Source organism: Sciurus vulgaris (assembly GCF_902686455.1).
Source record: "Sciurus vulgaris genome assembly, chromosome: X".
Classification (NCBI taxonomy): domain Eukaryota; kingdom Metazoa; phylum Chordata; class Mammalia; order Rodentia; family Sciuridae; genus Sciurus; species Sciurus vulgaris.
Window position 1 is genome coordinate 44,467,323 of NC_136471.1, and position 144,179 is coordinate 44,611,501.

The 144,179-nt window shown below is 34.3% G+C and overlaps 2 protein-coding genes across 3 annotated transcripts; both read right to left on the reverse strand.

Moving 5' to 3' along the window:
- Window positions 1-4,974: 4,974 nt before the first annotated feature.
- On the reverse strand, window positions 4,975-69,458 carry RADX (RPA1 related single stranded DNA binding protein, X-linked). Of its 2 annotated transcripts, none has more exons than XM_079123838.1 (15): window positions 68,741-69,458; window positions 61,216-61,358; window positions 56,673-56,865; window positions 46,676-46,784; window positions 46,383-46,474; window positions 46,161-46,283; window positions 43,381-43,485; window positions 41,844-42,008; window positions 40,674-40,834; window positions 36,602-36,777; window positions 30,224-30,297; window positions 19,073-19,363; window positions 12,148-12,315; window positions 5,398-6,302; window positions 4,975-5,288 (listed from the first exon to the last, which is right to left on the reverse strand). In XM_079123838.1, the coding sequence occupies exons 1-14, from the start codon at window positions 69,381-69,383 to the stop codon at window positions 6,172-6,174; spliced, it is 2,574 nt and encodes an 857-aa protein (XP_078979964.1). In that variant the 5' UTR covers window positions 69,384-69,458; the 3' UTR covers window positions 4,975-5,288; window positions 5,398-6,171. The 2 variants fall into 2 exon arrangements, with proteins under 2 accessions (XP_078979964.1, XP_078979963.1); XM_079123837.1 differs by having other exon boundaries at window positions 41,844-42,011.
- Window positions 69,459-136,829: 67,371 nt separating this feature from the next.
- On the reverse strand, window positions 136,830-138,076 carry LOC306651385 (RNA-binding motif protein, X-linked 2-like). The gene is given in 2 exon segments (XM_079123962.1): window positions 136,830-137,550; window positions 137,553-138,076. Coding segments are annotated over 2 exon segments (1,020 nt in total). The 5' UTR covers window positions 138,049-138,076; the 3' UTR covers window positions 136,830-137,026.
- Between the last annotated feature and the right edge of the window lie 6,103 nt (window positions 138,077-144,179).

Genomic DNA, 144,179 nt, shown 5'->3' on the forward strand with positions numbered 1-144,179 from the left:
GACATATGTATAATATGTCAAAATACATTCTACTATCATATATAACTAATTAGAAGAAATAAAAAAGAAAAAAGAACTTTAGTTCATTTAAATTGTGTAATGGTCACAATACTAGAAATAGTTCTGGTTTTGACAGATGAGTTGCTGTCATTTTATTGCGAATTAAGTGTGATTTAACTTCTAGCCTATAAATGTTTGATGTTTATTTGTACTTTAGATAGCACTCTGAATATTTATGAAGTATCTTGCAAACCAGAAGTTTCCACAAGTGACAACTCTATGACAAGTATTGTCATATCTATATGAAAATAAAAACCTTTCTGGGATTTTTTCTTCATTTGAACAATATAAGAGATTGGGCTAGGGTTCATATACAAATTATTTTCCAGAACTCACATGCTAGAACTCTATGAAAATTAAATGTTTAGAAATGATCAATTTCTAATTATTCTTTCCCATCATCCCAATTCATGACAAAGCTGCATTGAAAGAGTACATGAAATTTATAGTACCTAAACAGGAGGAAACTTCAAAGAGTCATGTGAAGCTTGAGTTCTAATAAAAGAAACAGATGCTTGGAACAGTACTATATACCAATAGTCATCAACCTTGTCTGCACATTAAAACCATCTGAGGATATTTTAATTATTCCAGTGCTCAGGTCACACCCGATTCAAAGACTCAGGGTGAGTCTTGGACATAGCAGTTTTTAGTTTTTAACAATGTTTTTATTAGTGCATTATAGTTTTACATAGTAGTGGTGTTAATTCTGACATTCATTTTACTCAGCCCTAAAGAAAAATGAAATTATGGCATTTGCTGGTAAATATATGAAGCTGAAGAAAATAATGTTAAACAAAATAAGCTAGACTCAGAAAGTCAAGGGTCAAATGTTTTCTTTCATGTGGAAGCTAGACTGAAATAAGGAAATAGAAGGCAGAGTAATTTGCAGAACTTTCCATGTGATTCCAATATATAACCAAATTTGAGAACCATGGCTACATTGTACTGTTTAAAACATTTAATATTACTAGATTTTTTGATTACTTGCACTTAATATTCAGTACTTCAATAAAGTAACTCATTACCTTTAAAATCCGCATTTTAACTGAACAGTGAATTCTGTATTTTAATATTATCTTCAAAATTTATATGAATGTATCTAACTCTTTCAATCTTATTTGTCTCATATATGATTTGTTTTTGTTTTTGTCTCCTGTGTTAGTAGGCTACAAGTCTGACTTCGTTGTATTAAAAAACACAGAGATTATTTTTTATCATGTAACAGCCCAAATAAGTTAAGGAGTGCAAAGCTGGTATGGCAGTTCTACAATGATACAGACCTAGACTTCTGCTAGTTGGTGGGTCTGCTAGTCCTAGGATTTTGCCCTTCTCTGCATGATCCAAGTTGTCTAATTTGTGCACATTCTACCTAGCAGAAAAGGGGAAAAGAGGGAAGAGAACATTCCTTCCTAATCATTGAGGGAATGATTCAGAAATTATATACATCACATATGCTTACTCCCATTGATCAGAGCATAGTTACAAATGAAGCAGGGTGAAGTATGCTTTATTCTAGGTAGCCACCTGCCCAGTTTAAAAAAAAAATCTGGGAGATCTGCTACTATAGAGGAGAATAGGCATTAGGGCACAAATAGTGGTCTCTGCTAACATCCTTATAACCCACTCTCCTTCCAAACAGAATGACTAAGCTAAATCATGAATGGAATCAGGACCTATACTGGCCCCAAATTATTCCGTGGCCCCCCGTGCTTTAAAGATAAAAAATAAAGTTCCTACCATGGTTTATGAGGTTCTGCATAGCCTGCAAGGGTCCTTGTGTCATCTTGTTGGCTACTTTCTGCATTCCAGTCTTATCATTCCTTATTCAATTCCTTCTGCTATAAGTCCTTTGGACCTCACTTGGTCAGGATAAACTATCCTAGTATCCTTCCCCTGTGTTAACAAACTCTAATATAAACCATGTAACTTACTTTGTGACATTTATTTATTTGTGTAACTATTTAAATGTCTTTCTCCTTCATAACACGGAAAGTTCCATGAGACTAAGGACCGTGTTTGTCTTTCCCTGTACTGTGTTGTGCTCTTTGTGCTAACCTACTGCTTGGCAGAATGGACATTCACATATTTGGATATGTGGTACCATAATTTAGCTTATTTTTCATTGGTTCTTTTTTAGTTATACATAAGAATTAATTTTAACAAGATTATAAAGCATGGAATATAATTCATTCCAATTCAGTTTCCAGGACTTTCCCTTTCCCTTCCCTCTTCCCTCTCCTTGTTTCTTTCCCTCTAATTTACTTATCTTTCTGCTATTTACTGATATATATTTTTAAATTAGTCTGTTGGATATATATGATGGTGACCTTCACTTTGGTATATTCACATATGTATGAAATACATAGAAAACTTAGGTCAGATTCATTCCAACGTCCTTTCCTTCTCCCATACCTCCTCCTTCCTCTTCAGTCTCCTTTGTATACTCCACTGATCTATTTTTCACATCCCCACTTATTTTCGATTAGTTTCTGCATAACAGAAAATATTCAACTTTCGACATTTTGGGACTAGCTTATTTTATTTAATGTGACAGACTCGAGTTCCATTACTGGAAAATGCCATAATGTCATTCTTCTTCATGGCTGAGTAATAATTCATTGTGTGTGTGTGTGTGTGTGTGTGTATGCCATCTTTTCTTTTTTTCTTATTTTTTCTCACTGGGGATTGAACCCATCCTCAGTCCTTTATGTTTTTAAAGTTTCGAGACAGGGTCTTGCACAGTTGCTTAGGGTCTCACTAGTTTCTGAGACTGGCCTTGAACTTGTGATCCTCCTGCCTCAATCTCCTGAGCCGTTGGGATTACAGGCATGTGCCACCACACCTGGCTCACATTTTCTTTATACAGTCACCTGTTGAAGGGCACCTGGGTTGGCTCCATAGCTTGGCTGTTGTAAACTGTACTGTCATAAACATTGATGTGGCTGCATCATTGTAGTATGCTGATTATAAATCTTTTGGATATATTGAGGTGTGGGATAGCTGGGACACACAGTGATTTAATGCTTTTTTTTTTTTTTTAGGAATATACTGCTTTATACAGTGGTTACACTAATTTGCAGTTCCAACGACATATGAATGTACTTGTTCTCCCACATCCTCACCAACATTTATTGTTATCTGTATTCTTGAAAATTGCCATTCTGACTGGAGATGAAATTTTAATGTAGTTTTAAATAGAGCATTAACATGCAGAATACACAAAGAACTTTAAAACTTATCACAAAAAATAAAGCAATCAATAAATGGGCAAAAAAACTTAAGAGACATTTCTCAAAAGAAGAAATACAAATGGTCAACAAATACATAAAAAATGTTCAAAATCTCAGCTCATTCTTTTGAGTTTCAGGGTTGAGTTTATCTCACAATGACCTAAAATACTGATATTTTATTATTATTTAAACATTTCATTTTGTGCTCAACTTATATTTTAAAGAAAAAAGACTCCAGAGTATAGACCTTATCTCCATCTACAATATAGATATTAACAATTCATTAGAGGCAACTTCTAGAACTGAAGGTAACAAAAGTCTAAAACAGTAACCTTCGAATTACACCAGAGATAAATTCTTTCAAAAACAATGTTTGAATTTTCACTGAAAATATGCATATCACTTTAAAAGCTGATATATTTCAGATTTGTTTTAAAAACATATATATACACACACAGATATATAAAATAACACATTAAATTAGAAGAAACACTAGCAGTAAAAAAACTGGGATTAAACAATTTAATGGTTGTTTTAAATTTTTTTTAGTTGTAGGTGAACACAATAACTTCATTTTATTTATTTATGTTTTGCTGAGGATTGAACCCAGTGCCTGAAGCATGTGAGGCAAGTGCTCTACCACTGAGCCACAACCCTAGCCCTCAATGTTTGTTTTTGGTTGCAGTGAAATTTTAAAATAACTTTAAAAGGTTCTTAATAGAAAATTTGTTTTCATGAAAATAATTCAAAGACATTTTCAGCTCTCTCATAATTACAATAATAGACCAAAAGAATCATAGAACAGGACAGGACTATTTGCAAATTAAATAAGTAAACTGAGGCCAAGCAATTTAAATGTCTTTTCTTAAGATCCTACAGGGATTTAGGGACAGAGCCATGGCTGGCTTTAAATCTGTATGTTTTTACACACACATGTATGTATATCTTATCCACCACCCCAAATTAGAAACTTTGGCAGGCTACTGTGGTCCTCTGGTAGCTTATGTAGGGTTTCATAATTTACTAATTGATTTGTTAATGTGAAGATGGAATTAAAGCAGTATATTTGTGCTGATTTGTAATTAATAACACATTATCACTTGAAGATAATTTTTCCTGATTGTAATATAATATGCTATTTTTCTAGGAACCTACTATAGTAGTACTTCAATTTTGAAACAACCAGTTATAGGGATGGAGATCTTTAACTCCAAATTTGAACAGAAACATTGCTAGAACATAAACTAAAATTTCAGGTGAAGTTGTATTTGAATCTCCTCAAAATTTAAAATAGATTTTATTTCCCAATCAATATAAAAACCAAAACTATACCCATGCATAGTTTTGAAATCTTTGCCTGTGGTTTTCAGTCAATAGCTATTTAAGTTTTTCCCCCTCTCTCACATTTATGTAGCACTAAAGTGGAATTGCCTTTTAAAAGTTATTATAGCTTAAATCAAAAACCTAGATTCCATTTAATAAACAACCCATATGGAAAAATCATCTTGGTTCATTTAGCAAGTACTTACATAGCCCCCCAAATAAGAAGAAAACACACCAAACACATTAAAAATGAAACAAGAGACAAAAAACTCATTGCATTTTAGTTTCTTTAATAATACACTCAAAATTGTAACACAAGAAGGATTCACTATTTTACTTAACATTTAAACACAGTTATAAAGAATAAAAGAGTGAACACATTTATAAACAAACTGCAGTATATCTTTAAGTTCTTAGGCTGCCCAACAATTTAAAATGTATAGCATATGAAGTCACAACTATAGGGCTACAAAAAAATCCTACAAGTTAATAGCTTAACTACATTTGAATTCATTTTGAAATAGAATAATCTTTAGTCTCATTTGATGGATGTTGTAGCTCATCTAACAAACCATATAGATGTCAACCACAGGGAATTGCAAATGTGGAGTGGCCATTTACATTTAACCTGAAGTATAATAGACAACTAGAACAAAATCAGTTCCTTAGTTACTGTTTTCTACTTTCGGTTATTTCCACAATCCCACAGTGCTGGGGACTCGAACCCAGGCCTCGAGCATGCAAGGCAAGCACTCTATGAGATGAGCTATATGGCCTGCACTTGTTTTCTACTTTTAATATGAGCACTTAAGATGCTAATATCAAATGAAATTTCACTATCTGAACTCACATTACATATCTGAAACTACAAAAATGAATACAGCAAGAATATAGACATACTGCAGCCTCTGGATTTAACATCATACACTGGCCAAAATAGTTAGAAAACCAAAGCATATAAAAATCACAATATAGTATGGAAAAACTTGAAGACAATTTAATTTGGTGCATTCATTTTACAGCTGACCAAACTTTAAGAATGGGGGCAACAGGACTGTAACAATCCATGTGTGCTTTTGGAAATGACTGAAAGTACTTTGGTTGTGAGAAATGCAGGTTGACCACTTTAAGAAAATGAGAATTTAATCTTCAAATTGGCAATTCAAAATCTGCCATTACATGTGAACAAAACTGGAAGGATGCTCAATCTCCAGGAAAAGTTATTCTTGTAAGTCTGGATGCCTTATGGTGAAACTTTAGAATAAAAGTACACTTCACAAATTTAACACTGAACATAAATTATGACAAGTAAAGATAATAGTCATATAGAAGTAAGGTAATTTTTTGATATGCAAGGATGGTTCTGATGACTTTTTTCAATAATGATTCTAGTATTAGTGCATTAGCTCCAAATACAGGACAAACATAAGCCACTTAACTTCAGAGCTCAAGTAATATTCTTGCCGAAAACAGTTGCTAAAAATATCAACAAAATAATAGAATATCTTTAAAGCAGTGTCTTCTTTATAACCTGTAATAATTTCATTTGGCAATTTTAAGAGGTATTCTCCGGACTATAAATTTTCTGCAAATAGACTTCCACTTTGTTGTTACCCAAATTACAGATATCCAAGATACCAATGATATGTACTCTATCCAGTTCAGTTGCTGCTTTTATAATATCACCTAAAAGTAAAAAACAGATGGTAAGTATTGTAAAATAGTTAAATATTTACCTGCATTTACAATCATATTACCTGATGATTTTTCTTCTTACAATATTAACACTGTCCCCCGTTTCCATCCCATTCATCATATGCATTTATGAAACTTTTGTTATAGTAATTTTTTCAAATAAAGGTGAACACATCAAAGAGCTTCTACCAATAATCTCAAGATATGGCTCTCCAAAGTCATTTAATTTTCTTTTCTTTCTTTTTTGGTGGAGCAAAAAAGCACATATTTTCAAGGTCATTTATAAGGTTCCAAATAAACAGCTTATATTACACTTCAAAGAATTACACAGATAAGTTTTCCTATTTTGAAATTCAATTATCAAAGTTTTTGCCAAATTTTTGAGCCATAAATCAAAACAATCTAACATATATTTTAATGGCATATGCATATACATAATATGTGTATGTGTATGTAATTGAGGATTCTTTTAAGTATATGTCCTTTGAAGTTGCTTGTATCAACTAGGGCACCTTTAGATACACTTCAAGCTTTACCAAAATTGGATCAGGTGAATGATATCACTGAAAATAGCAGAATAGGGAAATTCCAGGGCTCTGTCTCTCCATTAAGCATCTTATAAGCTGGCAAAAAGCTCAGAATCAACATCTGCCCAACTCTGAATCTAGACAAAAATTTAGGACCATCAGAGGATATGATTAACAAAGAAAGAAAGTGCTGCACTATAGTAAGAGTGTGCTGTGATGTTTTAAATAGTCTGCCTATCACACTTTATACTCCAGATAATTGGCGACCATTAGGATGACAACTCACACTCCTTAGTGGAGGTTGTTAGTACCAAAGGGAGCAACACAGAACTTATTCTCAAATATGCAGTTGTGCGTTTTGACTGGTCTGACAGTTCTGTCAAAAGACAGATATAAGAACTTGGTTTCATTTCACCCCAAGTAGATCATTCTCTCAGCTGGGGTGGTGCTTTCCCTACAGCAGCTTTTATTGAAAGCATATAAAGCAAAAGTATTGGACAGTGAAATTGAGTATAGTATAATGTTGGGAGAAGCAATAGACAGACCAAAAATTCTGGGCAGGATAGAGGTTGAGAAAAGAGATAAATGGGATAAGGGGTTTTGAAAAAAAGCCTTTGTACACTGGGGAATCAAGAAGGCAATACACATATCCAGATCTTGATGCATGCTTAGAAAAGGCCTGAGAAGACTGATCGTTTACCTCTGGCTGACCTTCAGGCTCTGAGCAATCAGGAAGTGAAGGCAAAGGCAGAGTTTTAAATAGCCTTGGCTAAGTGTTGAAGAAGTGCTGTGGCACAGGGTCAATCTGTAAAAACTAGGAGAATATATTTTTCTTTTCTTTTTTTATTTTATTGGCCTTTGGTGTTTAAGGAAACTGTCAAAACATTAGTCTACTACTACTAAGCAAATAGATCATATGGACTTCAGTGGTTACACATGACAATGTAATTAATTAATTATTTATTTTTTGGTACTGAAGATTGACCTCAGGGGTACTTGACCACTATGCCTGGCTATGACAGACTATTTTAAATATGAGAAAGCAAAACCACTTAGGGGTTAAGTAACAAGCAAACTCAAATGATTATAATTCAGATAATAAAGCTTCAAGGTATAAACTTTTAACCTTTTACATTAGAGATATATCTCTACAAAATTGCACCAAAATTTGGGAGTGAATCTAGTGCACTCTGACAACCTCTAAAGGGAGTACTACTTGGGAACCCTTTTTATGAAAAAAAAAAAAAAAACAAAAAAACAAAAAAAAACCCAAATACACAAGAATACCAAACAGGCTTTGGAAGGGACCTATGTATACTCAGGTTTCAATAACTTCACAGTAAATTCATCTTAGTTAGATAAAATATCTGATGAATAATTTAAAATTATACTAGCTCAATAAAGTACAATTAATATTATAACAAATGCTAATACTGTATAATTTTAGTCTTCTTTGACAAGAAAGATTTCCAGACTTTCAGCATTGATTATAACATCAATAACCCAAACCTTACTAATTCTAATTGCTATCATATACTGACTTTTATAAGAATGATTTACATACCATCTACTCTGCCAATTATGTAATTCATTAAGCAAAAGACAACTTTTCTATGTCTCAATTGGTTTATTTAGAACAGTGTTTTTAGGGTTAAATACACATGAAGCACTTTAAAGTGGTGGCTAACCACACAGAAAACACTCAAATAATTGCAGCAATAATTTTTACTTAAGGAAAACTATTACAAAATAAGGATATCATTTATATGACAGAAAACTTTAAGAATGACTACTGATTTTACCTATAAAAGGAGCTTCTGTACATTTCACTTGAAATTGTCAATATAACATGAATTGTACATTTTCGTATCATCGGACACGTATAAGGTGAGTGAGACAAAGGAAGCTCTATGTATTCTCATTTTGTTTGCTATTCTTGGTCACAAGGTAAGACAAAGTGTCCTGGTCTCCCTTGAAACTAGGTTGATATCATGTAATTGAGTTTTGGAAAATGAGAAAATGAGTGGGACTGATGTGTCACTTACATAGGTCAAAGAATAAGTGAGTTTATCTCTTTCTTTGCCTTGACAACTCTAAAAGTCATCTGTTTCTGCTAGGGTAGCAACAAGAGGGAAGTTAACATAATAAAAATTTCTTGTGTGATACATGCTTCCCTGCTGGACTGGTGAATAAGTGCTTGGAAGAGAGCTGGTGACTGACTGCATCACACTGAAGCAAGAAAAAAATATTATATTAAGTCACTGAGACTTTTGAGTTGCTTTGTAACTAACTGCAGCATGGTCCAACCTATCTTGTAATAGAGTGTGGTATTCTTGTTTCTGAAAACAGGATGGGAATCCCTGATTACCTAAAGGACAAAACTGCTTTTATGAATGTGTAAAACCCTTCTGCCATGTGCTATACTTCTGAATAGACATTTAAAAATGGTTAAATTGACAATTTTTTGTGTTGTCTATTCAATCGAAATTAAAAATATATAAGTGAAAATAATGAAGCTATGAAAGTACTAGGAAAAAGCGTAGTGAATTTAAAAAAGGGTCTTGGGCTGGGCAATGCCTTTCTGAGTGTGAAAATGAGGAGCCACAAAATAAAAGATGATATATTTGAGCACACAGAAACAGAATTACTTAAAAATACCAAAGAAAACCTTCTACTGAATAAATGACAAACCAGGTAAAAGTATTTTAAGCACATGAAAAAAGTTTAATTTTTTAATATGAAAGGATAGAAATTAATAAGAAAAATAACATTCTTATAGCTAAATAGAAAAAAATGAAAGTAGCACAAATTTCTAGAAAGTTCATAGCAATAAAAATTAAGTGGTTAAAAAACATATGAAGATTTTCCAGAAATAATGAAGAAATTCTAATCAAAATACTAACACATTACAATTTATCAGCAGTCTGCCAAAGATTAAAAAGACTAGTAATACCTAGACTTTACAAGGGTGTGAGTAAAGTGGAACTCTTTATTTTGACTCTAGTGTAAATTAGTAAATGTTAGTTCTCTTATGGAGAACCATTTGAAAATATCTACCAAAATTTTAAATGTACACACACCTTTTGAGTCAGTGACTTCTAAGAATTAATCGTGCAGATATAGTAGTATATCAAGATTATGTATACACACACACACACACATACAAACACAGATACACACAAATGTATATGGATACCCATTGAAGTATTGTTTGCTAACAGCAAAAAAGAAAAAAACTGAAACAATCGAACTTTCCATTAGTTGGTAACTGTTGAAGTAAATTTTGGTATAGCTACACAATGAAATACTTTGTAGTTATTAAAAAGAATGAGATTTCTCTGTATATACTAACATTAAAGATGTCTAAGGTAAACTGGTAAACTGTCAAAAGGAAAAAGATGTTTGTAGAACCACAGTTTTATGTAATTCTATTTGTGTGGAGAGAGAGAGAGAGAGAGAGAGAGAGAGAGAGAGAGAGAGAGAGAGAGAGAGAGAGAGAATGGGAATAGATACTGCTTTACAGAAAAATAATTTCTTTTTAAAAAAAATTATTTTCTTAAAGGAATAAAAAATTCTAGTTATCTCCAGAGAGTAGATGAGTGGGTTGGTGGAAGGGCTGAACATGGGAAGGGAAGGAGGGGAACTTTTACTTTTATTCAGTACCTTTCTGATCTGTTTCAATTTTTTAAATTACTAACGTATAGCTTTTGTAATAAAAAGATGTTAGTTTATTAAAAATATTTAAAGTATGAACTCAGTGTTATACCATGATCCACTGTATCACACCACTCTATTTTTATCTTTCAGTCTAGAATCATGAAAGGAATCAGGAAAAGTTTGGAATCAGACAGATTTTGGTTCAAATTGTCACTAACAAGAAGCACATAGCTGAGAATTCTGACCTGATATTCTGTATCATCAGTAGCATATACATAGAGCATAAGATAGGTGACTGCAATGTATACTGCATGGAACAAAAATTAGCACATGGACTGGAGTTGTGGCTCAGTTGTGGAACACTTGCCTGGTATGTGTGAAGCCCTGGGTTCGATAATCAGCATCTCATATAAAAAAAAAAAAAAAATCCATTGACAACTAAAAAAAGTTTAAGTTTAAAAAAATTAGTGCACAAATATTTAAACTACAATGTTAGGGTATAAATTAAGAAATCTGGAATTGCAAGGAGTCTAAGGAGCTGTAATATCATAAGTATTACTACAAGTCAACTAATATGTCATCTCTAAAATGGGCTGTAGGAAAATAGAAAACCTCATCACTTATGAAAGTTGACACTTGTGTTCAGTTTGCATAACCATTACTGTCAAAAGTTGCTTTGTTGGGTACAGCTCATAAAAGATTCATTCAAAAACAACATACACTCGAGTTTTGTCAGCTTAGAAAGAATTACCACAAAATCACAAGAAAATAAAGCCTTTCTTAAATGCTCTTTTAAATGTATTATCTTGATAAGCTCAGTAAAAACTGCTAGAAATTCACACTACACTTTGGAAATGCAAATGAAAACAGACAATAAATAGGATAATTACCATCTGACGGAAAATTTTATAAGTTTAAAGAAATAAAGTTTGATATAGTGTGCAGTAGCCTAAACAATTAGTTGGTTGAAGAGTTTCACTATTGGGATTACATATATTCCTAGCGGTCCTCAAGGAATTTATTGCTTAGCACTTGAATAACTAAATATATATAAGAGAAAACAATTGTACTATACTATTCTAGGAAGGCATTGTGACTTCAGGCAATTATAAAGGAAAAAGACAAATTGCCTCACCTGAGTTGAGAGTACATCCACATGAATGGGGTCCTAATTAGAATAAGATATAATCCATGCTTATATAATTTTATCAGAATGGATTATACTGTTATGTATAACTAAAAAGGACCAATAAAAATTAAAAAAGAAAAAGAGTAGAACTGCACAGTTCTATATGTATGCCATTTAGTTCTGATGAAATAATTACGTTTCAAATTGTTTTATAAAAAATTTTCTGCCTGGAATAGAAACAAGCTGCTCAATTTATTTAAAAGAAACATTCTTATTTTATGTGTCTTTGGTCACTTTTATCAAATAAACCTTTAGTTAAACTACATCAAAATTTAAGGCTAGAGTTGTTTACATAATTAAATACTATCAAAGGGAAAAGGTTAGGATTGTTTGAGTTTTTCCTGAGTAAAAGGAACACAGATTTTCTTTTTTTTGGGTGCTGGGGATCGAACCCAGGGCCTTGTGCTTACAAGGCAAGCACTCTACTGACTGAGCTATCTCCCCAGCCCCCAGATTTTCTTACCTGCAAGTGCTCTGGGGCCTGGAAATCGGTCACTGACAGTTACTTCTGGAGGATATACACAACTGTAATTCATGCAGGTCAACAGTGTGTCTATTTGAGATGTTCGGACATCTTCTGGACAATACATGGGTAGGAATGCAACATCAATTGCGATCTCATGGTTCAGACCTGTTGGAGAAAATGACACATTATTAAAAGTTTGATGGGTTAGTTTATGGTGCTAATAAGTCCAAGTTTGCTGGGTTTGATCTTTGTTGTTTTTAGATATACATGACAGTAGAGTGCACTTTGACATAGTATAAATATATGCAGCATAACTTATTCTAAGTAGGATCCCATTCTTGTAGTTGTACATGATGTGGACTTTTACTGATGGTGTATTCATATATGAACATAAGAAAGCTATGTCCAAATCTTTCTACTGTCTTTCCTATTCCCATCCTTGTTTGATCTTAATGTGCCGAATTGCTGTAGGTTGAAAAAGTAGGCACTTCAGTGCAACCTGTCACCACTTCTAGAACTAAAAATTAAAAATGTTTTCTCTACTGATAGAAAATTAATGTTTTATTATCCAGAGGTTAGCCTTGTCACATAAATGAAGTCACAGAGAGTGCTTCTGTGGTCATTCATGACAGGTAGAAGAATTAACAGAGAACTATTGGTTCCCTTTTTTCCATTGGGATATCTGGCTCCAGCAAGTCCAGGGATAGTGGTAACTGGGTCCCATCAGATCTCAAATACATAAGACATAGTCCACATACGAACTATTAAATGGTTTCAGTAGAAAAGGGCTCTTAGCCAGAGAAAACCTTGTCCTTTGACTGTCACCTCTTTATGTCTGCTAGGATGAATAAAAACAAACAAAACAAACGAAACAAAACAAAAACTTCTTGGAGGAAGACAAGGATTTGAGTTGGGTACTAAATGATGAGTGGCATTTCAATAAACAGAGAGGAGGGCATTTCAGGCATGGCCTCAATTAGCACAAGCCAAAGGTATAGACCACAGTAAGGTGACCAATCTGGCTAGACCAAGTGTAAACAAAAAGAGAACAGGTTTGAAATATGAATCCCAGCCACTTTTCCAAACCAGAAAACCAGGAGTTATCATTAACCCCATTAGCCCTTTGACCCTTCCTGGATATTTAGTCACCTAAATTCTATGTCCTTAATATTTCTCTTGTTCATCCCTTACAGTGATTCTCAAGGACTGGGTATGGGTCAATGATGGGTAAACAAAGTCCTTCTTGTTAAGCTCCAAACTGACCCAGAAGTGCAAGTTCTTTGCTATTTATGAGCAAATGACAATAGATTCTGTAACTTTAAGGTCCAATTAAGAGTTGTTTAAATCTTTTTACAGGTCACTAAAGTTTGGTATTCATAAACTAAGACAATTTCCTGAGGACTCCAATTCAGTGTTATAGGAAGTGTAACTACCCTATAACTGGGTAGGGATAACTGGGTCAAATGGTGGTTCCATTCCTAGTTTTTTGAGGGATCTCCATACTGCTCCAACTTGTAAATGTATTTTGAGCTGCATTCTAAATTATAAAATACTGTGAGTTTAGTTTTAACATTATCAGTAAAATTAAGGTTATTTGATTAAAACTAGATTTGCAAGTACAAATTCTAGTGCTGCGCCTAGGATATTCTTACCCCAGATAACTACATGGCTTGCTCTTTCTCCTCCATCAGGTTTCTGGTGAAATGCTACTTTCTCATGGGACCTTTGTTGACTACTTCAAATGGAACCTTTTCCCACTACAGCATTCCACAGCTTCCATTTGTTTTAGCACCTGTCACCATATCATTCTACAATATGCTCCTTTAGGGCATTTATGTTCACTAATTTAACTTTAGCACCAAGACCAGTATTAGGCATATAGTAGGCACTCAATAAATACTTGTTAATTTGAATAAACAAATGTATATTCATATATTTTATCTATAATTTTCCAACATCAGACTTTAAGAGATTTTTGAATTAGTGTTCAAATATAAATTCACCTATATACTCACAGCCAAGAGATGAATATCTTGTACAAACCTCAGTAACAATGGCTATGAGGTATGAGAGTGGTTTAGATAATTTTTTTCCAAAATTTTTGTCACGAGTTTTGGGGCAAATTTGTTCATGTTTTTTTCTTCCTTCTATTTAAATTTAAATGATGATATAATATTATATGTGTGATAATTATGTATGTATAATGATACTATGCAATATATAATGATATTATAATAGTTTAACAGTACTAATTGTGACATTCAGGAAGTTTGATATGTTATAGTTACACTGAAATAATAGGGCTTTACTTAATCTTGATTTTTTTCTCCTATTAAAGTAGCCAAGTAGACCAACATAATTCCTGCCTTCCTTGGTATTAGCCTGTTTTGTTCAGGACCAATTATTTGTATGTACCTTTGAAGTATATACTGCCTTCTTTGTTGAAAGGCTATTTATACAATTAGTCGAGTAATACTGGTTCCCTCACTCTTTATTCCCTCACCAATTAATTCCATTACTGGGGTTTATATATTATGATTTCCAAAAGACAATGGATGGCCTTTAGAGACTTATGGAAGGTTGGCTGGTTTGTATTCCTTCCTTCTTTCCTTCCTCACTTTCTCCCTCCCTAACTCTATCCCTCTTTCTCTCCCTTTTCCCCTTTTCTTCCCTTCCCTTTTCTTTCTTTTTTGTGCTGGAGATTAAACCCAAAGCCTTGGCTTGCTACCCACTGGGATATATCCCCAACCCCTGGATTATATTTCTAATTGTCTATGCCAAATACAATGAAGAGAGGACTCTTAAATTTTGATTGACTCATAAGATTTCATGGGTACTAAATTGGTGTTATTAGAGCTAATGTTATACTGTTAACATTTTTAAGTCCAACAAGCTTTTCTTACCTTCTATAAGGTAAGAAATAATTCTTTTTTTAAAATTTGGTACCAAAGATTGAACTCAGGGGCACTTGACCAGTGAGCCACATACCCAGCCCTATTTTGTGTTTTATTTAGAGACAGGGTCTTGCTGAATTGCTTAGGGCCTTGCTAAGTTGCTAAGGCTGTCTTTGAACTCACATTCCTTCTGCCTCAGCCTCCTGAGCCACTGGGATTATAGGGGTGTGCCACCATGCCTGGTGGTGAGAAATGATTCTAAAATTGGAAAAGACTGACCAATAGAGGTTAACTTTTGTACCTGTGTAAAAGCACTAAAATTTTAATTTGACAGGCAATGGGCTGAAGTTTTAGTGATTAATGACTATTGATTTGAGGAGGGTGAGATAGCAAAATGAGGATTTTAAGACATGAACCAGTACTTCTGGGATAGGTTTGTGGTATTGAGAAAGTATCCAACTGGTTGTTGAGAACCATTAAAACTGTAGGGAGATTAATAGTTCTTTTAAGTTTTTAATAACAATTCACCCTTTACCAGTCAGAGCAACTGACTGAGGTTGGGATCCAAATAAAATTTCTGATTTCAAGAATAAGCACATCAAAATTGCTGGGTTCTCCATAGATAAGCAAAATAATTCAGAGGGCTAAGAAACCAATAGGAGATAGTATCAATATATATTAGGCAATTTTTGTGCTAGGAGTATGTTGAATATACAGATTCACAAGTCTAGATTGGTGTTGACAATCTTAACCAAGAACAGAGCCCTGGAATGAGGGCTCAAATTAGAACCTGGGGGTCAAATCTAGCCTGTGGCTAGTTTTGTACACACCATGAGGTAAGGTGTGGGGGTCTCAGCCACATCCCATGTGGATGAGAAAAGTGTTAACTGCTGGAGGATGATGTTGGCTGTTTATCAATCAATTACCCATAAACTTATCTAATCAATAAACACCCAAGAGCCAATACTCTTTTTAAATGAGAGGGAGTGTGGTGGGTCTGGCCCTACCAGCTCTGGCCTCTAACAACCTAGAGTAGCCCAACTCTCTTTTATTTATAGACACACAGGAAAAGGGGGCAAGACCAGGAGGAGCTTCTATGATGGACAGGATAGGGTGGTGTTAGGGGAGCCCTTCTCTTAGGGGAACTAGACAGGGAACCATCTGATTCTGCTAGATAAGGATGGCTTCCCACAGTAAAGTTCAGCCTTTACTATAAAAAAAAATTATAGTTGTAGGTAGAGAGCATGCCTTCATTTTGTTTATTTTTTTATGTGGTGCTAGGAATCGAACTCAGTGCCTCACACATGCCAGGCAAGCACTCTGCCATGGAGCTACAGTCCCAGCCCTGGGTTTTACATTTTTAGCAGTTAAAAAAAACCCCAAAGGAAAAATATTTTGTGATGGACAAAATTATGAAATTCAGAGTGCAATATGCATTGACTTTCATTTAAATACAGCCATGCACACATTCGTTTATATATCATTGTAGCTGCTTTCACACAAAAACAGCACAGCTAAGTTACTGCAACAGAAATTGTGTGGCCTGTAAAGCCTCAAACCTGTTTGCCCTTTGTCTTTTACATAAGTATTTGCCTCCTTGTACAGGATATACTTAAAGTCATCTTTTAGTTTTAGGATTCTATCTTTAAATGAACAGTCTGTTCATAAAGATTTAGTTCTCTTTTCCGTGTTCACTGTGTGCATGCTTGAAATACTTTCCTAAACTAAATGACAAATTTATCACTCTCACATCTGATAATCAGTTCTCATTTTAACCAGTATAAGAGAATGCCTAAACTTCAAGTTCTAGTTAGATAGTAGTGGTTTTTCAACCTTATTCTACTCCTGCATGCCTGATGATTGGATGCATCCTTGCTAGTGGCTTTCTTTCTGTGGCAATGTCTCCCTCATGAAGAGCAGAACACTGAATGAGCTGCTTCTCCAGCATGTATCAGAATTCCAAGGAGCATGGATGAGTTTGATAATCTACTTGCCTCACTAAGGTTATATGAGAATCATTGAATCCAGTACCACTTATCTTAGTTGCATATATTTTTTTATATTATGCCATTAGAAAGCAGAGTATGATTATGTAATAATAAAGTGAAAATAAACACCATTATTGAAGTGCCTTATTAAGATATGCCTAATGACTGTGTATAAGTTTGACCCAAGAATAAACTGTCTAAAGGACATTTCCACACTTTTGAAAGAGAAAACTGCAGTTGATGATATCAACTTGTTATTGTGTTATTTATACAACAATTACATACAGTATGTTCAGACTTGAATTTTGTGTGAAAAAAAAAAACAAAAGAATTCATCTATTTGAGTGTTTTCTCTGCAACAGAAGATGTTTAGAGACTCAGGAGTACTGTATTCTTATAGTGATCTGGCTTCTACCTACACAGATATTAAGACTAGAAATTATCCAAGTTTCTTTAAGTTTTAACACTGAATATGTAATCAGAAACAAAACAAAAAACTCTTTTCCCCTTCCTGCCAGAAAGCTCAGGGAAAATTACTGCCAAATAGTAGTAATTTAGTCATCTGCAAGGACCTAGTAACACCTTCTTTTTCTGCTTCCTTTAAAATGTTCTGTTTTGTTTTATTCATAAATGGATTGTTTTTCACTTTAAATCTGCAAACCATCCTTGGAAACAGGCAGGGATATAAAATATATATAAAAATAGCATACTTCTAACACGAATTAGAGCTGGCAGGCAGAACAAACCTGTCTTCTTCATATTTGATATTTGGTTCCAGCTGACTCACAGCCAAAGCTACAGAAAGTTTACAATTAGCTATAAGATAGTTGAGATATCTTAGTCAATCTGTCTTAATGGATCAGTACCATGTTAAGAGGAAGAAAAACATTAAATTTCTGTGTTTTGAGATGAACTCACTGTTTCCATGGTTGCTTTTCTTGATGTATGGGGAATCTTGCTACAGTTTTTACTTCCTACATATTAAACTAAGGTTGATAAACTACCTGAAGAGATCAAGTTATGTAGTTTAGTGAAGAATATTTGAATCTTAGATCTCTACAAGTCAGTGGAAATTAATCCTTTTCATAGATTATGCATATATTCACCACATCCACATCCACATTTATGTTTGAGGATATAGGGAAGAAGGGGTTGGGGGAGAATAAAGGGGAAGATAATCTTGACAAAAATCAGGGCAGTTCATTCCAGTACTACAGATGTAAAAATCCATTAACTTCATTTTTTTCCAGGCATTAAATCAACGTGCTCATGATTCTTCCTCATTGCTTCCTTTTAAGGCAGAAAGATCTAGTGCTAACATCTTATGAAACACAAAATTATTTCCTTGACTCTGAGAATCATTTTGGCAAAGATTTTATTTTAGAATTATTTTTGGGTTTATTTTTCTTTAATTAGAAACAAACAAATAAATCTAAGTTTAAAAATTTCACTTTGTTTTAAGTTTTATATTGGTATCTCTTAGTTTTGAACACAATGGGAAAATCAGCTTATTTCTCCTTATCAGACCATTAGTTTTTTTTTTTTTTCAATAATTTCTTTCAGTTCAACCTGAGTTACTTGAGAATTTTGTTTTCTTCATGGGCCAAATCAACCTGTTTTCATAGGGGCTTCCCTTGATTATTACTACTTCTCTTTAACTTATACTTTACCTTTCAATGGTTCAAATGGACTGAGAAAGAAGCGCAGTATATAGGCAAGAAAGTGGTGACTAAGCGATAATAGAACCAGTCTTAGATGTACAGTAGTCAGGTAGTCAAGGGTGAGGAAAAGTTCCTTTAATTTCCATTCTTCTCTTCTCAAATAATTTCCAAGGATTTGTCAATGTTGAAAAACCGAAAATTAGAGCTTCATTTATTCCAGAATTCATGCTCCATTCCTTTATTTTTAGTTAAATGGAAGCTGCCCATGAGCTTAATTTTCACATACATATGTGGAGGGGGCTTAATTTTTAAAAGCAAAATATATCAATATTTAAAATATGTTGTTAAAAACAATTGAAGAGAATAACAGGTGTCTTACCTAGGATGGTTACTTCAAAATGTCCAAGACTTCGAGCACTCGTAAAGTCATCAAGTTTGGGGGGCCTTCCTTCTGGCGGTATATATTTTGCAGGCTGGGAATTATACTGCTGAGTAAGAAACTTTCTGTGTTCTAAAATAAATTTACGTGGAATACTTTCAGGATACACATGGCTGTAGTGTAGGTGATCTATTAAGCCAAAACTTTTCTCTCTCCACATTTGGCTCTCCCACCTATCGCTTATGGTTTTTCTGGCTTTGCCTAAGATACTAGCACTTGTACTTTCTTGACCTGTTAAAGACACAATGAGACAAACATATCTGACTTATAAATTAGTCAAATCAAGGCATTCACTATGAAAAAAGTATAGATTAATGAGGACTAGGTAAGAAATTTGAAAATCAAAGTCACATAAAATACAAAATGAATATCTAAATGATAACTCTTATCAAAGCAAGGAAAGAACAGATTCACTTTCAAATTAAACTTTGATCCAATATATTAAAAGCAATATTAGATTTTCTATTGTCAGATTTGTAATCATCTTTTTTTGGGGGGGGTACCAGGAGTTGAACCAGGAGCACTCAACCATTGAGTCACATTCCCAGCATTTTTTATATTTTATTTAGAGACAGGGTCTTGCTGAGTTGCTTAGGGCCTTGCTAAGTTGCTGTGGCTGGCTTTGAACTTGCAATCTTCCTGCATCAGCCTACTGAGCTCCTGGGATAATAGTCATGTACCACCACACCCAGCTATTATAACTACCTTCTTTATACTTCTTCTGTATTTTCCAAGTGTTCTTAAATAAACATATATTCCTTTTATATTCAGTGACAAATTCAAGTTAAATCAAATTCATGAGAATGGCATTATTGGTGGAATTTGAGAATAAAATAAAATTATGTTAATCTCTGGTAAAAGTAACCTGAACAAATACAGTTTTTACCTTAGACACATCTCTTCTTAAAATGAATCATCTATTATACATGACAATCCTTTTAGATATAAATAACATATGGAAAACAAAGAAGGAACTGAATTGAGATGAAAGACCTTCTTAATTCTTACTTGTTAAATTTCTATTTTTTGTGATATTGGGGATTGAACCCAGGGTGCTCTATTGCTGAGCTTCATCTCCAGTCCTTTTTTATTATTTTTCTAAGTGGCCCAGACTGGCTTCAAACTTGTGATGTTCCTGCCTTAGCCTTTCAAGTAACTAGCATTATAGGCACATACAATTGCATCTAGCTGCTTCTTCAATTCTTGATTGTTCTAAATGAATAAGTCAATTTATCTCTTATGTACAACTTATCTAAAATGTTTAGTTTCTAAGGCAGAACATAATTTATCCCTTACACATTATGGCAGTCATTCAACAAATAATAATAATAATAATAATAATAATAATAATAATAATAGTAATTTTTGGTACCAAGAATTGAACCCAGGGTCGCTTTACCATTGCACCACATCTCTAGTCGTTTTTTACATTTTACCTAGAGACAGTGTCTCAGGTCCCAGAGTTGCTTAGAGCCTTGCTATGTTGGCGAAGCTGGCTTTGAACTAGTGATCCTCCTGTCTCAGCCTCCCAAGTCGCTGGAATTACAGGCATGTGACACTGTGCCTGGCCCAACAAAAAATTATTGAGCACCTATTATGTGCCAGACATGATGATAAGGAATTTGTACACACAATATTTTAATTGAATAATACACAATGGAAACTGAAGACATATGGTAAAATCAGAAAAATGGAAATGGAACAAGGCTCTCTTGTTGTCAGTTGTACTACTCAGGCAAGTCAACAGCAACTCCCTTTCAGAATTTACCAGTCTTGCTCTGTTGCCTCCTTGCAGGCTGCCTGTGTCCTGGTATTGATTCTTACCCTAGTATTAAGAAACACTGTTGAGGCAGAAGGTGGTTTCAACGGCAACATTTCAGTACAGTTAATATACCACTTCTGCTTTTCAGATTTTATTGCATATTCCCAGACTACTTGCTTGGTTTCTTAAGCCTATATGGAAACTTACCAAAATTGTAGTATAAGGTAAAATATTAGATTGAGTTATAAGGGAAGATTAAAAAATTTGAACACACATTTCTTACCAGGAATCTAAAACACTGCAATATTACATAAGAGGTTTTTTAAATACAAAATTCAGTTGATGAACACACTTAACTTCCAATAATAATGCTTGGCAACACAAGGGAAAGCACGACAACATGGAAAAGAAAAGAATAAAATTAAATCTAAAAGAAAAACTCAGAGTTAATAGGACTAAACAGAATTGGCAAATGGTTTCATCTTTTTTATTTTCTAGAAATAAATCTCCCTTATTCAAACAATAAAAGTACATAGTTGAATGTCAATAAGTAGCTATTGCAATGACTCAAACAATAGGGAATATTCCTTACTAATTTGTTCTAAAATATAGCATGAAATAGTTATATTCTGGGACTGGGGATATAGTTCAGCAGTAGAATAATTTTTTAGCATAGACAAGACCACGGGTTTGATCCCCAACACTACTATAAAAAAGTTGTATGCTACAGAAGTTTTCAAAAAATTAGGTACTTATATTTGCCTTACTGGAAAAAGAAATCATGATTGATCCTGTCAGAAATAAGAATTTTTCTATATTTTATTTGGATGTTGATATTGAGGCCAATCAAGATATTAATGCTTATAGGAAAAATTTCTGTAAATCTCATGTTTTATTATTTTTATAATTATATATTCATAATTAATTTATACAAATGGGTATGAAACCAATACAGAAAATATTGACAATTGCTGCTTGTGAATAACAGCATTTCAAAGGAATGTAGAAAAGAGACAAAATATATTTACAGCTCAGGTTTTTCTAAATATGAGACAGAAAATTGTGAACTGGAATTCTTTTATTTTTAGCTTAAACACTATTAAAATTGTCTTATGAAACATGTTTTAAGTCTACTTTTATATAGGTAAAATACAGGTTACTTATGTAGCAAAATTATATTTTATATTTTGTAATTATAATTACTACTCTATTATTTTAGTTATTCATTTAACCCTTATTTCTAGTGAGATCAGTTTTGTGATATAATGAAAATTTTAAATAGAAGACTATATTTAGTTTGTTAAGTAATGAAGGATGCAGTACAAATGTATGCATACAGGCATGGTGATTTTCTTTTTCACAATACCTACTTTGAACATTTCATTATGAGGACAAGAATGGCAGGCAGGAATGTTCAGAGCATGGGGAAAGAAGAGGAACTATTTTTTTTTTCCCCATTCCCCTTACCTCCATTGACCCCATGAAGGGCAAGATCTACAAGGCTAAAGAAGCACCGGGTATTATAGTCAATGACAAGGTTTATATTTGGTGGTAATTATATAATAGACTTTGTAAAGAATTATATAAATCAGAGATTACCTGTAAACCTTTAATGCCTTGTGATGTTAGATGTGCCATTCTTGTTAATTGTTAACCTTCCAAATGTATATCATATCTACTTAGATAAGTTACTAGATATAAAGGATAAAATTTTGAAGTTTGTAGACTTCAAAATACCTAGCACAAACTATGCACACATGTTAACTATATATTCACAAAATGAAGAAATTTTGAATTTGTAGACATAGAAGTTATCATGAAACATATCTGGAAATATGTTGGTAACAAGGTTGACAAATATAGATCTATTCTTTTTTTTTTAAGTGCTGGGGACTGAACTGAATACCTTGTTCATGCTAGGCAAGTGCTCTACTGCTGAGCTACATCCCCACTGCACAGAGATCTAATTCATTTGTCAAAATTTCAAGATATTTTCAAGTATACAAATATGCTATATTTTATGTATACCTCCTCTGTTAATTAACATTTGGCTTTATTTTTCCCTATTATAAAAATGTTCTAATACACATCTTAGATCTCCCTTTGCGGCCAAAATGTAGGGGGAATCCCTGGAGCATAGTGTATATATCACATATTTTCAACAAATTAGGTATTGCCATATTGTTCTTAAGAGGTAGTTAGTTGTAGTACATTAATCTAAGAAAAATGGGGCATGACTCTCTTTTTGTCTGATATACAGAAATATTTGCTTATAGTATAAAAACAAACAATGGAAAATCAATGATTCCATGAATTAAAAAGTCGTCCATGGATGTGGGGGAAAAGGATAGAAGACAAAATTCTTTAATTATATAAAATATATCTAAATATATAAAAAACACTCATAAGCAAAAATGAACGGTTTCCTAATTCACCAAAGATGGGATAATGCAAGCAGCAATAAGGGTAGAAATTTAAGTAGGTAAAAAAATGTTGAGTATGTTTAAATTCATGAGTTTATGATATTAAAAACAACAAAACAACAATGACAACTGGTCACCTTTGGAAGATGTTATAGATCCAACTCATTACTTTGAAAACTGATACAGTGAAGTATCAAGCACCTAGACATCTTTACTAAAGGAACCAAATGCTAGATAACCAAATAATAGAAGAAGGAAAGTTTCCTCTTACAGAGCTTTTTCAGCTAAAAAATAAATGAGGAATGATAGAATTAGGGTATGAACATTTTGTAATACCTCATGAATTAACAGACCTAAGGATTTATAATCAATAGTTGATGACATTATCAAGAAACAATAAAACCTTATGAGTCTAGCAAAATGGCAGAGTAGGTATCTCAAAGCTTCTGACCCTCAACAGAAGTATTAAAAAAACAAGTAGAAAGTGTCAGAACTGACTGTCAGAAATCTGGAAAACAGTCAAAGATTTAGAGCAACCAAGTGAACACTAAATCAGGATAAAAGGAATTTAAAAATAGTAAGAAAGTTTTGTGGCATTTTTTCCTGGTCCTGGGGATTGAACCTAGAGCTTGACATTGTGGCATTTTTATTTGCCTTTGCTCCACCCCTTCCCTGGCATGGCTGCAGTCTTGAAGAGGGTAGCTCAGATTCTCATTGATGGGACTCACAAATTACTATGTAGGCATGTTCTAACCTGCCTGGGGTATACCTGAAGTACTGGCCCAAGACCCTGGTCTCTGTTTCACCTAACATGGAATGATCCAGCTGAGAAAGCAGTGGAGATGGCTTGAAAACATTGTAACTTGGACAAACAACCTGCAGACACCTGGGGCAGAAGATTATGGTTAGACATAAAATCAACTGCCTAAGACTATAGAGGAAAAGCCAAACAGAAACTTTTGTTGGAAACTGGTGCATTCAAAAGTATCCTGGGGAATCTAAAAAGCCAAGGACAGGCCCAGTCCAAGGTACATACTCAGAAAAGACCTAAGATATTAAGCTATCTATTCAGGCTGCTCCTTAGGTCAGTGCAAGTCTAGCTAAGTGTTAATGGAGGACCCAAGCACAGGGCCGATCTGTAAAGACTGGGAGAGATGGTATTGCATTTTAGTTTCTGTTGTTCAAAGAACTCTCTGTCAGAACAATAGCTGAAAACAAGCTAAGAAACAGAGACTTCAGTGGCTATACACAACAAGCAACAGTCTATAAAACTCTGGGATAAGTTACTAGACAATGGGATGATTATGACTTTTAAGAATAACCCCCGAGCAAATCCTGAGAAAGGGAATAATCTGACTTCCATAGTGATCACATTATAATATTTCAAAGTCCAGTTTTCAATGAGAAATGAAAGGAATACAAAGAATTAGTAAAGTACAGTGCAAAGGGAAAAACAAAAACAAAAACAAAATAGAAATAGTCATTGAAAAAGCCCAGATATTGGACTTAAAAGACACTTTGAAAAAATATTTTAAATATTTTCAAAGAGTTAAAACAGACATAGATCTAAAATAAACCAGAAAAAAATGCATGAACAAATGAGACTGTCAATAAAGAAAAAAAAAGTATAAAAGGAAGTGAATAAAAATTCTGAAGATAAAAAAACCCTGAAAAATAAAAATTCAGTTGAGGATTTCAATAGTATTTTTGAGCAGGAAGAAGAAGAAACAGAAAACCTGAAAATCAAATGAAATCATGTAATCTGAGAAGAAAGAAAAAAGAATGAAGAAAAGTAAACAGAGTCTTAGGGATTGGTGGGGCAACATCAAGCTTCCTGACATTCACACTGTAGGAGTTAAAGAAGGAGAAGGAGAAAGAGGCACAAAGAATATTTGAAGAAATAACGACCAAAAACTTCTCAAATTTGATGAGAGATATGAATCAACATATTCAGAAAACTCCACCTTGGACAAACTCAAGGAGATGTAAAATGAAACAGACTGTCAAAAGACAAAGAAAGAACCACGGAAACAGCAAGAGAAGCAACTTGTCAAGTACAAGAGTCTCAATGTGTTTAACAGTAGATTTCTCATCAATTACTAGAGGGTCAAAAGGCAATGGGATGATATATTCAGAGTGCTGAAAATAAAGTCAAATAAGGATTCTATGTATATATAGCAAAACTTCCTTTCAAAAATGAGGAAGAAATTGAGATGTTTGAAGATGAACATAAGCTGAGGGAGTTTGTTACCACTCCACTTAACCTGCAAGAAATGCTTCAGGTTGAAATGAAAGGATACTAGGTAATAACTGTTAGTTATATGAAGAAATAAAGATATTTGGTAAAGGTAACTAACTACATGTACAAGTATAAAATTTGTATTTTCATATTTTAGTCTATGACTATACTTTTATTTTCTATATGAAAACAAACATGTATAAAACATAATTATAAATATAGAGTACAGAATGTGTACAAATATAATCTGTGATGACAACATAAACTGTGGGGGTTAGGGAGAGCTGTATAGGAGGAGCACAGTCTTATGCTATTGGAATTAAGTTGCTATAAATTCAAACTATATTGTTATAAACTTAGGATGTTAAATTCAATCCTCAGGGAAACCACAAGTGAAATATAGTTGGCCCTCTCTCTCTGTAAGTTCTATAATAGTAGATTCATTCAACTATGAATTGAAAATATCTGAAAAACCATTGCATCTTTACTGAACATGTTATTGTTCTCTCTACAATATTGCATAATGACTATTTACATCACATTAGGTATCATAAATGATATATAGATGATTTAAAGTATATAGGAAGATGTGTGAAGGTTATATGCAAACACTACATTTTTTATATAAAACTTGAGCATCTGAAAATTTTGATATCTGTCCTGGAGTATAAATACTTTCAAGTGTCTTATCTGATCATATGTTTTTAAAGTAGTGCATTTCCTTGGGAAATTTATAATTTTTTAACCATAAATTCATTTTGTATAGTTACTTTCCATGGAAGTTGCAAGCACCCTAGGTTATAAGAACTGTCTTTAAGGAAGTTCCACATTTAACCTTTGTCAGTACCTCAATGTCTTGATCTCATTGATTCTGGACCAGATATCAAGAGATAATTCTTTATCTCAATGTCCTCAACACTTGAGTCATTTGAATTGTGACCACACCTTCATGCTGTATAGATCTGAGTTTCTAATTTCTCACAGTTGATTTTTCCCTGTAGTACAGGAAGCTCTTTGATAATTTCATACACAGAGAGCACAATTTCTCTGGCTTTCCATAACTTACCAACTTTATATTGGTTCTTCACATTAAGGAGGACTGTGGTCTGGAATCTCCTTTTCATGTATTGATGATACTCTAGCTCATGAAAATTAAGACTGCTATTTAGTTCTGAAATGCTCATGAGCAATTATAGTTTTGGTTCCTATTCATTACTATATTTAAATTATATTTGTGTTGCTTTTATGTTTTTCATTCTTATTTTGGACTTGGTTATATATTTGTATTTTAATGTTTTTCCCTTTACTTTCCATGTTTTTGGAGGGGTGGGCAGGTATCAGATCCTTTTGTGGCTTTTTAATCTGCCAGAATTGACTAGAAGTCAATCCTTTCTTTTATTATCAATTTAACAGGTTATTCTTTAAGTTTCTTCTTTCTCTAGCCTAAGACTTAATCAGTTATGTCCTTTTATTTCAGTTAGCTCATGAATGGTAAACTTACAGCTAAAATTTTTTTTCAGAAAAAGTATGGAACAGGAGGGAAAAGATGAAATTCATTTTCAATATTCATTGCCTATGAGATAAATAATACGAATACAAAAAACTAAGCAGAGTCTGACACATGGATATTCAATCAATGGCTGGTACTACCATTATATATGTGTGTGAAGTACCATATTGTTTTCTGTAGGTAAAACAGAAGGGATAATTTAAAGAGATGTTAATGTGAAAGTTTTTATGAAATTTGATCATCAGCTGACAAATTGGATTACAGGAATTTAGTCAATTTCTTGGATATCCAGAAACAAAGAAACTAAAATCAATTATGGTTTTCTCCTTAATTTTTAGAATTTAGAATCCAGGTAAGATCCATTTTCTGAGAAATATTTTCTTTTTAAATCTCAAGTTATGCTTAGTTGGGAAAAGTAGCCTTTTTCTCCATGAGTTATTTATTTAATAAAACCAACTAAAATGCTCATTGAAATATTTGAACTGAACAGCATTATTTACAGACTGATCTGTCTAGAATACAACATAAGAAATAAGTAAAAATGTGTCATCAGCTAAAGCATATACATTTAAGAGGTAAGGTTAGTACAGATGGCTATTATTTAAGGAAAGAAAGGCTAAAGTTTTTTAGGACAGAATTGTTCAAAATACCACAATTTCATATTATGTAACAGCCAACAAACACCACTATTAAAATACTTTGGAAAGGTTCATTGAGTCTTCAAATTTAATGAGAGTATACAGTAAAATGAGAGTGTTGCCTCTGTCTTGGTAGAAAATGAAAATAAAAAAAAAGAATAATGCCAAAAAGCAGGATGGAGGTAAAATGCCAAAATGTGTAATCCAGAGAGATGACCTGTTTTAAATAAGATCTTATACAGGGATCATTATCTCTCTGGACTAGATTTTTAGCACTTTATCTCCATCTTGCTTTAGGTGTTATTCTTAATTTTTTATATTACAGTAAATCCCACTTTCATATGTAATTATAATGTACTAATTTAAAAAATAAATAAAGACCAGCAGAGTAGAGGAAGGGGATCAGAGGAAGAGAGGAGGGGAGAAAGCATTGGGAAATGAAAATGGAGCAAATTATGTGCATATATGAATATATCGCAATGAACCCCACCACTAGGTACAATTATAATGCACTAATAAAAACATAATAAAAATAAAATAAACTCAAAGTTCACACCAGTCAATAGTGAAGAAAGAAAATAAAACTTACTTTAAAGAGTCATTTTTATTAACTCTCAATGAAAAATTAAACTTCAGGCTGGGGATGTAGTTCAGTGGTAGAGCTCTTGCCTAGCATGTATGAGGCACTGGGTTGGATTCTCAGCACCACATATAAATTATAAATAAATAAATAAATAAAATAAAGGTCCATTGACAACTAAAAAATTAAAAATTAAACTTCAAAATTAATTATTCTTTGGTTAACTCAAATAAGTATATTTGCAGGGCTGTACTACTACCAAATAAACAAACTGGTAAGTATATTTATATGTACTTTCACTTTTTAAACACCACTATTATTGACCAATTTAATGTGTCAAATAATTTGTACCTGATATACATATCTTGATAGTAGGAAATCTTTTTAAAAGGAATATTAGCTAAAAACATCAGTAATAGTCACTTTTAAAATGAAAAATAATATTCCACATGTAGAAAAACTGCTTTCACTTTGTATTGACACTGGATATATTTTAAGAGTGTACAAGAGCACCTCCAAATGGACAATAAGATACATGTTGCTAAATGTAAATGGATTTCTTTTGTTTACAAGGAAAATATTTTTTAGGCTTTTTGATGAACTATAACTGATAACAAATGCCCAAATACTGGAGACATCAACCAACATTGCCAGACAATATTCAAATAACGTAACATTTAATTTCCTAGCAAAGTCAATGGTGCTACACATAATCATGTGTCAAATTTGCCAATTTAAGGAAGTTTTTGCTTTCAGAAAGTTGCTATTTCTTGGAATGTCACTCACTTATAAGATTAGGCTATAGCACACTATGCATATAGACTTATTAATATTTATTTTACTTGCAAGATCAACTCACAGCAACAGATAGGACCATGAATCCACACCTAAAATATGATCACAGTCACAAGTAAGACTGTAAGTTTTTGACTGCTCCTCTACCACACACACATGTGCTGCTTCCCGAGGGTATCAGCCTAACCTTCAGCTCTGTTTATCAGTGTTTTCTGCTTTTCACTAGAGGTTAACAGAGTCCCTCCCAAACAGCACCTTTGTTTAAGGTTAAGTATTTTTTTCATATTTTACCATTTTAATACATGGTGGCTGTTTAGGTAGCCTAACTATTTCTTTTTAAAAATATTTAAAATTTTAATTGATACATTGTTGTACAAATTTATCGGGTACAGTGTGGTATTTTAATAAGTAAGTAATAATCAGGTAAAGGTAATTGGCATATCTATCACCTCAAACACTTATCATTTGTGTTGGGACCATTAAAAATCTCCACTAGTTATTTTGAAATATACAATTAAATGTCAACCATACTTATCTCACTGTACCATAGATTATTAGAAGTTATCCCTCTTATTCTGTTGCAAGATTTTTACACAGAGACACAGGACACCAGGGCATTGAGCAAGAAGCAGTGTTTATCTGTGCCAACACAGGTTCAGCAGGTTCTTATGCAAAAGTTGTGCATTTAGTGTAGGGAGGCCTAGCCTTATATAGTCCTGTTAGTTTCCTTTTACATACTAGTTCTTTGTTTCTTATATAAGGTAATAAACATCATGGTTGGACATTTTATTTCTACACTATAGAGTAGCAACAATATTACAGCTCACATTGATACTGATGTCACCATGTTATCTTTCCTTTGTTCTGAGAAAATGTCTACCACATTTCGACTGTAATCCTGTACCTGTTAGTCATCCTCTCTTCACTCTTCCTTCCCACCCTGTAGTAACTACTATTATAATTACTTTAACTTTGGGGTGACAAAATTTATCAGTACTTTTGACAATGATCTAAGCTAATATAAATCACTTACATTTTAATAGTAGCAAGTATGACACAAGGCAGAATCAAATCAAATAGTAATGTGCACATAATTGTTTCATAAAAGTTTCATAAATAATAAAAATAAACAACAGCAACATACGTTGAAAGATGCTTGACATGCCAGGCTTATTTCCTTTTGTTTGTGAGAAAAATTCTGGCTGAGGTACAGCAACTCTACAAAGAATCAAAATAAAATAAACAATAGTTAAAAAAGTCACTCAAATGGGAACAAAAATCCTAGTTGGTTCTACTCAGAATTTGATGCAATTCAATAAAAGTATAAAATATGCAGGTTAAGTTTCTTAAAGTAATGCATTAAATGTGAATATGGATATAATTATGAAAAATACCCATACATAACATGTGCAATAAATACTGTAATAAAAGTAAATTTTCTTCTAAGGAGTATTACATAAGAAGCATTTGACTTCATTAAATATCAACTAAAGATGAAAATATTTTCATTCTCATGTTTGCTTTGTTCAACAATTCTGGAAAACAACATTGCCTATTTCTGCCACTTTGTTTCATAGTGTTTTTTAAGACCCATGTTGCTTCAAACTTTTGTGCTTTTCTTTCCATATGGAAAAATCCTATGCCCCTTGTGCGGATTTTTTTTTTTTTTTTCTTCTCATTTGAGAGGCCTGGGATTCGAACCGCGGTCCTTCCACATGCTAGGCGAACGCTCTCCAACAGGAGCTATTTCTTCAGCTCCCCTATGCCCCTTTTATCTGCTTAACTCCTATTCGTCCTTCAATATTTAGCTCAGGCATTATTTCCTTTAAGATGCCTCCTCTGATCACTAGTCATGGGTAACTGTTCCTGAACATGCTGTTACAGCACAAAGAATAAACTTCTATCATAGCATGCATTACTATGTATCGAAATTACTGGTTTATATGTCTGTATCTTCCTTAAGATTAAGTTTTCTACAAAGGCATAGAATTTATTTTGTTTTTTTATCTCTCTGTGCTAGCTACTCAATAACTGTTCATGGAACTGAAATGACCGAAGGAAAGGGGAAACACCTTATTTTGAAGCTAAGGAGAATAATGCCTTTATAAGGAATATTTCATCTTATGAGCTTTTTTGCAATATTGCTGTGATGAGATTTTTTTCAGTTGTTGCATTTCCAAAGATAAGGTCATGAAGTGGAACAGAAATGTCATATCATAAAACCCCACACTGCAATGCTCAACTTATTTAATCAGTAGACTTCTCTCTAATAGCATTATTAATTCTGCTAGTCAATTATCAATTAATTAAAAAGAAGTGTTCATGAAGGAAGAATCATTTAACTTTAAAAATCTGGCAAATAAAAATATATTTTACAATTGTAGCTTTAAATTTTTTCAGCTAATGAAAACATGATATTTTTAGAAATTAGTAAACAGGAAACATAACCCTAACATAACCCTAAGAGAAGTCTAAATAATTAAAAATAAATTATTAAATTACATGTATTTTGAGAACCTTAAGCAGAATGTATATATTTCTTAAAAAGGGTGACTATAACATGATTTTATTCCTTCTGAAATAAATATGGAGAAATAATTCTTAAAATTCTAATGTTGCATTTATATTATATGGAATTTTAAAGAAGTGGTTGAAGAGATGCTCACTGGAATATATAAATCTTTATGATCCTAAAATTCCTAATCTGTACCATTGAGATAATTATCCTGCTTCTCCCTCATAGGAAATTGAATATCAAATGGGGTAATGATCTTGCTTTGTATATTGAAATGCTCTATACAATGAACTGAAGGAATATTTTCAGTGTCTTCTACCTAAAAAAAAGCAGAAGACATTACCCATAAAGATAAGAATATATATTCTTTTTGTTAAGTTGCTAATATAAGCAAATTAGAAAATTTATAATGATCAAAAGTGCTACAGTATTTTGTAATACTTATTTTTTGTCAGTGTTGGGGATTGAACCCAGGACTGCATGCATGCTAAGAAAACACTTTACCACTGCACCACATCCACAGCCCTGTGATCCTTAATTCAAATTAGCTAATGACTTCCAGGCAACAATCATTTAAAAAAAAATCTTTCACATGGTGTTTTTTGCCTTTCTTAGGAGATGCTGAAAATGATATTTAAGAGTTCATTTAACCTTGGTATGATTCACTTTCTCTGTTTATAGAGTAAATATATTAAACAGAATGAAACAGAAGTTTCAATGTCACATTTATTATATTTTATTGGATTTTTACTATATTTTAAAATCTAACAGAGAACATTCAGTATCCCTTAAGTTGACTATCTATCATTAGAATTAAGTTGTTGGTGGATATAAGTTCCACAGTGTTTTGATACCAATAGGTAATCTACACACTGTGGAGTTAATGGGTCATGATTTCAAATGGTATGTTTAATATATTCAAGAAAACAAGAAAAGAGACAAAACAGATACAGAATCTCAACAGTAAATATTTAGATAAAGAAGCAAATGGGTTTCCTAAAACTGAAAATCAGAATAGCTGAACTTAAGAACTGTGGTGCAGTAAAGGTTATATTTTGTATTTGTTTCTGGCATAGTTTCAGACATGTTTAGAATTTCTAAGTGATAGGCGTACCTTTAATGCTAATGAGTTGACTCTAGTATGTCCCTTGATAGTTTCAGGATGGGGGCTTGTCACCAGATAGACCAAACAAGTAATCTGTGGATTGGAGCCCAGAGCTAGCCAGACCTCCAGGGAAGGGAGAGTAGATTGGATATTTACTTCACTCACATGGTCAGTGACTCAATTGATCATGCTTACATAATTAAATACAAACAAGACAAAACAAAACTCTGGGTAGCAAGGCTTGTTGGTGAACACACTGATGTGCCAGTAGAACAACATGCCTGTATTCCATGAAGAAAGGGTTACAGAAGCTCTGCATTCCTTCACAGTCTGTGCCCTATGTCTTTTTTAATTTGGCTATTCCTGATCAATCCTTATTACTAAATAGTTGATTGTTAAGTTTAGTGATTTCCTGAGTTTTGTGAGTTGTCCTAGTGCATTATGAAATCTTAGGAGGTCAGAGGAACCCTGGAACTTATATGAAAAATTTTGTACCAACACATTTTATACCAACAAATATTACAATTTAGATGTGAACATTAAGTTATTTTGAAAAACTAAACTGCCAAAGAGAGAAAATATGAATATTTCAAAATCTATTAGAAAAATTGAATTCCTTTCCCCAGTGAAAACTTCCGACCCTGATGATTTAACTAGAGACCATCCAAACATTTGAGGAAAAAATAACAACAATCTTACATATTCTCCTCCAGAGAATAAAATAATTATTTACTTCTTAATTATTATTTAAATAATAATTTACTTCCTAATTATTTTTAATATGGCCAGCATATATTTGTTTTATAGTCCTGACAAAAATATCATGAAGTAAAAAATTACAGACTAATTTTCTCATGAACATGGGAACCAAAATGCTAACCAAAATATTGCAAAATCAAGTCCACTGATATATAACAAAGGCAATAATATATAATAAGCAAATAAAATTATAGAAATGTGTAAATGACTTAATATTCAAGAAATTATTCAATGTAATTAACTATGTGACAAGAACAAAAAGTAAAAATTAATAGATAAATAGAATTGGTATATATATTTGGTAAAATTCATCTCACATTTATGAGAAAATTTTAGCTAACTAGGACTGAAAGGGAATTTAATTTATCTGTTAACTTTTTCCAACCAATTTGTAAATGATGAAATCTTGAGAAATTCCTTTCTGAGATCAGAAATAAGACAAAGATGCTCTTTATTATTGATCAATTCTATTAATTGTTATACTAGAGGTCCCAACCAGTACAGTAACACAAGAAGAGGGAATACAAGGCAAAATTGTTGGAAAGGAAGAAATAAACTACCATTATTTTCTGATTACATGAAAATAAAAAAAATCAGGGAAAATCCACAATAATTCTACAAACTTTTAGAAGTAATAAGTGAATTTATCAAGGTAGCTACTTGATAATTTGGCACAGTTCCTATAAAGTACTATAGGTTGAAAAATCTTAAAATCTAAAATGGTTCTATAGTCTGCTTTACAAATATCTTTGTATTCCTGACACTTTAAAGAAACCAAAAGTGTTGATCATGTACAATTTATAACAGATGCACTTTACATAGGTAAGACCCATGCTTGAAAAATTGGCAAAAAATATAAGCTATAGTATTTTAAATTAATATAAAATTCAAATAATATGTACATGTTTATTTTTAAAAGTAGTACCCGCTTAAACTCATTTTCCATTAGTCCATGCTGAGCATGGCCAAATAGGAGGGCACCCGCTTTAAGTTAAATTGTGTTCACTCCCCTAATTCATATGTTGAATTCCTAACCACTAATATCTCAAATGTGATTTTATTTGGATACAGGTTTCCTGCAGATGTAATTTAGTTGATTTAACAGAACATACTAGAGTATGTAGACCCCTAATTCTGTATGACTGATGACCTTATGAAAAGCAGAAGTTTAGATACAGACATGCACACAAGGAAAATTCCATGTGGAGACAGAGATGAGGTTGAGGTAATGCTTCTGTAAGTCAAAAAACCACCAACGAGTGCCAAAAAAATCACCTGAACAGATTATTTCTCACAATCCTTAGTAGGAACCAACACTACTGAAATCCTGACCTGTGGCTTTCAGCCTCCAAAACTGTAAGATTTGAATTTATGTCATTTAAGTCACCCCATTCATTGTATTCTATTTATAGCAACCCTAGTGAATGAATACATATTTTAGTACTGGTAAGTGTGATTACTCTTGTAACAAATACCTAAAGTGTGAAGATGGCCTTAAATTAGATATTAGTGAAAGCTGAAAAGATTTTCAAGGGCATATAGAAAAGGCCTAGAACACTTTGAAGAGACATTCATAGATACATGAACTTTCAAGGAGGATATTGCAAGGACTCAGAAAGAAAAGAGAACTGTAGAGAGAAAACTGTCATCTTAGGCAATACATATATCATCATGAACAGAATATAGCTAGAAATATGAATGAAAAAGATGCTTCTGGTGAGGTTTCAGAGGGAAATGAAGAATGTTATTGGAAAGGTGAGACTTATATATGGTGGCAAAGGACTCACTCAGTCAAATTGTATTTGGTTTAGATGGAAAGCTGAACTTGTAAGTGATAAACCCGTACATTTAGCCAAGGAGATTTTAAAGCAAGGTGATGAAGTTATAGTCTGGTTTCTCCTTACTGTATAGTAAATATAAGAAGAGAAAGATGAGTTGACGGGGAAATTGCTAAGAAAAAAAGAATCCAGAATATGAAGATATGGAAAATCATCAGACTATCAATATTGAAAACAATGAGAAAACTTGCTCTGAGGAGATCACTACTGGTATAGACAGAGAAACGTTTGCTCAAGAAATTAGGCTTGTTACTTATGGATCCAATCACCATCAAAACAGAAGGGCTGATAGACTGGACTGAAAGGGACATAGATGAAATGAGATGAAAAAATTCTGTCAGGCTTCTGGCATTCTACAGGCAGGAAATGAGCCAACAGAGATACTTAGCTACAAATAAGTGTTATTCTCCAAGAAAAGGGAAGAATGACCCTGAGAGTGGGGCTAACTCCTAGGTTCCAGGGAACAGGGCTAACTTTTCAATTCCATAGTGTGAGATCATCACCTTGATTCCAGACTATGGGAACACCATGCAGTGCTGAGGGAGTGGGGCTATCTTGGTGGGCATGAAGAACATAGCATCCAGCTAGAGAGGATAATTCTAAAGTCTGGAAAATATAATGGAAGTTTCTTTGCTAAATTTTGGAGTTGCTTGAGACCCATGATCCCTTTCATCCTTTCAAATTCTTCATTTCAGAATGGGAATGTCTATCCTATGCCTGTACTACCATTGTATTTTTGGACAGATAACTTGTCCATTTTCCCAGGTATACAGATGGAGAATTTCAACCCAGGATATGAATCACCCTGAGTCTAAACTATGTGTGATTTAGATTTTTATAGATATAAAATTTATATATATGTAGCATAATATATACACATAATATATATGTAATATGATGTGATATATAATGTATATAATATGTGGATGTTATGCATATATTATGCATATATATTATTTATTATGCATATATAGTCACACACATATATATTTCATAAATTAATTAATTTTTGCAGTGCTGGGGACTGAACAAAGGGCTTTGCACATGCTAGGCAAGCACTCTTTCACTGAGCTAGATTCCAAGGCCTTTTTATTTTACTCTGAGATATTTGTCTCAAACTTGTTTGGGTTCTAGCTACGAGAACAGTGACACAATGTATTTCTGTGCTTAAGTCACTCAGTTGTACTTTGTTATGGAAGCTCCTGTAAACTAATATGTCTTTTATCACAATTGCTTATATTACAGGGTAGATATAAACAATAAATCATATGCTTTACATATACATACTTGATGCAAGTGACTTACGGTTTAGCATATGGGCCCTGAAGAATTCTTCTTTTCTTGCTGGGACTCAAACTTGTAGATGTACTTTGAAAACACTGAGAACTCATAGGCCTGTCGTCTTGATGCCATTTACCATCTCTTTCCTGAATTTGACTTTCTTCTCTAGCTGCTTGAGATGTTGAAGGTTGGTTAGCATTCTAAAACCAACAATTTGGAGAAAATATTTTTAAAATAATTCACAAAAATTATTTATCTTTTAGAAGAAGTCAAATTATCTTTGTTTGCTGGTGACCTGATCCTATATCTAGCAAACTCATAAAACTCCAACAGAAGACTTCCAGAACTGACAAATTAATTCAGCAAAGTAACAGAATAAAAAATCAACAACCATGAATCAATCGCATTTCTATACTCCAATGATGAATCTGCTGAAAAGGAAATTAGGAAAACTATCCCATTCACAATAGCCTCAAAAAATAAAATACTTGGGAATCAATCTAACAAAAGAGGTGAAGGACTGCTACAATGAAAACTATAGGACACTAAAGAAGGAAACTGAAGAAGACCTTAGAAGACAGAAAGACCTCCCATGCTCTTGGTTGGCAGAATTAATATCGTCAAAATGACCATACTACCAAAAGCAATATGCAGATTCAATACAATTTCCATGAAAATGCCAATGTTAGTCTTTATAGAACTAGGAAAAACAGGCCTTAAATTCATTTGGAAGAATAAAAGACCCAGAATAGTCAAAGCAAACTTGAGCAAAAAGAGTGATGGAGGAAGCATCACAATACCTGATTTCAAATTATACTACAGATCTATAGCAACAAAAATAGCATGGCATTGACATCAAAACAGACACGAAGACCACTGGAATAGAAAAGAAGACACTGAGATAAATGCACAAGATGAGTCATCTGATTCTTGACAAAGGTGCCAAAAACATACATTGGAGAAAAGACAGCCTTTTTAACAAAAAGTGCTAGGAAAACTGTATATCCACATGTAGATGAATGAAATTAGATCCATTCCTCTCACTCTGCATGAAAGTCAAATCAAAGTAGATCAAAGACTTAGGAATTAGCCCAGAAATATTACAACTGCTAGAAGAAAACACAGGGTCAATCACTATCGTATTGGTGAAGGCATTGTCTTCTTTAACAAGACCCTGAAAACTCAAGAAATAAAACCAAGAATCAATAAATGGGATGCCATTAGATTGAAATGTTTCTGCACAGTAAAGGAATTGATTAAGAATGTAGACATAGAGACTACAGAATAGGAGAAAATCTATGCCAGATACTCCTCTGACAAGGGATTAATATCCAGAATATATAAAGAACTGAAAAAAACTTAACACCAGAATACTATTCAATCAATAAATGGGCAAAAGAACTAAACAGATATTTCTCTAAAGAACAAAACATAAAAGTTTAACAAATATATGAAAAATATAAGTTCAACACTTCTAGTGATCAAGGAAATGCAAATAAAATCTACACTGAGATTTCATCTCGCTTCAGTCTGAATGCGAGTATCAAGAATATAAACAATAAATTCTGGAAAGAATGTGGGGGAAAAGGTAGACTTGTACATTGTTATTGAGATTACAAATTAGTGCAATCACCCTGGAAAGCAGTATGGAGATTCCTTAAAAAAGTAGGAATGGAACCACCATATCACCAAGCTAACTCACTGCTTGATATTTATTGGAAAGAACTAAAATCAGCATATAATAGTGATACAGCTACATCAATGTGAACCATGCCCAATTCACAATAGCCAAATTATGGAATTAGCCCAGGTGCTGGCCTACAAATGAATGGATTAAGAAAATATGCTATATATACACAAAGGAGTTTAGCTCAGCCCTAAAAAAGAATGAAATTATGGCATTTGCTAGTAAATAGATGGAAATGGAGAATATTATGCTCAGAAAAATTAGCTAGCCTCAGGAAACCAAGGGTTGAATGTTTTTTCACATATGCAGAAGCTAGAGCAAAATAAGGGGAAAAAAGAGGGGTGGTATTTCATAAAGATATAGGGAAGGTCAGTGGAGTAGAAGAAGAAGATTGAGAGGGAGGGTGGAGGGATAGGAAAGGGAAGGAAATGCAGAATGAATTTAACACAATCGTGCTATGTGCATATATAAATATACCACACAGGGAATTCCATCTTTTGTATATGTAGAAAGCACCGATCAAAAAAAAAAAAATAAATAGGGCTGGGGTTGTGGCTCAATGGTAGAGCACTTGCCTACCATGTGTGAGGCACTGGGTTTGATTCTCAGGACCACATAAAAATAAATGAATAAAATAAAGGGAAGAATAGAGTTACTTTAGATTAGGTAGAGAGGAGTGAAGGGAGTGGAAGGGGTTGGGGGGTGAAAGAATAGTAGAGTGAAACAGACATTACCACCTCATGTATATATATGACTGCATGAATGATGGGGTCCTGTAATATGTACAATCAGAAAAATGAGAAATTACACTTAATTTATGTATGGTTTATCAAAATGTATGAATGCGTTCTACTGTCATGTGCAAGTAATTAAAACAAATTAAAAAATCATTAAAAATAAGTAAATAAATAAATAAATAAGCAAAATTAAGACCAGTAGAGCAGAGCAATGAGAATAGGGGAGGGAGAAAAGGAAGGGAAGCAGGGGAACAGGAACTAAATGGAGTAATCAAATTCCATGCATGTATATGATTTTGTCAAAATGAACCCAACTACTATGTATAACTATAATGCTCAAATAAAAATTATTTCTCTCTTAAGAGACTTTAATTTTAGTTTATCTGTTTTTTCATAATTTCAAGAGTTGGGCAAAATTTGATATTCATAAAAACTTGATAATCGTGATATTGCTTTTATAAAGATGATTAATCTATGTGCTATTAAATATTTTAAAGAGGAAGATAAAGTTTTCTTAAGTAGTATATCTGAAAAATTTTGACTAATTCTTCTTCAGTACCGGGGATTGGATGCAGAGGTGCTTTAACAATGAGCTACATCCTCAGTCCTTTTAGTTTTTGAGACAGGATCTTGCTAAGATGCTTAGGGTCTTGCCAAGTTGCTGAGGCTGGCCTTAAATTTGCAATCCTCCTGTCTTGGCCTCCAAAGTCCCTGTGATTATAAGTGTGCACCATGATGCCTGGTCTAAATGCTTATTTCTATATAAACAGTAATAATCCTAGACATACTTTTTAAAAAGATAAACTCATGGGAAAAATTAACTTGTCTTGATTGTGCCTAGAATCCAGAACTGGCCTCTTTTTTAAAATTTTCTTTAAAAAAGTTTTAATTTGTTCTAATTAGTTACACATGACAGTAGAATGCATTTAGACACATTGACACAAATGGAGTACAACTTCTCTTTCCTCTGGCTGAACTTGGTGTAGAGTCACACCGGTAGTGTAATCAAACATGTATATAGGGTAATAATGTCCGTCTTACTCCACCATCCTTCCCATCCCCACACCCCTCCCCTCCCCTCACTCCCCTCTGCACAATCCACAGTCTCTTCATCCCCCCCATTATGGATCAGCATCCACTATCAGAGAAAACATTCTGCCTTTGGTTGTTTGGAATTGACTTATTTCACTTAGCATGATATTCTCCAGCTCCACCCATTTACCCACAAATGCTGACCTGGCCTCTTTTATTAGACCATTTATTTTACCAAAATTACTGCTATCTCTTATAAAACCTGGAAAAAACTATCATGTCAGATACAGAGGTTAAAACTTCCTGTGGAGGACTTCTTGTAATTTTGGCCTGAACGAAAGTTAAGAAAACAAATTTAGTCATATATACCAGATAGAAGTTTAAGACATTCATGATAGATTCAAATTATGCAGAAAGCAAAAAACAAGTTTTGAGAGCCTTGGGAAATGTCAGAGGCTGTGACCATTAACCCCATCTATCACAAAATAAGTGACAGAAAAAAGAAACAAATAAAATGCTCAAGTAAAATTTCTCTTCTAGGTTTACATCATTAAGAGTCAATATATCATGTATAAGGTACCAACTGTAATTATGATCACAGTGCTTTCAGAGATGTACTATTAATTCTCTGGCACCATACCCGAAGTGTTTCCGATGCTGAGGCACTTTCAGTTGCACAGCTATGGGGGATATACTTTATAACAGTAATTATCCCCTGAATTGCAATTCGCTTTTGTTCCCTATACTGCAAGTCTTCAATCTCCTTCCTCACTTCACTTATAGCTGTCAAAAGCGACTCAACTGCAAAAGAGTAATTCCAAAGAAATTGTAAGTTTTAAAGAACTGAAATGATAAAAATAAGAATTAGATTTTCAAAATAATCACAACATAAAATTATAAACTTGCTACATTAAATGTAAGACTGTTTATATTTGTCATCCTCTTATGTAATTTTTGTAAAATAGGCAAAATGAATTTTTCAGTTAAATTGTGATACAGGCTTCTAGTCTGAAATATTTATTTGTAACAAAGTTTGCATACTGAATGTAATTTATATATCATATTTCAAAGTATAAGGTGCTGTCTAGTTGCTGCATTGAAAAACACAATTTAATTATTATCATCACATACAACACATTGTTAACATTATGACATACAAGAGGATGCCAATATTTAGATATGAATAGTTTAGCTCTGCAAAGTTCGTTTCCCCCAAACTGTTCACAATCATCTCATAGCTTTTTAAAATGAAAAAGATTATGTTAAAATTTTCAATCATTATATAATAATTCTACTAAAAATGTAAATGTTAGGCCTCCCGTCAGTACTTCAACTCCAAATTTAGCATCTCATTTATTCTGGTGTCATTTTTTATTTAAAAGTAGCACTCGATTACATTATACGCAATATATATCATTCCACAAGGGAAGCACAATACGGTTGTCAGTATCTGGATATTAAATTGTCCAGCGTCTCTTTTAAATATCTTTAGTCTTTCTGTATAATATCATAGGAGTTGAAATTTATCAAAGTCAGATCTGATCTCAATGACATTAAATCAAGATATTATCCCCAGTTAGTTATATTTTACATTTTTTTCTTTTCTTCCACTCTAACAAAAACCAAACATTAGTCTTTTGGAAGCACAACATGTATATTTAGGTCTATGTTAAGACCAAATGATTATCACTGGGTATTGCTACACTTGGGTTCACTCTTATAAAAGAATAAAGATGACTACCTAAAATACTATACACCATATGTGTAGCATATAAACAAATCATGAAGAAACTGGCAATTACATTAGTACCTTTGACAGAATTACTATACTTGGAAAATGTCTCTGGAACTGGTGGATAGGGGTAATATCCACCAATAACAGTATTCTTCATTTCCCCAGAATCCGTCTTTGTTTTAATCCACTGAATAAAGTTTTTTACCTTGGTATCGTAGGTATACGGCTGGCCTCTATGACCTTCTGGCAAGAAAGGTAAAGCATAAAAAACAAGAAACAAAAAGGTCTCTGTAATAAAGTATATGAAATTTTCTGTATAAAAGTTTAATATTAAAACAGTTTCACATCACCAAGAAAAAAGTTAAGTTCACTTATTCACTCTGTTGCACACAGTTATCAAAAGACAGTAAACAAATCCTAAGAAAATCAGACACATTAGAGTTTACATGGACTGAACTGCAATGGTCTACGAGAGGCTAAAAAACACAGAAAAAAGAAAAATAATAATAAACTATTTTTCTAACTAATCAAATGGTTAACATCTTCCAAAAAAAGCTGATTTTTAGATCATTTATTAATCTGAATGTATGAGTCATCTAAAAACTAAACTGCCTATAAATACAGTTCAGCATTTAAATTTATGTTCTTAAAACATACTTAAAAGTCACAATATTTATATCTGATATTGTTTGTATTTATAAAATAAGGTATTGACTAAGATATACCTTGTCTTTCCTGGAATTTTTAACATATTCCTAAATTACCAACATTGTAGAATTCTGGTAAATACTCCATTCCACACTAATCTCTCATTTGGAAACTTTTATCTTACTTGTTTTTAAGGGAATACAGAAAAAGAATGTACAGTTGTCCCTCAATATCTGTGGGGGATTGGTTCTAGGACTCCTGCAGATAACCAAATCTGTGTATTCTGAAGTCCTTTGTATAAAATGTGTTTGCATGTAACACATGCAATCCTTCCATATATTTTAAATCATTGCTAGATTACTTATAATAATTAATACAGTGTAGGTGCTATGTAAATTACTATATTGCTTAGGGATTAATAACAAGGGAAAACTCTGTACATATTCAGCACAGATGTAATTTTTTTCAAGTAGTTTTGATTCACATTTGGTTGAATCCCACAGATTTGGAGATTCTACTTGTACCCAAATACTGGAACTCTTCTTACATAAATAAAATGTGAGACCTTGAGGCAAAATTTGTCATACATTTTTGTTTTACTGAGTATGATTTAAAAATAATGTTAACTGAATTCACATTGTGGTACTGGGCCTACCAGTCTTCAATAGAGGAAGCATTTTGGGATTATCTACATTCTATATTAAGCAGAAATTAAAGTCAACCAAAGGACAAAAACACAAATTTCGAATGAGTCAGAAAATCACTTCTTCAATCAGAAGTAATCTAGAAGCAATATACCTCATAGGCCAAATAGTCTTTGTTAAAGTATGTTTATAGTGATAATGGAGTCTAAAATGAAGTTAACTTGTAGTTGAATGTTACAATATAAAAACCTATGCTAAAGGGTTTTTATAAAGAAAGTATATTACATTTGCAATAAAAAATACAAAAAGAAATTACTCACCAGTAATAAACACTCGACTCTCATTTGTAGTAGTGAGGTAAAGAAGCTTAGGTACTTGAGTGTCATTTCTGACAACTTTCAACTGTGTACACACAAAATATGTCACTGTAGAAAATGAAAACATTTATGAAATTACTTGTGCATTTCAGAGTATATACCAAAATGAGGAGCTCACATACTGCTTCTCAAACTTTAAGGAACATAGGAATCACAGAGAACTACTGTTAAACACAAATTCAGATTTAATAGTTCTAGAAGGGGACCTGATATTCTGCATTTCTAATAAGCTCCTAGGTGATACTGGTGCTGATTATCTTGTCACCACACATGGAGCAGCCTGTAATGGCCTGTAATGAAGTCATTTGCTTGTTGCAAAGATGAAGAGTGAGAGAATCATTCAAATTAGCAAGCAACTGAGTATGAACAGTTATTTCCTACAGAGAAGAGTTTCTCCACGATGCTTTTCACTGATTAAACAACTCAATCTAACTCGAAACCCCCAATTACTTCAACTCCTTTTACCATATAGGGCTATAGATTATTTGTATTTGCTTATGCAAGTGTTTTGTATTTCTCATGTATTTATCCTAATTAGACTTCAAGGCTCAATGATGGGTTTATATCATCGGTTTTTTTTTACATCTTCTACAATATAAGATAGGCTACAAAGAATTCCTGAATGAGATTACAATGCCTTCAGAACTTAAAAATTTCATTAATCCAACATGATTTATTTTAACTAATCACATTCAAAAGAATTATTTTACAATCTAGGATATAAAAAAATAAGTGTAAATTTGAGTTTTTAAACAAAAGTGGGTTCTTATTTGAGAATAAAAATTTTTAAATAGCATAAGTACAAATTCATTTGCTATATCTCCTCTATTAGTTCTTTATTCTGTAACAAGGAAAATAAAGGAAATCTGTTCAAATGCTAATAATTTATATTTTGTTCTTTATTTCAAAACTAGAAACATGAATATTAATGGCAAAAGATGCTAATATAACTATATTAATGAGACCTCTAAAAATCTCCTAGGAGAGCAGATCTCAGTTTGTGTTATTTCCACAAAAAATTCAAATTAAAAAATAAGAAATCTCTAATTCTAACTTATTGCCATTAAAAATCTTATGATTTCGACTGGTTTGACAACCAGAAAACAACTTAATCCCTTTGGATCTTTGGTTTCCCACCTGAAAATCTGTTATAAAAGCAACACTCTAAAAGGTAACTGGGAACAAAAAATGAGATTGTAGCTTCAAGCATCTAGTACCTAATAAACACACATAATTAGCTCCCCTTAGTTCTTTACTTTCCTTAACAATGAAACAAAACAAAAAACTGTAGTTCTACCAAAGGATTTTGGTATTATTCCAGAAGACCCTTGGTCATGCTTCCCTGCACAAACTGAAGCACACTTAATACTCACCATTCATTTATTGATATTTTCCCTTCATTCTTGGTTAAAAGACAAAAATAAATTGTGATTGTTGTACTAGAATAAATCTCAACAAGGTCTATAATACCTTTCTTAGAAAGATGTATATCCCATTATCACAAAAATAGAAGATGCTTGTTTGACAAACTTTTCTGTGAGCTTTACCCAAAACTCATTTCAGCAACTTGCTTAAAGTGATTACAAACAGAGAGGCGCTTGACTATAAAACCCACCTAAAAAGAGGTAATGGAATTATCACCATAGTTCATCACTGCCAATCATTTATGCCCTCCAAAGATGTTACCTGAGAGATCATAGCACACTGACCATGGAAGTCAATGCCCTTGATATGGCCAAACTCTTTTTCTGTTTCATCCCTGATAAATTGGAGTGAAGTTCAATTCTATTCAAATATATTTCAAAAATTATCTCACAAGCCAAGGATAGATTCTTATGGAGCAGAGATGTGTAATACTATTTTGCATAGGGAAAAAAGGACAGTAGAACAGTACTATATATGGTCTGTAGGTGATCTAGTGATCTACAATTTCTATCTCATTAATGGATAAGAAAAATTAGAAGCAGTAAATATTGCAGACTTTCCCAGTGTTGGCAAGTGAAAATAACAAAATAGTACACAATATCTAAAATATTTTATAGTCTGAATTCAAATAAGAAAATATTCATTAAAATTGCTGAAAGGTCTTAAATGTACTTTTTATAATGATAGATATAAAAGAATAGCCTATGTTATATGAAATATATAATAGAGCACACCTAAAATATTTTCAAATAATGCAACTAGGGAAAAATACCTCTATATCCAAATGAAAATACTTGGAAAATGTCAATATCAAAGTAAGCAAAATACTGACCAGTTGGTATAATACCACCAAGCTAATATAAATTTAATTCTCAAATGGAATCATACTTGTCATTGTCACTATTTAATTACATAGTCTGGCAATCCATTACTAATTAATGCCACATTAGTAAAGTCTTTAATTTTTAATGGGTCTACTTAGTCAATTTCTAAATGGATACAAAGGGAATTGTATTTTTTATGTGTGAAATTCTAACAATAAAAATGGATAAGAGCACTGATTTTTCTGAAAAGGTGATTTCAATCCTAAGATAATTCTAAATAGACAAACAGCAGGTAGTTAATATCTATAATACTAAATATGATATTAATGTAGAAAAGATTTAAACATGCCGTCAGACTGCTTGAGATTGCTAACTCAATATCATGTCATTTCCGTTTGTCAGCTTATTATACTATTTTTAAGGCAAATCTCTCACTTCCCAAAATAAAAAGATAAAATATTAAGAATTGAGTACTTGGGTAAATATTTTCAAAGATTTCTGGCTGAGATGTAGAAAACAGTTCCACTATAAATGGTTGCTCTGAAGTTCCATCAGCAATGTGAATCCAGCGATATGACCAAAAATCTTCACGGTTTTCTATATGAATAGAATATTAAAATAAATAAAGGTAGCTGATTATACACATTTGAAAACAAGACTGAAATACTTTTTATTATTTTCAAATTTAAAGCTTACCTTTCTTTTTTGACCTCTGCACCCTTCCTACAAAAGCTAACATGCCAATAACATCACAGATATGATTTTCTGGCATATCATCCAGTTCTGATCTAAAAAAATCAAAATTATTAAATAGATATCATATATTTCACTAGTGAAAAAAATTGTATAGTAATGACTATGAAAATGTATATCTGCATAATTGCTAAATCAAATTATGGATAGATTTTGAGCAAATTATATTGTATTACTTTTTAGTAACTAATATTTGAAAACTAATATTTAAAACATTTTATAATTAATTATTTTACCTTGTGATAAATCGGTGATTTAATTTTGGCAATCTCCATTCTGGTTTCACCTGCTTTTCTGGAATTATAATTATATTAGTTGGAGGATCTCGAAGATTGAGGCAAATCTCTGAAAAACAAATATATTATTTTAATATTTAATATACACTAAAGAATATGCATGTGTATAAATTACACAGCAAAAACATAGACTAAACACTTTTGATCTGACAACTAAACTAAAATGTAGACCAATATTAATGGTTTCTTCCACCTCTATTATAGCATGCACTTATCTTCCCACCAAAGCTCAACCCTATCTGTGTTTTTTATTATTTCTTTAACTTAGAAAGTTTTATCTCTTATGACTTTTTGCCTAAACAAAATACTGCTTGGTTTTATTTTTGAACATAGTATTCTAGGGTTATATTTCACTCAACATTTTATTACTAAAGTTTACATATGTAGTTATATGTAGTTGGGATTTTTAAAAATCCATGACTGAATAATGTTCTGGTGTGATAAAATACTACAATTTATCTAGTAGTTGCTGTGTTGATGGCTACCTGGATTATTTCCATTTTTTTCTTATTACAAACAAGGTTGTTATAAATGTTTTTATATATACCTTCCTGTGCACATAGGCAAGAAATTTTCTGTTAGTACACCTAGAATTAGAAACCCTGAATTGTACTATATGAAAACATCAACTCTACAGGATAAGCCCAAATCATTTTAAGTCATGAGCATACTTACAGGACCAATATATAAAAATTCCTACTGATACACATTCTCTCCAAATTTTTTTATAGTCAAATTTCTTACTTTTTGTCAATACAGTAATGTAAAAATTTGTTGTGATACTAGTCTGCACTTTCCTTATACTAATTGTTTTGAACAACATTTAATATACTTATAGTTCATATATATATATATATATATATATATATATATCCACTTTTGCAAAGTGGCTATGTATTTTGTCATTTTTTATGTTGGATTATCATTTTCATATGTATTTGTAGTTTATATATTGAATGTCAATTCTGTTGATTTTGAGCATGCAAATATATGTTGTGGCTTGATTTTTAAATTCTTTTTATGGTGTCTTAATGGGTGCATATTATACTTTTAATGCAGTTAGGGTTATTAACAATTCTTTTAAGGTTACTACTTCTTATATCTTATATAAGAAATCCTTTCTCATCCCAAGGTCAAACTCTAGGTTACATTCCATAAATTCTCCTGTTAAGTTCTAAAAGTTTTGCCTTTCACATTTAAGTATTTTCTATACCTGGATTGATTTCCATAATGGGATGGAAAGGGATATGCCATTTTTCATGTATGTAATTAGTTATCTCAATACTATTTACTGATTAGTTCCTTTTTCCTTGATGCTCTGTATAGTACATCTATATCAAAATTTTGTTTAGGGCTTTATCTTGGCTCTATATTGGGACATATTGGTCAATCTGTCCACATTTTCACCAATACTACATTATCATAAACACTATGGCTTTGTAATTGTGGATATTTATAGGTCAAGTCCTCACTCTCTCTTTATTCCTCTATTATTTCTCTTCAGAAGTGTCTTGACTATTCTTGGCAGTTATGTGCATCCACATGAATTTTAGAATTAGTTTGTCAGTTCTAGAAAAAAACCCTGATGGAATAACATTAAATCTATAGATCAGTTTGGCGGGACTTTATATATTGATGAGATTGAGGATGATCTCATATTTGTGAATATGGGATATTCCTTCATTAATTCAGGGCTTTCTTAATGTCTTTCAATAATGTGCTATAATCATCTCCAAAGAGGTTTTACGTATCTTCTGCTAGATTTATTTTTAGATACCTTATTGACACCATAAATAATATTTTTAAATTATAATTTCCAACTCCTTAGTATTGGAATGTACAAAATCAGTTTACTTGTAGAGTGATGTTATAGCTAAACTTGAAAATATATTATTTTTAATACTTTGTGTTATTATGGATTTTCTGTGTAGAAATATTTTAACTTATAAATAATGAGTGTTTTGTATTTTTTAAAATCCTCATATCTTTAATGCATTTTTGTCTTCTCACACTGGCTAGGACAGTCAGTACAACATTAACCAATTTTGTCCCATCATTCCAGATGTAGAATACCTATAAAAACTTATAGTATATTATATATAATTATATATACTACATGAATGATATATAATCATATGTAATAATTATATCATGATGATAATGACATTATATTACAGCATATTAATACAATAATATATGAGCTCTATATTGTTATTTCCAAGTTATTTTAATGCACCTATGTCAATTTTGTTAAAATATTCACAGAATTGAAAACTTGGGACTTAATGGGTTAAATAGAAATATTGAAAGGAGGTATATATGTTCTCCATTAAAATCCATTAAAATATTAATTTTACCTATGAAGGGGATTCACTCATATTTCTATACATGCATACAGCATGCATTGATCATAACAATCCAACCTTTTTCCACGCTCACCTCTTCCCCTACCCAGTTCCTAGTAATCACTAGTCTACAATTAGGTCAACTGTTTTTTCTTTTTCTTTTCTCTTTTCTTCTTCTTTCCATTCCCCTTCTCCTTCTTATTTTTCAGTTTCCACTTATGAGACACAACATGTAATACTTGACTTTCTGTGTCTGGTTTATTTCCCTTAACATGATGTCCTCTAGTTCTATCCATTTTCCTAAAAATGACAAGATTCCATTTTTATTAATGGTAGAATAATACTCCATTGTGTATATATACCATATTTTTTGTAATTCATTCATCTGTTGATGAGCACCTAGGCTGAATCCATATCTTAGCTATTGTGAATAGTGCCTCAATAAACATATATCTCTTTTGAGGTCTGACTTCATTTCCTTCAGATATATTCTTAGGAATGATATAGCTGAATAATATGGTAGTTTACTTTTTAGTTTTAGGAGGACTCTCCATCCTATTTTCCATAGTAGCCGAACTAATTTACATTCCCATCAACAGTGTATTAATTCCTTTTTCTCTACATCCTTTCTGTCAATTTTTATTTTTTTGTTTTATAAAGGAGTGTTTGCAAACTTTTCCCATTAAAATTGTGTTTGCTGTTTTGTTTTGATTTTATAAATACCTTTTGTCAGGTTAAGAATGGTCACTTCTCTATTTTTTTTTAAATGAAGAATGATTTAAAAATTTTAATAAGTACCTTTTGGGTATCTATTAGGATGATAATTATCTTCAGTCTGTTAATTTGGTAAGTGACACAGATTTTCATATGTAAAATTAACATAGTATTGCTGTTGGGAAAAAATATAACTTGGTCACTTTGCATGATCTTTTTGTAGACAGACAACCTAATTGAGTTTACTAATATTCTATTCAAAGTGTTTGCATATGTGTTCATGGCTGAAGCTGGCCTATAATTTTCCTGTTTCACACTATTCTTGTTCAGTTTTGATTATTATAGGTACATTAGTGTTGAAGAATGAGTTAGAGTATGAACTTAATTTATTCTCGGGAATTGTTTGGAAGGATATATTCCTCCAATGTGTGGTAGAATGTCTCCATGAAATGATGTATATCTGATATTTTCTTTGTGAGAAGATTTTAAATATGTTTCAATTCCTTTAAGTTATAAAGCCATTTGGGTTTTCTACTTCTTATTTGTCTCAGTTAAATTTTTCTAAGTATTTGCTATATTGCAAAGAAAGATTAAACAAGGATGAAGACACCTGATTTCTAGTTCTAGCCATGTGACTAGAAAAATGTACTTTATCTTTATGATATTCAATCTATTCATACAGAAGTAAATAAAGTTTGTATTACACCATAACACCTTATACCTATAAAATTATTTTCATTTTACAAAGTTTGCTTTTTATAGTCATATTATTACTTGATTACATTCAAGTATCCTCACAGCTCTAAACTGCTATGATTTCTAATTAAATAAATAACCTCCCTCCAAACTAAAAATATTTGATACTATCATCTCAATATCTATTATTCAATATGGTCTAAAATCCCAAGATTTTAAATGATTTATTACTGGGTATGCCATTTGAATAATATTTTATAAAATACAGAGAGAATAATGTATAAAACAAAAATATACAATGGCACATATTACCAGCAAATAATATACCTTTTTTGCAATAGGATTTTCATTTTTATATATTTCCATTTATTTTGCCTTTTAAAACAATTACATCAGGAGCTGGGGTTGTGGCTCAGTGGTGGAGTGCTTGGTTTGATCCATAGTACCACATAAAAATAAAAACAAATAAATAAAATAGAGGCATTTTGACTATCTACAACTAAAAATAAAAACTTCTATCACAGTTTCTCTTATTGCTACATATGTAAATATTAAAAATAAACCAAGATAAATTACCATAATAGTTTGTTTTCTAACATAAAAACCTAGAAGACAGGGATGGTATCTAAGTCCCCTATTCCCTTACTAACCACCCCTAACCTGATTACATACTATTTCTCATTTACACTGTTCATAACATTTAAACCATCATGTATTTTTCCTGAATCCTGCTTACACTTTCTCCTATCCAATCCATTATACTCTTCTGCCCATTCTTTCTTCGACTACGTTTCCATTCATTTTTCCCTTCTTATCTGTCTCACCTTTATCCATTGTAATTAGTGTTTCTTTGTACTTTATTTATTGTACATATCTGTCCCCAATTAAATTAATTTTTAAGGATAGAAGGGCATATTCCTTATCTTTGTATCTCCTGTGCCTAGTATGGTTTATAGAACTGCCCTTTTTCCATTTATAAGATCATTCATCAGTTTGAGATAGATAATTTCTTAAAAATTATATAGTCTGACTAGATTTTTTTAATTTCATTTTTTAGTTGTAGATAGACACAATGCCTTTATTTTATTTATTTCTATGTGGTGCTAAGGATCAAACCCAGTGCTTCATATGTGCAAGACAGGCATGTTACCAATGAGCCACAAACCCAGCCCCTGAGATAGGTAATTTTCAAACATCATAAATTCATACTTTTCAACCCTGGATGTATTATTAGAATCAGCTGAAGGTTTCAGTTTTCATATTTATATTTTTATTTATTTATTTTTTGTGGTATTAGGAATTGAACCCTGGGCCTCTTGCATGCTAGGCAAGCACTCTGTTACTGAGCTACACCACCAGCCTTTTTATTATTTTTAATTTTGAGATAGGGTCACGCTAAGTTGTCCTTGAACTTGTGATCTTCTTGCCTCAGCCTTCCAAGGACCTGAGATTACAGGCACCACTGTACACCACTGTGCCTGGCTGCTGAGAAGTTTTAAAGACATATCAATGCCTCGGTCTCCTTTTTAGAATGATTATATCAATTGGGGGGTTCCAATGGTTCTTTAAAGCTCCCCAAGCAATTCAAATGTACAACCAAAGTTCAGATCTATTTATATATGTAGGGTAGGCAAACTACAGATTGCAGGTGGCTGTCTATATTTTTGTAAGTAAAGTTTTATTAGAACATAGTCATGCTCATTTGTTTACATATAATATATGGTTGTCTTCATTCTATAAAGGTGAAGCTGAATAGCTGCAATGGAGACCACATAGCCTGAAATGTCTAAAATATGTTATCTGAAACTTTACTGAAACAGTTTGTTGACCTCTGATAGAGAAGGAAAAATTCTGTTACTTATCAAGAAAGTATAGGAGAAAACAGAGACTGCCACTACTCTTAGTAAGCAGTAAAACTCTTTTAAACACTAAAAGGCACATTGTAAATAAACTTTGTCATGGTTCCAGGGATGCAAGGTTGGTTCAACATCAGGAAATCAATAAACGTAATTCACCATATTAATAGACTTAAAGTCAAGAATCACATGATTATTTCAATAGATGCAGAAAAAGCATTTGATAAAATACAGCACCCCTTCATGCTCAAAACACTAGAAAAAATAGGGATAGTGGGAACATTCCTTAACATTGTAAAGGCCATTTATGCTAAGCCCATGGCTAATATCATTCTAAATGGTGAAAAACTGAAAGCATTCCCCCTAAAAACTGGAACAAGGCAGGGATGCCCTCTTTCACCACTTCTATTCAACATTGTTCTTGAGACTCTGGCCAGAGCAATTAGACAAACCAAAGACATTAAAGGGATACGAATTGGAAAAGAAGAACTCAAACTATCCCTGTTCGCTGATGACATGATTATATATTTAGAGGAACCTGGAAATACCACCAGAAAACTCTTAGAACTCATAAGTGAATTCAGTAATGTAGCAGGTTACGAGATCAATGCCCATAAATCCAACGCATTTTTATACATAAGTGATGAATCTTCAGAAAGAGAAATTAGGAAAACTACCCCATTCACAATAGCCTCGAAAAAAATAAAATACTTGGGAATCAATCTCACAAAAGAGGTGAAAGACCTCTACAATGAGAACTATACAACACTAAAGAAAGAAATTAAAGAACACCTTAGAAGATGGAAAGATCTTCCATGTTCTTGGATAGGAAGAATTAATATTGTCAAAATGGCCATACTACCTAAAGTGCTATACAAATTCAATGCAATTCCAATTAAAATCCCAATGACGTACCTTACAAAAATAGAGCAAGCAATTATGAAATTCATCTGGAAGAATAAGAAACCCAGAATAGCTAAAGCAATCCTTAGCAGGAAGAGTGAAACAGGGGGTATTGCAATACCAGATCTTCAACTCTACTACAAAGCAATAGTAAGAAAAACGGCATGGTATTGGTACCAAAATAGAAAGGTAGATCAATGGTACAGAATAGAGGACACGGACACAAACCCAAATAAATACAATTTTCTCATACTAGACAATGGGGCCAAAAATATGCAATGGAGAAAAGATAGCCTCTTCAACAAATGGTGCTGGGAGAATTGGAAATCCATATGTAACAGAATGAAACTAAACCCATATCTCTCACCATGCACGAAACTAAACTCAAAATGGATTAAGGACCTCGGAATCAGACCAGAGACCCTGCAGATTATAGAAGAAAAAGTAGGTCCAAATCTTCACCTTGTTGGTCTAGGATCAGACTTCCTTAACAGGACTCCCATAGCACAAGAAATAAAAGCTAGAATCAACCACTGGGATAGATTCAAACTAAAAAGCTTTCTCTCAGCAAAGGAAACTATCAGCAATGCGAAGAAAGAGCCTACAGAGTGGGAGAATATCTTTGCCAATCATACTTCAGATAGAGCACTAATCTCCAGAATCTATAAAGAACTCAAAAAACTGTACTCCAAGAATTCAAATAATCCAGTCAACAAATGGGCTAAGGAAATGAATAGACACTTCACAGAAGAAGATCTACAAGCAATCAACAAACATATGGAAAAATGTTCAACATCTCTAGTAATAAGAGAAATGCAAATCAAAACCACCCTAAGATTCCACCTCACCCCAATTAGAATGGCGATTATCAAGAATACGAGCAACAACAGGTGTTGGCGAGGATGTGGGGAGAAAGGTACACTCATACACTGCTGGTGGGGCTGCAAATTAGTGCAGCCACTCTGGAAAGCAGTGTGGAGATTCCTTAGAAAACTTGGAACGGACCCTCCATTTGACCCAGCTATCCCACTCCTTGGCCTATACCCAAAGGACTTAAAATCTGCATACTACAGAGATACAGCCACAGCAATATTCATAGCTGCTCAATTCACAATAGCCAGACTGTGGAACCAACCTAGATGCCCTTCAATTGATGAGTGGATAAAGAAACTGTGGTATATATATATAATGGAATATTACTCAGCCATAAAGAATGATAAAATTATAGCATTTGCAGGCAAATGGATGAAATTGGAGAATATCATGCTAAGTGAGATAAGCCAATCTCAAAAAGCCAAAGGACGAATGATATCACTAATAAGTGGAGGATGACACATAATGGGGGGGAGGGAAGGGTTAGTGTTAGGGTTAGAGTTAGGGTTAGGGAGGGGGGCAAGTATGGAGGAAGGAACTACTGTATAGAGGGTAAAGAGGGGTGGGAGGGGTGGGGGGAAGGGAAAAAATAACAGAATGAATCAAACAACATTACTCTATGTAAATTTATGATTACACAAATGGTATGCCTTTACGCCATGTACAAACAGAGAAACAACATGTATCCCATTTGTTTACAATAAAAAAAAAAGAATGTAAAAAAAAAAAAAAAAAACTTTGTCATGGTTGAATATAAGATGCTCCTCAATCTCATATGTTAATGCTGAAATGTTCAGAGCTAAGATTAGATTAGTAATATTAATTAATATTAATTCCAATCAGTGAATTAATATATTTGATGGAGTAATGTGAGTGGACTAACTGCGTTTTACTTGTAGGCATGTGGAACATGGCTGGAGGAGGTAGGTCACTGGAGGCATGGCCTAGAAGGGTTTATCTTCTCTGTGGCTCCCTCCTCTTCCCTGAACTCTGCTTCCTGGATTCCCTGAGGCAAACAGCTTTCCTCTGCTCCACCTCACCTTGGGCCCAGAGCAATGGAGTCATCCAGCCAGGAACTATACTTCTGAAACCATGAGATCAAAATAAACTTTGCCTCCTCTAAGTTGTTCTCATCAAGTATTTTGATCAGAGCAACAAAAGTTGAGAAACATATACTTTCATGGAGGCTACTGTTTAAAAAGTAATTTATATATCTGTAATTGCTTATTTGAAAGCATAGTTTTTTGTATCTTAAAGAAAAGGTTTCCACTATCAAAATCTGCCCCTATACTTCTATATAACAAAAGCAGCACCAGTGTTTGGTTTGGTCTCAATGTTAATTTTTTTAATGACTGCTTTTCTATTGACTACATGCTGTCTATTGCTCTACTTTTCACATATATTTAAGGTTTAGAAGCAGCTATTAATACTGGACACGTTAGAGGACTTGTCCACAGACATAAAAAAACTATGATTTGAATTCATTCTCTTTATCCAGAAAAATGTTTACCTAGTAGAAATATATATGTTAGATATCATGAGAATGAGGATTTGATTTCCATTATTCCAGTGATTTTTATGAATCATTGAAAAAGTCACTTACCTTTCTGTTATTAACAAAGAATGTCTCGGTCTTTACTAAAGGAATTTTGTCACCAGGATATGCCTGGTTGTGTAATATAATTTATAATTTGATAGACAGAGTAATGTGTGTTTTGAGCTGGGTGTGGTGGTGCATGCCTATAATCCCACTGACTGGGGAGGCTGAGGGAGGAGGACTGCAAGTTCAAGGCCAGTGTCATCAATTTGATGAGACCCTTAGCAACTTAGTGAGACCCTGTCTCAAAATAAAACATAAAAAGAACTGGGGATGTGGCTCATTTTTTAGGCACCTCTGGCTTCAGTCTCTGGTACAAAAAATTACATTAATTCTAATGCTTCTAAAATATTTAAGATGTGTAGAAATCAAAGCTTTGATATCAATACTAGTTAGAAAAAGCCCTTTCAAGATTGCAATTGGCATAATTTGAATATTGACTAAATATTAGATAATAATACTGTATCAATTCAAAATTTTCTGATTTTTGTAACTATATTGTGATTATGTAATAAAAAGTTCTTGTTCTTCAGAAATATACACTGAAATATTACTGATAGGCTGAGGTATGTATGGCAGCTATCACTTCCTTTTAAATGGTTCATAGAGAAATATGTATGTGAAAAAGAGAGAATGATAAAGCAGAGGTAAATGTTAACAATTGCTTAATGTGGGTGTAGGGAATATAAGAGGTCTTTATACTATTCTTTGAACTTGAAAGAATTCCAAAATATAACAATAGCTCTCACAGGATAGCACCTAGTAGTAACTGTTAAATATATTCAAGTCATTAACTTAATATTATATAACAAAAACTAAATTTAATAGAGGGTTTTGAAAATTTGTTAGATTCAACAGCTTCAGTGTTTTTATGGTCCTTTGCCTGATATGATACTCTGCAAATTTACATAAACAAAACAGCCATAATAAAACAAACTCATTGAATACTTAACCCATTGTAGAAATTAGTTTGATCTGTGGATCCACAGGGAGAGGCTGCATTCTGAATGGATAGCTCTTTTTAACAGAATAATCTTGAAGTAGAAGAACTAAACCAACACGCAAACTTTTATACCACTCAGGACATAGGGCATTCCACATAATCACTGACACTGTGCCTGAACTGTCAGCAACTTCCAGGAAGGTCTAGAAAAAAAGAGCAAAAGCACACAAATATGTATATGTATATGTATATGTATATACATATTATGTGTGAAAATTTAGACCTATAGAAAAAAACCATTTAGTTCTTAATTCTTTTTTCTTAATGATTCTGCTGCCAACTCTGCTAATAATGGTAATGTAAAGGAGAGACTGCTATAAGAGGCATGGAAGTCACAGATGTGCTATTAACTCATTCTTTGTGAACTATGAAGCATAGGCTACATCTTATTTATATTTGGTTCTCTCATAATTTTTAACATAGTGCCTTACACATAGTAACCACACAAAATGAATCAGACCAGTCGAATTTGGAGATTTTAAATGAAGATCTTGATATAATTCTTGGTTATTGAAACTGTGGGAGGGCCTTGATATTTATGTTATAGAACTTCGGAAAGACATAACTAAGTGAACATAATATCCTGATTTCATTAATTTACTTAGACTGGAATCTGAGACTTCACTATAAATTACATGGAAATTACTTGTGATATAATACTTGAGAAATTATTGTAGCAGAAAGAGGCATTGTAGGGCTAGGGCTGTAGCTCAATGGCAGAGTGCTTGCCTAGCATGTGTGAGGCACTGGGTTCAATCCTCAGCACTTTATAAAAATAAATAAATAAAATTAAGGCATGCTATCTATTTATATGTACAAAAAATAAAAATAGAAAGAGGCAGTGTAGTTAAAATAGATAAATCTGTTGCAGTAAAAAGCATAATTTTCTCAATTTTAATATATAATGAATATATTAGTCCCATAGAGAAAGAAGTCTTTCAAGTATTTTAATATTAATTTCTTCTTTTTTTGAATCTATTCATATTTCATTCAAAGTAAGTTGAGAAATTAATCAGTGGTCATGCCTAAATATTTCAGTTCAGTTTGGTGCTTGAATACATAATTGAATTTTTGAGACAGTGAGGTATTCAAACACCACCAAGGTTCTTCTGGAACATCCTCATAAACTGGTGCTTCCTAGACTCCAAATTTCTTCTTAAATGATGATGTTATATTCTCAGATTCTTTCTCATACTGATGACTATACATTTTGAGTAATCTATCCTTTCATTAATTAAACATGAACTGAGTTTTTATGGTGGTCCAGACATTGTTAAACTCTGGGATGAAGAGGTGAATCAGACAGCACCCCTAATAATAATGGCTAAAATAGACATAGTACTTACTTATGTGCATAGAACATAGGTAAGTCCTTTACCTATATTAACTAATTCAATTCTCAGATCAACTCTGTAAGGAAAGTACAATCAATATCCCCATTTTATAGATGAATAAACTGAGGCTTAAAGAGGATATGCCATAAAGTTAAGGAGTGGTAAACAGAGATGAAGCTTTCAATCATTCCATATGACTACAGGGTAAATATTCTTAAGCACTATCCTATAATGCCTCCCAATGTCAGAGAACTCACACAAGAGTTAGTTTAGCAAATCTACTAAAAATATGTACAACTGAATTATGTATGTTCTTATAGACAAATATAAGGCCATATAGTAGAATGCAGTTGATTTTCCTTAGTAACTATGCATATGGTTATGCAGGGAAAGGCTTAAAGTAGAGGTCAGCATTGAACTGAATCTTACAGATGGCTTTGCCAATCGGATGAGAACTGAGAGGTAGAATATATTCAGAAGAAAGAACAACATGGAGAGGCATGAAAGGAAGAAAACAACTGGTTACCTTTGCGAAATTCTCAGTATGGCAGTTTGGCTAAGCATAAGGCATGGAGAGAGTTCAGGAGGAGCTGAGTCTACAGAGGAAAGTACAGACTAGATGATGGAGACACAAGAAGGTCAGACAATGGAAAAAGTGGAAAGGAAACTCCAAAGAGGAAAGTATTTAGAGAATGAGGAAGCAAAAATCTGTAAGAAAATCACTGAACAGAATGAATCTGAACAGAACAGATATGAACAGAATGATAATGATAAGGTTGTTAGTGAATAAGAAGCTAAAGAAAAAGCCAATGTAACTGTTTTGTTTTCTTTTCACATTACCCTAGGTAAATGTATGATTACACAAATGGTATGCCTCTACTTCATGTACAGAGAAACAAGTTGTACCCCATTTGTTTACAATAAAAAATAAATAAATAAATCACTGAATAGGTTTTATTATATCACATGATAGAATTTGTAGACTGAAAAATGTTGAATAAAGAATTTGGGGGATATGAGAAAATAAGAAAATGTTAATACAGAATTCTATGTACAATATGGTTTCCATTTTGTGCTATATGACACAGTCATATGTAATATATAACATATGTGCTATGTATGATATACATGATATGATAGATATGTGTATATTGGATATGCAGATATATAAATGCATAATTTACATACATACAAGAAAGGGAATAAAACATACCAAGTTAACAGTGGCTTTTCCTAAGTGGTAGAATCTTGGATAATATCATTCTCTTTATATAACTTTCTATATTTTCCAAATTTCCTCCAGTAAGTAGGTACAATTTTTATAAAAAAAGCTTAATAAGACACCTAAAATGGTTCTTGATTAACATGAGAAACTACAGTATACTAGTAAGTAAAAAAATCTAATAGAACACACATATATCAATGAAATAGATCTGAATCAGCATTGTCTCACACAGAAAGTCAAGATAACACAAAAGTATCAGTATCAGATACATTTGATAATTATGAGGTTGTTAGTGAATAAGAAGCTAAAGAAAAAGCCAATGTAACTGTTTTGTTTTCTTTTTACTTTTCATTGACATTTGAGAATACATTTGAATTCATCCATTATGTACAACCCACTTCACCCACCATGTGTAAATATTCATAAAACATTAATATTTAGAGACAAATAAAAATGATACTGTCAACACCATGAAAAGACAAACTTGAAACAATTCAGGTTCAATAGCAGTTCAATGAGTGAATAAATTGGGTACAATACAGCTCCAGACAGTAGCACAGCAGCATATGTTCAACAGACAGAGGCAAAGAAATGGTTAAAAAAATGAAAGAGACAAAAATATTTAACATAATCCTAATGGAATAACAATGAAAACAATAAGTTACTGAAAACTCAAAAGAAATACAATCAAGCAAAACAATGACTCTTCAGAAATACATGGTGAAATTATTAGTAACAAAAGAGTCACAGAACTCTCACCATCTCTGTGTACAGAAGTAACACGATATCAGTGAGACACACCAGACCTGCCAACAACTCATGGTTTTCTAAATGGGGACTACATGGGTGTTTAGATTCTTATTATTTAAACATAGCATTACTTTACTCAAAGAATTACCTTGGCTTCTTCAGAGCACATCACCTCATCCATTCACATATTCAATAATATATTAAAAATCATAAATCACAAAATAAAAATTTTAAATATTTCTATGAACTGGAATTGTATGGCACCAAGAATTTTTTAACCATAACCCATGCATTGAGCTGTCAGGGAAAGGCCATTACCCAGCTACCATTTTTAGTTTCGGTAACTTTATATTTTATTTGTTCTTTTTAGTTACATATGACAGTAGAGTCAATTTTGACATATTATACAAACACGGAGTATATCATATAATTAAGATCCCAGGTTTGTGGAAGTAAATGATATGGAGATTTACTGTGGTGTATTCATATATGAACATAGGAAAGTTATATTTGATTCATTCCACTGTCTTTGCTATTCCTATCTCCCCTCCCTTCCCTTCATTCCCCTTTGTTTAATCCACTGAACTTCTATTCTTCCCCTCCTTCACCTTGTGGTGTGTTAGCATCCACATATCAAAGAGAGTATTCAACCTTTAGTTTTTTGGGATTAAGCCAATGTAATTGTGTTGAGAAGTAAATGGGAGTCAAGAAAGGGAGAACATACAGTGTAGACTACTACTTTAAGAACCTTGGCTGAAGAGGAAAGAGGAAATAGAGGAGTCATGAAGTCAAGTGAGATTTTTTTCCCTTTATTTTTTTAATGGGATACTACAGTATGTTTATATGATGGTGTGGAAAGCACAGTAGAGAAGAAAAATATAAAGACAAAGAAAAAGATGTGAAGGAGATCAGCTGTATCAAGGACCTAAAGAGCACCAATACAGAATTTCTTTTTTTTTTTTGGTGCAGGGGATTGAACTCATGCCCCACATATGCTAGGCACATCCTCTACCACTAAGCTATACCCCCAGCCCCCAAGAATTTCTGCCTTACTGTAAATTACAAAGAAGAATACTTTACAACGCACATTTTATTTAAACTAGTATTTTATCCTACATAGAGCCAGCTATGAGTTATAATCTATAAATGTACATTAATATATATTATCTTGTCATTACTTCTACCTGGTATGGCTCAATCATTTTTTTATCAGGTTTTCCATAGTATCGCAGTTTTGATTTATGCAAGATCCTCACAAGCAAGGCAGGAAAATTTCTTCTGTTAGCCCAGGTCATTTCAAGATGAGAAAGGGAAATTATTTTGATATCTAGAATATAAAAAACAGAAAAATTATTTCTACTTCATATGTCAAGGCAACTTTCAAGATCTATTTTAGTGATTAAAGACGGCAGCAGATCACACTGAATGCAATTTTTTGCCAACTAAGCCAGTTTACATACTTAAATATACTTCTATTACATAAACTATATATCACTCCTAATAAAAGTATATTATGCCTGGAACGTGGGTAAATACCTATATAAACTAACAGTATTTCATCTAGATTGCCCTCCACCTTACCAAACATTCTGATTACTTCCTGGAAAATGTAGATATAACCTTACCTCTTATTTTCTAACTATGAAGTACTTATTTACTTAACATATAGGTTTGTTTTATAATATATTTCTGTATTATTCTCACCTCAGTTTCATATAAAGAGGTTTCATCTTCCCCAAACATGTCAGGTATGGTTGTGTATCAGTGTCTTGATACTTGCTGTTCTCTGGATCTGGACTATCTTCCTCCTAGATATCCAAGTGACTTCTTCCCTTCCCTCTTCAAGTTTACTTAAAGGTCACTTTCCCAGTGATGTTATCCCTAACCAACCTACTGAAAAGTAACCTCTTTACTTTTACCCCATCCCAGAGAGAGCTTATTATCTTTTCTTATGCCATATAATTTGAAACATTTTAATCTCCAAGCCTGCTTAAGGATAAGAACTACTTAAAAGCTATTCATCAACTTAAAGGATTAACTCATACTTTTGATTTATCCTCCCTTGGGTTAAGAAGGGTTCCATCTGCAGCTTTCTCCATTTTACTCTGAAAGACCACAGTCCCAACTTTTAAAACTTGAATTTGCAAGAGTTTCAATATTTTTAGTTTGTTAAGGCATCCTCCTTTTCCATCTCTGTTCACATAATTTATTATCTAGTCAACATTTTGGCATAAAAATCATACTTGTAATTTATTTTTACTGAGTTTAAATGGTATGCTATAATTATGCCTATGTCATAAAAAAAGCACACTTTTCAATATTACCAGGATACCGTGTATAATTTTCTCTGTAGATTTTCCCAAATCATTAGTAGCCCAGAATCACTGGTCTTATTATTCGATCAGATGTAGCTAAGTGATTTATTTTTTAACATGGTCAGACAAATTCTTTATCAATTTTGAATGATCTGGATTGTACACATAACACTTTTGATCAATGAAGGCAGATATGACTTCTTTATCAACTGAAATAAATTCAAGAACTACATGGTCTTGTAAAAACCAGAGTTCTAAGAGCTCCTGTTTCTGCCATAATTAGGTCCAGACAGTTAGCTGCGATCAGACATCTGCTCAGTTAACAGTTTTCCAAGTCTGGGTTTTTAACTTACAAACTTGACAGAACATACATATTTCTCAAATCTAAAAAGGAACTACAGTCTATTTATAGGGCATGAGGAATCCTTGCAAATTCACAGAAATGAGTGTTCATTATCAAAACAGAAAGAATGAAAATAAACTGGTTACAGTGAGTTAGAAAATAAGCAATGGAATACCGATTCTCAAACTTTTTGGTCTTGGAACCTCCTTACATTCTTACAAAGTATTTAATATCTCAAAGAGATTTTGTTTATATGGGTTATAGCTATCAATATTTATTGTGTTGTAAATTAAGAACTTTTAAAAGTCATCAACTTAAAATAATAATAGACCTAAGATATAATTATAATTTAAAAAATGAATATATTTTCCAAAAGAAAAATAGTGTAGTGAGAAGAATGGTACTGTTTTAGATTTCTGCAAACATCTTCAGTATCTAACTTAATAAAAAACAGCTAGATTCTCTTATCTTCTTTGGCATTCAGTCTGCTTCAATAACACATGTCAGGCAGCCTCTGGAAAATTCCACTGTGCACGTGTGAGAGAATGAGAGTGGAAAAAGGTAAGTAAAGCCTTAGTATTATTATGAAAATAGTTTGACCTCAAGAATCTCTTGAGAATGTATCAAGAACAATGGTAGGGATACTTTAAGAATTGCTGCAGAAGAATAAATCTAAAGAATGCAGAAAGGAATAAATATAAAACCTTAAAACAATGAATTAGAAAACACTATATTACAATAAACAAAAAGAATATAGTAGTACCAATAAATCAAATCATTTGGAAAAATTAATGAAAAGGTAAATGTCTGGCAATTCCAATCATGAAAAAAAAGAATACAAGGTGTAATATTCAGAATGTGATGAACCACAGACACAGTGAAAATATTGTCAAAAGAGTATAATGTATGATTCTATATAAATAAATTTGTAAATACCAGTGAAATAGGTAATCCAGGAAAATACAAATTACCTGTATTGCTGTAAAAGAAGAAAACCAGATAGGTCATCAATCATGGAAGAAAATGAAAAAACAGGTAACAAACAGTGGTCTCAAAATGGCAGCAAGTTTGCATGATTTTACAAGAAAATTCTAACACATTTTAAAGAATAGCTCTTTCCCTGAAACACAAATTGTTTCAGAGCCTAGTAAAATATACTAATTGTAGCCATTCATGTATAAACTTAGAATAATGCTGAAAAATTGCAACAGAAATAGTACAAAAGAGAATAATTAACCAAAATAATTTATGATGGCAAAAATCTTAAATCAAATACTTTCTAATCTACTATAGCAGCATGCTAAGGGACAATTGTGCCAGGACTAATTAGAGTCCTAAACTTCTTTTCTTGTCCAGGAGAGGGATATTATAAATTATGAAGACTGACACAGACACCTAAGTTTGAATAGTTGAGTATTCACCACTAGATGAAAAATACTAGAAGAAAAAAATTATCCTGCAAAATTAAAAAAAAAGGCTAACCTATAGCAAACATAAAGTAGAAAACATCAAGAACAGATGCAAACATCATCAATCATATTAAATTCAATTGAATTAAATTAATTTCTTAAAAGGAAAGAACTGGTTTGGGTCAAAAGCAGACTCTTAGCTATATGCTCATAAAAGAGACAAACTTAAGACTAAGTGGAAATAAAGGGATGGACAAAGATACCCTAGGTCATTGGTTCTCAAAGTGTGGTCTCTGCATGAGCAGCATCATTCACTAGGGACTTGTGGTAATGAAGATGCTCATAAATGCAAATTCCCATGGGGCTACCAAGGACCTAATGAATCAGAAACTGGTAGTGGAGCTCAGCGATATATATTTTAAAATTCTTTTGAGGTGATATGCATGCCCACTCATGTTTAGAGCCATTATCCTAAATGCTACCCCAAAAGACAGCAGAAATGGTGAATATCAGTATTAGAAGTAACAGAATGAAAGGCAAAATGGAACAAAGAGGCTAATTCTGTATTGATAAAGGATAAAATCCACCAATAAGATATTAATCAATTATAAATTTTATACATTATATCAACATCCAAAGCAAACACTTGGAAATATAAAGAAATGGACAAACTATCACCATGGAGAGAAGACAATATTCCTCTCATAGAAATGAACAAACAAAATAAATATAAGGATATGGAATATTTGAATTAAAATTTAAAATCTGATATAATAAGGAACTTCATACCTAAAATAAGCCTTTCCCAAACTTTTGGAGGTTAAGAGGGACTTCAAGTTAAAATAAAAAAATATGAATAGCAAATAACAAGTCTCTACACTTAAAAACCTGGGAAATGCAGGCAAAGCAGTACCCATGAGAAATTTCAAAATTTTAAAAACTCTGGAAGAAAGAATTTAATGAAGAATTCAAATGAAGAAATGGGTACCATAAAAATATAAAGAAATGATGTAGAACGAATTAAAGAGGACAGTAGAAACTAAGTAGGAAGCATCTCCCCACTATCGATTTATTAGTAAAGCTAAGAGTCTTTAAAAATTCATGACAAAAGACAACACTCTGATAGGACTAAATCATGAGAAAAGGTGAATACACCAACATTAGGACTATGAAAGAGTTATACAAGACAGATTAAAATTATAGATTATTATGTACAACTTTAAGATCTAGGTGAAATGAGAAATCCTAGTGAAATATTAAGTCTCAAAATAAAAAAAGAAGCATTATTGATTTGATCATTTTCTGTACAAGAAACGAGAATGGAGTCATTCTCATTACCTCCTAATCCCAGCCCAGGACACCATGTTCAGTTAGTTTTAGGTGTGAACTGTATCAAACCTTCAATGAAAACATAATGTCTGTCTGTAAGCACAGAAAAATAGACAAGTTTCCTAACTCATTCTACTTGGCTAATACTAACCTGATATTAAAATTGGACTGAAAAAGTACTTCCTCCCCTGCAAAATCAATTCACTTAAATATACAGATGTAAAAGTAATAACCATGACCAAGCTGGGATTCGAAAGTGACTCAACATTAGCAAATCCATCAATGTAAATTATTTCATTCATTTCATTATTAGGAAAGCACTTACTTAATGCCTACTGTGTGCCAAACACTGCTCTGGGTATAAGGGTTATGGCTCACAATTGTGAAAAAAGTTACAAACTTATAAACAGTTCAGAAGAGAAAGGAAACAAAGAAAATAAATTCACAGTGTTGTGACTCAATGAAAGGCATTTGCCGGGTGCTATAATAAAAATAAATGGGTAGGGAATACTTACTTAGATATCCCTTTCTAGTATGTTTTATATATTTGAGTTGAAACCTGGGAATGGGAAGAAGCTTTCCAGAAAGGGGAAAAAGCAGGTGCAAAGTACCTGAGGCAGGCAAAAGTTTGGAGGTTTGGGGAATAAAAGAAGGTTGGTATTGCTAGAATAAAATGGGGAATGGAAGGAGTTCGAGATGAGGTTAGAGAGGTGAGTAAAGGGATTCTGTAGGGCAGCGTCAACAAACCCAGGTCCATAGCCAATCATGCTGCTGCCTATTTTTGTAAATGAAGTTCTATTGGAATGCACACCCATTCATTTACACATTATGTAGGCCTGCTTTAACTATACAATGGCAAACTGAATAGTTTTGACAATGACCCTATGTCTTGCAAAGATAAGATTTATCATCTGACTTTTTATAGAAAATTTGCCAACCTCCTTTGTAGGGCCTTGTGAATCCTACTAGGGAGTTTGAATTTCTGTGTAAATGCAATGGGTCATTACAGAGATTTAAGCAGGCAATTGGCATGATCTAACCTCCATTTTAAAAAGCTATCTTTGAGGTCACAATGGGAGTTATCTTTCAGTCAGGGTACCGACCAGTAGGAAGTATGAGGGAATCTTTTGGGGTGCTTGCAATGTTCTCTGTTTTGATGGGAAGGTGGTTACACAAGTGTGTGCATTAGTAGAAAAATTATCAAACTGTATTTTTAAGACTCTTCATTTTATCATGTAAACCCTAACCTTAATAAGAGGTTTCAAAGGCACAAAAACATACCATAAACAAAGATTAGAGAAAAATGGACAGTGTGAGAAAATAATTTGGAGTATGTAGCAGACAAAAATTTAATGCCCATTAGCAAAGAAATCTTATAAATTAATAAGAAAAACTCAAAAGATATCATTTTAAAATAGCAAGACATAGGGAAATGGGCATTCATATATGTTAGTGAATAACAATTAGTACAAAATTTTCAGAAGATGATTTATCAATGTCCACTAAATTGACTCAAATTTTTTTTAGCCTAATATTCCACTTTTAGGAATTCATCGATTCAATAGAAAGAAATACTTGAATAAAATCAATATGCATATATCCTAACGATGTTCAACATTGTATGTAATATGGAAAGACTACACACTGCCTAAAGTTACAAATTACCATTCACATGGGCATGATTATAGAAATTAGGGTATATCCATAATATGGAATATTGTATATATAGGTATACATGAAAGATGTCTTAAGTGGAAATAGCAAGTCATGCAAAGACATATAATTCATTATTTTTCAAAGATACACACAAATGCAAACAGTTTGGAATTTTGAGAGAGAAGTTGAAGGGATAGGGGAAGGTTAAAGAGGTCTTTCATTGCACTCCAGAATTTTATGATTAACAATTTCAAACATATAGGAAACCTGAAAGGATTTTTCGAAGAACAACAATAAATTCACTTCCTAGATCTTACCATTTTACTATACATGGATCTTACACTTTAAGCACAACATAATTTTACATACACAGTTTGGATTTTTTTAAGAATAAGGACATTGCATTTTGTAACGAAATATGTTTTTGATAAATGTATAGATATTACTTTAATAATAACAACAAACATTATATAAGTTATTAGCCCCTTTGTAACTCTTGGAGGACACCAATGTTTCATTTATATATTCAATTCTAAAAATAAAAATTATCAACATTTAAAGTAGTAATGCACTACTGCTTTATTCTATGCTTAAGATAAAATCAGTTCATTATTTCACCCCAGAAATAATTATTCTTTAAAACTTAGTTATTTAAATCATCCTTGACTACAAATTTCTACAACATTTTTTCCCTTTATAACTGGATATGACTATAACTGCATATTTTTGACTAGTTACCCTTTTGCTCTCATTTGTTGCTGTTACAAATCACAGTAAGATGACCTGTGATTTAGCACTTTGATGAAAATGTAAAAAAATACAGAAAAGCAGTAAGTGTAGAAAATTATATTTCTCCTTCTAGTACTTTCTTTTTATTTCAATTTTTGCATTTTATTCCTGTCCCATATGTGTTCATGCCCACAGTACTATCATTCCCCTTAATTTCATCTCATAGGGAAAAAAACGTTTTAGAGCAGTTACTGAGGACAAGCTGGCATTTTCTGGGTAACTTCCCACTTCTCATACTGAAAAATTGAACTTCCTAGGTCAGTAATGTCCGTAGTAAGTAGTAAGAAATATGAAAAGGAGAATTCTGAGTCTCTCCACAAAATCACACCCTCATAAAGTGATACTTTCATAACTGTTACAAGGATATAAAAGTGGCATTTTGATTAATGTAAATCATTAAGGAATGAATCATGGAACATCCTTTATGAATGAAGGTTAAAACGAACAAACACACAAGTATTTACAACTTTTATACAAAATTCAAATCTACATACTCTCCAACGTACCATTTCCACGTCTGAAATGCCATGCAACTAAGCGTCATTCGCCATAGTCAAATATATAACTAATGCACGAGGAATACTGAATTCCACATCAGTATCTTTGCTAGACTGAACTTCAGATGTGTCAAGGCACTCCTGAATGGCCACTTTGCAATCAAACCAAGAGAGGGGCTGCACAAATTTCATTAAGAGAGTGTCTCTCACTCTTTCAAGGAAACTTGTTTGCTTCTACCCTTCGCTTGTAACCAACAATACAAAAGCATCTTATTTCCTTGCCCTTAGCGCAAGCTCCTGGAGGAAAAACAAACAAACAAACGAAAAACTACTTTTGGGAAAACCCTTTGCCGTTCCCTCCGATTACTTACTGTTAAAATTGTATTCCTCAGGTTGCTTGTCCGTTAACCAGATATCTCCATATGGATCTTCGTTATTCCACAGCGCCAGGTAATGACTCTTCCCGCCCCTTAAGGGTCTCTCGGGTTTCTCCTCATGTGCTCTATTTCTGAAGGGAGTTTCTAAAGAAATTGCGTCCAGGGTCTCCCCACAGTGGACGTTATCTATGCACAGGATTCCCTGGCCTAACCTTTTCTCATTGTAAAGACATGAGACTCTGGAAATTTTCATTTCTATGCCAACTTTAAGAATATTCTGATATACAAGAGAGTTTAAGCTGGGGTCCAAGTAGCACTTCTCCTGGTACACACCGTCCGAGATCGTCACATCATAGCAGTAAAGGGGAGGCTTGGGTACCGTGTCCCGTGGCTCATCCTCTAACAGGTACCTTTGGACAGCCAGCACAGTGACAGGCACTACCTCAGAGGGGGTGACCCACTGACGAGGTGAGCCAGTTATTTGCTCAAGAACCTTTTGGATCCAGGACCTGGGCCCTTGGGCACCAGCCCTTCGGATCACCCCTCCTGGGACCCCAGCCCTGTCTCTCTGAAGGGTTGGCCAGTCTAGCCCAGCGTGTGAGGGGCCAGCCTGAGGCTGACCTGACTCACCAGACATTGTTATATATTCTCGAACTCTCTGTACTCCTAAAAGCTATTTTGCGGGTTTCAAAGCTGGGAGAAGAGAAACCGCGCGCTTTGGCGACGATCGCTACTCTGCCCCTGCTAACTGGCGAGTCTCCACCCCGTAGCGAGGCTGCAAAGACGCTACGCCTGCGCGCGCACCAGCTCTCCCGTCCCCCCGCCCCCCTCGCTTGACTTGCTTCTAATTCTGAGGCGCTGTTACTAGGCAGTCGCACCAGCGGGTTACCTAGCAGGTCATCGGATCTGGTGCCTGCCCGATTGTGGTCTGGGGGAGGAGTGGCAGAAGAGTAGGAGGTGGAAGCGGTGTCATCAAGGTTCTCAAAGCTTAGCAGGAGGGAGGGGAAGAAAGTTCCTGGCTCCCACCGAAAGGAGAGTACGAGTGGCAATGGGAAAAGAAAGTGTCAGGAAGTAGGGTGCATGTAGTCACAGCTCAGAGTTTTGGGGTTTGGGACTTGGTCAACAACAGAAGGTAATTTATCCTTGGTTAATATACATGAATGTGTTAACATGGGTCTCCTGTAGTAGGAACAAAACCGGATAATGTATGTCTTTAGGACAGCCTTCGGGACAGTCTTTAGTGCGCTTGAACGCACACACATGCACACACACAAAAGACAAGAAAAGAAAAAGTCCTCAATAAACATTAATTGCTACTGCTTTTATCATTAGCATAATTGTCTGTTGTAACTCCTCGAGAGCAGGGTGGGTGAATTAGTGATTAAGTGTAAATTAAAACAGAAGATAGTAGAATTGACTTGATAAAGTCACCTTTAGATTGTGCTTTCTTTCAAAATGCACTTATTTTTAATGTAACACCTAGTCTAATATACAGCTAAGATACTGACCTTTAATAACTGCATTTCATAAGTACAAAGCATATATTAGAAATACATTTGATGTGAAAAATATGATCAGAATAGTCAGAATTAATATAATATTTACTAGATGTATCCAGATATGCTAATATTACACACAATGTAGTAATTGTCCTAAGAATACTTTGAAAGATGTTATGAGCTAATATTGTTAATATTGATTTCCCTTTGCTATTTTATTATTCTTTATACACTGTTTATTAAGTCTCTACAAAGAAACAGGCTCTGTTCTTGGCTACTGGGGATAACTATGTCAGGGTTTCACAGTCTAGCTTTTCACTACTTGGGCTGAAGAACTCTGCCGTTTTTCATATTTAATTAATTCATTCCACATATATCGTTCTGGGCCATGTATAGTTGGTTATGGAGAACAAAAAGCATAGTAAAGGGAAAAGAGTGGAGGGACAGGAGTTAATATTTTAGAGATTCATTAGGGAAAAGCTCTCTAATAAGGTGTTGAACAGAAGAGACCTGCAGAAAGCAAGGGGGTGACCTATTTGGATATGTGGGGATTGGCACTTGAATTAAAGGGAATAGCAAGAGTAGATTCCATAAAAAATGGAAAATATGTTGGATATTTTCAAGGAAATGCAAAACCAAGCGGATTGTAGAGGAGGGAAGAAAGGCAGAGTGGTAGAGGAAGTCAGATAGGTAGCTGACTCTGAATGTTTTCCTTTTGAGCAGAAGAGTGACATTACACTTTAACCTGAGCTCCATTTTCTTCATAGCACCTCTCTGAACCAATTAAATCTAGAATGATCTTTCTCTTCTCAGTATTTCCTTGTATATATCATTCATTTAACATTTATCATCTAATAACTTGCAATTAAAAAATCATACGTGTACACAATGGAGATTTAATCATCCATAAAGAAGAATGAAATTATGTCATTTGCTCGTAAATGGATGAAACAAAGAACATCATACTAAGTGAAATAAGCCAAAATCAGATAGTCAAGGGTTGAATGTTTTCTCTCATATGCAGAAGCTAGAACAAAATGAGGAAAGAAGTGTTTGGGTGTGCTGGGAATCCCATGAAAATAGAAGGGAGATCAGTGAATTGACAGATAGGGGTTGAAGGGGAGCAGGGAGGGACTAGAAAAGAGGAACTGTGGAATGAAGTTGATCATTATGCTATGTACATATATGAATATACCACAGTGAATTTCACCATTATGTGTATCTCTAAAGCATCAATTTCAAAATCTATAAATAAATAGAAGGAAGACCATTAGAGTATAGGAAGGGAAATGGTGAAGGGAGTATGAGAGGGAAAGAGGAAGTACTGGGGACTGAAGTGGAACAAATTATATTCCATGCATGTATGATTATGTCAAAATGAACCACAGGAATATGTAAAACTATACTGTACTAATAAAAACATTAAAAATGCCCTTTCATCATATGTATTCTGTCTAACTTAGGACACTCTTTACACTATTGGCTAGAAATTTTGTTGTTGCAAGGCTGTCGTGTGCACTATATATAAGAAGTTTAGAATTATTCATGAAGTGACCTGCTACATGACTGTATTACCTGCTCCCTCAGATTCCATTGTGACAGTCAAGAATATCTCCAGCTATTACCAAATGTCTCCTGGGTTACAAAATTTCCCTGCTTAGGTGTTGTTGGTTTAACTAGATTAGAAGCTTTTTGAAAGCAAAACCTGATTTGTTCCTTTTTTATTTCCTATAGTACTTTCACTGCTGCTATGATTTGACTATTTTAAACGAATGGAGAACACAATTATCATTATCTTTCATCCAAAAGAAATATACAGGTGTGACTTCCCATAAACACACAAATGCAATACACAAATACTTTAAATTTATAAAGCTTAAAATAAGTTCCCTCAATGTGGGCACTTTATGATTTTCACTGCTGAATCTCCAGTGACAAAATCAGTATTTAGCCTTGAGCAGATACTCAACAGTAATTGTTAAATGAATAAATGAAATTGTGGATTTTTATTAGATTTACTGTAGAGGTCACTAAATATCAACTATTATTTATCCTTTAAAAACACAATTGAAATATTTCAAATCTATTTCATTAGTATCTATTAAAATATATACTCAATGAAATTTATGCATAATAATACTGTATCATCATATTCTGGTCCTTCCAGCAAATTCACGAAAGATGAACTTTGTGGTGCTTGGTAGTTGGAATTGGGAAGAAATAGCATCCATGTTTGTTTTTACACTACAATTCACAATAAAGGTGTACATGACTAAGGGTACACATTTGGAGTCTTTTGTATTGTTCTAGCAATCTGCTGATAATGTGTACCACACTAAGGATTTAGGTGGCTATTTGAGCAGTTGTTACACCTATAGGAGTATGAATGCTCCCTGATGTGGTACTACCACACCCTTTTTAGGATCAGTTATAGTACACAATAAGAGAACAAGTAAGGGAAGTGACTTTTAGAATCAGTAATGGGTAACCTTTAGGTTAGTTTTTCTACCTCATCTGGAAGTTTTGTTATAGTGCCCTGCAGAGGTTAAATTATAAGGAGACAAGGCTATGTTTTATAAAATGGACATGTTCTAAATAAGATATTCAAAACACTTTAAATATATCACAAAATGCATTTTGGTAAAACACCAAATTTGGTGCAGATATGAACCACATCGATTTTGCTCATCTTTAAAATTGTACTAATAAAAGTAGTCACATTTGTTGAAAAGTTAAGTTAGTTCATATAGGTAAAGTACTTAAAGTAATGAATGGCACATACTAAAAATTCAATAAATGTTAGCTATTATTGCTATTATTCTAAAAGGAAGATAAAGGAATGACATAAAATCATAGACTACTAGAACTATAGGAAGCCATTAGATACCCATTAGTTCAGTGTTCTTCAAACTGTGGATTGTGAAGCATTAATGAGATTATGAAATTGATTTACTGGGTCACAACCAGCAATTAAAAATGAAAAAGAATAGCACAGAATATATCAAAGTGCATCACACATAGTAAGTGTAAGAATTGCTTCATAAAATTTTTGTTTCAGATTTGTTGTCACGTATACAAGTATACTGTCAAATATATTTCTTTCAATAGGTTATGGGCAGAAATGTTTAAAAGCAACTATTAAAATTCAACTTCCTTTAATTACAAATTAAAAAGTTGAGGTATAGAAAAGGGGACTAACATGAATAAGATCACACAGTGATAAGCAGCAGAGCATCAGAACTGTAAGTCAAGACTCCTGGTTACCAAGCCTTAATAAAAAGGCTTTTCAATGGGCTGGGGCTTAGCTCAGTGGTGGAGTGCTTACATATCATGTGTGAGGCACTGGATTCAGTCCTCAGCACCACATAAAGAATAAATAAATAAAATATAGATATTTTGTTCATCTACAACAAAAAAGTACATTAAAAAGACTTTTCAAGACCTTAAGTCTGAAAAATCCTGCATTATTTCTCAAATATATAATTTTTTTTTAATTTGAAGGAACTTATTTTGGTCTATTCTCTCATTAGTTAACTATCATTTCATTCCTATCCCAGGATAGGCAAATTAGCATCATTCTTTGGCCTTAGGCATTGGAGGTACACTTGTAGGTGCATCAAATTTGTGAGGTTATGAGAATGTAGGTGGAGTTGTGAGGGAGGAGTAAAAAGTGGCATGACTAGTTGGTGCTAAAAGGATGTGGAGAGTTCAGATGCTATCTCAAAGGTAAGCTCTCCAAACATCACCACGGTAACAAGAGAGGGCCTGAAGGTGGCTGCCTGGCAACCAGAGCACTACAACCTCCAGCTCGGTGCTGCCCTTTTCCAACATCTTTCTCTTTTATGGTTGCTCTTGATGATTTTATTAACTAAATTGCCTCTATATACGAGGATGGATTTGTATAGATTTTGATACCACCTATTTCATTGGAATCAAGGATGTTTCTATGTTATATTTCTCTCAGATGTGGAATATGGCTTGATTTATTTATGGGAAGAGCATAAACAGAAATCTTTAAAACAGACTCACCATTTCAGTGGTTTTAGTCTCCTTTTCCCCCTCAGTGTATCAGAACAAATGCTCATATTTGCCCCTATGTCTTTTGCTTACACTGAGCACATATTAGATGCACTATAAATGGTTTATTGATGTTCCCTTTTCCTTCTCTTTTTACCCATTCAAATCCTACTTCTGTTTTTCATAAAAATCTCAGTATGTTAGATTTTCTTCTGTGCCCCAATATTACAGGTTTGTAAGAGACCCGAGTGTTATAATCCATTAGCTTATTTCAACTTATTAGACCTTTCCTTTTCCTGACTTTTTCCTTTAAGAGAAAGGAGGACTGCCAGTAAAATTCTGGGATTCTAGAAATTAACTTTTTCAATATTATCCTCATTTATCAACATAGCATGATGTATCTAGCATCAATATTTACATTGTTTCAATAATTTATATTTGTTAAAATATGTGGCTAGGGGCTGGGGATATAGCTCAGTTGGTGGAGTGCTTGCCTTGCAAGCAGAAGGCCCTGGGTTCAAATCCCCAGCACTGAAAAAATATATGTGGCTAAAATATGATAACATTTTGGAAATTTGAACATTGTCTTGCCTGAATGAGAAATAGGCCAGTAATTTGGTTCTCAATATTTTATTTATTTCAAGAAATCTCTGACAGTTTTTTAAAATAATATCTTTGTTGAGGTATAATTCATAAAGCATACAATTTGCCCATTTAAAGTGCAGGATTCAGTTGTTTTTTACTACATTGATTCAGTCTTCAAAACAATGTAATTTTGGAACATTTTATCACCCTGAAAAAAAGTTCTATAAACATTAGCAGACATTCCCAATTCCAATTCCCTGCATCAGTCCCAGGCAACCACTGATCTACTTTCTTTCACTGTGGATTTGCTTACTCTGCATATTTCATGTAACTTGAAATTTTCATTGTGTCTGACTTCTTTCACTTAGCAGAGTTATTTCAATACTCATTCATTGTTGTTCATTACTTTCCTTGACTGATGATATGTCATTGTATTGATATACCACATTAAGTTTATCTATTCATCAGCTGAAGGGCATTTAGGTTCTTTCCACTTGGGGCTATAATAAAAAGAACTGATATATTAATGTAAAATAATTTGTGGGGATATATGATTTCAAATCTCATATATAGCTACCTAGGAGTGATATTGCTGGCTCATAAGGCAACAATATGGTTAACTTTTTGAAGAACTACCCAAGTGTTGTTCCATTTTACATTTCCACCAGCAATGTATGAATTCCAGTTTTACCACATCCTTGCCAACAACACTTGTTATTGCCCACTCCCTCTTTTATTATAGTCTTTCCTTGGTAGGCACACAGCTGTACACATTCACATTTTCTTTTAAGTTCCCAGGACTATATCAGATATATTCAAATTCCCTTCTGAATATTTCATTATCCAGCTTGGATATCCAGGTTGTTCTTGGAAAAATAAAAGGTTTATTTCTTTGTTTACTCCTGCTTGCACTTTTGGTGCCACATCTGAAGTTGTTGTATAAGCCAACATCACAACTATTTACTCTTATGTTTTTAAACTTAGAATTTTATAGTTTTAGCTCTTACATATAAGTCTATGTTATATTTTGAGTTAATGTTTGTAGACAGTGTGAAGTAGAAATCCAAATTAATTGTTTGGTCTGTGGATATGAAGGTGTCCTGGAACCATCTGTAGAAAACATTTATTTCCCCCCACTGAACTGTATTGCCACTCATGCTGATAATCAATTGACCACAATTTTAAGGATTTATTTTTGGCCTCTTGATTCTGTTGCACTGATTTTATATCGATTCTTATTCTAGTGCAACAGTCCTGATAGTTGTAGCTTTGTAGTAAGTTTTGAACTTGATAAATGTTAGTCCTGTATTTTGCTTCTCTTTTTTCAGGATGGTTTTCACTATTCCAAGTCCTTTTCATTTCCATATGAATATTAAGATCAGTTTATTAATATCTGAAAAAAATGAAAGCAGGAAGTTTGACTCTTTAGATCAATTTGGGGGTGTTGCTGTCCTAACAATATTCAGTCTTTTGATCAATGATCATGGGATGTCTTTTCATTCATTAAGGTTTTATTTAATATCATTGAGGAATATTTTTTAATCTTCAATGTACAAACATTGCACTTCTTTTGTTAAACATTTACCTAAGTAGATCATTCTTTTTAACATTATCATAAGTAGAATTTTTCATAATTTTATTTTCACATTGTTCATTGATGTTATACATAGAAATTGAATTGACTTTGTCCTAAAACCTTGCAATACTTGTATTTTAGTTCTAATAAGATTTTAGTGAACTGATTAGGACTTTGTATATATGAGATCATGTCATCTGTGAATAGAGAGTTTTATTTGTTTTTCAAATCTGGAAGCCTTTATTTTTCTTGCCTAAATACTCTTGCCTAATTGCCAGTACAATTTCAAATAGAAATGGTCATCTTTTTTTTTTTTTCCGATCTGATGAGAACATGCAATTTTCTATCATTTTATGCTTTTAATTTTTTGTCAGTCTCTTGTTTGTCTCAAACTGTAACACTGCCATAGGCAGTTTCTATATAAAACAATCTCTGCTGGTTGATATTGACAAATGTCCTGGATATAGTGGTGTTCATGTAGAATAATATATGTGTTCAAATAAAGACAAGCTTTGAGAATGAACTTTGCAATAAAGCTGTCAGAAAAATGAAATAGTAAAAATTCTCTGGGGTGGGATATTTAGGGGCAACAGAACTTTTTGCCCCATCCAGTAGCTGCTATGCTTCTGGTTTTCTTTTTCTTCCTTTTAAATGATTTCTTCTTTCTTTCTCTCATGGTACTGGGGATTGTACTCAGGGGTGCCCTACCACAGAATGACATCCCTAGCCCTTTTTATTTTAAGAGGGTCTCCCTAAGTTGCCCAGGCTGGCCTCAAACTTGTGATCCTCCTACTTCACCTTCTTCAGAGCCTGGAATTAAGGTCATGCATCACTGTATGCATCATGCTTCTGGTTTGCATAGATACTACTGTGAGTGAGGATGTTTTCAGACTTCTACAAACCTAGATAGAGGGGAATAGGTTTAGGAGAGTTAAAATACCACAATACCACATAGATAACCATTCTTACTGAAATCCAGCCATTTTTCTCTAGGAACCCACCCTTGGATTTTAAAAACCTTTGGATAATTTCAGAGTTATGAAAAATGTTAATTTTGAAATTTTTGCCAATGTTATTTTTGCCTTTATGGAGGAGTGAATTTTGGAGGTTCTAACTCCATTGTTCAAAAAAATTCCTCCTGTGTTAAATTTCAGTGAAGAAAATTGTGATTTATTTTTATAAATAATTTGAATAGTGTTTGGTGGAAACTTAACTCCAAGGTAAAAGGTAATATTTAAGTATCATATAATTGCTAAATAGTTACTTTTCTTAGCATCTTCAAAATTGATCTCAAAGGTGGTGTTTTACTTAATCATAGAATCCTTAGTGCATAGTACTTAGTGCATGGTAAGCAGTCAATAAATCATTGTCAAGCATATACATGTGTGATGAAATGATCTTACCCTTAAAAGTTACCTGTCATAGACTATTTGAGTCTTTAAAAACATTCAAAATTGACTGTCAGACTTCAATATCACCTAGAGCTCTTTCAGAAAATGTCATAGTTTTTCTTTCTGGACATTTCTGAAAGAATAGTGTTGCCAAGCTATTTAAACTTTGTGTAGTATAAAAGACTTGTTGGGTTGGCAAAAATTGTTTAGGTTCCCACTAAGTTGCTGAGACTGGCTTTGAGCTCATGATCCTCTTGCTTCAGCCTCCTGTGCCACTGGGATTAGAGGAATAACATTGTAGCAAAGTGTCAAAATGTCTAGGTTTCAGGGTTTATGAATAAAATCCAGAAAATTAGGATGTGTGTTGATTATACAAGAATAAATGTAGATTATAATAATCAAATAATTGTGGAGCATACATGGATTAAATGGATTTACATACATTCATATGCATTATGCCCCAACTTCCTGAAATCCTAAACTGTCTACTGTGGAGTTAGTGGGCTATATTTGATTTAAAGAAGGGTCATTCTGATAATATAAGTGATTTATGCAATTATGCAACTCATATGTATGTCTTAGGGTAACTGCAGGCTCAAACTATACTGTCAGTGGCTGGAAAATATTGTGAGGGGTAGAGGATTCTTTTGATTCCTCCTACACATCCCCTTTCCTAGGTTTTGCTCGGAAATACTACAGAAGTTACATCTTGTTCTCGCTCTCCCACCCACAGCCAAAAGGCAATCAATCCAGGAAGAGGCACAAATGCCTGGGCCTCAGTGTGGGAAAATTCTGTGATGATTCATGCATTGGAGCTTCCCTTTGGATAAGGCTGAATTTAGATTTAGGCAGAAACCTTATATTTACTTGGTTTCTTAGTTGTAGCCAGGTTTATTTACTTTCTTCTAAGTTTTTCTTATGAGAGTACTTCCACCATGAAACATTCGCCCAAGAATTTCTATCTCAGAGTTTCCTTCCAGGCAAATTGACTCCATACAATACAGACATTGAGTATGTAGAGATAATGTTTTTATGGAGACAAAACAACTGTGTTTGGAAATAAGTACTTTAGAGTAACTTGTCAAGTGATTTCTTAAGAGGTTAGATAACTGAGAGGAGGAAGGTTTGGAACAATTCCTTGTCAAGTGTCAGTTCTGGCTTACTTTTGTGAATTATGTGTGGCATATAGTCTCTCAGCAGACCACAAACACTGACTGATAAAACACTTCTACTAATATAAGATAACTTCTCTCCGATATGTCCGTTGCCTACTCCTTTATATCCATTAACTTCTTGCTCAAAATCAGAAAGGCCTACCTTGACTTCCCTGTATAGAATAACATCCCTGCTCCTATTAATGCTTTCTTTCCTAAACTGTTTTCATTCCCATTACACTTTCTTCACTTGCTTTATTACACCTATGCATATTTATTCATTGTCTGTCCACCATAGACTATAAACATCATAAGAGCAAATACTTTTCTCATTGCTCTCTTCAGTGTCTGGAATGTTGCTTGATAAGTAATAGATATACAAAGATTTGTTAAAAAAACAAACAAAAGCCAGGCATGGTGGTGCACACTTGTAATTCCAGTTACTTGGAAGGTTGAAGCAGGTGGATCACAAGTGTGAGACCAACCTCAGCACCTTAATGAGACATTGTCTCAAAATAAAAAAAAAATAATAATAATAATAACAAAAAGGGCTGGGGATATATCTCTGTTTTAGCCAGCTTTTTTTTTTTTTTTTCTGCTTGACTAAAAGGATCCAACTAGAACAACTGTAGAGAAGGAAAAGTTTATTTGGAGGCTCACGGTTTCAGAGGTCTCAATGCATAGACAGCAGACTCCATTCTTTGGATATCAAGGTGAGGCTGAACATCATGGTGGAAGAATGTGGCAGAGGGAAGCAGCTCACATGATGATCAGAAAGCAGAGAGACTCCACTCTCCAGATACAAAATATATGTTCAATAGCCACATCTCTAATGAACCACTTCCTCCAACCACACCCCACCTGCCTCCAGTTACCACTCAGTTAATCCCATTACAAATTAATTCACTGATTATCTAATGCTATAACCCAATCATTTCTCCTCTGAACCTTCTTGCGTTGTCTTACATGTGAGCTTTTGTCGGACACCTCACATTCAAACCATAACAACCTCAGGTAGGAAACTTGCTAGCATGTGTGAGACCTTGGGTTCAACCCCCAGCAAGAAAAGAAAAGGAAAGAGGAAAGAAAGAAAGAAAGGGCAAATGAATGATAAATAGATAAATATTTATTTGATCTGCATAATATACATCACATCATGAACTTATGACAATTCTCTTTAGAATATTCAGGAGTCTTACATTTCTGCTCCCCTTTCACATGGCTAGTGGAGAGAAAAATTATGTCTCTGATTTCTTTTAATTATATTCATCCATTCTTCAGTGCAAGAGATCTACTATGAGTACAGCTTTTTAAACTGAGCTTTTCAGAGCCCCTTACTAGGGAAACTTCTCAGCTAAGATGACTTGAAATATATCTCCTTAATTTTCTTGCTCCTATCTGACAGTATGTATTGTAATAAAATTATGTATCCAGAGCTGATTTCTGCATATGATGTGAGATATAGTTTACAATTTCTATTGCCTATAGCAACAGACAGACATCCCAAAAAGGATCAAAACTGGCAAATAATTTTACCAAAGTGGCTCTACCAGTTTATATTCCCATCTGCAGTATGTGAGTGACTCGGTTTCTCCACCATCTCATGAATATTTGTTATTGTCACTATTTTTTATTTTAACTCTATTTTTACAAATAGTCATATTTCATTGTGGCCTTGACTTCCATTTCCCTAATGCCTAGTGGTGCTTTACATCTTTTCATGTGCTTATATGCTGCTCTGGTTTGAATGTGTCTCCCAGAAAGCATGTGTTAGAAACTTAATCCCCAATGCAATAGTGTTAAGGGGTGGGACTGTGAAAAGGTGGAACTATCATGAGGTGATTTGGTCATCGAATTCTGCCATAATGAATAAGTTAAGGAAATTAGATAGGGAGAGTTGAATCCCCTTCTGTCTGACTTCCACTCTTGACATTTCACAATGCACCATGGAATGACACAGCCCCAAGGCACTCACCAGATGCTGTTACCCTCGTATACTGGACTTCCTAGCCTATAGAAACATGAACCAGTAAGATTCTGTTGTTTATAAATCACTCAGTCTCACGTATTCTGTTAAAACAGCACAAAATGGAACCAAACATTTGCCATATATACAGTCCCTTCTGTGAAATTTCTCTTCATAATTTTTGACCATTTTCTAATTGGATTATTTGGTTTCTTTAATATCCTTTGTCAGATATTTGGTTTGAAAATATATTCTCCTAAATCCTGTAACTTGTCATTCCATCCTCTTGATAGTGTCTTTCACAGAGCAAAACATTTATTCTTATTTCTTGTTAATGTCAAGTCTGAGAACTCTTTGCCTAGCCCTTGATTTAAAAAAATAATCTTCAATGTAAGTCCATGATCAATTCAATTTGAGTTAATTTTTGTATAAGGTAGGAGACCTGGTCATGAATCATTTTCTTGCCTGTTGATATCCAATTGTTCCAGCACCATTTGTAGAAGACTAATCTTCCTTCATTGAATTACTTTTACAACTTTGTAAAAAATCAGGGCCTAGTTCTTGTGTTAGGATATTTTCAGGTTTTCGATTTTGTTCCATTGATCTATGTGTATATCTGTTCATCAATACCACACATTCTGTATTGCTGGAGTTGTTTAAGTCTTAACATAAGATAAACTCATTTCCCTTTTTACCTGATTTTTCAATTATATTTATTTATTCTAACCCTTTTGATTTATATATAAATTTATATATAAATTGTAGATGCATTTTGTCCATATCTACAAAACTCTTGCTGTGATTTTGATAGATCGTTATAAATCTGTATATAAATTTGAGGACATTGACATTTTTATTACAGTGAAACTTCTAATGTATGAACTTCATTTACTTAAATCATTTTTTATTTATTTCATCAGTATTTTGTAGTTTTGAGCTTGTAAGTCCTGTGCAAGTTAGGTTTATGCCTATTTCAATCTTTGAGCAATTATAAATGGCATTGTTTATATCAGCTTTGTGTCACAGTGACCAAAAGTCCTGGCAAGAACAACTTAGAGGAGGAAAAGTGTATACTGGCTCATGATTTCAGAGGTTCAATTCATGGGTTGGCCAATTTCATAGCTCTTGGCATGAGGTCAAGCAGAACATCATGGTTGAAAGGTGTGGCATAGGAAAGCAGCTCAGAACGTGGCCACCAGGAAGAGAGCACTACTCACTAGGGACAAAATATAAACCCCAAGTCATACTCCCAATGACCTACTTCCTCTGTCACACCCTATCTGCCTATAGTTACCATGCAATTAATCCATATCAGTGTATCAATGCACTGATTAGGCTGTAGCTTTCATAATCTAATAATTTCTCTGAACCTTCTTGCATTATCTCACACATGAGCTTTTGGGGGACACCTTATATGTGAACGATAATGGACTCCATGTTTTATATTTCAGTGTTAGTATACTCATTGCCAACATGTAGAAAAATGATTGATTTTTGTATGTTGAAATTGTATCTTAGAAATTTCCTGAAATCATGTGTTAGTTCTAGAAATTGTTGGTAGATTCCTTGGAATATTTTATGCAGTATAGACCATCTGCAAATAGGGATAATTTTATTTATGCCTTTCTGAGTTTAATTTCTTTCACTTCTTCTCTTTTTTATTGTGATGGTTAGGATCTCCAGTATAATGTTTAATAGCAGTAATGAGAGTAGATATAATTGTCTTATTCTCAGCCTTTGGAAGGTAACATTCAATCTTTCACCATTAAGTATAATGTTATTATGGGATTTTTAAAGATATTCTTTATCAAATTGTGATCATTTCCTTCTATTCTTAATTTGTTGTGATTTTTTAAAAATAATGAATGGATGTTGGCTGTTGTAAAATGCACCTTTTTCATTAATGGATGTGGTTTCTATGATTTTTCTTCTTTATCTAATTGATATGGTGGATAACAGTAAATGTTTTTAAAATATTGAACAAGTCTTGACTACCTGGAATGAATATCACTTGGACATGATGTATTATTATTTTTATACATTGCTTAATATGTTTTGTTAATATTTTGTGGAGACATTTTGTATGTATGTATGAGAGCTATTGATCCATAGTTTTCTTCTTTTATAAAACTTGTCCAGTTTTAGTATTAGGGTAATAGTGGTTTCATGAAATGAGTTAGAAGGATTTCACTCCTCTTATTTTCTGGAAGAGACTATTTAGAATTGGTATTACATTTTCTATGAACATTTGGTGTTGTTTGCCAATGAAACTGTTAGAGCCTGAAATTCATTTTCAAGTTTTTTTTTGTTTTGTTTTGTTTGGTACTGAACCCAGGGCCTCATGCATTCTAGGCAAGTTACTTACCACAGAACTACATTCCCATCCCTTGCCAGGCTCCTTAATGTAAAAGCAAAATAATATTTTGCCTTATTTAACCATATATTTCCTAGCATCCAAGAAAATACTAGTTTGAAAAATTATTGTGAATTATAAATGATCAGTGATCTTTAGTTGGGGTCTTGCCAAACAAATGCGTTCTTGTAATTATACTTTTTCTTCTTTAACCAAAAAATTATTTCCTAAAATATATGGATTGTGTAGTCCTTAGATGTAATGTTGACTGGTGAAGTTTGTTGATAACACAACATTAAAAATTTAGGTAATATTATTTTTGAAATTAGTGTGTGGTTGGATTTAATTATATCACTTGTAAAGTTAGTTACTATGCCTGAACAGCAGCCTCTAAATATCTGGCCACCTCTGAAATAATTAAAATGCTTATACTCTGGATGTCTGGTGACCTTTCATGTACTTGGAAAACCTGGGTCTCAAATGTTTGCCAATTTTGATAAAAGATAAGTTTTTCAAGATAGAAATTCCAATGGTTTTATCTCTTGAACACCTTAGAAATGATTCATATTATTAGTCTGTGCCAGTATTCTTATAACTTTTGACGTATGCTTTAAAAATGTGTGTGTGTTCCTTCACTTACCTGACAGTATTTTTGGAAGTTTTTTTGCATAACCTTAGAGTCTTGAAATTATTTCATCTCCCAATGTACCCCATCTGCATCTATTAATGTATCTTATGCTCTGAAGAATGATGGGAAATTACAACTTACACTTTTTTTGTTTGGGGATCTTGTACCACTGGATCTCAGAAGACAGACGTTGACAACAAATGTGTGCTTCCATAGTTTTCTCCTAGTTTCACTACTAGAACTGGAAAACTAGTTTTTAATTAGATTAATTATTGTTCTTCCACTTACTATTTGTTTTTCCTCAACTAAGTGACCCAAAATCTCTGCTCCTATATCTTCCTTTTAACAGTGCAGTAGAGCACTTACTTCACAAGTTTGTTATGAGATTTAAATTATAGTGTACCTAGAAGGTGTGGGAAATAGTGTACTTGAAAGCTAACACTATTTGGAGAGCTTAAATAGGAATTTCCAAAGAGCAAATGATCAATAATAAAAAGATTTTTTATAATTTAAGATGTAGTATGTAATATGAGCTTAGAGATGTAATAAGAATTAAATGAGTTCAACTAGTGCCTCTCTGAGTTTGTGGATATACACAAATATATTAAATAACTAATACACATATGAACAGTGTCTAAATTCTCTATTGGTCAAAGAAATGCCAATTAAAATTACTTGCAAAAAGGCCAAAAGTTTTTAGAAGGTGATAATGGGTTATTGGGTGGCAGCCATTTTGTCTCATCTCCAAGGAATTGAATCCCAGTGAGGCCAGAGGTACAGGGAGAAGGTCTTTGTAATTGAACTGTAGAAAAGGCACCTGTCTCAAAGATACTGAGCTACATTAGAATATGGTTGGATTGCTCATAGATCTTTCATCCCTTTTTTTTTTCATACTATGGGACAGATCTAAATTCTCAATATCATGTTAAGTCCAGAAGACATGTATTTTCTTCCCTGTAATACTAGAGGGTGCCTCTAAGATAAACATATTTTAAAACGTAAAATTTGTGACTTGAAAATTATGTTTTGGTTTTTGCTTTCATGTGCAATGTAGTAGCTAGTATCAAACTAACTCTACTGTTGACAATAACTATAAATGTTTGACAAATATTTTAACAGAGAGAAGCAAATTATAAAATTGAATCAGATAAAAATTCAAGAATAAATAATAGAATAAGTAGAATTAATAATTCAATAGATAAATTAACAAAGACAAAGCAGAGGAGAGGATTAATGAACAGGATAATAGGTCAGATTAAATCCCAGAGGAAAAAAAGATTGGAGGATAGAGAAAAGAGAATAAGAAACCCAGATAACATGATCAACAGGTCTAACATATTTCACTGGAATCCAAGAAGAAGAGAAGAAAGAACAATCAGGGGTAAAAAACAATATTTAGAGAAACACTGGCCAATAATTTCCAAAATCTTTAGGAAACATCAAGATTCATATTCAAAAGGCCGTATAAATCCAAAGTAGCATGAATGTAGCTATAAATGTCTACACCCTAATCTTCAGAACCTGTGAATATGTTATGTTACATGGAATATGTTATGTTACATGGGAATTATATTTGCAGATATAATTGTTAATCAGATAACTGTAGGATAAGGATATTATCACAAATTATTCAAGTGAGCCCTTAAGTGTAGAAGAAGATAGTAACCATATTAGTTAGGGAAAAATGTGGCATAAGGACCTGAACAACCATTGATGGTTTTAAAGATGAATAAAAGTAACAATGAGTCACAAAATGCAGGTGACCCCTGGAAGTTGGAAATGGTCTTCAGCTTACTGCCAACAAGAAAACCAGAATTTCAGTCCTACAAATAAAACAAGTGAATTCCATCAACAACCTAAATGAACTAGGAAATGCATTTTCCCCTACAGCCTCCAGAAAGGAACTCATCTCCGCTGATGACTTGATTTTAACCCAGTAAGATATTTATTGGACTTTTGACCTACAAACCTGTAAGACGATGAATTGGTGTTGTTTCAAAACACTGTTTGTAAGAATTTGTTATGAGAACAATATAAAAGTAATACAGCAATAAACGAAAGCAAACATAGGTACATCCAACTAAAATGAAGGGTATGAGAAACAAAGAGAAAAATTTAAGAGTCACTGGGCAATAAAGACTCCATCTTTAAAGGAGCAACAATAAGCTGAACAGCTGATTTTTTCAACCAAAACAGTGAATGAAGACAATGGTATGTGCATTTTCAAAATGCTGAAAAAGTGTCAAGCTAGTGATTTTTTTTTTTTAAATGAAAGCAAATCAAAGAAATTTTAGGATAAACAAAAATTGAGAGAATTTATCAGACATGTACCAACAGAAATATTAAAGTTATTCAGGCAAATGGAAAATAATCCCAGAAGAAAGCAAGGTAATTCAAAGAGGAATGAAGAAACTGGAGAATATTATGCTAAGTGAAATCAGCAGGTCTCAAAAAGTCAAGGGTTTCATGTTTATTCTCCATATGTGGAGGCTCAAGAGACATAAAGAGGAATAATAAAAAGGGGTGATTTTATGAAAATAGGAGACGAGTGGAGTAGAGAAAGAGGATAGAGAGGGTGGGAAGACTGAAAGCAATGGGAAATACTAGGGAATGATATTTATGCAATGTCCATGTCTTTCATGTATTTTTTTGTGCGTGTAATTGTAAAGCATAATTAAAATAACAATAATAGATGGAAATCAGCAAGTGTATCTGGAGAGGGAGAGGATGGAAAGGAAAGGTACAGTGGAATGAGACTGATCAAATTATGTTGTGTGTATGTATGAATATGACATAATTAATACTACTATTATGTATAATTATGATGCTCCAATTAAATAATAAAAAGGAAGGAATGAGCCAGGTGTGGTGATGTATGCCTGTAATCCCAGCTTCTCGGAAAGCCGAGATAAGAGGAACAGAAGTTTGAGGTTAGCATCAATAATTTAGTGAGATCCTTCTGCAAAATTAAATTAAAAGGACTGGGTTAAGCACCCCTGGGTTCAATTCTCAGCCAAAAAAAAAAAAAAATGAAGAACACTGAAAAGGTTTAATATGGATAAGTCTATACCAATATTGATTATTTAAAACAACAATGATGGTAACTTCTAGAGTTTAAAATATATGTGCAATTACAATATATGATTACAGCACAAAAGGTGGGAGAGTACAAATGGATTTGAAGTGTTTTGATGTTCTTACATTGTCTTACTAGTGGTAAAAGCGCTATCTTTAAATAAATTTTAATAAGTCAAGAAGAAATGTAATTGTGAGTGACAAAAAGTATTAATACATTGTATCACAGATAAAATACAAGAGTATTACAAATGTCAAAAAACTGTGATTCATCCAAAAGTAGACAATAAAGAAGAAAAAAGAATAAATAGGAGAGAGTAGACAAGAAACAAACAATAAAACAGAAGATTTAAACCCAAACTTCCAAGCAATCACATTACATATGAAAGGACGAAGTATTCCAATGAAAAAACAAAGATTGTCTGTCAGACTGGGTAAAAACATAAATTACAAATTCCAACTATGTTCTGCTTATAAGAGGCATTTTAATTAAGATATATAAAGTTTGAAAGTAAAAATATTGAAAAAGATATACCATGCAAATGTAAATGAAAATAAAACTGCTATATTTATATTAATATCAGATGAATCAGAATTTAAGAAGCATTTTGAGAGATATTAAATAGATATTTAAAAATGATTAAAGGGTCATTTCAACAATAAGTTTTAAAGGAACTTTGGCTGTGGTGGCACATGCCTGTAATCCCAGTGACTCAGGAGGCTGAGGTTTTCAAATAACTGCAAATTAGAATCGCCATCAGATATGCAATGGAGAAGATAGCCTCTTCAACAAATGCTGCTGGGAAAACTGGAAAACCATATGCAACAGAATGAAATTAAACCCCTATCTCTCACCCTGCACAAAACTCAACTCAAAATGGATCAAGGACCTCGGAATCAGACCAGAGACCCTGCATTTTATAGAAGAAAAAGTAGGTCCAAACCTTCAACTTGTTGGCTTAGGATCAGACTTCCTTAACAGGACTCCCATAGCACAAGAAATAAAAGCAAGAATCAACAACTGGGATAGATTCAAACTAAAAAGCTTTCTCTCAGCAAAGGAAACTATCAGTAATGTGAAGAGAGAGCCTACAGAGTGGGAGAATATCTTTGCCACTCATACTTCAGATAGAGCACTAATTTCCAGAATCTAAAAAGAACTCAAAAAACTCTACACCAAGAATACAAATAATCCAATCAACAAATGGGCTAAGGAAATGAACAGACACTTCACAGAAGAAGATGTACAAGCAATCAACAGATATATGAATAAATGTTCAACATCTCTAGTAATAAGAGAAATGCAAATGAAAACTACCCTAAGATTCCATCTCACCCCAATTAGAATGGAAATTATCAAGAACACAAGCAACAATAAGTGTTGGAGAGGATGTGGGGAAAAAGGCACACTCATGCATTGCTGGTGGGGCTGCAAATTAGTGTAGCCACTCTGGAAAGCAGTATGGAGATTCCTAGAAATCTTGGAATGGAACCACCATTTGACCCAGCTATCCCACTGCTTGGCCTATACCCAAAGGACTTAAAATCAGCATACTACAGAGATACATCCACATCAACGTTCATAGCTGCTCAATTCACAATAGCCAGACTATGGAACCAACCTAGATGTCCTTCAGTTGATGAATGTATAAAAAAACTGTGGCATATATATACAATGGAATATTACTCCGCCATAAAGAATGATAAAATTATGGCATTTGCAGGCAAATGGATGAAATTGGAGAATATCATGCTAAGTGAGATAAGCCAATCTCAAAAAACTAAAGGATGAATGATCTCGCTGATAAGCGGATGAGGACATATAATGGGGGGTAGGAGGGGTTAGCGTTAGGGTTAGGGTTAGGTTTAGGGTTAGGGATAAGGAGGGTGGTAAGAATGGAGGAAGGAAGGACTGTATAGAGGGAAAAGAGGGGTGGGAGGGGTGGGGGAAAGGGAAAAAATAACAGAATGAATCAAACAACATTGCCCTATGTAAATTTATGATTTTTAATAAAAAAGAATCGCCATCAGATAATGTTATACATTCAGCAGGCATGCTAAAAATAAAAAAAGCAGGAAACTGTAAACAAAGACATAAAATATGGAAATTCTAATGCATTACCTGTGTGCGTGTAAATTGGTACAAATACTTTGGAAATGTGATGCTCTGAATATCTTAGTTTGTCATATTACCTAGTAATTCCAGTCAGACACATGAGCATAACAGAAATGCCTATATATGTGCACCAAAACAAATATATAAGAATGTTTATCTTAACATTATTTGTAATAATAAGAAATATTAAGTAATGAAAATGTCCATCCACAATAGAGTGAATAAATTATGTTATAGTCATACAATGTAATTTGTAGCAGCAATGGAAATGAACCACAATTAAAAACAACATGGACACATTTCACAAAATAATATTGAGCAAAAGAAATTAGATATAAAAAATACAAATGTATTATTCTATTCATAGGAAGTTCAAAAATAGGAAAAACTAATCTATGGTGATAGAATTGAGAATAGTGGCTTATGTTGTGGTGCCAATGACTCCAAGTGACATGAGGGAGGCTTCTGGAGTACAGGCAATGTACTCTATCTTTATTGGGTTATTGGTTTCACGGATATGCTCATTTTGTAGAAAATTATCAAGTTGTATACTTAAGATGTGTGTACCTTATTTACGTATGTTATATTTTGTTTAAAAATTTACAAAAAATATGTGATTGCATCCACAGCTGGAAAGGATGTGTGGATATAGGTAATTTGTATATTTGTATTGAAAGTTGACTGCTATATCACTTTTAAACATTGGAAATGTAAAATATTCCTATATTTGGCCAAGCAATTCCACTTCTGGGAATATATTTGTAGTAGTTAATAACATTTTTTGTCTCATAAAATCGGTTTGTACTCTAGGTACATGATAGATTGTTCCTCCCAGTTTCCTTGGACTCACATATTGCCATGAATGAACTTTGGTTAATGAAATTTGAGCACAAGTGACATTTCTACAAAAAAAATATGATCAATGGTTGGATAGACCAACCAACTAAAAGCAAACAAAACAAAACAAAACAAAAACAAAAAAAAACCAACCCCAAACCAAACCAAAGCAAAACCCAATAAACAAGTTAATTCAAACAAGTAGAACTGAGATTTCTTTTTACACCTATTTGGATTTACAAATCAGAAAAAGAAAGACCATACTGGCAGTAGGGCAAAGAACTGAGCACTGCTGGGAACATGGTCTGGGTCACGTAGCTGGGCTGTGTAGAAGCCTAAATCAGAACCCAGGTCTGTCTGTATCCACACCTCCTTCCTAGAAAAGCATAGGGTATTGATAAATACCAGTAGCTCACCAGAGCTAGTCATCTATAATCTATATATTCTATACAGATAGATAACAAGGGAAATGGGAAATTATATCCAGGGAACTCAGGAAATGAGAGACTATATATGTATACACACACATATGTATACATATATATTGTACTCTTTGGCTATGGGAAATTCCATTTTTAAGACAATGATGTGTGTGTATATTTGCATGTATGAAAATGTGTGGTGTGTAACAAAATGGGATGTCATTTTCAGGTCCCTTTCCTGATTATAAACTGTGGCCTGAAGAGTGAGATGACAAAAGAAACACATTCTAAGCAGCCAGACAACTCTTAACATCAGGTACACATACATCATTCTACTCTGAAGGCCCATGGAGAATTCCATTCTCACCTAAAGATAAGTTCGTGTGTGTGTGTGTGTGTGTGTGTGTGTGTGTGTGTGTGTAACAAAATATGAAAGGCCATTTTCAGCTTCAATTTGTTTCTGATTTCATAAATATTCATTTGGAAAACCTAACAAGATGCTGAAACTTATAAAGAAGGAAATACACAGTAGTCAGCTTGCCAAGAGCCTTTTGGTGTTAATGTTTAAATCAACTAACTTCCAAATTTTTATTCTATTTGTTGTGGGTTGAAATATGACCCTACTTCCACACCCCAACTACGTTGAAATCCTGAGCCATGTTACCTATGAATGTAATCTTATGTGGAAATCAGGAGTTTGCAGATGTAATCAAGCCAATGTAAGATCACTCTGGATTGGGATTCTAGTCCAATATTAGAAGAGGAAAAGAAAAAGTGAAAGAGTATAATGTTATGGGAAGGCACAGATTCAGAGGGAAGAAGAGAAGGCCATGTGAAGACTGAGGGAAATTTATCAAATTACATTATATATATAATATATGTATATATAATATATATATAAACATGCCACAATGAAATTCACCATTCTCTATAATTAATATGTACTAATAAAAAGAAAACACAGAAGACACAAATTACCTGTCAAAAAAGATACCTAAATATTTAGTTTTGTACAAACTTTCTTCTATTATTAACAAAAAATTTACCACCAGCACACACATGCATATGTGCAAGTGCACGCACACACACGCATGCACACACACGTGCACAAACACACACACACATACACAAAGACTGAGGCAGAGATTGGAGTAATTCAATTAAAATCCAAGGAATACCAAAGATTGCCAGAAACTCCCTGGAGTTAGAAAGAGGTAAGGAAGAATTTTCTCCCTAGTGTTTCAGAGAACATGGGCCGTAAACGTATTGATTTTGGACTTACAGGTTTCATACTCTGAAACAATGTATTCCTCTTTTTTTCTTAAATTCATTTTTATTGTAAACAAATGGGATACATCTTGTTTCTCTGTTTGTACATGAATAGAGGCACACATACCATTTTTGTAATCATACATTTACATAGGGTAATAGTTTTTGATTCATTCTGTTATTTTTTTCTTCCCCCCACCCTCCCACCCATCTTATCCCTCTATAGAGTCCCTCCTTCCTCCATTCTTGCCCCCCTCCCACCCTCCTATTCCTCTTATTTTAAGCCACCTACTATGTATTGTTTCATTATGACAACACTAGGAAGCTTACACACTATTTTAAGTAAACTATTTGAAAATCATTTTTTTCCATTTTTTTTTTATTGTAAACAAATGGGATACATGTTGTTTCTCTGTTTGGACATGGAGTAAAGGCATACCATTTGTGTAATCATAAATTTACCATAATCTTGTTTGATTCATTCTGTTATTTTTTCCCTTCCCCCCACCCCTCCCACCCCTCTTTTCCCTCTATACAGTCCTTCCTTCCTCCACTCTTGCCACCCTCCTTAACCCTAACCTTAAACCTAACGCTAACCCTAACACTAACACCTCCCACCCCCCATTATGTGTCATCATCCGCTTATCAGTGAGATCATTCGCCCTTTGGTTTTTTGAGATTGGCTTATCTCACTTAGCATGATATTCTCCAATTTCATCCATTTGCCTGCAAATGCCATAATTTTATCATTCTTTATGGTGGAGTAATATTCCATTGTGTACATATGCCACAGTTTTTTTATACATTCATCAATTGAAGGACATCTAGGTTGGTTCCACAGTCTGGCTACTGTGAATTGAGCAGCTATGAACGTTGATGTGGATGTATCTCTGTAGTATGCTGATTTTAAGTCCTTTGGGTATAGGCCAAGCAGTGGGATAGCTGGGTCAAATGGTGGTTCCATTCCAAGATTTCTAGGAATCTCCATACTGCTTTCCAGAGTGGCTGCACTAATTTGCAGCCCCATCAGCAATGTATGAGTGTACCTTTTTCCCCACATCCTCTCCAACACCTATTGTTGCTTGTGTTCTTGATAATCGCCATTCTAATTGGGGTGAGATGGAATCTCAGGATAGTTTTGATTTGCATTTCACTTACTACTAGAGATGTTGAACATTTTTTCATATATCTGTTGATTGCTTGTACATCTTCTGTGAAGTGTCTGTTCATTTCCTTAGCCCATTTGTTGATTGGGTTATTTGTATCTTGGTGTAGAGTTTTTTGAGTTCTTTATATATTCTGGAAATTAGCACTCTATGTGAAGTATGAGTGGCAAAGATTTTCTCCCACTCTGTAGGCTCTCTCTTCACATTACTGATAGTTTCCTTTGCTGAGAGAAAGCTTTTTAGTTTGAATCTATCCTAGTTGTTGATTCTTGTTTTTATTTCTTGTGCTATGGGAGTCCTGTTAAGGAAGTCTGATCCTAAGCTGACATGTTGAAGATTTGGACCTACTTTTTCTTCTATAAGATGCAGGGTCTCTGGTCTGATTCCGAGGTCCTTGAGCCACTGTGAGTTGAGTTTTGTGCAGGGTGAGAGATAGAGGTTTAATTTCATTCTGTTGCATATGGATTTCCAGTTTTCCAAGCACCATTTGTTCAAGAGGCTATCATTTCTCCGTTGCATATTTTTGGCCCCTTTGTCTAATATGAGAAAACTGTATTTATTTGGCTTTGTGTCCATGTCCTCTATTCTGTACCATTGATCTACCTGTCTATTTTGGTACCAATACCATGCCGTTTTTGTTACTATTGCTTTGTAGTAGAGTCGAAGATCTGGTATTGCGATACCACCTGCTTCGCTCTTTCTGCTAAGGATTACTTTAGCAATTCTGGGTTTCTCATTCTTCCAGATGAATTTTATAATTGCTTTCTCTATTTCTTTAAGGTATGTCATTGGGATTTTAATTGGAATTGCATTGAATCTATATAGCACTTTTGGCAGTATGGCCATTTTGACAATATTAATTCTGCCTATCCAAGAACATGGAAGATCTTTCCATCTTCTAAGGTTTTCTTTAATTTCTTTCTTTAGTGTTCTGTAGTTCTCATTGTAGAGGTCTTTCACCTCTTTTGTGAGATTGATTCCCAAGTATTTTATTTTTTTCGATGCTATTGTGAATGGGGTAGTTTTCCTAATTTCTCTTTCTGAAGATTCATCACTTATGTATAAAAATGCATTAGATTTATGAGCATTGATCTTGTAACCTGCTACTTTACTGAATTCACTTATGAGTTCTAAAAGTTTTCTGGTGGAATTTCCAGGTTCCTCTAAGTATATAATCATATCATCAACAAATAGGGATAGTTTGAGTTCTTCTTTTCCTATTCATATCTCTTTAATTTCTTTGGTTTGTCTAATTGCTCTGGGTAGACTTTCAAGGACGATGTTGAATAGAAGTGGTGAAAGAGGACATCCCTGCCCTATTCCAGTTTTTAGGGGGAATGCTTTCAGTTTTTCACCATTTAGAATGATATTGGCCATGGGCTTAGTGTAGATGGCCTTTACAATATTAACGAATGTTTCCACTATCCCTATTTTTTCTAGTGTTTTGAGCATGAAGGGATGCTGTATTTTATTGAATGCTTTTTCTGCATCTATCGAAATAATCATGTGATTCTTAACTTTAAGTCTGTTGATATGGTGAATGACATTTATTGATTTCCAGATGTTGAACCAACATTGCATCCCTGGGATAAAACCCACTTGATCGTGGTGCACTACCTTTTTAATATATTTTTGGATGCAATTTGCTAAAATTATTTTGAGAATTTTTGCTTTGATGTTCATTAAGGATATTGGTCTGAAATTTTCTTTCCTCGATGTGTCTCTGTCTGGTTTAGGTATCAGGGGGATATTGGCTTCATAGAATGAGTTTGGGAGGGTTCCCTCCTCTTCTATTTCATGGAATACTTTGAGGAGTATTGGAATGAGCTCTTCTTTAAAGTTTTTGTAGAATTCGCCTAAGAACCCATCTGGTCTGGGACTTTTCTTTGTTGGTAGGCTTTTGATGACCTCTTCTATTTCATTGCTTGAAATTGATTTATTTAAGTTGTGTATGTCCTCCTGATTCAGTTTAGGTAATTCATATGTCTCTAGAAACTTGTTGATGTCTTCGAGGTTTTCTGTTTTGTTAGAGTATAGATTTTCAAAATAGCTTCTAATTATGTTTTGTATCTGTTGTGATATTTCCTTGTTCATTCCAAATTTTAGTAATTTGATTTTTCTCTCTCTTTCTCTTTGTTAGTGTGGCTAAGGGTTTATCAGTTTTGTTTATTTTTTCAAAGAACCAACTATTTATTTTGTTAATTTTTTTCATTTTTTCTATTGTTTCCATTTCGTTGATTTCAGCTCTGATTTTAACTATTTCCTGTCTTTTACTACTTTTGGTGTTGGTGTGTTCTTCTTTTTCTAGGGCTTTGAGCTGTAGTGTTAAGTCGTTTATTTGTTGATTACCACTTCTTTTGTTGACTGTGCCCCATGAAATAAATCTTTCTCTAAGTACTGCTTTCATAGTGTCCTAGAGATTTTGATATGATGTTTCTTTGTTCTCGTTTACTTCCAAGAATTTTTTAATTTCCCTCCTGATGTCTTCTGTTATCCATTCATCATATAATAGCGTATTATTTAATCTTCAGGTATTGGAGAAGTTTCTGTTTTTTATTCTGTCATTTATTTCTAATTTCAATCAATTATGATCTGATAGAATACAAGGTAGTATATCTTCTTGTATTAGCTAACGGTATCTTTGTGGCATAAAATATGGTCTATTTTAGAGAAGGATCCATGTGCTGCTGAGAAGGAAGTGTATTCGTTCTTTGTTGGATGGTATATTCTCTATATATCGATTAAGTCTAAATTGTTGATCGTGATATTGAGATCTATGGTTTCTTTATTCAATTTTTGTTTGGAAGATCTATCCAGTGGTAAGAGAGGTGTGTTAAAATTGCCTAGTATTATTGTGTTGTGGTTTATTTGATTCCTGGATTGAGAAGGATTTGTTTGACGTACATGGATGAGGCAATGTTGGGGGCATAGATATTTATGATTGTTATATCTTGCTGATTTATGCTTCCCTTAAGCAGTATGTAATGTCCTTCTTTATCCCTTCTGACAAGTTTTGGCTTGAAGTCCACATTATCTGAAATGAGGATGGATACTCCAGCTTTTTTGCTGAGTCCATGTGCATGGTATGTTTTTCCCCATCCTTTCACCTTTAGTCTATGGGTATCTCTTTCTATGAGATCAGTCTCTTGCAGGCAGCAAATTGTTTGATCCTTCTTTTTAATCCAATCTGCCAGTCTATGTCTTTTGATTGATGAGTTCAGGCCATTAACATTCAGGGTTATTATTGTGATATGATTTGTATTCCCAGTCATTTGACTCATGTTTGTTTTTTGACTTGATTTGGTTTCTCCTTTATTTGGTTATTCCTTTAGGCTAGTTCCTCCCATTGCTGATTTGCATCATTGTTTTTCATCTCTTCCTCATGGAATATTTTGCTGAGAATGTTCTGTAATGCCGGCTTTCTTTTTGTAAATTCTTTTAACTTTTTGTTTATCATGGAAGGATTTTATTTCGTCGTCAAATCTGAAAGTAAGTTTTGCTGGGTATAAGATTCTTGGTTGGCATCCGTTTTCTTTCAGGGCCTGGTAAATGTTGTTCCAGGCCCTTCTAGCTTTTAGGGTCTGGTTTGAAAAATCTGCTGATATCCGTATTTGTTTCCCCCTGAATGTAATTTGAGTCTTTTCTCTCGTGGCCTTTAAAATTCTGTCTTTATTTTGTATGTTAGGTATTTTCATAATAATGTGCCTTGGTGTGGGTCTGTTGTAATTTTATGTATTTGGAGTCCTATAAGCCTCTTGTACCTGATTTTCCATTTCATTCTTCAGATTTGGGAAATTTTCTGATATTATTTCATTGAATAAATTGTTCATTCCTTTGGTTTGTTTCTCTAAGCCTTCCTCAATCCCAATAATTCTCAATTTTGGCCTTTCAATGATATCCCATAGTTCTTGTAGATTCTGTTCATGATTTCTTACCATCTTCTCTGTTTGGTCAACTTTGTTTTCAAGATTAAATATTTTGTCTTCAGTGTCTGAGGTTCTGTCTTCCAGGTGTTCTATCCTATTGGTTGTGCCTTCTATGGAGTTTTTAACTTGGTTTATCGTTTCCTTCATTTCAAGGATTTCCGTTTGTTTTTTTTTTTCCAGTAACTCTAACTCTATTGAAATGATCTCTTGCTTCCCGTATTTGCACTTTTAACTGTTGATTGGTGCAATCATTTAATGCCTGCATTTGCTCTTTCATCTCCTTGTTTGCTTCTCTGATTGTTTTTTTATGTACATTCTGAACTCCCTTTCTGACATTTCTTCTGCTGTGCTGTCATTGGGATTTATTGATATAGTATCTAGGTTTGTTTGGGATATTTTCTTCCCTTGTTTTCTCATATTGGTCAGATGTCAGTGGAACTCTGAGATATTTCAGATTTCCTCTATTGGCTTATAGTGTCCCTGTAGATTTCCAGTATATCACTTCCCAGCCTTCAGTAGCCTGAAGTCTTGGGGGAACTTGATAATGTAGTGCTTCCGAAGAAAGCTGCCCCTAGCCTGCTACTGGGTCCAGGGCTAGGGTCTGGTTCTACGTGGAAATCCTCTCACTGGATGGTCCTGCTCCTAGAAGCTCGCTATAGACAGAGCCTGTCCATGCCTGAGGGAGCCAGGCTGCTTGGGGAAAGCCTCTCCCTGTCCTGCCTTGGTTCCAGAAGCTGCCTGCGGGCCAGGGCCCACCACTGGGTTCAGGTCTTGGCACTGGCTCTGTGCAGAAAAGCTCTCACTGGGCGGGCCTGCTCCAAGAAACTGGCCGTGGACCCCGCCTGCCGCCGGAGGAAGCAGGGCTGCTTGGGGAAATCTCTGGCTGCCCTGCCCTGTTCCTAGGAGCCGCCTACAGTTCAGGGCCCACCACTGGGTCCGGGGCTTGGTGTTGGTTCTGTGTGGAAAAGCTCTCACTGGGTGGTCTGCTCCAAGAAGCCGGTTGTGGATCGAGCCTGCCACTGGAGAGAGCAGGGCTGCTTGGGGAAGTCTCTGGCTGCCCTGTCCTGCTCCAAGAAGCCACCTACGTCCTGGGGCCCACTGCTGGGTTCAGGGCTTTCGGTTGGCTCTGTGTGGAAAAGCTCTCACTGGGCAGCCTGCTCCAAGAAGCTGCTTGTGGATCGTACCTGCCACCGGAGAAAGCAGGGCTGCTTGGGGAAGACTCTAGCTGCCCTGCCCTGCTCCGAGAAGCTGCCCTTCTCTGGGCCTGCTGCCCAGGCCGAGCTTCACCCAGTGGGAGAAACTCACCCCGTGGCTCTATGTTAGTCTGAGTCTCTTAATGCCTCCCCTTCTTGAATCCTGGGTTCTGGAGTGACGGGAGATGCAGTCACCTCTAGTCCGCCATCTTGGATCCCCCTCTGAAAATCATTAAACAACATAAAAATTCATTTGGAGCCTGGTGCAATGGTGCACACCTGTAATCCCAATGGCAGGAGAGGCTGAGGCAGGAGAACTACGAGTTCAAAGACACCCTCAGCAACTTAGTGAGGCACTGAGCAAATCAGTAAGACCCTGTCTCAAAACCTATAAAACGGACTAGGGATGTGGCTCAGTTTTAAGCACCCCAGGGTTCAATCTCTAATATCAACTTTAAAAAAATTCATATGGAAACATGAAAGACATCAAATAGCCAATGGAATCTTGAACAAAAAGAACCAAGCTGTAGGCATCATGATTCTTGAGCTTAAGACATTTCAGGAGCCACAGTAACTCAAACTACATGTTACTGGTATAAAATCAGGCTTATAGACAAATAGAATGAACTGAGATTCCAGAAATAAATCTATGCTTCTATAGCCAACTTATTATTGACAAAGTCATAAAAAAACAAACATTGAATAAGGGACATCCTTTTCAATAAATGTTTCTGGGAAAGCTGGATATCTACATGCAGAAAGTTGGAACTGGACACCTATTTCTCACCTTGAAGTAATAATTCAAAATGGAACAAAGACCTAAATACAAGGCCTGAGACTATATACTACTAGAAAGAAAACAGAACAAATACTTCAAGACTCTGCATAGGAAATGATTTTTTTGGATATGACCCCAAAAGCACAGGAAACAAAAACAAAAATAGACAAGTGGAACTACATCAAACTAAAATGCTTCTGCAAAGCAAAGAACCAACAGTTTGAATATACAATTTACGAAATGAAAGAAATATTTGCCAATCATTCATCTGGCAAAGGATTAATATCCAGGAAATATAAGGAACAGAAAAAATGTAGCAACAAGAAACAAGTAATCCAGTTAAAAATATGTAAATGATCTGAATAGATACTTCTCAAAAGAAGAAATACAAAAGAAAAAATTACTCAATATCATTAGCCATCAGGAAAATGCAAATTAAAACTATAAAGATATATCCCCTCACCTTAATTAGAATGGCTATTATTAAAAAACAAAAACAAAAACTAAATGGTGGAGAGGATATGGAGAAAAATAACTCTCACACATGGTTGGTGGCAATGTAAATTGTTACAACGATTTTGAAAAACAGTATAGAGATTCCCTAAAAAAAAAAAAAAACTCTAAAAATAGATCTAGAATAAGATCCAGCTATTTCACTTCTAGACACATATCCCAAAGAAATGAAATCAATATACCAAAGAGACACCCGCACACCTATGTTTATTGTGGCACTCTACACAATATCTCAAATATGGAATCAACCTAGGATCTTATCAACAGATGATTACATAAAGAAAATGTGGTCTATATACAAAATGGATTATTCAGCCACGAAGAACAAAGATTTCTTGTTATTGACAAAAAATATAGATGTAACTGAAGTACACTATGTGAAAAGAAATTAAGTCAAACACAGAAAAAAATATCATATGTTCACTCTCATATGTGAAAGTTAAAAAAAGTTAACTTGGATGTATCATAGTAATTACTAGAGGTTTGGAAGGTATAGGGAGGGTGGATAAAGCAAGGCTTGATTTGATCAGTGTATGCTACATCGAATATATGCATTTAAAAATTACACTGAACCCCATAATATGTACAATACATGTAAATAAAAATTATAAATATTAAGAAACTCAGTTGCATATTTAATATCCTTCCATGCTCATACTGTCTACATCATTATGTTGTGAATTATTTGCAGAAGGAATAGGTTTTGCAATGATTATATTTTATTTACTTTTCTGACTACAAAGGTAGTACATATTTAAGAAAAACAAACAATACATCTATTAAGTAAGATTTTATTGTCCTCCCTGTGACCCTATAACTAGATCCCTTTCCAAGATATTCTCTATTAACACTTTTGTTAATATAATACACATACACACACACACACACACACACACACACGTATGTATATAATATTCTAGATGGCTTTCATTTTAGATTTGGTACCAAGAGGACTGTAACTCTTATTCTTTCTTTCCTTCTACTAATGAGAGGTGAATGTTTTTATCAATATGCTGTATTAGCATAAGAATGCTTATTGAATCATTGTCTATGATGACAAAATACTGGAAACTAATTGTATGTCCACCAATGGGTAGAAACTTGAACAAATTTTGCTGTATTCATAACAGACCTTTTCTTCAGCTATTAGAGAAAGAATGAGTTATAGCTGTATTAATAAAGAGAAGGGTTATTTGTGATATATTGTTACATGAAATGCGTACACACACACACAATGATTAGTGAGAATAGTGTGTACTAAGCAGTATGTTATCTGGAGTTTGGAGGTAAGAAATGGAATGGCATATGAATATGTGAAATTTAATTATTTATAAAATCATTATACTATTTCATTCCCTTTCTTGGAGTGAACACATTAATTTTATAATTCTGGAAGCATAATTACAGATTGAAGAAATATACACATTTGAAAATCTTTTTATTTAATATTAATATATAAATTGAAGAATGCATGGTGTAATTATTATTTGTTTTAAATTTGTAATAAACTTGTTACCTAAGAGAAGAAAAATAATGTTACATAAATGCTTAGCATTTAGTATCATAAGCATAAAAATATATTTAACTTATTAGTTCTCTCTCAGAAAAATCTCTATTTTCAATAAAGATTCTTTCCTTAAAAGGGCCAAATCATCCTTCAATGATATGAATTATGAAAATTTATTTATTCAAAAGTCCTTATTGATGCCCGATAAAGGTTGGGTAAAATTACTTCTCAGGAGATGTAATAGCATTTCCAGAAACCAAATAAAAGGATGTTACAAATAGCTCTTTTGAGAGGCTCTTCAGGGTCATTTACTTGCTCTAGCTATGTGTTTCCTTTTCAAATTTCTATTTCAGCATGTAATTTTGCAGTATCTACTAATTATAGTAAATGACCATTGTTCCACAAAATATATAACATTTTAGAAAAATGAAATAGTCCCTGCCACAGTAATTTTCTTCCTGTCAACACATTTCTTTCATCATGGTCTTCACTCTAATTTATTGTGGGGACTATAACAGTGTCAATATTTTCCCAGTCTGTTAAAGACTGGTAAATGGCCAAGAACTGTCATAATGCATATGTTCACAAGTGATGCTGCCATGATGTCCCAGAGACTCAGTAGTTTTACTGGTCATGATCACAACTTAGTGGATCACAATCTCTTTTTGTATTATATATCACAAAATAATTAATCGAATGTGTTTTGTGCCAGGAACTGTGCTAAGCATTGTACAAGTACAAGCATAATATGAAATAATAATTATCCAGTTTGGCAGGTATTATTGCCTACACTTTAATCCCATGCTCAGAGTTTAAATCATTTGTCAAGTAGCAAGTGCCAGAGAACTAGGGCTTAAATTTAGAGTTTTGAATCCAGGTGTACTCTTTACCTATAAGCTACACTACTTCCAATGGTATGTAAGGTTTTTATTACTACAGTTCAGCAATACCTGGTTCTCCTTCATTTTATAGGCACTGGAAAGCTATAGTTTCTATACAGCCTGTAAGTAGAGAGGACCATCTAACTAGTTCTGGCCAAGAATCTGTGAACAAAAGTGATGCTTTGTTTCCAGGTTGAAACATTTAAGTGCTATTGTATAAATCTCTTAACATCTATTTTTCCTAGTTGTAGCAACTGAAGAGACTTTGTGTTGAGATGCCTGAGCTTAAAGTTTGAAGAAGCCTGATTACTAAATCACCTTATAGAGAGAAGATACATGTAAGAGTTGTCCAAACTCACAGTGTAATGTATATGTGTCAGTAGCATGTTCTTATTGTATTGTTACTGAGATTATAGGATTGTTACCTAGCTTAATGTATCCTGATTAATAAAAAATGGTACTGAAAGGAGTATTATATTAATGAAAACCTGAAATGTCATATTGGTGAAGTGGGCTTGGGGTTAGATTTTTGGAGCAGCAAAATTTGTTAAAATTGTCACCTGTAGAAGACTAGGCACATAAAATTAAGAAACCTATAACTCAAAGAGATAAAAGGAAAAATGTTAGTAGAAGTGGTATTCTAGGAAATTTGCCTGAAAAACAGGATGTTAGTAGCATTAATAGTTGTGGTAGTAGGATTTATTTATTGCTGCTGGATTTGATTGGCAAAATAATGCAAGAAAGAGGGGAGCATAGAAAGAATGAGTTTGTAAACAAATTATTCATGGGAATTTCAGTCCTTGTACATTTGGCAAACCAACTGGATTTAACCCCAAACTATAAAATGTAAGGTATAGAGAGATTTTAAAGAACAAGCACACATTTAAAACATTTCAACTTATTAAAGCGTACTGGGGAAAATTACACCAGTGTGATACCCTGTAAAACTTTTCAATTAATAAAATTACTCAGAGCAAAAAATTAAGGCTGTGGTATTTTCACAGATGACTTGACAGCCTCAAGTTAATCCATGTCAAAAATACAGGGAGAGGCCAGGCACCGTGGTGCACTCCTATAATTCCAGCAGCTCAGAAGACTGAGGCAGGGGGATCGTGAGTTCAAAGTCAGATTCAGCAAAAGCAAGGCACTAAGCAACTCAGTGAGTCCCTGTCTCTAAATAAAATACAAAATAGGACTGGGATCATAGGCATGCACTACAGCACTTGGCTACCTATTTCTTCGTCCATTTATGTTTAATCTATATGCATTTTTTATGTTTAAAGTAGATTCCTTGTAGAGCACATATATTTAGGTCTTGTTGATTCATTCTTTTGATCCTTTTAGTTGTGACATTTTTGCCATTGTTCAAAGTGAATGTTGATGATGTTGGATTAATGTCTACCAAATTTCTGTTTTATATTTGTTTCCCTTGTTCCTATTCCTATTTTTGTCTTCAATTCATTTTCTGCCTTTTGCAGTTTTAAATAATTTGTTTTTATTTTGGTACTGGGGTTTGAACCCAGTACCACTGAGTAACATCCCCAGCTTGTTTTATTTTGAGAAAGAGACTTGTTATGTTACTTAGGGCCTCATTAAGTCGCTGAGGCTGGCTTTGAACTTGTGATCCTTCCACCTCAACCTCCTGAGCTGCTGGGATTACAGGTGTGCACCACTCTGCCTGGCTAATTGAACATTTTATATGATTTCTTTTTCTGTCCTTCATATCAGTTATTCTTCTTTTAAAACGTTTTAGTTTTTGCCTTAAAGTTTGAAATATATATTTGCAACTAATCTAAGTTTAATTTCAAATAACACTATCTCATTTCACAGGTAATATGAGTGCCATATAATAACAAAAAATAATTCTGATTCCTCCTTCTTGTCTCTGTATCATTGCTATCGTTAATTTCACTTACAAATTGCTGTCATACATTTCTTATATATATATGCTTATGCATAAGCCATTGCAATTTTGAACAAACTCTTTATCTGTTGGATTAATAAAAATTACAAGTTTTTATTTTACCTCATTTCTTCTCTAATGTTCTTCCTATATTTCTGTAGATTTCAGTTTCTGAACTATGTACTTTTCCTTATCTGTAAATCAGTTCTTTTCACAATTCTTGCAAGACAGGCCTACTGGCAACAAATTTCCCCAATTTTTGTTTTTCTGACAAAGTCTTTATTTCTTCTTCATTATTGAAGAATAACTGCATGGTATATATTTCTAGATTGGTAGTTTTTAATCTCAACACTAGAAAAATTCTGCGCCCTCTCTTCCTGGTTCATGAGAAGTTGGATGTAATTCTTATTTTTGCTCCTTTTTAATTAAGGTGTTTTTCCCTCTGGTTTCTTTTGGGATTTTTCCTTTGTCTTTGATTTTCTGTTCTTTGAAAATTATATGACCAGGTGTAGGGTTGTATTTGTGTCTAACAATAGTTTAGAGAAATTCTTAGGTATTACTGTTTCTAATATTTTTCCTGTTACTTTCTGTCTCTTCTTCCTTTTGAATTCCTATTATGCATGTTACCATTTTGTAGTTATGCCACAGTTCTTGAATATTTTGTTCTTTTTCACCTTTTTTCTCGTTGCTTTTTTTGTTTTAGTGACTTCATCAGAATCCAGTCTACCAATAAGCCTGTCAAAAGCATTCTTCATTTCTGTTACAGTGTTTTCAATCTCTAGCATTTCATTCTTATTATTTATTAGAATATCCATCTCTCTTTTTACATTGCTCATGAGTTTGTGCATGCTTTCTTTACCTATTAGAACCCTTTGCATCTTAATCATTTTTTAAAAAATTCCCAGCCTGATGACTACAATATTTCAGGAATATCTCAGTCTGATGATTCTCTCTCTCTCTCTCTCTCTCTCTCTCTCTCTCTCTCTCTCTCTCTCTCTCTCTCTCTCTCTCTCTCTCTTCCCCTCTATATGGGATTTCTGTCCTTTTAGTATGTCTGGTACTTTTTTTCTTAATAGCTGGACATGATGTACAGGATAAAATAAAATGCTGTGAAGAGGCTTTTAGTAATATGGTGTTAAGGTTTGGGGCAAGAGGAAGTTTTCTATAGTCCTATGGATAGGGCTCAGTCTTTTGGTGAACATATACCACTAGACTATGAGGATGACTAAGGTCAGCAGGAATTAGATCTTTCTCTTTACCCATATCAATTAGGTTCTGATAAAATGCCTCCAGGTTAGACTTTGATTAAATAGTTTCTCCTGAGGGCAAACCTTATTAAGAAGAACATAATGCTCTTGTGTATTCCAAAAGGTTCATTTCCCTACTCCTTTTCAGAAACACCAGGAGATTTTTCTCTGATCTACACCATGAGAATCTGATGGAGATTCTGGAGGTAACTAACAAATGTGTGTCCCCTCCCCAATATGTGAGCTCCCCTGGAGTTTTTAGCTCTCAGCCTTGTCCACGATAAGCCCCCAGCAATTCATCAGCTATAGTTCATATTTCCCTACTTTAGCCCTGACTCCCATGGAGGTTTGTGCTCATGGGTTTCTGCTCCGGCAAGCTGTGGGTCTCTGTATTTTCCCATTGGTCTCTTCACTTTAGGCACAGTGGTTTTCCCTCTGACCCCCACCTCTCTGATGGATTTATAAATAGTTGTTTGTTCAGCTTGTTCTGCTTTTTATTTGTTAGGATGGAATGGCAACTTCTGTCTTATACACTTGATCATAAACTAGAGGTCAGTTTATTCATTTTGATGCTATTGTAAACTTTGTTTCTTAATTTCCTCCTCAATTATTCATTGCTAGTATATAGAAACATCTCTGAATTTTGTGTATTGATTATATACAATGTAACATTGGGAAATATGTTTGTTGGCCCTAACAACTTTGTGTGTGCATGTGTGTGTATTCTTTTGGATTTTTCATTTTATTTGGAAATATAGGTAATTTTATTTCTTCCTTTCCAATTCCTTTCTTTCTTTTAGTATGGCATTCAACAGCAATGATCAAAGTGGGGAAACATTTTTAGCTTTTTTATTGGTGCATATTAATTATACAGAATAATGGTTTTCAGTGTGGCATATTCATGCATACCTAAAAACATAATTCAATCAATTTAATTCTCAAAACCTCTCCCATCTTACCCCTCTTCATGCCCCTGATCTCCTTCTACCCTAAAATTCTCCTTTCAACTTTTATGGCACCCATTTTTTCCCTCTAGTTCTCACATGAGAGAAAAATATATGATACTTTTCTGAGTCTTACTTTTTAAATTTTCTTCTTTTTACTATTGTATTTATTAATACTATAAATATTAACTCATGTTAGTTGTACAAGTCAGTGAAATTCACTGTGACAATGCCATACATGCATTTGTTGTTCTTTAATCATATCTACCATCCTTACTACCCTCTCTTGCTATGCCCTGTCTCCCTTCTCCCCTTGGTCCCCTTCCCCTTCTACTTTCAGGTTATATTTTTTATTCCTTTTTTTTTTTTTTAAGTTTCCACATGAGAGAAAACACTTGATATGTCTTCCAGTGCCTGTCTTATTTCACTTAACATAATGTTCTCCTGTTCCATCAATTTTCCTACAAATGATATGAATTCATTCTTCTTTATGATTAAATCATACTCCAGTGTGCGTGTACATTTGCATGTGTGTGTATCTCACATTTTCTTTATCCATTCATCTGTTGGTGGACACCTAGGCTGATTCTATAATTATGCTATTGTGAATTATGCTGCAATAAACATAGGTATACATGTAGACCTAAAGTATGCTGACTTCAATTATTTTGAGTAATATAGCCAGGTTATATACTGGTTCTATTTTTAGTATTTTGAGGAACCTCTATATTTATTTCCGTAGTGGTTATACTAATTTACATTCCCATCAACAGTGTATAAAGAGTTCCTTTTTCCCTGCATATTCCTCAGCATTTATTGTTATTTGTACTCTTGATGAATGCTATTCTATCTGGAGTGAGATGAAATCTCAGTGTAGTTTTGATTTGCATTTGCCTAATAGCTACAGATGTAAACATTTTTTTTTCATATAATTGTTGGCCATTTGTACTTCTTCTTTTGAGAGGCATTTGTTCAGTTTAATTGCCCATTTATTGGAAGGGTTATTTGTTCTTTTGGTCTTAAGTTTAAGTTCTTTATATATTCAATATCTAATCCTTTGTCAAAAGTGCACCTGGCAAAGATTTTCTTCCATTCTCTAGACTGTTATTTTAGTCTGTCATTTCCTTTGCTACACAGAATTTTTAAAATTGATGCCATACCATTTATTGATTCTTTCTCTTATTTCTTGAAAAATAAAGGCTTTATTTAGGAAGTCTTTGCACCTATATTGTGAAGTGTTTCTCTTATTTTTTCTTCAAATGTGTGCAAAGTTTCTGCTCTTACATTTAGGTCGTTGATCCATTTTCACTTCACTTTTATACAGGTGAGAGATAGGAATCTATCTTGTTCCTGATGTTAGTCAGAGGACTTTCAGTTTTCCATCGAGTATGATGTTGGTTGTGGATTTCTTCATAAATTACCGTAATCATGTTGAGGAAGTTCCCTTCTATTCCTGGTTTGCTGAATAGTTTTTGATGAAAAAGCATTGACTTTTTTCACATGCTTTATCTGCCCTGATATGGATAACAATGTTATTGATCTTCTTCATTTTATTCATATGGCTTATTACATTGATATTTATATATTGAACCACAGTGGAATTGATAAATCCAATATGGTCATGGTTTCTAGTCTTGTGGGTGTTGGCTCATTAGTATTTTGTTCAGGATTTTTGTATGTATATTCATAAGTGATATTCAGCTCTAGTGTTCTGTGATTTCTGTGTTTAGTTTTGTTATTGTGGTAATACTCTCTTCATAGAATGAACTGGGAAGTGTTCATTCTGCCAGTGTATTTGGAAGGGTTTTAAAATGATTGGTGTTAATTTTCCTATAAATATTTGATACAATTCACTCTTTGGTCCTGGGTTTTTCTTTGTTAGGGTTTTTGTGATTACCAATGCAATTTTGTTAATTTTTAAGTCTTTTACACTTTCTAGTTTTTCTTTACTCAGTTTTGGTAGTTTGAATGTTTCTATGACTTTTTTCCCCATTCATCTAGATTAATTAGTTGACTTAAAATTTCAAATATTGTCTTATAATCCCTTTATTTCTCTAAGCCTGGTACAAATATCCTCTCATGTTATAGACATTTGCTTCATGTCTTGTTTTCTTAGTTAGTCTGGCTAACATTTTATCAATTTTGTTGAATTTTTTTTTTAAGAATCAACATTGGTTTCTCCATTCTTTTGTATTTCTTACTTCATCTATCTGTACTCCAATCTTTATTATTTAATTATTTTTGTTAGCTTTGGGTTCATTTTGCTCCCCTTCCCTTTCTAGTTTCTAAAAGGGTAATTCTAAGTTAATAGTTTGGGGCAATTACCATTTTTTTTCTATTTTAAAATTTTTGCTTAATTTTTTTTTGCTGATAGTTGTTTTTAAAAATTTAATTATTTAATTATTTAATTTAATTATTTAATTATTTATTTATTTTTTAATTTTTTACAGACTGCACTTTGATTCATTGTACACAAGTGGGGCACATCATTTTGTTTCTCTGGTTGTACATGATGTAGATTCATACCTTAATTCACGTAATCATACATGTACATAGGGTAACGATGTCTGTCTCATTCCACCATTTTTCATGCTCCCCCTCCCTCTCATTTCAATTTAATTTCTTTGGTCTGTCTAATTTCTCTGGTTAGAGTTTGAAGGATGATGTTGAATAGAAGTGGTGAAAGAGGGCATCCTTGACTTGTTCCACTTTTTAGAGGGAATGCTTTCAGATTTTCTCCATTTAGAATGTTGTTGACCATGGGTTTAGCATAAATAGCCTTTACAATGTTGAGTTATGTTCCTACTATTCCTATTTTTTCTCGTGTTTTGAGCATGAAGGGGTCCTGTATTTCATCAAATGCTTTTTATACAGGTCTTGAAATGATCATATGATTCTTAACTTTAAGACTATTGATGTGATGAATTATATTTATTAATTTCCAGATGTTGAACCAGCCTTACATCCCTGGGATGAACCCCACTTGATCATGGTACACTATCTTCTTAATATGTTTTTGTATGCAATTTGCCAGAATTTTGTTAAGAATCTTTGCATCTATGTTCATCAGGGATATGGTCTGAAGTTTTCTTTCCTTGATGTATCTTTGTCTGGTTTTGGTATCAGGGTGATACCAGTTTCATAGAATGAGTTTGGAAGGGTTTCCTCCTTTTCTATTTCATGGAATACTTTGAGAAGTATTGGAGTTAGTTCTTCTTTGAAGATCTTGTAGAATTTTGCTGAGAATCCATCTGGTCCCCGGGTTTTCTTGGTTGGTAGGCGTTTGATGGCTTCTTCTATTTCTTTGTTTGAAATTGATCTGTTTAAATTCTATATGTCCTTGTGATTCAGTATAGATTTTCAAAATAGTTTTTACTATGTTTTGCATTTCAGTTGTGTCTGTCATATTTCCTTGTTCATTCCAAATTTTAGTAATTTGAGTTTTTCCTCTCCTCTCTTCATTAGTGTGGCTAAGGGTTCATCAATTTTTGTTTGTTTATTTTTTTCAAAGAAACAACTTTTTGTCAATTTTTTGAATTGTTTCTTTTGTTTCAATTTCATTGATTTCAGCTCTGATTTTAATTATTTCCTGTCTTCTACTACCTTTGATGTTGATCTCTTCTTTTTCTAGGACTTTGAGCTGTAATGTTAGGTCATTTATTTGTTGATTTTTTATTCTTTTATTGAATGTACTCCATGCAATGAATTTTACTCTTAGTACTGCTTTCATAGTGTCCCAGAGATTTTGATATGTTGTATCATTGTTCTCGTTTACCTGTAAGAATTTTTTTATCTCCTCCCTGATGTCTTCTGCTAGCCAGAGCAATTAAACGGACCAAAGAAATTAATAATACAAGCAACAAAAGGTGTTGGTGAGGATGTGCGGAAAAAGGTACACTCATACATTGCTGGTGGGTTTGTGAATTGGTGCAGCCATTCTGGCTAGAGTTTCAAGAACAATGTTGAATAGAAGTGGTGAAAGAGGGCAGCCCTGTCTTGTTCCAGTTTTTAGAGGGAATACTTTCTGATTCCTATTTTTTAAAAATATTTTTTATTTTTACAGACACATTTTGATTCATTGTACACAAACAGGGTACAACTTTTCATTTCTATGGTTGTACACAACATATATTCACGCCATTCATGTAATCATACATATATATAGGGTAATACTGTCTGTTTCATTCTACTGTTTTTCCCACCCCTTTTACCTCTACACCATCCAAAGTTCCTTCATTCTTCTCTTCCCCCCACCACCCCCCATTGTTATATATTGTCATGCACTTATCAGAGAAAACATTCATAGTTGTAAACATCCTTGTTAGCATGGCTTTCACTGCTCCTATAAGACTTGGTATATTTTGTTTTCATTTTCATTCAACTCAAAGTATTTTCTAATTTACCTTATGAATTCTTCTTTGACATATTGTTGTTTACAAGTATGTTATTTAATTTCCACTTACTCATGAATCTATTCTCCTTATGTTATGGATTTGAAGCTTCAATCTATTGAGGCCAAAGGCATCTCTCAGAAAAGAACACCTTTCTGTCATTATAACACTCCCCAATTTGTGTGATTTCAATATTTTCACAACTATTGAGATACTTTGGACTAACATATGACCTATCCTGGAGAATTTCCATGTATATTTGAAAGAATGTGTACCCTACTGTTGTTAAGTGGAGTATAACTGTATATATCTGTTAGTTTTATTTCATTTATGTTATTGGTCATGTTCTGAATACATTGTTGATCTTGTGACCAGTTATTCTATTCTTTACTAATAGTGAGATGTTGACTTCCTACCTATTATTTTGTAACTATCAGTTTCTCCCTTCTCAATTCTTTCAGGAGTTGAGAGACCTGAACTTGACTTTGCCTTTCTATGGGACACACATACCACTGCCCAAACCATGTGGTATGTGCCCTCTTCTATTTAGTTAAGGGAGTGGATATAAATTAGGAAGAACTCTTGGGTCCAAGACTGATATTCAGCATTCACCTGTAAAACCCCAGTGCTGAGTGTGGTGATTTCCACACTTTTGGAGCTCAGTCTATTTGGTTGAGAAGAAATAATGGTAGAGCACTATCACACTCTCTTTAATCATTGCTTAGTCCCAACCCCTGGTCTCCTAATTGGCTGATGATAAAGTCTGCCTTATTTGTTCTGGCTTCCAAATCCCACCATAGATTACATCTAGGTTTAGTGCAAACTATTCCCCTTACTTAATCCCCTCCCCCAGTTGACTTAAACACATATGTTCTTAATGTAGTTCTGAAACTGGCCGTGTCTAGAATGAAGATGCTTCATGCCATGTCCTACACATGTTCAAATAACAGAAGTCATTGTTACTATTATTACAATTATAGCTAGATATTGACAGAGGCAAGGGTGAACTCTCATCTTCTGACTGAGTCTAGTATTCTTTACTTTCACTGCTTATTTGTACATAACAAGTACACAGTTAATCATGGGTAGTCAAATTTTTGATTCCATCTTCCTCAGCTTCACCCATATCCTCTTTTTGTGTCTTGTGTCCATGGGAGGGTACAAGAGATTTGAATGACCAGAGGACAAGACTGGTTTCCCCCCAGTAGACATACGTGTGTGAAGCATCAGAATTCTAGGTTTAGAAGCTATGCCTGACAATATTTCTTTCACCAATGCACAAATCATTTCTATAGCACCCATTATAGAGGTTCACTCAGCTTCTTCTTATGGATATCTTTTCTTCAAAAGGCTGCCAGTCCCGGCACTATTTGGCGTTGATGGTGAGAACTGTCTTTTCCTGCTGCCTTTTGTCACTTTTGTCCATGGAAATCAGTCTGTCTGTTGGAAAGGCACTTTCCTTTGCATGAACCTAGACCCCATCAGCTTTGACAATCCTTTGATTCTTTTGTTTCAGATGAAGAATCTAGCAGCCAAAGTAATCACCCAAAGTTCAGATCTTATCATTTTTACAGTTTTTTTTTTCTTATTGGCCTTGGTTGTGTACTTCAGCTTTGAGCATATCATTTCAGGGTTCATATCAAGGTTAGGTTGTAACTAAGCATGCCCTAGTTTTGCAATACAGGGAGTGTTATAATGATAGGAAGGTGTTCCTTTCTGAAAGATACCTCTGCCTTCTTGGGCATATGCTGAAAGTAATTTTTCTCTTTGGGATTTTTGAACATTTCTTTTATCAAATGAGAGTTCAAAATAACCATAAACTCCAAGTTCCTAGGAACAGGAGTCAAGGTTTCAATGTTGTCATGTGATAAGTGATCTTCTATTGAATCCTTTTATAGAAAGAGGACTCTGATGCCAACATGGAGATTGGATATTGTGGTGAAAGGAGGGAGGTTGGGATGGAGGATAGAGGAGGCATTGTGACCTTCTAGGAGCTGATGAAGTGGTTCTGGTCATGTACTAAGGCAGTGGAAGTTGGGATGAAGAGAAGGGTAAGTTGTGAGAGGTGTTCAAGTAGTATTCATAAGGCATCATGACTCATTAGAAGTGGAAAATGAGAATGAAGAATGCTGTTAGGATGACTCTCAGGTTTCTGGCATGGGTTTCTCCACACACAGTAATGCAATAGACTGAGATGTGGAATGAAGACAAAGGAGCAGGCTAGCAAGGTGGGAAGATGAGGTGTACACTTTTGCAAACTTAAGATTTCTAAGTTGAGACTTAGGCATGTGTGGACCATCCTGGTGAATGTATCCAATAGGAAGCTGATAAATGGCTAGGAATTCATAAGAACAATCTGTACTAAAGATATATTGTTTTGTGAGGTTGTATTTGAGTTTATGGGAGTAGATTATATAAACCAGAAAAAGGATGGAGGCCTGTGGAAGGAGCCCTGGCCCTGTTCTGATTTGGGTCTCTTCCATCTGAACAAACATCTAACTCCTTTCTTCATTGTCTTATACTCTTCCAGGCTCATATCATCTTATTTCATATCTTTCTGGCTTCCTTTTTAGTAATTTAGACATGATGCACATGGATATAAGAATAATGGTGTTAAGGTGACTTTTATATTAGGAATGACTAGGTGATAATAACAATGAGTGATCTAAAATGCTATTATATTTTCATCTTCTTGTTTAGAAATACTTCTGTGGCTTTCATGAATCACACAAATGCAAGGATTTCAGCACACGAACCTAATCATGGCTCCTTAAACTACTACCTTTCCATTCCAATTAAACATATATTTTGAAAATTATTCTCTACTTTTCATTTAGCCAAATTATAGACCTTCTCTCATGTAATATCTTATACATTTTATCTTAAAATACTAAATTAAAGAATAATGCAATCCAAAATTTTAATCTATAAAGAGTAATGTATCCAGAGAGTACACTGGGTTTACCTAAGGGATCTGGTTCAAATAAAAAGTGAATTGATTTTCATAAATTTAATTTACTCACACATTTCATAATGTTGCTATCACATCCAGATGAGAGTCCATGGCATTATTTCTGTGGCCTCAGCAAGTCACTTCTCCTATGCCCTGCTCCTATTACATGTGTCATCAGTTTTTCAGGAGAAAGAGGCCCTGGCCCAGCCTCTAGTGAGTGCTTCATAAAATATTTGCTATTGTTTTGGTAATCAATGTGGGTAATCATTTTATGTCTCTGACTAAGAGAGTGTTTTGCCCAGTTAAGTTTCCCTAATGATTTTACCACCTCATCTCTTATAGATTTCTGTGTTAGTCAGATATTCGTCACCATGACCAAAATACCTGACAATAACAACTTAGAGGAGAAAAAATATATTTGGGCTCATGGTTTCAGAAGTTCAGTCCATGGTCAGATGAATCCATCACTTTGGGCTCAAGATGAGGCAGCACGTTATTTCAAAAGGGTAGCTGTGGAGGAAATGGCTATTACGGTTTGGATGTGAGGTGTCCCCCAAAAGCTCACATGTGAGACAATGCAAGAAGGTTCAGAGAAGAAATGATTGGGCAGTGAGAGTCTTAACCCAATCAGTGAATTAATCCCCTGAGAGGGATTAGCTGAGTGGTAACTGAAGTGGTGGATGTGACTGGTGGATGTGGGAACTGGAGGCGTGACTTTGGAGTATGTATTTGTATCTGGCAAGTGGAGTCTCTGATTTCTGATCATCATGTGAGCTGCTTCCCTCTACCACACTCTTCCACCATGATGTCCTGTCTCACCTTGATCCCCGACGAATGGAGCCGGCCTTCTATGGACTAAAACATATGAAATCATGAGCCCTCACATAAACTCTTCCTTCTCTACAGTTGTTCTGGTTGGGTCTTTTAGTTGCAGCAGTGAAAAAGTTGGTTAAAACAGCTGCTTACTTCATGGAAAGCAGGGGGTGGGGTGGAGGAGGGAGGACAAGATAGAATTGCCAAGGGTGTGCTCCCAGTGACCTAACTTCTTTCAGCCCCACCTACGTATAGTTACCACCCAGTTAATCCATTCAAATTGGGATGGACTGATCAGTTTATAGCTCTCATAATCTAATCATTTTACCTCTGAACATTGCTGCATTACCATAGGACCTTTTGGTGGATACTTCATATCCGAACCATAAGAATTTCCTTCCTTCCAAAACATTGCCATTTCTGTTTTTGGTTCTTTTGGTACTTGGGCTACATGCCACAGTACATTGTGCACCACCTAACAGCTCTGAAGTTAAAAAAAAAAAAAAAAAAACTATTTGCCATTTGCCTCAATAAAATGCCATTCTCTATAAGATGCCATTCATCAATGCTGGTTTTGCATTCAACCTGTACTAGAGGTTCACTATAGAGACCCCAGCCCAGAACATCTTTTCCTCTAGAACATTTCTGGAAGTTTTGGCCATGTTTTCCTTTGAGATCTACTTCCAAACCCAAGAACATATCTTGAAGTACTTGGAGTTCAGCGTCACAGACTCCTCCATGGCAGAAATTCAGCAGGGCAGCATGTAACATGTTCACTGAATTTTCCAAAGAAGTAACTGGAATTGCAGGTGTAAAACACTGTCTTCATCAGGAAGTGGCTGAAACTGCTGGTGAAAGGACTGGATTATTTAAAAACAAGGTAAAACCCTCTATAAGACATATTCCCTTAAGAATCTGATTTACTGCTAGATCCATTTACTAAGCAGTCTAATTGTGCTCCTACTAATACATAAACTGGTAGCAGTAGTGGAAATTTTGTACATTAGGTTTTCCAAGAAGCAAACTCTGAAACAGAATTTACTGTACATGATGTTTATGTGGGAATGACTTTGGGACTGATGCCTGTAAAAATGAAAGGAAAGAAATATAATTAGGCTGGGGTAGAAGTCAAGCAGAAATGCAGGCCAAAACAGTAACAGCCTTGGATGACTACATGAGGAAATCTGGAGCAAAATTGGCCAATTATAGTTGTCCTGTGTAAGTACAAAATGGTTAGGCCTTTATACACCCATCTTAATCAGTTACTGTATCTGAGTGATGTCTCTCTGCAGTGGAGGTTGTCACTGAAGGGGCTAAAAGCTGAACAGTGCTAACAGAACTCCTAGCATGTGGAACAATAAATTCTTTGTTGAAGAGGAATCCGTTTGGAGCACCTTCATGTTCAACACCGTTCACCCCTTTTGCTGAACAAATCTACTTCATAAAAATCTGGGAAATAACTCCTGCAGGGTTCTGATGGGTCTCAATTTGTGGAATGAATTACAGGTTCTGTTACTGTAACTGGTCTCAGGATCACAACTGCTAACAGTTATCTCCCTTCTCCACTGTGCAGTCTAGATTCCCTCAACTGGTATCTATCATTGACCTGGTGACATCCCTGATGAATCTGAAGTGAGTGCTACCATGTTAAACTTTGGCTAAGGTTATGGCACTTTTCATTTACCATCAAAACTGGGTAAAGGAGTACTAAGAGACACTCATGGGAATCACTTGGTTACCAAGAATATTCTGCTTATCTCCATTATATAAAAACATACTTTATTTTTCATAATGAAGAAGGGTAAATTGCACCTGTCTAGGTGTTATACTAAAGAGTCTGACTCCATGTTTTGATGTTTCACTGCTGCTATCTTTTAAGCCTCTTCTGCACTAGATCTTGGCAGTATATTTGGCTTTTCTAGTTGTTCTTTATAGAAAACTTGGCCTATCAGGAACTAATTCATTTACATGGAAGGAGTTGTATATGTGTTCTTTAAGAATTTCCCAAGTATTTGAATGTACAGGCTAATTTGAGAACCACTGCCCTAGATAAACACCTGCACATGTGTACTTAGAGACATATGACAGGAAGTTCAGAGCAATGGTGTAGTAAGGAAGAACTGCAAACCTCCAAAATATACATCAGTATGGAAATTAATGACTAACTTATATTATATTCACAGGATGGAATATTGTTCAAGCAAAATTAATAAACTAAAGATGCATGTCTAAACCTGAGAATATATTTTAAAAGTTATCTGATAAAAATCAAGTTGCAGAACAAAACGTGACATATCATATCACTTAGAAAACCGCATAAACAATACTAAATTCTTGGACACATTTGATGTGAAAACATGAAAATATGGACAGGAAATAAATATATCATATTCATGATAATGCTTAGTTGAATAATAAAGAGGAATTTAATTCCATATCTATCATGGTTTATTTCATTTTTATTCTTTCTTGGGGAAAATGAGAAAAAGAAAATAAATGCTTTTTAGAACTGTATGGTTAGCTTCAGGGTGTTTTAAAAATTATTTTTCTCAGTACTTCTCTGTAGAGTTGAATCTTTTAAATCTTACAAAAGAAAACTGAGTTCAAATACAACCTATCTGGTGAAGCAGTTTCTGATTCCCATAAGCAGACTTAGTGATTTTCTTCTCTCTCTGTCCACAAGTTCTTTCCTCTGACATCTAGAAAATAAGTACCTTGTTGTAAAAAATTACGTTTACTCCATTCCCAAGAATTCCATAGTCTTAACATTTTTTGCCTTGCCCAAAAGTCCAAGTCCAAAGTCTACTCTGAGACTCAAGGCAAACTCTCAGTGTGAGCCCCTGCAAAAATGAAGTTACATACATCCAATATATAATGGCACAGAGTAAACATTTCCATTTTAAAAGGAAGAAATAGGGGCATGAAAGGAAGGATGGACCCAAAGCAAGACTGTAATTGAACTGGGCAAACATATCTTGTAACTCCATGTCCAGAGTCTAGGGCACAAGACATCACAATTTTCTCTCCAAAGGGCTTGTGTAGCTCCACCCCTATGGCCTTGTTGATTGAAACTCACATAGCCTCTCTCTTCGCTGGTTTCTGCTTCATATCTGCATGGTTCTTGGCAGATATCCCATGGTACTGGCATCTCTTAATCTTGGGGGTCTCCACTGCAGCTTCAGGTTCCGTATCAAATTTTCATGTGTCACCCTCTCAGGGGCTGTCTGCAGGGACTACAACCCTGCTGCACTTTGCCTGATCTCCCAGGCTTTCCTTTGCAATCTCAGTGGAAGCCTCCATTATCCCCTAACTCTAGCATCCTGCATTCCTGCAGAATTAGCACTAGGTGGTTGATGTCAAGGTCCTCCACCATTTTGAGCAGTAGCCAAAGTTCCTGTAACCCTGGATGCAGTAGCCTCTGAATGCCTGGGGGTCTAAGCACAGTGAAACCACTTCATAGGTCCAGTGCAAGCAAGGCACCCCAAGGTCTCTTCTCAATGGAATTTTTACTTTTACATCCTTGAGTGTGAGATGGGTGTGATCTTGCCAATTCCTGAGATGCCCTGAAACCATTCCTCCTACTGTCTGTATGTAAATTACAGACAATATCTTTTTAGTGACTGCAATGTCTTTAACAACCATAACATCCTTAGCCCCAGAATTTTTTTACATTTTTCTGGCCAAACTGCAAGTTGTTTCAATTTTTTCTGCTCCTCATTATCACAGCAAATTTGGTTAAAAGCTGTCAGCAATATCCATGCCACTGCCTGAATGCCATGCTGCCTTGAAATGTTCTCTGCCAGATTTATTAGTTCATCACTTTTATATTCAGCCTCAAACAAAATCTCAAGACATGGGTAAAATATAGACAACTTCTTTGCTAGTCTATAACACAAGTGAACTCTGTTTCAATTCCCAACAGAGTCCTCAATTCCCTCTGAAATTTCATAAGCACAGTCCGCGTTCCTATCAGCATTCTGATATAAGCTCAGAATTACCCATTGAGCTCAGCTTACAACATTCTAAAGTGTTTCCACCTTGCCTCTGTAAACTTTTCAAAACTCCCCCACCACAAAACAGCTCCAAAGATTTCTGAACCACATAATGATGTTAATCACAGAAAGGACCCCACTTCTTGGTACCAATTTCTGTTTAAGTCACCTGTTTCATCACTGTAATCAAAAAAACCTTACAATTCACAATAGCCAAGCTATGGAGCCAACCTATATGCCCTTCAACAGATGAATGGATGGGGAAAAGGTGTTATGTGCACACAATGGAATATTGCTCAGTCATAAAAATGATTGAAATTATGGCATTTGCAGGTAAATGGATGGAACTGGAGAATATCATGCTAAGTGAAATAAGCCAGTGCCAAAACACCAAAGGTTGAATGTTCTCTCTGATATGTGGATGCTAACCCATAGCAAGGTAGAGTAGGGAGGGGAAGTATAGAAATTCATTGGATTAGATAAAAGGGAATGAAGGAAAGTGAGGTGGGATTGGAATAGGATAGAGAGTAGAATGAATCGGACCTAACTTTCCTATGCTCATATATGAATACATGACTAGTATAACTCCACATCATGTACAACCACAAGAATGAAAGTTATACTGCATGTATGTACAATATGTCAAAATACATTCCACTGTCATGTATAACTTTAAAAAAAGCAAATAAAAAAATTAAATTAAAAATATTACTTTAACCACATGGGTGTGGTGCTGTACACCTATAATCCCAGAGACTGGGGAGGCTAAGACAGGAGGACCACAAGTTTGAGGTCAGCCTTGACAAGTTAGTGAGACCCTGTCTCAAAACAAAATAATAAAATAAAAAGTGGCTGGGGATGGAGTTCATGGGTAAAGCTCTTCTGCATTCAATACCCAGTGCAAAAAAAAAAAAAAAATTACCATAACTTTCAAACAGTACTATCCAATGGCAGAATATAGGTTCAGCAAGTCTTCTGGAATTCAATTTTCCCAATAAAATGTGCATATCTTATCTCCCATGACATTTATTATACAAGGCACTGTAATCTTTATTTCTCTTTTAGGCAACTATTTCCTTCTTATAACCATTGCAATATACATTTTTCTAAATATTTGGAAGGGATAAAGGGTAGAATTTTCTTCTGATACCTACTGAAGGGGAATTATTTTCTAACTGCCTCATGGGATAATTTGTATATTCTGGTTGACATGAAAAACTGTGGCAGTATCTCCATGTCTGGTTTGCTTTTATATAACCCTATGAGACCCATTAAGTTTTCCACTCCTTATATTATTCCAAAGTGACCAAGAGTCCTTGGACACTCAACTTGCATAAACTTACTCAGTCTCATAACAGACCTAGGAGCTGTTGTGATCAGAGTATTTTCAATTTTTTATATTGAATTTCTTTATAAGAAAATATGCTTCCCAACATAGTACTCATTTGACTTGCTCATTAGGTTAATATCTATATGCACTCTAATGTTTTGGATGGTGGTCCCTCAAAAGATGTGTCTATGCCCAAATGAATCCTGTGAATATTACCTTGTTTGGAATAGGGTCTTTGCATATGTAATGAAATTAAGGATCTTGAGATAAAACTATCCTGGATTACTTGGATATGCCCTAATTCCAAGATAAGTGTTCTTAAGGTGGATAGAATAGAAGATCTAGTGAAGATGGAGACAGATGTTGGAGTTATGCAACCAGAGCCCAAGTAATACCTAGAACCACCAGAGGCTTGAAAAGAAAAAGAAGGATTATTTATTTATACAAAATATAGCCCTGATGACATCTTGATTTTGGACTTCTGTAGAACTGTGAAAGAATACATTTCTATTGCTTCAGCCATGAAGTTCGTGGAAACATTTTCCAGAACCAATGAGAAATTAGCATATTTTAATGTTTTCTGTTGCAGTTTGTTCAATATTTCATTTATGCAGTTTTAGCATTGTGAGCGAATAATCAGGGTACACTGTAGGGCTACATCTCTGAGGATAATTTAGAGTACTAATGATAGGACAAACATCAGTCCAACAACTGTGTTGACTGGAGTTATAGTAGTTTTTACCTTGGAGTCAAAATACTGAGTAAAGAACTGACAGAACCAACTGTATATCAGGATGTGATATCTGAAATACTAAGTGACCTGATCTTAGAATTGAATGCTTGTATTTGTTCGGGAATGGAAGCAGGGGATCAGAACCCTCTAGTCAGTGAATGGTATGAGAAATGACAGAGACAGTCCCTTATTTTCCCTACCTTTAAGTCTTATGGTTAATTGTGCAACCCACAGAGTAGGGACAAATTTGAGGTTGTTTAAATTTGAAATGCATTCCAGTCTCTCAAGTGTTCCTAAGTAGGGACTGGAATCTATACCTGTATGTCACAATGTAAATGCTAGCTTTGGAATAAGGTTTATGCTAGACTCAGAATGTTAGAATGTGTTCCCTTCCCTTCAATATTTTGGAAGTGTTTGAGAAGGATCAGTATTAATTTTTCATTAAACATTTAGTAGAATTTGCCAGTGAAGCCATTTGGTCCTGAGTTCTTCTTTGCTGATTTTTTTAAAATTTAAGTCATGTTATTAGTACATTATAGTTATACGTAACAGTGACATTCATTTTGACATAATCATACATTCATGGAATTTGATTTATTCCATTTCAGTTCCTGATAACCCCTTTCTCTACCCTCTTCCCTCCCCCTATTCTCATTTCTCTACTCTATTGGTCTCCATTCTATTTATTTATTGCTTTTTAAAATGGGTGCTTCATAGATATATATAAAGGTGAAATTCACTGTAGTATATTCATATATGTACATAGCATAATTTGGTCAAATTCATTCCACAGTTTTTCCCTTTTCCAGTCTCTTCTCCCTCCCCCTCTATTCCCTTCCTCTCCTCACTGACGCTCTGATCTACCTTCTGTTTTCATGGGAACTCCATTATTTTGCTCTAACTTCTGCATATGAAAGAAAACATTTTGTTTTAATACATATGTTCAGATTTTCTATATCTTCTTGAAGCAGCTTTGGTAGTTTTTGGGTTTCTAAGCATGTGCCCATTTATTCTAGCTATAAAAATTTGTTGACTTGTAGTTTTCATACAATTTTACAATAATTTTTATTTCTATAATGTTTTTAATAATGGACTGTATTCATTTGATAGTGTTGCCAGATGAAAGTACTGCAGACTGGATGGTTTAAACAACAAATTGCTTCCTCATAGTTTTAGAGGATAGAAATTCAAGATCAAGGTGTTGCCAGAGTTGCTTAGAGGGTTCTGGTCCCCTGCATTATCATTCTTCAGTTTGTGAATGGCCATCTTCTTCCTTTGCCTTTGCATGGTCTTTCTTCTGTGCATGTGCATCCATGTCCTAAACTCCTCTTCTTATAAAAAACAAGATGTGCTGAATCAGGGTGGACTAATAACCTCATTTAACCTAATAACACCTTTAAAAGCCATGTCTCCAAATACAATCACATTCAGAATTATTATGTTTAGAATTTAAAACTTTAATTTAGAGGCTGTGGGTGTATCTCAGTGGTAGAGCACTTGCCTGACATATTTGAGGCCCTGAGTTTAATCCCTAGCACCACAAAAGATAGAATTTGAATTATTTTGCAGGATGGGGTGGGCAAATCAACCCTAACATGTCCCCAATTTCACTTCTGGCTTTAGCAACTTGGATCTTCTCTTTTTTTCTTCATCCTTCTAGATAAAGTTTTGTCAATACTGCAAACTTTTCAATGAACCAACTTTTGTTTTTCAAGATTCTATTGTTTTTTTATTTTCTACTTCACTTGTCTCTGTGCTAATCTTTATTACTTCCTTCTCTCTACTGCCTTTGGATTTAACCTTATTTTTTCTAGCACCTTAAGCCCTACAGTTATTTCACTGATTTTGCAATTTGTCTTATTTTTAAATGTAGGATTTATAGGTATAAATATTCCACAGAGTACTGCTGCATCTGTATCCCATACTTTTGGTAAGTTTATTTACATTTGTATTCACCTCAAAATTCTCTGAATGCAAATTGTGCTTTCTTCTTTGAACAATTGTTTACTTGAGTATATTCGTAAATTTTCATATAGTTCAGCATTTTTGTTTTCCTTCTATTGATTTATAGGTTCTTTTCCTTGTAGTCAAGAAGATACTATGATTTCAAATATTTAAACTATATTGGGAATTGTTTGAGACCTAATATATAGTTAATTTTGTACAATGTTCCATGTCCACTGAGAATAAAGTGTATTTTGCTGTTGTCATTGAGTGGGGTGTTCTGTATGTGTCTATAGATCTAATTGGTTTATTGTATAGTTCAAGACCTATTAATCTCCCATCTAGTTGTTCTTTGCATTATTAAAATTGGAATATTGAAGTCTACAAGTGTTATTGTAGAACTGTCAATTTATCTCTTCAATCCTGCCAATTTTTGCTTCATGTATTTTGGAATGTTATTTTTATGTAGGTATTTTGTTTTAGTCAGCTATTTCACTTCTGCGACTAAAGATCTGACCAGAACAACTGTAGAATAGGAAAGGTTCATGTGAAGGTTCATGTTTTTCAGAGGTCTTAGTCCATAGAAGGATGGCTCCATTCCCCCAGGCTGGAGGTGAGCCTGAGCATCATGGCTGGAGAGTGTGGTGAAGGGAAGCAGCTCACATCATGGTGATCAGGAAGAAGAGAGAGACTCCACTTGCCAGATACAAAATATATACCCCAAAGCCATGCTCCAATTCCCGCCTTTTCCAGTCACACCCTACCACTTCAATTAATCTATATCAGGGGATTAAATCACTACTTTGGTTAAGACTCTTACAACCCAATCATTTCTCTGAATTCTGAATGATTGATAGTTTAATGAACAGTCAATATCTTTCATTGCCCTTTTATCATTTTAAAAGTACTTTTTGTCTAATATCAGTATGGCTACCTAGATCTCTTTTGGTTACTACTTGCACAGAGTATCTTTATTAATCCTGTGTCTGTATTTCAATCTTAAGTGTATCTCTTCTAGACTGAATACAGTTGAATTATGTTTTAAAAATCCATCTGGGAATCCAGAGGGTTTAATCTGTTTGACTTTAAACTGATTTTTTTGACAATAAATGAATTATTAGTACTTAACATATCATATCTCATTTGTTCCTCAATTACTTTATCATTGCTTTTGTTGGTGGATTTAATTTTTTTGTAGTACAGAATTTTTATACCCTTCTCATTTCTATTTCTGTGTAATTTTTAGTTGTTCTCTTTGTAGTTACTGTGGAGATTGCATTTGATTTCTTAAACCTATAGTTACCTATTTTCAATCAATACCAAATAACCTGCAGTAGAATACAAAACTCTACTTCTATACATTTATACCCTCTCCCTCTTTAAAATTAAGTAAATCTGTATTGATAAACTGTGTTCTTACCAGCATACAATTTTTTGCACATAAGAGGGTTTATTAAGCAAACAGAGTGTCTCCCTGCAGGGAAAGAGAGAAAATGAGAGGAAAAGAGAGAAAGTGCATGCACAAGAGAGAGTGTGAAAAGCAAGGAGGAGAGAGAAAGAAAGTGAGTAGGAGAGAGAAAACATGAATGTGAAGAGAAGAGAGAGAGAAAATGGTGGGGGGGGCTATCCTTAAGCAGTCAAATTCCATGGGCTAATGGGACCAATAATGGAGAAGGATATTTGCAAGCTGACTGATGAGGAACCAATAGCTAGCTAGGATGTTCACAGACTGACAAGAAGTTGGGAGGCAGGGAAATGACTGCAGCGTAAAGGGTGGGGGAACAGCTTTATATTATATTATATTCCTCCATTTCTGTTTTTATAAGATCTTTTGTTCTCCAATTCTTTCCTCCCTTATCTCTCCTTCCTGCCTACATGACTAGGCCTGGTTTTGCAGGTGAGCTATAAAAAGTCCATTCTCCCAGGAGCAGTCTCCAACTTCCAGACTTCCAGAGACAGATGGCTTTCATGGACTTCATTTCCTCGATTTGACTGATCCCGTATTTCTACACTAACTGCCTGTCCCCAATTCTAGTTTTAGGAACTCCTTAGTGCCATAGGGAAAGGGGGACAATGACTGCTCTGGCTTCTTCAAACTGGAAGCAGGCAGCGTGGGGGAAGCAGTTTTGGAGTTCCCTTTTTAGAAATCGGGTCAATCGAGGGTTCCATGGTAGAAGTCTGGATGGGGAAGAGCAGGTTGTAAAGGCATCTGGGGATGGGTGCTTCTATGAGAGAAGAACAAAAAGACATGAGTACTGAAATGAGATTAGTACAAGATAAATGTTGCAGAATCTGGAACATACCAATGAATATCATGAAGATGACAGAGGTCAATAATCCCTCACCATGGGATGGAAGAACTGAGAAGTTGTTCCCATGACAAGGCCTAACAAAGGCTGGAGAAGACAAGGCCTTTATTTGGGAACTTTAACATTGTCCAGGTTATCAGGAATGTAAACACAACATTTAGTAGAGATCTCTATATTTCTGTTACTAGCAAACATAAATTAAGCCTACCTGTGTCTGTAGGCCTTAAACTGACTAAAAACTTCTGACTCTGGCAGTTTCTCTTGATAGTTATCAGGCACATTTCTCTAAGAATCTCTCTTCTGTAGCTTCCGGAACAAGGAAAATACAAAATGGAATCACCAACAGTAAAACATTCAGTTTATGCAGTAGCTATCTTGAATTTTGGCTGAGTTATTCTTTACATCCCCTGTTTGAGATCACAGTAATCTTTACAACAAACATCAAACTTTTGAACACAACCAAACTTTTGAACACAACCTTAAATGAGTTACTGGCTTACTTTGGAGCCATTCTAACATGCAGCAGGGTGAGGCAGAGCCTTATCTAACTTTCCTTTTGTGTGGCAAAGTGGCAAAATGGTTTCATGTTTCATGATATTAACCTTTAAACAAATCAGGCTCTCACTAACTTTTAGAAATACATTAACATTTAATTTTTTTATCTCAGTGTAAAAAGTGACAAATTTTACATATATCCTATTGGTGACAGGTCTTATAGTAATTTGGAGAATAGCAGCTTGATAAATTTTCTGCTTTAAAGGCTTGTCTACCGGGAAAATATGAACATATTTAATATGCAAAGAATACCAACCTATGAAAACACCAATAATGTTTAAGTATGTTACTCCATGGAATTTAAGGAGTTGAGAGTACTTGATGTTATTTAATAATTACCATTTTAACTTTGTAAATTAATCAGATGTCTCTAACAAACACATTTGAGTAATCCCATACATGTCAACTCTAATTCACTCATCTAATTGTAAAAAAAACCAAGATATCAGACAAGTGTACTAAACAGCATTTGCCATCTCTTTCCTGTTGAAGAAAAGTCCTAGAAAAAATTGATGTTAGACATTTCATAAACATCAACATTTTATGAGTTTGACCACCTAGAGACTTATGAGTTAGTTTTAAAGACATTTCACTTCTATTCATTTACCCAATTTAAATTGAACCTTTTTAAATCACATAAATTAAAAGTATTTGGATCCATTTTATTTTTAAATTTTAATTTTATGTGTGCTTATATTTAACACAAAAGCAAAGGCCTTGTAATGTTTATCTCCATTGCAATATAACAGATGTTCAAAAATAACTCTAGAGTTGGATAAAAAGAACTGATCAAAAAATCATTAACCTAGATATGTAGGATCAAAATTGTGAGCTCAAAAATATAGCATTTAAGAAAAACAAGAGTCCTAGAAGAAAAATGATAATGGCCATTAATTATAGCATGAGAGAGTGATAAGGAGAATGGCAGAGAGAAGAGGTAAAAGGGAGGGATAAAGTGTTCTGTGTTGTAGCCCAGGAGAAATTTAAAATGGACACATTTTTTTTCTTGGGTTTGCGACTGGTCTCCCACTGCACCTTCTGGCTTCCTCCATTTACATTTCAATGTAGGCCTTGACTGAGATCTGAAAGGAGCTATCAGGTTCTAGTAGATACTTGATGCCTAGGGCATTATCTCCCACAAATTGTGGGGAATGGGGCTGCTATATCATACTCCTTACTGGGACATGCCACTGACTGTTGGGTTGGTTACTCCCTCCACACCAGCCACCTCCATAGTGGGGACTAGAATATGTATGCAGGACATCGTGGCAGGAGGACTAGGTGGGCTGGGCAGGGGAATGGAAGCAGAAACAGAACAGAGTAAAGGAGATGGAGAAGCAGGGACCAGAGGAGCCTCTGTCACAGCAGACTGGTCTCAGGGTGGTTTGTTAGCTGAGCTGAAGTCAGAGACGGAGGAGGGATTAAGAGGGGGAGAAGAAGGAGGCATTCAAGTTTGCAGGAAGAGCAAAGAAGCGTAAGAAAGAAGAGACTTGAAGATAAGGAATCCCTTTCCATCTGCCTGCTCGCTCACAGAAGATGTGCACCATTATGTGGCCATTTTTGATTAACTATCTAAAGGGTACTGTGGTCAAATATCATTAAGTTTTGATGGTTAAGCCAGGGGTCAGGCGAAGGGTTCTAAAGTTGTCTAATAGACATCCCAGGGGGGAATCTGCCAGAATGAAGGACCCAGATCCCATGGTAGAGACTGATAAAGTTGACTCTGTGCCCCAGCATCCTGAGGCCACAGATTAGTAGGCTGGAGATGAGAAGGCAGCACAATGATGGTGTCATCACCAAGCATCAATGTGGGCCAGGCAAAAGCCAAGAGGGTTGAGGACCTGACGTCAGGGTTTTCGAGAACTAGTATGAGCATGAAGAGGTGCCTCAACCCTGAGACAGAATCTCCACCATAAAATCAGGAACCCACCCGGCACATAAGACCAACTAAGGGGGCCAGCTTTAACTATAAAAGTCATGCCTGAGGGTACCCCCACCCCTCAGCTGCCTTGAGGGCCCTAGAGAACTCACCAATCTGAAGTCCAGAGCAGAGTGGAGTGTCTGGGCGAATGGAAGGTGAGGCCGTGTCCGGGGAGCACAGGGGTGTCAGATGGGGTTCCACTTGCTTAAGAGACAGTGGAAGAGCCCATCCGAGTCACAGCACTAATGTAAGAACCCAGAAACCACTCCGGACACAGGAAATCACATAAGAGGGTTTATTAAGCAAACAGAGTGTCTACCTGCAGGGTAAGAGAGAAAATGAGAGGAAAAGAGAGAGCACACAAGAGAGAATGTGAAAAGCGTGGAGGAGAGAGAAAGAAAGTGAGTAGGAGAGAGAAAGCATGAATGTGAGGAGAAGAGCACCAGCATACATTTATAATTATTGTCCTACAAATCTTTGAAGCTCTGTCATTTTTTCAACCTGCTGCATTGATGCTGGTGGTTTTGGTGCTGAATAATGAGCATGTTTAATTTTGTAAGAAACTGCCAAATTGCTTTTCACAGTGGATAAACTATTTTACATCTCCAGCAGCAAATAAATTTAAACAAATAGAGAAATTTCTTTGTGCTGATCTCTGACCTGATAGGTAAACTATTATACCACACTGACTTTAATTTGCATATATATGATTGCAAGAAAGATTAACAAAGCTTTCACAAGTTTACATCTTTCCCCCATATTTGTTTAAGACATTCTTGTATTTATTTACATTGTTGTGAACTTTGTGTTCAGATCATTCACTCATGTTTATAATATGATCTATTTACTATTACTTTATAAGACCTCTTAAGGTATTAAGTGAAATTATAATTAGCATTTAAAAAACCTGAACATACAAAAAAAGATTAAACTAAACATGCAACTATCATATGATCCAGCAATTTCATTTCTGGGCATTTATCCCAGAGTTATGAAAAAAACATTCACACACACACATACACACACACACACACACACATACACACACACGCACACACCTTAAATGAATATTTACAGCAGCATTTTTAAAAAAATATTAGAGCTTTAAGGTTACACATAGTAATTGGGTTCATCCCAACAAACTTATACATGCAAGGAATTTGATTTCAGTTCATGATCCCCCCTTTCCCTCTCCTTTATTCCTTTCAAACTCCCTCCTCTCTCCCATTCTCCTTCCTCTGCCGAGTTTTATATTCTACTGATTGGTTCTTTCTACCTATGCATGAAGGTGAAATTCCCTGTCTTTTATCTATATTTGCACATAGCATTTTTTAAGAATTCATTCTACATTGCCTCCCCTTACCCAACCCTCCACTCTGCTTCTAGATCTCCTTCCTCTACATTTATGATTTTCCCTTTATCTTTATATTATCTTATCCTTCCCTCCCCATTTCCTTTATTTTACTCTAGCTTGTACATATGAGAGAAAACATTCAACCTTTCAGTTTGAGTTTGGCTTATTTCACTCAGCATAATGTTCTTCAGTTTCATCCATTTACCAGAAAATATGGTGGTATCTTCATTCTTTTTATGGATGAGTAGAACCACATTGAATATATATCCCACAATTTCTTAATCCATTCATCTATTAATAGGTATCTGGGTTGATTCCATAATTTATCTATAATGAATTGTCCTGATATAAACATTGAGGTCAGCTTTCTTTTTTATAATGGTCAAAACTTGGAGTTGACATAGATGTCTTCTTTCATGTCCATGAACAAACATCAACAAGATAAAGTATAAAAGAGATCTCGCTTGTATTATTTCTTGTGATTTCATGCCATTCTAAAATTACACAGAAAGTCATTTAATTTTTAAAAAAACAATACATAATCTTACCAAGACTAGGTTCTAGGTTTTATTTAAAAAATAATAATTACAAATCCTGGAGGGGGTGATGAACAGTGAAGTGAGCACATTCATCTGATGTGGAGGCAGAGAGAACTGGGTTCTGATATGCTCTCCTCTACTTGCCCATTGTGTAACCTGTGCTAGTTTGTGAATTCTATTATATTTTTTTTCTTTGATGATGAGTGAAATGACTATAATTTTACATATTTTATTTAACACTTCATACTGTCATATTTGCATAATTATTTTCATGAAGAACATTCCTACGTAACTGGATTTTCTTGTTATAGCTCTGTAAAAATTTGCCTTCAAGGTTCAGTCTCAATTGTTATCTTATTTTTATTGTCAGTTTGAGATCCATACTTTATCCTTAGCAAATGTTTGGCAGAATACACCAGAGATGCCATCAGGTCTGAGGGAAAGATTTAAATTGTAGAATCAACTTGTTTAGAAAATATAATATTATTCAGGTTATTTAGGTTTCTGTGGTTAATTTTGTAATTCATGTTTCCAAGAAATATATGTATTTAATTTATTATGTGAAGTTGTCCATAATATTCTATTATAATTCAACGATCACAGGCTCTGTTGTGATATTCAAAGAACAAATTGTTGGCTTTTTTGACTTGCTCTATTTTAATTATTGCATTCTATTTCCCTGGTATCTGTCCTTTGTATGGTTTTAATTTTTGCTCTTTATTTTGTAATTTCTCGAAATGGAAGCTTAAAATATTAATTCCGAAATATGTGTTCTAAACTATGAATTTACTTCTGTGCACACTTTAGTTGCATTCAACAAGCATTTATATATTGTAATTTATCATTCAGTTCAAAATATATTCTAATTTACAGAATTTAGTATTATCAGTTTAAAATTTTTTTTTTAAATTATCATATTTGGGTGATAGTCTCTTTGTAGTTTTTACATATATATTATTCTGATGACTGTTAAACAGACTTTCATATATTTATGGGCCATTTATATAACTTCCATTGTGAGTTTTCTGTTCAGTCTTCTGTCCATTTTTAAATTAGGTTGTTTTCTTCTTTATTTGAGTTGAAAGGGCTCTTTATATATTCTGGAGTATAGTCAGTTATCAGATGAATTCATTGTGAATGTTTCTCCCTTTTAACTGGCATTTCCTTTTATTTTTAATAACATTTGTTCAATGGAAGAAAATTTTAATTTGAGTGATGTCCAAGTTTTCAATCTTCTATTAATGGTGATTTTGTGTCATTATTCTGAGATCTTTATCTCACCCAGGTTTATAAAGATTTGTATCCTATGTTATTTTCCAGACACATTACCTTTGACATTTAGGTCTGTAATTAATTTCCAATTAATTTTTATGAAGAATATGACCCATAATTTGTCATTCCCTTTATATATGGATATCTAGTTTTACTGCCACAATTTGATGAAATGTTAACTCTTTCCTTAAATCAATTCACCATACATATGTGGATCAGTTTTTGGACTCTGTTTTCTGCATTTTTTTAACCTGCATCTTTCTTTAGGCCAACACAGTCCTATATGGATTACTGCACCTTTATGGTGAGATTTACAATATGAGGATGGGTACATCCTTCAACTTTGTTATTGTTTTTATTATTTATGGTTTGCATTCACACATATATTTTAGAATCAGCTTTTCAACTTCTACAAAAAAAATTTCTGTGATTTCAACTGAGATTGTATTGAATCTATAGAAAATTTTGGAAAGAACTGACATCTTATGAATATTAAGTTTTCTGGGGCTGGGGATATAGCTCAGTTGGTAGACTGCTTATCTTGCATGCACGAGGCACTGGGTTCAATACCCAGCACCAAAAGGAAAAAAAAAAAAGAATATTGAGTTTTCCAATTCATGAATATGGACTATCATATCCATTTATTTAGATCTTTAAAAATTTCTTTCAGCAATGTTCTGTAGTTTTCATTGTAGAAGTCTTAGCCATCTTTCTCCAAATTTATTTCTAAGCATTATATGCTTTTGATTCTATTTTCTGTGGTGCAGGAAGCATGGCTTGGTCTTTAATCGGGAAAATCTGGTCTTTGGAACTCTCAGTTTTTAATAACTGATTGAGACTGCCCGAGTCAAGTGGCTATCCTGCATTAGTTCACCCCTGAAGTTCAAATACAAGCATTGGATATGGGAGTGACCCGCTAGAGAAAAATGGCTTGCTTACCTCAACCCACACATCCCGTTTTTCGAGGAAGAAGCTTCTACCAGTTCCTTTTGATCTGTACTGATATAAATAAAGCATGCCTGGGCTCCTTCCTTTGTTAAGAGCCAGACCCTCTGGATAGTTCAATTGGTCATGACCCTGCTCTTAAGATAATTCTGTTGTCTCCTTGTTATTGCTGAGTAATAAATTTTATAGCTTTTATTTCACAGCCAGCCCACCCCTCCTACAGGAACCCTTTCTCTCACCCATGTAGGACATGCAGGGAGAACTAGCGCATCCAACGTGGGGCATTTGAAGAAAAATCTCCGGTGGTGCTTGGTCTCTTTTTGTGGACCCAGAAAACACTCGAGTACATATCTTATTGGGGGGGGGGGAGCGGCGACTCTGTCTATAGTATGACCTTAAACATAGAGAATTTTAACTCTAATAGAGAAATCTACCCAGCTGTACTTGATATTGCGGTCAAAGTGGAAATAAAGTAAAGAGAACACAACTTCTACAATTCTTAAAAGTGGTAACAGACTTGGTAGCTTTAAATCATCCAGACGATTGGCAAGTCTGCTTGCATTCCTCAGTTCCTTTGTTAGGAGCCCTGCAGACATTGGCTGTGCAACCTAACCTGAAGGTAAAGCCTAACTTAACTGACATAGATGCAGGAATTTAAAATTCTGAGAGAAAAGATCATAATCAGAAATTTGGGGAAAATCTCTAATCTAGAAAAAGGGAAATTAATTGGCAAGTTTCATAATTTAAATATGTGTGCTCCTGCCACAGCTCCCCACACTGCAAAAGCAGCATGGTTTCTAACGCTGTGCAGGGTGGATGGGAGGCAGCAGTCATAGCTGCCAGGAAAGCTCATGGAATGTTGCCTGCTCCAAGTTCCTGCCCAGGCAGAGCCCCTCATGGCCAGGCCACCAAGATGAGAGGGAAAAACAATGCACCAATTGGACTTATCAATGGCGCAAGCTGTGGAGATTGCTGCTGAGTTTTAAAGAATGGTGGACCCACGTGGTTTTTGCAGGCTCCTTTCTAGCCCCTCCCCCCTGCTCCACTGTGTTTGAAAGCTAATTCTTCTTAATTCTACAGTACTAGGAGAAAGGAAAATTAAAATCTTAGTTGCAATCTTCTATTTCCCTGATTAACAACTCACCGGAAAAAAAAAAAATCTCTACAGGCTGATATTGAACCAGCAACCTTCCAAATCCAGGACATGCATGCTAACCACAATGCCATAGTGGCTCTCTACTAGGAAGCTGCAATTCAGTTTTGCCAACAGGCTTCATCATAAGACTCCATTCACTTTCTCTCATTCTCTCAAATAGACTGTCTTTAGCCAAAGTTAAACAAAAAAATTCTAAAGTTAATAAAATATGTTCTAATTATGCTTTTTAAAGGATTTTTTGCTTTCTACGAATGGTGCTAAGGATGAATCTAACAATTATTAGGACAAAAATTTGGAATTCAAACCTGGCTTATCCATTGAAGCAGGCTTGCCTTATGCTTAAATCACATAAAAATTTAAATTGTTTATATCTTAAATTCCTAAGCAGGATGGGGGATGGAGGTAAGCAAACCATTTGGCTCTAGTGGGTCACTCCCACATCCAATGCTTGTATTTGAGCTTCAGCAGTGAAATAATACAGGATAGCCACTTGACTCAAGCAGTCTCAATCAGTTATTAATAACCGAGAGTTCTAAGACCAGATTTTCCTGGTTAATGGCCCAGCTACCCTTGGTTCTCAAACAAGTCATGAGTGGCTTCCCATAGTGTAAGGAATCTGGCTTCCCCCACCACCTGTCAATCTGTGTTCTTCCCGCCTCTCACATTTCAGGAATTTCCGGCTTACGCTGCCGTAATCTTCCTGCCTCCCACGTTATGTTCTAATATGTCATTCAGTCTGTAAGAATTCTCCTCCAGGATTGGTTCCTCTCAGCCCGTGAAATTCCAATTTCTGAGAGAAAACTTGTGCCATGTTTTCTCTTTCTTTCTTCCCTTTCCCCCGAGCTGACGTGAATCGTCTGCATAAAATAAAAGTTTCTTGTGTGAGACCTGTGTCTGCGGAGCGTTTTCTGGGAGCTAACGATGAACCATAACTGCCCCTAACACACAGTGTGGTGTTACATAAATTTATTTTTCTAATTATTTGGTGCTACTATTAAAAATTAATAAGATTAACATCCACATATCAGAGAGAACATTCAGCCCTTGGATTTTTGGGGACTGGCTTATTTCTCTTAGCATAATAGGCTCCAATTCCATCCATGCCATAATTTCATTTTTCATTAAGACTGAGTAATATTCCATTGTGTATATATACTACATTTTCTTAATCCATTCATCTGTCAAAGGGCACCTAGGTTGGTTCCATAGTTTAGCTATTGTGAATTGAGCTTCTATAAACATTGATGTGGCTGTGTCACTGTAGTATGCTGATTTTAAGTCCTTTGGGTATAAACCAAGGAGTGGGATAACTAGGTCAAATAGTGGTTCCATTCCAAGTTTTCTGAGGAATTTCCATACTGCTTTCCATAGTGGTTCCTCCAATTTGCAGTCGCACCAGCAATGTATAAGTGAACCTTTTCTCTAAAATCCTCACCAACATTTAGTGTTACTTGTATTCTTGATAAACGCCATTCTGACTGGAGTGAGATGGAATCTCAGTGTAGTTTTATTTTGCATTTCTCTAATTGCTAGTGATGTTGAACATTTTTCATATATTTGTTGATTGATTATATTTCTTTTTCTGTGAAGTGTCTGTTCAGTCCCTTAGCCCATTTACTGATTGGGTTGTTTGGTTTTTTTGGTGTTAAGTTTTTTGAGTTCTTTATATATCCTGGAGATTAATGCTCTATCTGACATGCAGGTAGCAAAGATTTTCTCCTATTCTGTAGGCTCTCTCTTCACGTTCTTGATATATATATATATATATATATATATATATATATATATATATATATATTTGCTGTCTGTTTATGTTCTCGATTGATTCCTCTGCTGTGAATAAACTTTTTAGGTTGATGCCATCCCATTTGTTGATCCTTGATTTTACTACTTGCACTTTAGGAATCTTATTGAGGAAGTCTGTTCCGCAACAAGGGAGGTTGGGAGGGATAGAATAGAAGTTCACTGGATTAGACAAATGGGGATGAAGGGAAGGGAGGGAGTATAGGGATAGGAAAAACAGTAGAATGAATTGGACTTAACTTTCCTATACTTGCATATGAATACACAACCAGTTTAACTCCACATCATGTACAACCACAAGAATGGGATCCTAATTAGAACAAATTATACTCCATGTATGTCTGATATGTTAAAATATACTCTACTCTCACCTATATTTAAAAAGAATGAATAAAATATTAAATAAATTAAAAAACAAGAGCTGGGCATGATGATGCACACCTGTACTCCCAGAGACTCAGGAGGCTAACGCAGGAGGACTGCAAGTTCAAAACCAGCCTGGGAAATTTTGTGAGATTCTGTCTCAAATATAAAATAACAAGAGTGTCCCTTGGTTTAATCCCCAGTATCACAAATAGAAATACATAAATAAATAATACAATTTTTATACTAACCTTGTATCCTACTTCTTTGATAATTTTATTTAGTAATCTACTACTTCTTTTGTATGTTAAAATTTTCTATATAAATAAATATGCAAATCATGACACATTAATGTCTTCCTTTATTATTGTTACACCTTGAATTACTCTTTCTTGCATTAATATAATAGAATTTCTACTATACTGTTTTATAGAAGTGATTAAATTGAGCACCTTCCATTGATTTCAATCTTGTGATAAAACATTTACTATTTTCAACATCAAATATGATGTTAGCTATAGTATATTTATCAATGCTATCAGTTTAAGTTAGTTTACGTCTATACATAACTGGGTAGGTCTTTTAAAAATCATCAACCTACTGTTCAATTTTCTCAAACTATTCTTCTCTATTGAAATTATCATATATATATATATATATATCTTTAACCTAAAATATAGTGATTTAAATTATTGACTTTTGAATGTTGAAAGAACCTTTCATTCCTGAGATGAATCTCACTTCATTGTAATGCATAATTATTTATGTAACTTTGTGGATTTGCAAATATCACAGTGAAGATTCTTATATATTCAGGTTTAAATATGAAAGGTATGTGACTGTGTATTTCTTTACTTGTGATGTCCTGATCATTGTTAATATCAGAAATGTTATTCTGGCTTTAAAATTATATTTATTATATTTGAAAGCATATTTTCCTCCCCTATTTTCAGAATTTTTAGCATGAGTTTCATTTATTTCTTCCTCAATGTTTGACAGAATTTATATTAAGACCATTGAGTCTGATACTTCCTCCATCCTCTCATAGATATCAAGCTCTTCAAATCTTTGTTTCTTCTTGTTGCAGTATTAGGTTGTCCTTTTCAATAAATTTGTCAATTTCATTTATTTAAAAATTTGATGGCATGATTTTCATATTCCTTCATTATTTTTTAATGTCTACATAATCTGTAAGGATAGTTCCTCTTTTATTCCTGATATTGCTTGTTTGTGTTTTTCTTTTATATTGATTATTTTGGCATGGGGTCCATCAATTTTATGGATAGTTTATTAATTTTGTCTTTGTTAATTTCCTATGTGGATTATCTTCTATATTACTGTCATTATTATTTATTGCTTTGTGCTTATGTTTTCTCCAGGTTTATATGTCCTTATGGTGGGAATTTATGTTCTTGATTTAAATCTTTTTTTTTTTTTTTTTTTTTTTGAGACAGAGGCAAACAGCAAGGGCTAGTATTTATCAGGTCTGATCCCGTAGGACTTTTCTGAAAGGTGACTTCGGCTCAACAACTCACCATTGGTCTTGCTGGAACTTTCTGATACCTGCAGTACAAGACTTTTCCTAAACACCCATCTTCCACTCTCTTCTTCAGACATCAGACCTAACATCATAGTCTGACAGTTTTTCCAGACTCCTGTAGCTCCCTCTCCATTCTTCTTTATGGGAATTTCAGCCCCACCAAAGTCTCCTGCACATATAATCAAGGACCTAAACTCACAAACTGGGTAATCCGAGTACATATTAAGGCTCCAGTCCTCCCTTTTGCAGGGTCAGAAATTCAATTTTGACCATTTGTATTTCTTCTTCTGTGAAGTGCCTGTTCAGTTCCTTTGCCAATTTATTGATTGGGTTACTTGTTTTTTGGTGTTAAGTTTTTTGAGTTCTTTGTATATTCTGGAGATTAATGCTCCATTTTAGGTGCAGGTAGCAAAGATTTTCTCCCATTCTGTAGGCTCTCTCTGCACATTCTTGATTGTTTCCTATGAAAAAATGTTCAACATCTCTAGCAATTAGAGAAATGCAAATTAAAACTACAATGAGATTCCATCTCACTCCATTCAGAATGGCACATACAAGTAACAATAAATGTTGGCAAGGACACAGGGAAAAAGACAAACTCATATATTGCTGGTGGGGTTGCAAATTGGTACAGCCACTCTGGAAAGCAGTATGGAGATTCCTTAGAAAACTTAGAATGGAACCACCATATGACCAGTTATCCCACTCCTCAGTTTATACCCAAAGAACTTAAAATCAGCATACTACAGTGACATGAATGAAGGGGCCCCAGTATACTACAGTGACACAGCCACATCAATGTTTATAGCAGCTCAATTCACAATAGCTAGATTGTGGAGCCGACCTAGGTGCCTTTCAACAGATGAATAGAAAAGAAATTGGTATATGTACATGGTGGAGTATTACTCAGTCATAAAAAAGTATGCCTTTGTGGCATTTGCCAGTAATTGGATAGAAATGGAGAGTATACTAAGTGAAATAAGACAGTCCCCAAAAAAACAAAAGGCTAAATGTTCTCTCTGATATGTGGATGCTAATCCACAATGGGGGAAGGGGAGAAGAATAGAAGTTCATTGGATTAGACAAAGGGGCATGAAGAAAAGAATTATCTGGTATTTTCCCTTTCTGGCAATTTCACCTCAAATTGGTCTATGGGTTCAAGGACCATATTTATGAACAAAATTTAGAACACATACTCTGATTAAGTACCAAGTATATTCCCAGGGACAATGGACTGCACCAAAAAATTCAAGATATCTGGCTGTTGAAATTACAATCTTCTCAACAAATCTACTATGCAAGGGATTAAAAGAATTCAGTCACAAAGATTTTATATATGGAAATATTAACAGCACAACTGAATTTGATTACATTTTTAAAAAACAGTTCATTTTCAAATTAGCCAGGCAGCTGGAACAGGCTCAATGCCACCTGTGATCACTGGGATCGGAAGTCTCCCGCTCCTGGGAGCGTTGGACCTTTTTGGGTCTATGGGATTTATCTTGGCTCCTACTTCTACTTTGGTGACTCCACCTTTCAGGATACACATGGCTCCTACTTCTACTTCGGTGACTCCACCTTTCAGAATGCCCACTGCGCCGGCTAGAATGTGTGTCTGAGCTTCGCCCTCTATCCCTATCCCTATTCTTGTCTTCTCTTGCCTCCTTCCTGCTTGAAGGCTTGTGCTCATGCTTGAGTTTCTCCTTCTTGAGCTCCCTCTCTGGACCCTCTCCTCTACCATGGCAGGAAGTCCTGACATCAGGGGAACGTGGGTAGTGCTTCTGTCCCTCTCTGGATTCAGACTTCTGAACCTTCTCTGAGTTCTTACTGTTCTGCTTCTTAGGGACAGGGTCATCCTTTTCTTTTATTGTCTTGCTTTTGAGAGATGAAGAGGATGGCTGCTTTGCCTTTACCTCCCTGTCAGTCTTCTCTTTGTCTTTCTTTTCTTTTTTTCCTTTTTCTCTTTTTTGTGCCTTTTTGTAGGTTTGTCATCTTCAGAACTCTCAGATGAACTCAATGAGGGGGTGTCAGCACCACAGCCCTTCTCCTGGATTTCTTTGGTCACATCATCTGCTTCTTCTGAGTCCTTAGGAGCCCGATAGTTAGACACATGATCCACACGAATAGTTCTTCCTTTTATCTTGATCCCATTAAAATTGTCAACAGCCAGAACTGTGCTCCTCTGGTCTTCATAGCAGAGGAAACAGAACGCTTTGGATTTCCCAGTCTTCTTGTCTCGCACAAGATTAATGTAAACAATCTCCCCATATTGTGAGAACACACAGATGATATCCCCTTCAGTTAGTTCATAAGGAAGCCCTCCTAGAAAGATCCAGGCGCTGTCTTTGTACTCGGAGTGCCAGGACACGTTATCCGCCACCCCAAGCTGGACCTCTCGCTCGTTCAGCTCATTGATCAGCTTCACTTTAGTTAAAGGGTTCATCTTCACAAGTTCGCGCTCGGCACCCGAGGATCAATCTTTTTGTTTTTGTAACACAGTTATTTGAGGCTATAAATTTTCGTAAAGCTGCATTCCACATATTTTTACATGCTGTGTTTTACTTTTCAACTCTGTTTTACAACATATGTTGTCCAGTCTGGTCTCAAACACTTGGACTAAAGTGATCTTCCTACCTCAGCCTCCCAAGTGGTTGGAACTGCAGGTACATACCAGGGCACCAGCTTTCATGCTGTGTTTTTAATTTCATTCTAGTTTGAGTCCTTTTTAAAATAACCTTGGTGGTTCACTTTGACCAATTGGGGTATTTATTTCTTTCATATATTTATTTCTTCCTCCGTATGTATTTGGAGGAAGATAAACAAATCAAACACACATTCTTATAGGACCAATGTTGTATATGTGGTCTATTGTGAGGTGTCATTAGGTAGCACATGGCTGTACTTATTGACTCTTTGTAGGAAAAATATTTTAGTAAGCAGTTAGTAAATAAGATATATCTTAATCTCTCAATTTCACGTTCCTGAACATGCTCTGTGACATTGAGACTTGGTGTCTGCTAACCCTGTTTCTGCTTTGTCACCGGACTCACTGTTAGGCTATGCTTATAGAGAGTGCCTCAGGGACATATGAATCTGGAGGAAGGGAAGGAAATCGACTACACATTTGAGGGATTAATTCCACTTGATCACAGTTATATTGCCAGTCTATTTTCCAGACTGCTTCTTGTATTTGATTTCTAGTTTAACTTCATTGTGTTCAGAGAGTTAACTCTGTGGTATTAAAAATAGATTGAAATTGATATGTTTTTTTTTATTGTAAACAAATGGTGTTGGGGGCTGTGCCATGCAGACGGTGCCAGAACGGTGCCTGATTACATCGGCAGCCAGGTTAGTTGACATAAGCACACTCAGGTGATTTATCGTCCACGCACACAATGCATGCACACGTGTTCTCCAGCACTCCTAACCGTGCCTGCTCGGACATCTAGCATCTTGCTTAATCTTTGCATAAGAGGCGTGGCCCTGCTGTCCGCCTCCTGGAGGTGATATAAGCGGGCCGTAGGAGAGCGCAAGAGGAAGAGCAGCAGCTAGCAGAAAGAAGCAGAGAAGCCATTAGCAGAAAGGAAGAAGAAGCGGCAAGCAGATAGAAGCAGCGAGTAGGGACAGCAGCAGAAGGCAGATCACAGAGTGGGGAACTGAGAACACATCTTTAGGTTGCAGATCACAGATCGCAGTAGGCGGGATGCATCCCTAAGAAACACCTCAGATAGATGCACCCTTAGTTCACAGGATGCAGGACGCACCTTTAAGAAGCAGCAGAACTAAGAAGATATAGATATCTCTGAAAGTGTAGTCTCTCTCTCTCTCTCTCTTAAGCAAAGTCTCTCTCTCTCTTATGCAAAGCCTCTCTTTCTCTCTCCTCTCAAAGCAAGTAAGCCTCATTTTCTCTATCCTCTATAAACAAGCAAGGAAGGAAGCAGCACAGAGATAGAAGTAGCTCAGTTTCCAGTCCACCACCCATAAGACCTGTGCAAATTGTTGCTGCAGGCGGTGACAAATATCTGCGGATTTGGTACCGCAAAGAGCCAGCGACAAAATGGGATACATGTTGTTTCTCTGTTTGTACATGGACTAAAGGCATACCATTTGTGTAATCATAAATTTACATAGGGTAATGTTGTTTGATTCATTCTGTTATTTATGGTTGAGCATATGATTTATTTTGTAACCTATCCATGTATAATTGAAAGGAATATGAATTAATAATTTGTTATATATGGTGCATATGCTATATTGTATATAGTGTTCTCTAAATGTCTCTCATATATTTGTATAGTTTTATGAATTTTTTTGACTAAAAGGACAAATGTATACAAGTAGAAGTAGAAATCTGCCTTAAGTTTTGAAGATTATGTTCACTATGTATAAAATTATAAGTTTGCAATAATATTCTCTCAATGCTCAATCCATTGTTTTCAATTTCACATTTCTTTTCTTTTGAATTGCAGTCATGTCTTACTGTCTCTCTTTTAAAAATATTGTTTTATATTGATATTAATTATATTGAAGTAGATTCTGGCCCCCCTGGCTATAGCAGGTTATTTGTGCCGCTGAATCAGAGGAAAATAATGAGGGCACTCGTGGGTGTTACTGATATTGTTTACCAAGGAGAAATTGTAGTTTCACAGTGGAAGCATGAAGCACTATTTATATAAGCCACAGGATTCTCTGGGATAATTTTTAGTAATTATATGTCTAGGAGTAAATATTAATACAAAGCTAGTTTAACAAAAATAAACACAAGTTTACTGAGGATTCTGATCCTTCAGGAATCAATGGGTTAAACCCTGGGTGAAGAACCTTGATGAGATGAAGTCTTGTGGGAAGGCAAAGGAAAGAGAGAATGGTGTGTAAAATAAGGGATTTATAAATATATGAATATTAAGTTATATAAATATTAACTATGACCTTGTGGATAATTAAAGAAATAAGGAAGTTAGTAGCAATATATTTTTCTGTTTTGCTTTCCATGTATTTTTTACATGTGCATTAGGTACCAAGTTTTCAATTCTGCAAATATTAATAAAATTGACATGGGTTCATTAAAATAGGTCAGAAATCATAATCTAGAGTTTATATATTATTATATTAATATTATATAATTATAATATTCTTATTAAAATTTTATAATTGTTATATAATTCTAGTGTATATTACATACCATATTTAAGTTTTTGTATGTATTTCACATCAGGGATGATAGGACAATGTAGGTTAAGTACTTTCTTCTATCTCTTCTACTTCCTATTGTTACTTTATATATTATTTGTGATTAAATTTGTAATAAGCCCTTAATATATGTAATATTCAGCTCAAACAGTGAATGAATTTGAGAAGTGTTTATAAGTAAATGATGACTGACACCCACAGTTAGATGAGGTTACTGTTGGTACTTTCTATGTCTCTGTTGGGGGAGAGGGTGAGAAGTTTTGTATAAAAGAGAGTTTTCTTGTTAGGGAAAAGTAATAACTGTATTTTATAGTTATATGAGAGTTCAAAAGTTTGTTAAAATGTGTATATGGGGTGCTTTCATGTGATATTTTAGCAGGTAGAAAGGGGACTGTATTATTTAAGAAAGTATTTTCTTGTAGCTTCAATATTCTAGTCTCTTCATTTTGTTATTGTTTCTATACCTTTGCTTTTCCAGCTGGCTCCCTGATTAACTCTGACACTAATGGTTGTGAGGAGACTGGAAGTTTACTAGAGGTGTTGGAAATTTATGTCTTCCTGTATGTTTTCCTTTTTATTCACTGTCTCCCTAACCACTTATCTTGATTACTGTAGCATTATTTTAGTTTTAAAACTTTTGGGGGGGGTACCAGGGATTGAACTCAGGGGTACTGATACCGCTCTTTACCGGTGAGGAGTCCTGCTTCCTCAGGTGTTGAAGTATAACGCCGGAGAAGCACACCGAGGCAAATGTAGAGTGGAAAATGCAGCTTTATTAAAGAAAAGTAAAAGCAGACTTCTCCCGGGTGGAAGAAGGGGACCCAAAGGCGGAATCCGTGGGATGAGCAAATCCTGTCCTTTTTATCGGTTTTATTCTCCCATTCTCTCCCCCTATCTCTTTCCTTCCTGCCTACGGGATTAGGCCTGGTTTTGCAGGTGAGATGTGAAAAAGTGAAAAGCGGATGGGGCAGGGGGAGGGCCAAAGTGATTCAGGCAGGTAAGGGCCCAGGGGGCATTAATCAGCATTTTCCTGCCTGCAGTCTCTGACAAGCGCAGGTAAATTTGGTTATCAATGGGCTCTGCAGGTCCTTGACATTCCATTCTCCCACAGCAGTCTCCAACTTCCAGAGGCAGATGGTTTTATGGCCTCCATTTCCTCGATCTGACCCGATTCCCTATTTCTACACTAACTGCCTGTCCCCAATTCTGGTTTCAGTACTCAACCACTGAGCCACATCTCCAGCCCTATTTTGTGTTTTATTTAGAGACAGGGTCTCACTGAGTTGCTTAGTGCCTCACTAAGTTGCTGAGGCTGGCTTTGAACACGTGATCCTCCTGCCTCAGCCTCTCGAGGTCCTGGAATTACAGGTGTGTGCCACCATACCCAGCACTATAGCATTATTATGAAATAATCTATTAAGATTCCATAAAGATATTTTCCTTGAATTTTATTTTATTGCTAAAATTGCTACACTTGTTTGGTGATTGTTTCGCATATGCCAAATATATCATTTCCTGTCTTTGTATACTATTTCAAAAGTAATATAAGTAATATTTAGTTGCAATATTTAAGATATCAATTATTTATCCTGGTAAAATATTTAAAAGTTAAAGGAATTCTAGAACTTTACTTCACCAAATCTCCCATAATGCTACTTTCCCATCTCCATATGCAATTATTTCAGCAGGTTATTGTATATCTTTAAGTTCTTTTCTCATCTACCTGTAATGTTTTCTTAAGAAGAAATATATATAATCTTTTTAATATGCATGTTTTATAGTGCATGATGTAATTTTTTTACTTATTAGCTCATAAATTTATTTTTATTATTTTTCTGTCAGTACATTTAAATATGCCTCATTGTAAATGTGTATATATATATTATTTAATCTCTGAATAGACAATTGTTTATTTTTGATCTCTGAATAGACAATTGTTTGTTTTTGTTATTCAGATCCTTTTTGTTTACTTTGACTTTGGCTTTTTGTTGTGACATAATTTACAATAACAAAATGTCATGTAAACACTTCTTTATCAATACAGACGTTTTTGAATGACAGGATCCTGGTTTCAAACTCTAACTCTGAACCTTATCTTATGACTTATGTGAAAATCTGTTTTCTATGGTGGATGAGATAGATTACCTATACTACAGAGGCAGAGTTCTTCAGCAAAAGCATGTCTAATATGAACATCTGAAAGCCAGCTTCTGATGACTGAAGTTCTAAGTGACTTTTGTCTCTGTGAGTTTGTGGGTGGAGATTCTGGATGCAGGGAGAGAAGTTTTAACTACTCTGCAATGTGATTCACACCTAAGGCACTTACTTAAAGTATATGGCACTGTTTCAGATATGTCTCCATTTTCCCCTCTCTGTGGGATTTGGTGTCTTCATGTGTCATGTGGAAGTAAGAGTGCAGTTAGGATTCAGTGATCTCTGAGATCTCTTTCAGACCCAGTGGATGGTATGGAAGTGTCATACAATTATGCTGAGCTAGGAATGGAACACAGATGAGTGTCTGACAAGAAAGTCTAAATTGCCAACGTGTCTATCTAAAGTGATTCCTTAAACCATTGTATAGGAAGATAGGAAGGCTTTCTTTATAATGCATTTCTCTTCATGTGTGTCTGGTACTTCCTGTAATATATATTCATTTATTTATTGAATTGGGGGTGGAAATTCAAGTTTCTGAAGTAGAGGTTAAAATTTGTCCTCTGAGAATGAATTTGCACTATCTGGTTGTCATAGAAAACGGGCATCATCCATAATAACATGATGTACTTCTGGTTTCTATGACAACTGGACTATGCCATCTTACCCTGGGAGAAGAAACATTTAACTTGGATATTTACAGGCAGCAAGTACAAGATACTTGTACTAAAATAAGATCTTTAGGATCTCTACCTTGCCTGAAATGTGTATGTATATGAGGGTTAAGGGAATCATTGACTATATTTTGCAAATAGAGGGGATGATTATACCTCTTATGGAGGGGAGGCTGACAGCCACTACTGAGAGGAGATTGAAGTGGCTGAGTCACCACTTAGTCTGTCTGCTTCCTTGTTTCTGTGTCCTCAGATGACACCCATAGTGTGATTTTGTAAAGCAAGTTCACAAACCTTTTTATCCATGCACACCTCTCTAAGAACCATTTTGTAGTACCTCTAAAATATGTATCTTCATTTATAATACATCTACATATAGTAAGGAAATCTGGGGAAGGTATGAGTATTCAAATTTTGAAACAAATGAATTACAGCCCATTATGATTTTGATGCCATTTTTGTGTTTGAACATGATTTGAAGTTACACTGGTCACGTATTCATATATGAGTATAGTAAAGTTATGTCCCATTCATTCTGTTGTTCCACCCTACTGTCATG

Coding starts and splice junctions, on each gene's coding strand:
- RADX (XM_079123837.1), bottom strand. CDS start 69,383: ATGTCTGGTGAGTCAGGTCAGCCTCAGGCTGGCCCCTCACACGCTGGG. Junction 61,359..68,740: donor TGAGGAATACAATTTTAACA/GTAAGTAATCGG, acceptor TTTATATTCTAG/ATATCAAAATAATTTCCCTT. Junction 56,866..61,215: donor AAATGATTGAGCCATACCAG/GTAGAAGTAATG, acceptor CTTTTTTTCTAG/ACCTTCCTGGAAGTTGCTGA.